This window comes from Hydra viridissima, unplaced genomic scaffold (assembly GCF_058129835.1).
Source record: "Hydra viridissima isolate aposymbiotic clone 2 unplaced genomic scaffold, HvirCarnegie_v1 scaffold_5, whole genome shotgun sequence".
NCBI lineage: Eukaryota > Metazoa > Cnidaria > Hydrozoa > Anthoathecata > Hydridae > Hydra > Hydra viridissima.
In genome coordinates, this window is record NW_028324304.1 from 8,063,800 (window position 1) to 8,193,437 (window position 129,638).

The window sequence follows — 129,638 nt, forward strand, 5'->3', positions numbered from 1 at the left end:
ATTTTAGGTTTATTGCATAATTAAAAAAGTAGATTTTTATCATTTTGTTTTTAATTACTATGACGGTTCTTTACGCATACTGTCATTTAAAAAGCCAAAACTATAGTTTGCAGATCCATTTTACACGTATACCAGGTCTCTTACTGCAGAACATCATGTTCTAGGTTCATATGATTGCACTTTATTAAATCCCATGGTTGGAGTGAAACTAAAAATTAACTGTTACAGAAAATTTAAAAGAATGTTGGAGTTCGTCTAAAAATTATCACCATTCAAAACCAACAAGGAATAGATAAATGGTTGGTGGAGTAGATGCATTTACATATAAATGGAGTCAATTATTTTTAAAATGGATATCTTTATGAAATAATTTTCCCGAAAGCTCTTAAATATCAAAGGTGAATTAAAAGTCAAATTTTCTAAAGGTATTTATGATATTGTCTATTTCTTATCTCTATGAAATTTTTTGTATTTAACTTTAATATACTGTAAGAAATCACGAGTCATGACTTTACTAATATCAAAAACTAAACAATAAGAAATAAAGTAAAAAAGTATAAAAAAAGGTTTGGAGTATTTTGCGGTGTAAAAACTAAAGCAACGACGGTAATTAAGTATTTTCAAACTTGTTAAAGGAATCTGAATGCCAATAATGATTCATTTTGCCAGCTGGTTTTGCCAACAAGTTTCTGGGGAATAGTTTTGAAGCCAATGAGAATGGATTTGGTTTATAAAATCAACAATCGTTTGGTTTAAAAATGCTGTACTAATAACAAATACGTTTGTAATTGAGATGTGAGTTAATTGCTCTTTCAAAGCAAAGAAGACCTCACGTTTAGCACCAAGTGTTACAGCATAAGTGTTACATCAAAATCAAATGGCTATGTGTTTAATTACTCTATTTATAATTCGAGAGGATGTGAGTTCTATTTAAAACCTTTTTGTAATTTTTTTTTAAGGAGCCTTTTTTTTAAGTTTTTTTATTTATTACTTCGAAAAAATTAAACGAGTAAAGTACCTATAATCATAGACATCAACCAAACAAAGTTTGATGGCAGCCTAAAACCGTATATACCAATTTGTTCAGTCGGTGAACATTTTTTTAACAAGCCTTGATTAACGGATTTAGATTAGGAAATAAATGGTGAACAAGTTAAACCAATTTTTGAGAGTCCATAAATGTAGAAAAGCAAACTAAGAAAGTGATTATTTAATTGATAGAAAAGTTGTAAAGCAGAGATATTGACATAGAATTTGATTAATTCCCTTTATGATCCAGTAAATTGAAGTTGTTTTGCTCGCACGCATTAAACACCATACAGAAAAGCTCGAATCTAGTACATAAGTTATTAAAATACATAATACTTATAAAACAGATTTCTAAATTCACTTACAACAACTTCGAGCTGAAAGTTAGCCTAAATTATGATCTAAGCCAACTTTATGACTTAATGATACATATGTCATATACTTATGAGATATAACATTTAGCATTTATAAAACGTTAAAAATACATTTTTCATACATTTATAATACATTTATCATTCATTTGTAATATATTTGAATACATTTATAACATATTACTAATAAAATGCATTTGAAAAAAGTTTCATATAAAATGTTTGAGTAAAATCATGAATGTTAATCCTTAATCCCGTGATTATTAGATTAATCATTCAATAAGAAATGTGGTAAGAACATGCCTTCAACTATTTAGGAAATTATTTTTAGTTTTGCATAAGCTATATTGTTTTTTTACCCGTCTTGTTTTTTTTAACCAAAAACTCTTTAAGATTTTTAGTGCAACTACATATTTTCGCGTTAAAAAAACTGCGTGTACTAAGTTCATCAATCATAACCTGCATACTTTTGTGTTCAAAAATACAAAATACTAATTTAAATACTTATTTTTGTGAAACTTTTGAGAAAAAAAAAAGTTATAATAACAACGGTCTAACCAATCCTTTTTACATTTTACAAAATAAAAAAAAAAAAAAACAAGAAATTTGAAATAAGTTTCACATTGATCCCCTCTAAAATGTTTATGCTGTGGTAATACATAAGTCACTTTAGTCATAGAAAATTACATATTGTTAATATCAAGTTAAAGTTGAAAGTCCCAATATGTTTTCCGGAGTAAACTGAAATCATCTTGGAACTTTCTACTTTGTTTGAGTTGTTATAAAAAGGTAAGCTTAAAAATCTATTTTTAAGCTTACCTTTTTATATATATACGTTAATTTTTGGGTAATGGCGGTCATCTGGTGTTCTGATGTTTTTAAAGATTTTCTTCATAAGATACAATCAGAAAAAATAATATTTGCAGTTAAAAAGTAACCTTGTTCACAAAAATTGAAAACATGATTGCAAAAGTTTATTAAGGTCAATTAAAAGTGAAAAATACTCAAATCTAAAATTACACCAGATATATTAATGTAAGAATTATCACCTCGCTGTATTCAGCTCATGGTAGCTCATTGTCATTGTTGTTGTTGTCATTGTATTATATAGTTCAAAAATGTTTTATATCAAATTTATAATCTCTTCTCGGAAAAAAAATTTATAACAGGATTTGACAAAAAAATGTTTTTTAAAACAGAATTCAGCAATGAAAAATAAAATTTAAAAATAAAAAAAATATATATAAATTTTTTCTTTTATAAGTTCAGAAATCACTTAGGTGTATCACTTAGGTGTATCACTTAGGTGTATCACTTAGGTGTATCACTTAGGTGTATCACTTAGGTGTATCACTTAGGTGTATCACTTAGGTGTATCACTTAGGTGTATCACTTAGGTGTATCACTTAGGTGTATCACTTAGGTGTATCACTTAGGTGTATCACTTAGGTGTATCACTTAGGTGTATCACTTAGAAAAAGAAATGAGTGCTGATAAAAGAGACACATAAGTGCAAATGAAGGCTATGAAGTATAAAAAAATTCAAAAAAAAAGAAGAAAATACAAAGTACAAGTTCTGTAATTTTGGTGAAAACAAGGCTTTGCATGTATACAAATCGGAAAAAAAGGGAACATATATTGCGCTTAATTAAATATACTTCTTTTAAAATTGCTTTAGACACTACTATAGACACTTACGAGTTTTTCGTATAAACAACATCGAAAAAATTATTTACTTGCTTAGGCTTTACATAACTTTCATCTAAACTGTACTTAATGACATTTACATACTTTTTGTATTAGCATATTCTGAATGAAAGCCATGGCTTATAAAGTATTAGCATATTCTGAATGAAAGCCATGGCTTATAATAGTAACACCTTTCATTAATGCTAGCATTTTTTTTTTTACATAAAGCTTGAAAATATAAAAATGCGCTTTCTTTTAAACGAAAAGTTTGCATACATTATTTAGTAGTTGAAAACTTAAACTATTCCTTTAAACAGTACCAGTACTATTTAAAAACTGGCAACTCCATAGTGAACTGTTTTGTTCAAGTTTTCCTACTGCGAGTTGAGAACTGCTTCAATTTAGAATCTAATTTGAACATCCATTAATCAATAATTGGTTAATTACTTTAAAAATTGTTTCATGTTTCCAAAAGAAAACGCCAATTTTTTTTTAAAAGGATTTACCAAAGTAAATAAAAAAATAACCGGTGGGGTATGCGCCTCATTGACAACAGTTTTTGTTAAAGTAAATGTTGTTCTTGTGCTTACTTTTTTTGTTGTAAAAAAACGAGATCTCTTGTTGTAATACTTAATGCGTCTTCCTAATCTTATTCGTAGTAATTTGATCCCTAAAGTAAAAATTTATTTAATGAATATGATGGGAAAACTAAATTTACTTACTGTTCTAGTATTTTAAGTTAATTGAGACTTTAAAAAATAACATAAAACTTTTTAAATGTGTCTCTGTTTTACTAAAACCTATTGAAACATAAGAAGTGTGCTTGTCTTTACAGAAGTTCAACCCAAAGCTCACCATTAAGTAAAATGTAGTAATTTAAAAACTAATCTATCAATTAAAAAATAAAAATTTGCAGACTTCATGACTTTAGTGTTAAAAATGCATTTTATCCGCTGTCCAACAACAAGAAAAAAAGAAGTAAATTGAGCCATTAGTATTTTTATTTTTGAAGTTCTGAAAACTTGTCAATACAAAAGTACTGTATGCTGTTACTTGGTTTAAAGACTAAGATGGAGAAGTTGCATTCAAAAGAGGATGAGCTATTGTTTTTACTTTCAACATCGACAGAAAGTATGACCAGGAAACAAATGAAAAGAAAATATCAGTTGACCAGAGATACGGAGCGCAGTCTAGTTCCTGTTGTGTGGTTTAGTTGTTATTATATTATTCTTTATTTTTATTCGTTATTATTCTTTAAAATGTGTAATACTAGGAATATCTTCAACAGTTTTTTAATTTTGATACTTTGATTTGATTCTTGCTGTTAAATTTCTACACCTTTTCTCTGGGAATATTATTTTATATACACCAAGGTCTCCTTAAGATCCACAGCAAAAAATTTTGAAATTTTCAAAGTAATTGTTTTTTTGTTTGTTTTTTTTGAAAATCATGTTTTGTCACTTACATTTTTTGTGCATTTGCGTGTTTTTTGATTTTGGTAAAAAAATTAACCCTTTTGATATATAACTAGGATATGTGTTTTTATAACTTTGTCACAATCTTTTTATTTAAAATGTAGTTTGTTTGTTTGTTTTTTGTTTTTTTTTTAACTTTCGGGTGCCTAGATATATTTCATATTTTTCTCTGTAGAGGTTTAATTTATGATTTTTTAAAGTTCCAGCACCTTAAAGCTAGAGAATTTTTGTTTTTATCTTTGTGGTAAACTTACTAACTATAAACAGGTCACATTAGTTTAGTAAAATAAAAAAATTAGCAATAGTTAATGCATGTAAAAAGTAAACGCTCTTTTACTATCAAAAGTTCATGTTATCTTTGACCTTCTTTTGTTGTTGTTTTTTTAATGACCCCCAGAAAAAGAAGTCCCTCATTCTCGTTTACGAGCATATATTGGCTTGACTTTGAATTAAAGTTGAATTATGCTTTAAACTTAAAATTTAAATCAAACGTACATAATCTATCACGTTCAGTTCTATTCAACTTCAATTCAATAAATGTCATGATTTAAATAAAACATCGAATTAGATTTTGTTGTTCAAACCATTTGGATACATTTCTCCAATTCGCACAGTCTTAAATTCTACTCCATTAATGAGGAAAACTTCAACTTTATTAAACCCATGATTGTTATGTTCTTGGCAACTATTTGCAATTCCTGCAGCTAGAAATGTTGTTTTATTTTAAAATAGACTTCTCTTTATACAAAAAATAGCTAAGCATCTTAAAACAGGCATGTAGAAGTATCTAAATTAAAACATATTTAATGGTTTTTTAAGACTATACAGCACTTATGAAGAGCTGAAGCAAACTGCATTTAATCCCAAAAAGCATTAGCCTTTAATAAAAAAACTCTATGTAAACGACAAGCCAAGTGAAACTTTATTGTTTAGTCTGACTCTGTCAACTGTGGCATTAACTTCACATTAGCGTTAATTCTTTTTTATTGGTGATCATTACGTAATTAGGAAGAGGAAAGTTTTTTTCATGCCCGTAAAAATGCAGTTTTAAAAATCTACCTCCGTTGAAATCAAGTATACGTTGACGCCTATTTCGTCCTAAACATGGTGGATTACATTAGCACTTTCCGCATGAAAAAAAGCAAACAGACACGCACACACCTTCACAAAGAAATATAATATGATTTGATAATCTAAAATACACCCGTTGTGAAGAATTAAACAAAAATTCATCTGATGAGTAAGTTGATGAGTAAGTAAATGCTATTAGCGAATCAGTATTTAAAAAACCATATAGAAGACAACTATTATCATAATTTTGACTTCTATGGATACAATCTTAACAACTAGTATATTTCACCGAGTACTAGGAAACAGATTCAACTTTTTTATTTTTATGCACTGTATATGAAGAAAAAGTCGACGACTTTTCGACTGGATAGCTATAATTGGTCACAACATCTAAAAGGTTAGCAACGAGAAGAAACAAGCATAAAATGAATGTCTTAATAGTTTTCCTCATTTTCACCTGCATGTTACTATTTTTGTATTCTATGGACAAGAAGAAAAAGTGAAAAAAAAAACAGTGATAAAGGTTATTGAAGTACTTTACTTAAAATCTTGAAAATCGGTGTGACATAAATGCGATTTTTTATTTTTAACTGACAATGTGTGATGCAAGTTAGTCAAAACTTTCATTCTAACTTAGTTAAGTTGAGTTTCTTAAGAAAAGTATCAAACAGGCTGTTAGCAAAATATGATTAAATGCTAAAGTGATTGCAGATTTTCATAGTGTCCCATAAACATTTATTATACAATTAGGTGATAGAAATCTGACAGCCTTGGTGTTAGGGATATAGATCAAAGATTAATGATTTCTTCTGTAAAATAGCTCAGCTTTTTAAGCTATTGTAAAATGAAATAAATTTAAGATGCTTTGTTTTCTTTCTCTTTTACATCTACTTTGGTTGTAAACTGAATCGCAACACAAGCAACTCGCTCTATTAGCAATCATTTCTACTCTCTTTATTTCATTTTTCATTATAAGTAACAATTATTTATTAAATAAAGGGGAGCCGCATTTTTATTTGTCAACTTTAAAATATCATACTCAGATAAGGAAAAATATGTTCTCACACTATGGATAATTTGGTAGTTTGCAAAGGTAAAGCGACAGGAAATACATTTAAATGGCTTTTTTAAAACTTGCTATTTATGCTATTTTGAAGACATAAATAAACTTATTTGCAGCAGGAATAAAATACATTTTAAGAGTTGCTATTTGAAAACTTGCTATTTTAAGACATGGTTTTTTTGTTTTGAAAGTTAGAAAATGTTTCAAGTTTTGCAAAATAATTTTGTATAAATGCCGATTAAGCTTTTACCAGAAATAATTTAAAAGTTTTCAAAGTAAGATTATCATAACCATTTCAAAATTACAAATGGCTTAATAATACTTATTGAAGAAGCTCTGATTTAAAAAGCAAAATAGCTAAAAATCTTTAGCATAATTAAGCTCACCCTTTAATATTGGTGACTTCTGATTATTGTTCGTGATAATTCAGTTGCTATAATGATCACTACTATTCTGTAATTAAGTTTTACTCGCAGCTTGAAAACATCAGTGCTAGATTCTTTTCATTTAGTGGCTTAATGAGATTCCATTAACACCATCAAAAAGATAAATGTGCCTCACATCTCTCGGTTATTCCTGGAGCTGCGGGCTGGTAAATTGCATAAGACTGACGCCAGAGCTTCCTCTGGAACAAACAAGATTTGAACAATGATATTTTCGTTCAGAAAATAATAATAATTCTAGTTTATATTTAGTTCGGAGGTAAAAATTTTAGTTCAAGTTTTTACTTAGTTCAATTTTCGTTTAACGAATAAAATTTTTATCTCACCTTATTTTAATGTAATATAATAGATAGATAATATCGGCATATATGATTAGTAGAAGTAAGACTCAGTGCTTTAGGCGAACACAAAAATGAGAAAATGTAATCAAGTGTAAAACGTTATATTATACTCAAATAGAAACTTAAAAAAGTTCTGCAGTTTGAAATAAAAGAAAGTCATTAGACAAAAACAAACGACTACAAATACTATTAACTAATGAATATTGTATTGACTAAGATTACTGACTCATGAATAGTTATTGTATTGACTTTAGTCGTACTCATACAATTTATACTTAAATGGCGTAGTGATTATAAGATTATATGCTTTTCTAGACTAGATGACAATTTCCAATGACGCTGACAATCTCAGAAACACCAGATGCACTTGCTTAATGTAAATTATTTTGAACAGATTTTTTCACCTCTGACGAAATGTATGCTTTTGCAGTCTCTGATTTGTGTATGCTAATCATCTAGCAGAGCTAATGCAAACGTGGGGTCAAGGAGACATGCGGCACTTGGCAGTGAATTAAAATTAGGACCGTTCGGCTGCAAAAAAACTGCTAACCGACGCCGTAGGTCAGCAAGCATTTTAGCTCCAATATTTTTGGCTTCTCCAAATTTCTCAAAGTGGCATCTTAAATTGAGTATCGAAGGTATAACTTTTGAGAGAGAAAGTCCATCCGTTTGGAGATTAACAGTTTCAATGGCAAAAGGCTCTAGAAGATTGACAAAATCTTGAAGCAATATTCATTTGCTATTGGCAAGTGAACCGATGTTTAGGTCATCAAATACATCGTTTATATGTCTTGATCTCCAGGAATCTCCGAACCATAAAGTAAGTGCTCTTCCATCTTGTAGAACAGTCGCTGATCACAGTCTTACCACTTTTGTTGACAACTTTTTTTGATTTTACAGAAGATTTGGGAATTTCGCCAACTAATCCGCGTGTCTTTAAAAGTAAGCCATAATATCTACCATCATATGCAAGTTTATTAACTAATTTATTCCATGTGCAAGGCATCACAATCTTCTAAATGCCACTTTTTTGACTTCAAGTCAACTTTTTCCTATTCTTCACTATTTGTTATATCTTCGTATTGATTCGGATCCATCATCTGCTCTTCAATAAGCTCATTTTATAATTCACTAAGTATATCTTGTACGGCTTGACTTCTCATTCCCAATAACTTTTTGCCTTTGACCATATCTGCTCCATTGTCCGAAATTACAAGCAATATTTTTTCTCCGAAAATATACCAATGTTTTAGGCATTTTTCAAGACAATCAGAAATTTGTTTACCTGTATGTGGATGTTTCAAAAGATACAAGTTAAGCAGAGCATGTATTGGTTTTTCAGATGTGCTAAGAAAAAAACAAACAGAAATTCTTAAAAAGGATGCAGTAAGACCTTTTTTAGTCCAACCATCAAGACATATTGTGAAACGCCTGCCTTCAGATATGAGGTCACGAAGTTTTCTTGTTAAAACAGTAACTTCTTCATTAAGTAGGCCGTTAAGTTTTGCAGATGCAGGCATTTCAAATTTAGGTTCTAAGGTATTAACAAATTTTCCAAAAGCTGCATTATCTACCAATGTAACTGGATTAAATGTTGCAATTATCGTGTGAAGAAGGGAGTTAAGCCAACTTTTATACTCATATGAATCTCTTTATCCTCATGTGCTTTGTTTCACTTAAATTCTTTGATTCCATCTGTTCAAGCTCAACGTGTACAGAAAGATGGTTTCTTCTTAAATGAAGCTAGAAAAAAGATAAACAAGCTCGTTTGTTTTAAAAAAAAATCAATTCATCAATTCATCAATCAATTGAAACAGAAAAATAAGCAAACCCTAAGATTTGTTGGGTTCTTTCCACAAAACTTTGCATTGCATTCTTTTTCACTATCTAGTCCTGCTTAACATACTGATTTGTCTGATTATGCATCGTAATCAAACTCCATACTGCACTATTTCTCTTTCTACCAGCAAATAGTTTATTCAAACTCATCACGTAGGTTTTCGTTTGTTAACTGCTTCTTGCGAGCTATGTTTAATAAAATAAAAAAGTAAGGTTAATATATTTATGCTTGAAGTCGTAAATCGAAATTTTGGAATGCAATTTAAAGATAGAACGAAAATATTTTCGTTCTACGATAATTTTCGATTCAGCTTTTATTCAGTTCGAATAATTATATTCGAACTATATAATTATTGCATCAAATAATATTTGAATAGTTATATAATAATAATTATGTATCAAAAAATCCAACTCGTTTGTAAAAATAGAACGAAAATATTTTCGTTCTATAATAATTTTCGACTCAATTTTTATTTTCTTTGAAAATTAAAAATTATTGCTTTTATTCAGTTTTCGTTCTTAAAATAATTTTCGTTCTCGTTTTCGTTCTAGTTCACGAAAATGTCACTTGAGTTGAAAGCTAAAGTCGTGAAAAATATCCTACAATCTAAATGTTAATCCTTATTGTTGGGGAACTTTATTACAATTATAAAAAGTTAGAAAATAGCCAAGTGCGTCGACAGCCAATTTTAAAAAAAATTCAAAAAGTTTACAAAAAATTCAAAAAAATTACTGAGCAGATCATAAGCCATAAACTTTTACTCTACTTTGTGAATTCTTTCTCACGGCGCACAGTGAGTCAAAATCCATAAAAAACGGCAAAAAACCCCCCATAAAAAAAGTATTGCTGGAAATTAATTAATTTGATTATAATGTTACTAAATACCACTAAAAGTCAATAATTAACTTTTTTGTGAACAATTTTCAAGATTTCACCAATTTATACGCCTTTTTCCGAGACTTATTTATGTTATTTTATTTATCGGAAAACTCGTTCAAAAAAATCCAGCTTTTGTGTCACTCTTTTAAGATTGACATGGGTAAAAACAGTTCAAAATTTAATTTGAAGTCATATGTTTAAGATGTTTGGCAACTACTAACAACATTTTTGACAATAAATTTTGTTTTTAGCTTTTCATTACTGAGATCTCAAAAATGTGTCATAAATTGATTTTTTTAAATTAGTTTAATTATAAGTTTAGTTTAAAAACTAAACGATTCCACTAGATTCCATGGTAGTTTTAATATTTTCCCATTAATAGGTATATATGAAAGCAGAAAAAATAAAAATCATTTGCCCAAACTTGCCCCAATTAAAATAAGACCTTTCAAATACTTCGGTTTTTTTGTGTTTTTTTTTTCGTTTTTAATTAAAACTTGCCGTATAAAGTAGCGAATATTAGTTCATTGCTTTCATTCATTACACAAATTATACATTTAGTTCCTATTAGTAAAAAAACTCATGCTCATGCAGATGGTGCTAATTATCAAACCTCAAAAACCAATATATGCAACGTTTGATGGCATAGTGCATGTTTTAAAATTAAAACTTTTGTATAAAATAACTTGAAATAGTTCATTGCTTACATTCAACATGAAAAGAATACATTTAGTTCCTATAATTCAAGAGTTAGGAACTAATCATGATAACTTACTCGAGGCTCTTCTACGTGAGTTTTGTAGACTGGAGGGTCTATACCATGAAAGTATTGAAAAACCTGAAATGATAAATCTAAAGAAAACTCTAATAATATTTAAGTGTAAATTCCGATCAAAGTTATGGAAGTATTCAAGAACCTTCTCAAGACTTTTAGAACACGAGCGAACTTGGTTGAACAATTACTGTTACTGTTAACAAAACTACTGTTACTGTTACTGTTAACAACTTGGTTGAACAATTACTGTTACTGTTACTGTTGAACATTACTGTTAACAAAAAAAAGTGTTGCATCAGGTTCAGGTAGAAAGTGCAAGAACTGGGAAGATTTAGGTGATAGAAGCAGAAGATCTAAGGTATTAATAAATAAATTAAATTCAACCCAGTTAAAAAAATAGTTTACAAGCTTAAATATTAAATATTATCTTGTTTAAGGTTGCCAAATTGGCTGAACATCCTGCTGAAGCATTGGCATTAGCTTCAATAAAAAAAGCCACTGGAGATCCTAGCAAAAAAGACTTCGTTGATCTTGTGAAAAGTGCTACAAACTCTAAAAAAAATAAAATCAAAAAGATAAATTTTTCGATAAAAATGAAAACCGAAGATGCCTTGAGCTTAAAAATTCAGTGTGACCTTTCTGATGAACAGTATCAAATTATTAGAAATTCATCGATAATACATAATGCAGATATTTATCCTTCACTTCATGAAATTAAGAATGAGAGACACAAATGTTATCCTGAGGGTTTAGTTGTGACAGAAACATCTGCTTCAACTTCTCTACAGGGTATGTTTAATCATACTCTGACAAGGATATTAACTTTTACGGAATGCCAAGACTCTATGAGAATGTTTGCTGAAATTGGGGGGAGGTTTAAAGGTCTACTTCATTTTAAAGGTGGTTTTGATGGTGCCTCCAGTCAAAGTGTCTATAAACAAAAATACACTGATACAAATATTGGTGAAGCCCAAGTTAATGAACAAAGTCTTTTCCAGACAGCTGTTGTTCCACTTAAATTAACCATCATGAACAAAAATGTATATAAAAAAGCCCTCTAGTACACATTACTGTAGACCCCTCCATCTCCAATATCAAAAAGAAACGGAAGAATTGATAAGAAATGAATATGAACTTTTAAAAGCAGAAATAAATAGACTAGTCAAGTTTGAAGTAAAGTTAGAAGTAGAGGAAAGCAAACTGGATACGACTATCACATTTAAGTTCAAACTAGATTTAACCATGTTTGATGGTAAAGTGGTTAATGCCCTCACTAACACTCTGTCCTTGCAATCATGTAATGTTTGCGGAGCTAAGCCCAGTGAACTTAATAACCCAGCATTGATCAGATCTAAACCAATCAATGAAAAAGCTTTATCTTTGGGTCTTTTTACTCTGCATTGCTGGCTCAGATGTTTTGAATATATTTTACATTTAGGATATAAATTAGACATTAAAAAATATTTTGCCAAATCCCCTGCTGAAAAAGCATTAGTAAAAAGTAAAAAAACGAACATTCAACTGGGGTTTAGAGAAGATCTAAGTCTTATAGTTGATATGCCCAAACAGAGTTTTGGCAACACTAACGATGGAAACACTGCCAGAAGAGCATTTGAAAATGCTGAAACTTTCGCTGATATAACGGGAGTGGCAGTAGATGTAATTATTAGATTGAGGACAATCCTAATAGCAGTATGCTCCTGTTATGAGTTGAACTCTGAAAGTTTTGGCCAGTATTACTATGAAACTACAGCTCTTATACTCAAAAACTATTGCTGGTATGTGATTCCCCCAACTGTTCATAAACTCTTGGAACATGGTGTACAGATATCTGAGGCATTAGAACTGCCAATTGGTTACTTCTCTGAAGAGTCACAAGAGGCTCTAAATAAAGAAATTCGCAAAGCTAGATTAAACCATACAGCCAAGATATCTAGAGAGAATATTATGAAAAACCAGTACCAATACTTGTTGATTAGAAGTGATCCTGTAATATCAAACACTTGTTTTAAAAAATACAAGGTTGAAAATGGAAAAACACTTAGCCCTGAAGTTTTATCTTTGTTAATGCTGTAATAATGAAATAAAGCCTTTTTATTAGTATTAGATTTTCTTTTTTTGTTTTCTTGAAAGAAAAATTAGATAAGATAAATATTTATTTTGTTTTTAAAATATTTTAACATTATATAATATTAAAATATTTTTCGAACCAGTTTTTCTTTTTATTTAATAAATGTTTTGGTTTGAGGAATTTAATTTTTTAAAATTAAGTCAGTCATTGTGCGCGTAAAAGTCTCTAACGCGTATACGCGTAAGTAGTACGAGCCTCAGGCACAAGAAATGTTTAGATTAAAAAATATGTGGTATTCTTTTATATGGTATTTTGGATCAAGGAATTCGATTTTTTTATTTAGGTTATATTTTACGCGTAAAAGACAGTTAAACGCGTATGCGCGCACCTTACGCCTCATAGGTACGCGTAAAAATTAATTTTAATGGAAAATTTAAATTTTTTGACCCAAAATACGATAATATTGATGTATCACATAATTATATATGATAGTTATATAATTTTTGCCGTTTTTTCACCTTTTTGACTCACAATGCGTCGCTAGAAATTAAAAATAGTTTTTCATTCTTTTTTAATTTAAACCAGTTTTTTAAATTATCTTTGTAGGTTAGACGGTACAAGGATAAAAATTCTTTTCATTATGAAAGTAATGACATTAATTAGTTTTTAGGCAGTTGTGTGATTGACTACTATAGTCAGTAGTATTATATAGTATACCTTTATTATGAGCAGTAATAATTTTCTTGATGCTTGAAAGGCAGTTATAACTAACCTTTACGTTGTTCCGGTTAAAAAATTGTGAAATTTATGACCTTTAGGAAAGCATTTATCAATTAAACTAAAAGATATCTCTTCTACGTTTATACAATATATACAATAGCTTTAACAAAGCTATAAAATTATATACAATAGTTTTAAAACAGCTATTCAAGTTGCACTTATATGTTTTAATTCAAAGTTCTACTTATTTTATTTTTAGGGAAATATTTCATTTTATTTTAGTTCTATTTGATTTAAAGATCAACAATCATGGTACGATTACAACTAATGGTAGATTTTTGAGGGAAGTATTTTTAGCACATTAGTAGAAGTATTACAATGTACATAGCATAATTTAAGTAAATTACAATATATTACGTTAATAAATAAAGTACCACTTCTTAGCTACAACATATAAAAAATCAACTTAGCCAAAAAAATCTCTCTGCCACGAAGAAATAGCAAATGAAGCAGTAGCTTGTAAAACGCAAGACAACTTGTTATTTTGTACGCAGCAAAAATGGAACAGATCCCAAGTTCTTAGCAAAGTTTTTTTAAACTAAAATTTTTCTTAAAAATTGGAATCAATACAAACCCCATTTTAACAACGTCTTACATTACTTATAAAGAAAAAGGAAAAAAGAAAAAAAAGTATTTTTAAAGTGCTACTAACAATTTGTGACTTAATTTTTGGACTTTGGTTAATTTCTTTAAAACCCATTTAAATTTACTTGAAGCCATTTGTTCGCAACAAGAATTGAATAAATACCAAGTTTTCAGTTTTCCCATAAGAGATGTATTTAATTGATGTCGGAAACATTGCATCGACAGCGCAAGATGTCGTCCACCAGTTTTTGCAACTTTGAAATTCCATATTATTTGCGTTAAACCAATCCGGTTCATTAGCTGCAATAAACAATGTAAATTTAACCTTATTTTGACTAAATTATTTATTTTGATGTATAAAAAAGCAACTAATAAAAAACTTACACAGTAAATTTGATTCAATTATGGTTGTAATAAAATCGTAATTATATTTAAATTTTATTTACTTAAAAATAAATTTTGGTATCAACTTTTTTTTAAATTTTTATCGAAGTAGAATTAATTGTATCTGAAATTCAATTACTGATCCAGAGTCTTTTAAGAAATAGTTATAAAAATAATATTTACTTCTTCTACTAAAAAAATAAAACAATTAAGTTTACTATTTCAGTAAAAAGGTTTTAGATGGGCATAATATTGTATTTTACATAAGCATAACAGCTTCGGTAAGATCTTTGAAGTAGGAGTTACTCAAAGTTACAAATAGGTGAGGGTTGATAATAAACAATTATAAGTATGAAATGCCCACACTTGTCATGCTCGTTATTGCTAACTTTTTTAAAATATGATAAATTATTAGTATTTGTTAATCATCCAATACCATCACAGTTTGTTAATGGAACTGAGACGGTAAAGATTTGAATACCAATGAACTAAGTCATACTGGTGCAGGAAAAGCTAAAGTTTTCAAAGATCTCAAAACATTTACTCTTGACTGAAATAATAACCCTCTTGAATGGTCTGAAAGCAATTTTTTATATTTAGGTTAAGATCAATAGAATAGAAGCCATTTTTTTAGCACCAGCAGTAATCATGATTTGGGTAAATGCATTTTATTTTATTTGCGTTGCTTGCTGAAGACTGAGAAGTGAATGCCTCAGTGAAGAAATAGCAAAAACCCACAGATTAGAAGTAGACATCAACATTTTCGGACAGATGTCCAGAGCAAATTAAAGACTCACGTAGATGAGTAAATTCAATTGCGCCTAAACGATAAACACGCATCAGATCGACATACAGTCCTCACATAATCTTACCTAATAATCTGAGTCATCAATATTATCCCAAATAAACTTTGTTTTTCTTATATCCCAGGTTCAACAACTTTATATACATATAGTTATACTTAAATTTAAAGCTCATGATAGTTTAATGACATTGGATCAAGTTTGCGGTTGACTTGTTTTCATCCTTATACTGCAACTCCTTGTATTTTGTCAATCACCGTATAAAGAAGAGTTAGATAATTTTTTGGTGTAATTCTAGCCTAATTTTTACGTTTCTAACGTAATATCCCTATTCTTTTAAAAGTTGTTCTTTCTGATCGGAAAAATTTTCTGCTCTGTGTAATTCTAGCCTACTTCTCTTTGCTGTAGCCTTGTCTCAATATTCGCTTTCCTGGTATCAATATTTGTTTTAAAGTTTATCATTTCAAATCGGAATATGCTTCGTCTCGGTGTGATTTTGGTCCAATTCTTCAATTTCTGCCTTAGTCTCAATATTCTTTTCAAAGTTTTGGCCTACTATCTTTATTCGTTTTAAAATTAACACTTTAATTGGATTATCTTTCTGCCCAGCGTGTTTCTTGTCTAATTTTCTTAGTTCTTGTTGTTATACGTAAGAGTCGTATTGTAAAACGAGTTTAATTTATTAATATATTATAGGAGTATTGTTATACAAGTATGCGATAAATACAAAGAAGAGATATATCATCAGAGTATATCACAGCTAGTGGTAGAAGAATTGCTCGAGTCTGTTGTTGTTTGACAAGTTACTTCAATCACGCTATTTATACATGTTAACCAGGAGGACAATAATTGTATGTTCCACATTTATTGTTATATGACGATTTGATTACCGCAACAGTTCTAGCCTAGTGTCAATTATCTTTTTAAAGATAACTTTTCTGTAGGAAGTTTTCACTTTGTGTGATTCTGGTAAAATTCTTTAATTTCCAGCCGTGTCTCAATATTTGTTTATAAGATCTTGTCCAGTATCACAATTTGTTTTAAATTTGACATTTCTAATTGGATTAAGTCTCTCATTAGTGTATTTCTAGCCTAATTTTCTTAGTTTTAAAAGTTGTTTTAAATAGTAGCAATAATAATAATAATAATAGTAACTTATGAGAACATTAAGCAAGTTTAACATATGGTAATAGCAAACAGGCGAGCTACTATTGATGAAGTTGCTTGTTCTCGTTGCCTTTCAAATCATCTATAATGAACTTGGCTTTTATAAAGTCTGCACAAGATGGGTTTAAAAGCAGCTTGCTAAAAAGTACAATCGTAAATGTCTGTCAACGTTTGCTTAATAGTTACAACGATGAGGGCAATTTTTTTAAGAAAGATGATCTCTGGAGATAAACATGGGTCTATCATTATAAGCCAGAAATGAAGAGACAGAGTATGAAGTGGAAACATCCTTTCAATTAACAGTGTAAAACACATTGATTTACTGGCCATTTAGCTGAAGCCAGCAGTTCGTACCAAACATTGAGGCCTATTGTTGAATACAATTTCTTTGTCGCAAGACAATCTACAACCACACACGGCTGCTCACACCCTTAAAACTATTAAGCAATTAAGATTTGAGGTACTGAAACACCCTCCCTACAGCTCAGATCTCTCCTGTTTCGACTATCATATTTTTGGACCGCTTAAAGATGGATTACGAGGTTAGCAATTTACTATGGGTGAAAACGTGAAAAAAGTGGTGCATAAATGGTTACAGGACTAACCAAAAACTTTCTTCTTGGCGGGAATATTCAAGTTTGTTGACCGATGGCCTAAGTGTGTTGAAAAGCAAGGAGATTGTAGAAAAATGACGTATTTATTATATATGTGTTTTTGTTGTTAAATATATTGATTGAAAAATATATTGATTGAACGAAAGTACATATAATTTCTTACTATTCGTCGTATATAGAAACCTATTCATTAATTCAGTAAGCAGAATACCATTTATCATTTTCATACAACTGACCTACTGAAATATTTTTACTATTTTATTTAATATTTTCATACAACTGACCAACTGAAATATATTTACTGTTTCATTTAATATTTTTGTATAATTATTTTATTTCTTTATTTGGAAAATTAACCATTCATTGAGCGTTAAAATCTGTCTTTTTTTACAACATTTATTATTTTATTTATTTTGTAACATTATTTTTAGTAAAAATACATATCTTGTAGCAAAATGAATATATAGATTGTTTGGTAGCGCGGTTTATGCTTGCGAATTTTTTTTTTCAAAAAAAAGGAAAGAAATACTTTGATTAGAACTCACATCCTCTTGAACTGTAGCTTGAGTACCTGAACACATAGTTGTCATCTTTTGAGCCAACATTTATATTGTAATACATGGTGCTAAACGTCAGATCTTCTTGAAATGTGTAATCAACCCTCATGTCAGTTACAAATGCATTTGTTATTTGGTTCAGCTTTTTTAAACCAATCCATTGTTGATTTATTAAACCAAAACCATTTTCATAAGCATCATAGCTTTTTGCCCAGAAGTATGAGTCCCAGTTGGCAAAGCGAGTCATCAACGGAATCCAAACTCCTACAAAAGGATTGAATGAATGAAAGGAAGGAATAAATGAATACCATGTCATAGACGTAAAACGTCGTTTACTTTAGACGTAAAGTCGTTACTTTAAAGACGTTTACTTTAAATAGACGGCCTAATGTAAGTATTTCATAAATTTAAAATTTACCACCAGCGTTTGGTTTTACCGTCGATAGCGAATAATGATAAATAAAGATAATAAAGATTTTATCAGTCTTCTAAGATAAAATAAATCTGATATCATTAACCGGTTTAATTGAAAATTAGTGCGCAATATCTTCAGTGGTGAAAATGATATGATGAAGGTGTTTCAGCACTGTGAGTACGCTAGCTCCAAAAATGTATGTAACAAGATGCTATTTATAACCAGTTAACTAAAATCAATTGTCAATATTTTACACACTAACAAACGAAAATGAAAAAGCTCGAAGTAAAACCATGTAAAGGGGAGGAGGTTACAAAAAGGGGAGGAGCTTACGGGTGGTGGGGTTTGCAAGGGTTTGGAGATAAATAATCTGATATGACGAGATAAAGAAAAATTTAAGAAAAAGAAGGAAGACTGAAAAGGTAGTTTTATTTTATATTAGCACCACAATTATATCACTTCTACACTTTATAGTTTTTTACATTAAAACATACCTTTTATGCTTGGAAGTGTTTGGGTTGAAAAAACAGTCTCAAAAGAGCATCCAATACGATTGTTGTCATAACTACGGTTTCCGTAAAGACAAATGCATTGATGATCCTCTGCAATAATTCCACTTGCGCGATATCCATTTCGAGTTGGGTTTATAGACTGATAGTTTTGGCATAAATTAACGCACACAGTAGAATCATACGGGGCATAATAACGGTTTGATTCCTTATAATGTATTTGACTATTACTGTAAGCTATGGATAATATACAATCTGTGGAAGATGTTTCTGAAAGTAATATATAAAACTAAAATTTTTATTAACTAAATTACCATAAAGTAAAAGTAGGTAGAGTTAAAACTCTACCTACTTTTACTTTATGGTAATTTAGTACAAACATCCTAACTTCACCTAAGTTAACAGCTCCTAATCAAAGAATTTCTCAAAGAATTTTCCAGCTCGTAACTTAGAATAAAACAATCTAATGTTGCGGAAATTATAGATTAGTTTTTGGACTTTTAAAACAAGAATAGTAGGAGAAGGACTGTTATGGTTTCAGATATTCTTAGTAATAAGTTGGTTTTGTACAAGAATAGTTAAGGCATGTTTTGGGTTGAGCTTTAACTTGATTAGGTTTTAAAATGGAATATTCAAGGTAATATTATTAGGTACGTATATTTTTGCAATAAGAAATTTTTAACAGGGATTTGATTATGGTTGTATTGTTACCAGTTTGAAAGAAGTTTGTTAGTGTTGCAGCTGACTAAATCTTTCTTCTGGTTGTGTTGAGCAATAGTTTGAGTAGATCTTTTTTGACTTTAAAAGCGACCAAAATGGTTTAAGATATTAAATTTAAAATTAGTTAATAAAAAGGTTTTAGCTTTCTTAATGACAGCTTTTGATATTTCATAAGAAAAAATAACTCTAAAAAAAAAATGTTGTACCTATTTTACAGTATGATCCTGTGTAAGAAACCTCATTATTTTCTATACTATTTACGCATTCGCAATTTTTATCCCAATATAATAGCGTGTCGACATTGTTGTCAGTTTTCTTTGCATTTGCACACCACGAAGCACAATAGCTCAGCTTTATGTCTACATAGGTAGTACCTCTTAATGCTGAATTTGATTGCAGCAAACAGCTTTGCTTAATCACTACGAATATAGATTTAAAACTTACTTACCAAATATAAATAACTAATTTAATTTTTTTTTCTTTGCACTTTTTATCAAAACGTTTACAGTTTGCCACGTTTTTAGATTAAAATTATGGTCACCTGGATTTTCTCGTTCTTCTTTGTTGAAAACGCAAACTGTCTGAAACAAGATGCCACTTGGGTTGATTTGGAAAATACCTGTTATATTAAACCCACGATCATAATGTTCTTGGCAACTTTTTGCTGCTCCCGCAACTAAAAAACAATTTTATCATTGAGTTAACTTTTATTTCTTAAAAAAGTAACTATCAAAAATCACATGAAAAATATTAAATACAATTTTATGTTTATAAGTGTGGAAGTTAAGTGCAAAGAGTATTGCTGAAGCATGTTTTTTCCCTCGATCTGCTATACTTATGTAATAGTATAGCAGAAAGCTTTTAAAAAAAAAACTTACCTCTAGTGCAGTTGCATACATGCTGACGCCTGTTATTTCCAGAGCAAGATGGGTTGCAGTCACATTTTCCGCAAGGGTTCGATGTTAAATTGCAGCTATGTGAACAGTTCGGCTATGAAAAAGATTGAAAAAAGATTAATTAGTTAATTAGTTATATATATTTTCAACAATTTACGTAAAAGTTTTTTGTTAAGTAAACAGATTTTTATACATACATACATACATACATACATACATACATACATACATACATACATACATACATACATACATACATACATACATACATACATACATACATACATACATACATACATACATACATACATACATACATACATACATACATACATACATACATACATACATACATACATACATACATACATACATACATACATACATACATACATACATACATACATACATACATACATACATACATACATACATACATACATACATACATACATACATACATACATACATACATACATACATACATACATACATACATACATACATACATACATACATACATACATACATACATACATACATACATACATACATACATACATACATACATACATACATACATACATACATACATACATACATACATACATACATACATACATACATACATACATACATACATACATACATACATACATACATACATACATACATACATACATACATACATACATCAAAGTTGCATAAACTTTGAACTTACCAGTGTTGTAGAAATAAAAAAAGCTCCATCTGATATAAAGGTTGTAGGAATATAACTAAAAAACTGACAATGGAAGATGGTATCATTAAAGACTTCGACACCTATTGATTTGCATGAAGCAATATTGTTGTAACATACAGTAACGCAGTCTTGATAACTAGTGTGTATTTCAAAGTTGTTTGGATTTATGCCACCAGTAACTTTTTTGTTTTTATACACTGTAAAAGAATATGGAGATGTTGTCTTTTTCATTGGGTAGCTATACTGCGTCTCCGAATCGGTTAGCTTAGCAATCAGAAGTGACAGGCATAAAAGGTATGAATTTTTTGTCATTTTTGTGTTCACTTTTATGATGTAATGTTTTTATTATTGAAGATTTCAATTACAAAGATCAAGCGGTAACATGTTTGTATCCCACAAATTTATAGATGCAAATAAAATGTTACCAGTGACTTCACATTTGTCTTATAATGATAGACTATTTTGTTGAGTCAATCACATCAGAAAAGGTTGGTTTTTGATAACTTATTGATGCTTTAGAAAAGTTTATTCATTTTTTATGGAATAAAAACACGGTTTTAGTGAGTTTAACGAATTAAATATTGATGAAATGGGAACTAAAAATATTTATAAACTGAAACAATTCTCAGTTCGCAGCATGCAAAAAGAAAAAACACTGTATTTTTACAGAACTGACGCTGCGTTAATTCATCTGAGTTATTTAAAGCAATAACTTTTAATCAAGTAAATTGCGCGAGATTTTTGTAAAAATAAAGCGCTTTTTAAGTTTTCAAATTTTGTTTAAAAAAAATGTCACTTTAAAAAAATGTTACTTTAATGAAAAAGATACAAAAAATTGATAAATCATGTTGCCGAAATTTCAGTTTTTGAGTTTTTACATTGTTTACGCCTTTATTTCATAACTATAAAACTTAAGATCATTTTATCGAAAAAAAAAGGTTTTAAACTGTAAAGCTAAAGTTAACTTTTTTAGGACTCAGCATTCTTTTTAAATTATGAAGGTCCTTTTGTTACTTTTATTAAGATTTTGTTTTTTTGTGAAAAGCTGTTTAATGTTTTTCACAAACTCTACTTTGCAACTTTTTAGAGAAAACTCCAATCAAAGGATTTTTTAAGTTATATCATTTAGATAAAACAAACAAGAAGTTAATCAGCGACGCTTGCAAAATGCATCCCAGTTTTCTGTTGCATTTTTTCTTTAAAAAACTATCCAAAGCCTAAAAAAAGATAAGAAAAGTAGTTTAAATAATAATTTTTATGTCGCTATACTTAAAGCTAATTTGGCTGAATGTTTCTCCTAGTACCAAGGTTAAGTGGAGTAGAAAAAAATATCAATATTTACGTGTTGTTTGTTATGTCGATTTTTTTGAAATTAACAGTTATTACTTAACTGCTAAGACTTACCGTAGAAAGGGATGTTGAATACATACAAATTTGTTCTAATGTTCTAAACATCTAATTTAAAAAAATTATTTTTATAACAGCTGCAACTCATTTTATAACTAACCCTTATCTAGATGCAAACTTGCTCTTTATATCTGCCGTGCGAGGTAGAGTCGTTTGTGTCAGGAAATGTCCGGAATGAATAGATATCTTTTTCCTTATAAAATTTTCTCAAAAGAAACTCATCATTAACTTTCGATTTTAAATTGAGTGGCAACATCTCCTTTAGTGGTAATCTCAAAAAAGCTCTAACGTAAATAGTTAGCCCATATGACTGCGCAACTCGATTAATCAGTATTGCTTTAAATCTGTCTCAGTTTACGTGGCTTAAACATAGTTTCCCCTGTAATACATGTCCACACTGTTCCTATCCAAACAATTATATCTTAATTATAAGTAATATGGTATTTATTGTATTTTACAGTGCTACTTCTGCTACGTATAAAGGATGTTTACTCAGCTCTATTTTCCAGGTTATTTATTTAAAGATAAAATTTGTTTTTTGGTCAACCTTTTAGATTCCAAAAACAGATTTTTACAGCCATAAACATTTTCAACAGAAAAATTTTTTATTAAGAATCCTCAAAACTACTAAAATATGTTCTCCTTATAAACATCAGTTAACTGATGAAAGAAGATTTTTGATAATCTCTGTAATGCTACAACTATAAAAAAAACTGAAATATTTTAAAGGGCTGAATTTCTCAGTACCGTTAACCTATCCTCTTTGTCAGCACTTTTTTTCTAAGATAAACACCAACATGCTTTTTATTTTATATTATTTTATTTAGTAAGCTTTTTGAACTTACTAAATAAAATTACTGATTGTAACTAGCAAACTAAGTAATTTTCTATTGCTCTTGTTTAACTCAATTATCTTCAGTAAAAAAAACCAGGTTTTTATTCGAAAGGAGGTTATTTTTTCCCTCTTATTTGTTTCACAAATTAACACTGAAAGTAACCTTGAAAAGATATTTATGCTTTCTGTTTGCATTTTGTGAAGAAAATTTTTTGAGCGTAAGGGCTTACTCCTAGTTTGTTGCACATATTGGTACACTAAAACGCACAATAGTCAATATGTTGCAAGGTCGAGTCTACAGAGCTGCTGAGGTTTTAATGGCTAAAATTACAACATAATTCACCCAAACAGGAAGTTACTTTACTTCAGAGGGTTTTTTCACTTTCTACCAAATTGCAAAGTTAATTACAATTAATGTAACTTATGTCCCTAACTAAGTTATTTTTTGAAAATATTTGACCCAAGTATTCTATGATCGCTAAGATATCAATATTGGTTTAATTTAAAATGACAAGAATGAGATTGTGCTGTAAAAATTTAAAATAACTCTATTTTCCTTCATAAAAAGTTATTTTGTATTCATCACAATGGAGATACTAGGATTATTTCAATCTTGCTCTAAAGAATACTTTTTTTTGGGCGCAGCGCAGATAAGATATACAGTGCAAGAGAAGTAGTTTGATGAGTTTTTTACGACTTGTGCAATAAAATTTTGTTTTTTCTATTTTTTACGTATTTAATTGTCATGAAATACAAATAAATATGAAACATTTATATGTATTTGGTGATGTATTTTATCAGCAAAACTATAAATTATTTTCTTTTAAATGACAAAAAATAAGTTATGAAACTTTTACAACAATTTTAATGAGTTTTGAATGTTTCATTGTTCAAACTCAAGCGTTTAACATTTTTAATTATTTTACATATTGTTTAATAGATGTCTCTTCCTTCTGCTTCCAAGTACATTTATAGTTCTGTCGTTGAAAAATTGATGGATTTCTTGGTTAAAATTCATCAGCAGTTAATGCTGGACAACCAGATCGGCTCTTCAAAATTTCACTCACTTAAATGATTTGAAAACAGGACACAATTTGAAAACAGAAAACTTGGACAGAAAAAAAATCAATTCAGAAATATTCTATCTAAATGTGGAGCATTTCTTATTAAATAGTGAGTGTAGGTAAAAACAAGTTTGTACAACATTTCAGTATTTTCTATATGGTTTCACTATATTAAATACTGAGAATTATAGCTTGCATCTCTTTTTATTATCCCTGCACATACATGTTGCAAACACCCTTCTTAAAATGTCCCCAACTAAGGGGCTACCAGTTGCTACAACATCACCAGTCTTGAACAACTCCTTTATCTTTTTAAAAAGAATATATTGGCATAGATAGCATGAGATTGGATATGAAAGTTGTGACTTATTTATTGCCTCAGTATCAACATTTTTAAGGGATCTATTTGAAACTTTAGTTTAAACATCTTTTTGATGCATTACGAATTTTATAATAATTGCCGAAAAAAAAACATTTTTTTTTTTTTTTATTTTGGGGGGGGGGGGGGGGTGTTTCTAGAGCTTTTACTGAAGAAAGATATTTTTTCTTGTAAAGTAAAATATATAAGTAAAAGACATAAGTTTGGTTGGACTGTAGTTATTATTAACCTTTTTTTATTATTTTTTTTTTCAAAAGCCTCTAAAAATCTAAAAGCCTTTTTATTCGAAGGTCGTAAAATATTCTGGATAAATATTTCACCATTTTGAAAGAAAATAAATTTTTAACACTAAAGTAAGCAGGTTATGGTGATAAATTTAGTATACACGAAAGTATGTAACTGCTCTTAAAATCTTTAGGATCTTTTTGTAAAAAAAAACAAAGCTTAAGTTTGAAGACTTGCAAAAACTCGCATTGGCCATGCAAAACTAAAACTAAATCCCCACACAAATGATATATTATTAAATAATAAAGGTGGATCAGATTTTTATTACTTAGTTATGCCGAACTTTCAGCACGAATTTGTTTTGTGATAAATTTACTTACGATGAATTTTCTTATAAATTCATTTTTTTTATGTAAAATTAGAAATCTATTTTTATACGTGTTATATATTTTATATATATATATATATATTATAAATTATATATTGTTGTCAATTAATGTTTAGAAAGACCTTAAGGCAGGATTATCCAACATTGATGATTGCTATCTATTAAATAATGATAACAAACTTGTCTTGGAGAAGCTAGTACTGAAAGTAATAAAATCATGCAAACAGCATTTTTTTATTATGAATTATCAGCCATTATGAATTACCTCCCAGTCCAGTTGGATCTTGGTAAACTGTTTGGCATTTGAATAAATTTAAACATAATCTTTTTCTTTCTCTTTTTAAAGTTTTTTAACCTTAATTAAGTCTGTTCGCTTAACTCAAACAGTTTTTCTTTATTTCTCTTTGTTTTGATACATTGTGCAAATTTTACTGAACGTCTTTTGATAGTGCGCATTTATAATTGAAAGAGTTAAAGTTATTAAGAAATAATTTCAAAAACATAAAGTAAGATTTAATTATAGAAATTTAAAAGTGTTAAATAAATAAACGGCGTTTTTATTTGTTGCTGTTACGTTGTTATTGTTATTTGCGAACTTCCAATGTTTTAACACTATTTGCAAGTCAGAATCAACTTTTTCATTGAAATGATTTAAAACAGATGCTTTGAAAGAAATTAGTAGGGGAGACTGGGGCTAGTTGACTCGGATTTCACTCTATAAGCTCTGTAGCCCTAACGGCACATTTTTTCGAAAATATTAAAGTGTAGTCCCAAAGAGTATGAATTTGGGTAACTTTTAAAAGTTGCATTCATTTACAAAAAAAAATTCTTGGGGCCTTCCCGAGCCCTCAAAAAAAAAAAAAAAAAAATTGCGCCAACTTACCCCACCACGGGGTAAGTTGCTTATACTCAAGGGGTAAGTTGACTCACAATAATAAAAATTAAAGCTTAAGGTCCTATTTATATGTATTTCAATATTATTTTAACCCCCCATCCCTTTTTTTTTTAAAAGAAATCATAGCTGAAATATACTTTTATCAATATCATCAAACTTTTGGGTCATTGTAATATTTTAAGCAAAAGAGTAATTATAATTAAAAAGTATAATTTAATAAAAAAGTGAAAAAAAGTGAAAACAAAACAGTGTTCTCAATTTATGGTTATACAATAAGAATTAAAACGTGTACTTTTTTATTATTTGAATATTTTCAACTAATTGAGTTTCAAATCAGCTAGCAGCAATTATTGCAAATGAAAAATAAAGAGTTTTTGATTATGCATGACTTGAGAGCCCAAAAGTGACATTGGGTGCATTGAACAGATTTATTCTGGTTTACTTTTAGAAAACATTTAAACACAAATCAAACAAAAACACTCCTATTCTACAGAGCTATTTGGACAATTCAAACTTTTTCCCATTAAGTATATACTTCATTTACTAGTTGATCTTTTACTTATCTTATCATTATCTTTATTTAACTTTTTTGTTTGTTTTCTCTCTTCAATTGCTAACTTTTTCTTTTTAATCTCAGGCGATAGAACTACAGTTGACTCTGTAGATGCATCGTACATCATTATTGCTTGAATATCATGATGTGGTTCTGTATCTTTTGAGCAACCAACTTCTAACATGTCATTCTCTGATATTGTAAAGTCAACATCAGCTACCTTACTTATATTTAGCGCTGTACTTTCCACAGCACAGTCTTGTTTGGAGCTGGTCTATCTGTGGTATAGGCTGGCATAAAATTGTGTTTACTAAAAATGTTAACATTTAGTGGGAAAATTCCTGTTTTTGCAAAACCAGCCTTGATATTATTAGGGGTACATGCTAAAGGAAATGAGTTACTCACAATACCTGGTATACTGTAAATAGACATTGTGGAACCAGGGTGCATTGTCATCCATGCATCGCAAACTGTGTTAGTGTATTTTTTAAAAGGTCCAAATACACTTCAATCTAGAGGTTGAAGTTTGTGGCTGTAATGAGGAGGAAATGAACAAACTGATACCCACATTTTCTTTAAAGTAATCTAAAGCCTCTACTGAAATATGAGAGTCATGATTGTCTAATAGGAACAAAACGGGTTGTTCTTTTGTACTTCTGGCATATTTGACAAAATGATAGGAAAACTGCAAAAATAGAACTTTGGTAATCCAACCAGTTGGGTTTGCAGCGCCTGGACTTCCATTAGAAGCACCATTTAAAAAATAGCTTTTAAATTTTCACACGAGGAAATATGAAAAATGGAGGAATTGAATTTCCACTTGCAGAAACAGCAATTGCCACAGTTACTAAATTGCCTCTCTCAGCAGAAGTAACACGCCCATTTTGTTTAAAACCTTTTCTTGCTACAATATGATCTGGAGTTTGAACTGTGGTAATACCAGTTTCATCCATATTCCAAATATCTCCACTTTCTAACTTTAAACAATTAAGAACAATTTGTAAATTGTTGTAAAACTTTTGAACGTATGTTGGATTAAAATTGGAAACACGTGCTAGAATTGTTGCCTCAGGTTTTCTATTTGACAGTTTTTTGTGCCTTTTGAGGTAAGCACTGAACCAGTCCTCTCCAGCTGCTTCATTTTCACTCCAATTATGAGGCATTTTTATGCTATTCGCTTTTCCATACTGATAAGCTAGTTTTCTTACTTCCTTAGGAGAAAGTCCATAATAAATATCAGAAGCTTTAGTCAGATATTGTTCCAACAAATCTTCTTGTAAATCAGAAAAGACCTAAATGAACAATACCAATATTAAAATAAATAACACTATATATATGCGCGCGCGCACACACACACAATACACAGTTATAAAATATAACTGCTATGTTCTTTAACACACATATAGGTTAACACGCAGTAACACACAGTTATAAAATATAACTGATATGTTCTTCAAGACCATTGAGCACTCTATTTTTAAATAAAAACACTAACAAAATTTTTATATTAAAGTCTTTGGCAGTTTTTTGTATAGATTTTCCTTCTAATAAAACAGCATCAACAGCATTTTTTATAACGTTTTGAGGAGTTATAGCCTCTCTGTTTTTCTTTTGTAGTTTCGCATGTGATCTATGTGATCTATTTATCGAATCGATTTTAATATAATATTTCAAAAAATTAAAAAGGAAAAACTCTTGAAATTTACGTCCGCAATCGGATTTAGTTGAAATATACAGCCAACTTGCCCCGCCAAACTTTTGCCAACTAACCCCTACAGCTATTTGGTTACAAACTCCGCTACCGATCCCTGAAAAAGGTAAATAATAAAAAATGAATGGTTGGACATGTTTCACTGAACCATGCAAGATATAAATTTAATCAAGTTTACGAGCACTTGATGCAATTGCTTTTAAAAATCGAAAAAATAAAGAAGTTGTAAAAGTTACAAAAATGTGGAAAAAACACATAAATCACAATATCTTTTATGCGCATGCGCAAATCCTTACAATACTACAGTGAAAGATGAAATGGTCAACTAGGAAGTTTTCCTGAGATTATTGGCACTTTCTGATGAAAGGCTTTGCAGAAAAACGCAATTTGTCAACTTACCCTGCTGCCAACTAGCCCCGGTCTCCCCTAATTACAAACATTAACTGCAATTATCACAGTGTTTTGATATTCGTAAATTGTAGTTTTCTTGCATATCTGCAGAAAAGTAAAACGAAGTATTTCTATCTGTTATTTTTACAAAAGCTAGTTAAATGGCATCGTTGGAAAATCTGAGATGAAGCTATTAGTAAAATCCTATAGAATACATTTATGCAGATTCAATGAGAGGGTTTAATTTTTATAGCCAATATTGTTTTTATATTGATCTACTGTCCAAAGTAGTATATCAATGTTGATATGAAACTTTAAAAAAACATTGGGTGGACATTGTTTTTCAACGTTAAATTAACAATTTTGGTTGTTGATTCCATGTTGCATACTAATCACCAGCTTACTATAATTGGCTTGATGGGCATTCTGTTTGGAATATAAAGTAGAAAATCTGGTTTCACCGTACTCAAATTGAAAACAAATTTTGAGCAAAGTTGCCAAAAATATATGTTATAGCAATACTTTTTATGTTCTATTGAAAACAAAAAGACTTTCTGACAACTTTTCAATAATAAAATTTTTGTAAATATCTTTATAAATAAAATCTGATTATAAATCTCAGATTTTTCAGAATAAAAAGTAAAGGTTGTTTATTGTATTCAAATACTAAAAATCCCAACTTTTCAAAAAGATTAAACGCAAAAAACTTGCGCAGGTGCGAGTGCTTCAAAGTAACTTTGGATTCAAACATTTACTCAAAGTAACTTTGGACTACTTTTTTCGATTTTTTGTTTTTTCTGCAGGACAAAGTTAATGAATTCCATATATTCGATCTTTACTCTAAAAATTTTAGTAGTAATAAAAATATAACCTTTGCTCGGAAAGATGTTTTCTAGCATATTACAATTGTTGAAAACAATGAAGAATCGAGAAATCTATAAATGATAAGGTAAGGAGTATTTATTGGTAAGTAATCTAATTTTAAAATCAATACTCACAGACCTTAAACTCTGAAAGAATTACAAAGTCAACTTTGAACTTAGTTATAGCACAGAAAATTACTAAAATATGGAGAGAGAGAGAGAATAAAAAATGTTTGCTTGTTGGGACATGCTCTATTGTCTTTCGCTCTTTAACAGCGTTATTATCATTTTGCGCAATTAAGTCATGAGTTACGTTAAGACCTTTAAGTTATTGTAACACGTCGTCTGTATGATGATTCAACCCTAACGATAGTCAGAAAATATAAATATTTTGTCACTGGTGTTTTATTAATCTAATGTTTTTTGTTAAAGTTTCTATAGATTGTAAAAATGTTTTATATCCTTCGGATATTTGTTTCTGATACATTCACGCTCTAATATTCTAATATGGTTTATTTAGGGTGAAAAGTTTATCAGCTTGCAGATTTTTATTACAGGCAGGTTTAATCAGTTGAACCAAGATAAACGTTGGAAGTTTTTCTCAAAAAATGATTCTTTGTCAAGTTTTAAAATGCACAAAAACAACAAAAAAATCAAAAATTAATGATTATCCAACTTCTCAAAGTTCACATTGGAGGTCTGTGATCTAATTTAAATTAGTCTGTTATTCATGATTAATTTGAATACGGTAGTCGGCATATCACGGATTGCGAGCTACATGCGGTCTTTGACAATCTTGGTGTGGGCTCTTCCACGAAACGATGAGATTGCAAACTTTTTACATTTTAATTCTACTTACGCAGAAAATTCTCAAATTCAAAAAAATTATAATCTTGCCATAATTAGGAAAGCAAATAAAGAGCCGCAGTTTGATCACTGCATTATTTTAAATAAGAGTTACTTATAAAACCAAATGTGAGAGGGGAGGGTGGGGGGAATTAATGTCAATATCATAGAATCAGTAAAAAAAACACCCGCGAAATAGTAAAGTTGTCATCCTTGCAATTATAAAGTAAAAACACCGGTTGAATATATTTATAAGCGAACGTGAACGTTAGTGAAAGAAAATATTCAAAAATGCGAACTCCACCAAAAAACGATGGCAAAAAATGTTCTTTTAAAAAAAAGTTAAACAGTTGTTTAAATAAAAAAACCTTAGGTAAACCTGAAATGTTTGGCTTTACTAAAAAATATTAAATTTGTCTAAAAAGTCTTTTATAAAATTATATTCAAAGCCATAGATCAACGTATCTAAAAATTTTGCACCATTTTTACAACAAAATATAAACCTCACCATCTTTGGCTTTAACCACAGTCCGACTGGAATCATGGAAAAGTTCGTCACGAAAAGCAGCATTTTTTGTATTTAAGGTTCTTTCCTTTTTATGCAAAACTTTTTTGTGAGGAATTGGAAATCCACCTTTGGGTCTTGCTTTTAAATCAACATCGCTAAAATATTTGAAGAGAGGAACACGCGCTGAGTAACTGAGACCATTGAAGCAATCTTCAGTCATACCTATGGGTATAACTTTTGCTAGTGGACCCCGATTTAGGGGCAATTCAAACTCTACATTAACATCCGAAATGTCTAACTCCCAATTTTCACTTTCTTCGTTGTTTTTATCTTTAAGAGTATGTTCAACTTTCTCTTTGCATGATTCATTTATCTTAGAAACACTGCATTGATTTTCAGTATTTTTAAAATTACATTTATTTTTCCTAGCAGGAATGGCTGTACTTTTAGAGATATTACTTCTGGTTTTGAGACATAAATTTCCATATGTTGTATAAAACAAATTTTCAAAATGGTTATCCATGGATTGAATTTCTTCGCGAGTGAAAGTACCGAATTCGTACTCATAATCATTTGGAGCGGAAAAAAAATCGTCAGAGAACATACTATAAAAATGATCTGCAGATAATTTAGCTGCTTTTTTACACGATTTAATACCAGAATCATTAAAACCTAAAAAAAGATTAATTTTTAAATAGATTTTTACATAAGAAAAAAAAAAAAAAAAGAGAGATAAAAACAACTATTTTGAGTAGCATATCAATTACGGTATATACTCTCATCGTTTCCAGTGCATTCGACTCCCATTGCTGATAATTGAGCTGCAAGTGATTTTGATGCTTTACGACTGATACCTAAAAGGAAAAAATAGAACCGCGATACCCGCTAATAATTAAGAATCGCGATTAAAACAAAACTCGCTAATAATTAAGAATCGCGATTAAAAACAAAACCCGCTAATAATTAAGAAGCGCGATTAAAAACAAAACCCGCTAATAATTAAGAAGCGCGATTAAAAACAAAACCCGCTAATAATTAAGAAGCGCGATTAAAAACAAAACCCGCTAATAATTAAGAAGCGCGATTAAAAACAAAACCCGCTAATAATTAAGAATTTATGTTATAATTTTTTTAATTGAAAGTATTTTTGCTGCCAATATTTAACTGATTACTTCAAGTGCTGTTTCCTTACCAATTTCTTTCATTTTATCATAGAAATCCAAGAATGAAACAGAACTTTGAAATACTTCTTTGAGACGATCGTGAGTTAGACCATTTCGCAATAGCCTTTTCAAAGTCATGGTATGAGTAACTTTGGGCAATCCAGCAGGCATGACAGCTTTAAATTATTAGCATTATAGAAATCATATAGCATAGATAATCTCAAAGTAAATTGTTTTTAAACTTAAATTAAATCAATAGATACTTAAATAATAAAGATAATTAAATTTAACATTAAAAAAAATAATAATTATCACCTTTTAAGGTCTCCGAATTCTCTTTACTTGTGGCGCAAGAGATAAAATTAGTTTGCCTTTCAGAAGAAAAAAATTTTTTTTAAGATAAGTAAATTTAACCAACAAATACACTTTTTTAATTGACTCATTTACATAAATTTTAAATTCACAGCAAATATTAGTATATGAGTAAACTTGAGCTGTAATTTCAAAAAAAACTATTGCATTACTAAAGTAAACCAAGCAAATACCTAATAAAATTAGACCTAATAAATACCTAATATAATTAAACAATGTTAAAACCTGGGGAACACTTATCATAGCAGATGATAAGTGTTAAGTTCCTTCCTTTCAGATTATTTTAGTTGTCAATCCTACAAATGCAATTATTTCTCTACTCTAAGACACGAATGTCTGTCAAGGTACTACAAGGAACCATCAATTCTTAACAAATGAGTTTCTCTATCCAATGAACTTTTTATTGGTGCATTTTATACAAAAAAAAAAAAAGAAAAAAAAAGAAAGATTAAAAAGGTACCAACCTATATATATCCTAACTATTGTCAACTCTATATTTGAATATTTGTATATTTCTATTAAAAATTATTTGTCTAATTGCTCATACATCTTCTAAAAGTTTTTAGCACATTGTAACCTTACCTATTATTGAAAGTTGAAATTTCTATCTCACTAAACCAAATTTCCAGAGGTGACTCTAGGAAAATTTTAACCATAAAGCCAACATCATTCAGAGCTCTATGGAAACCTAAAAATATAAAAATAAAGAAATTTGAAGGGAGAAGCAAATCAATTTCTAGTTAGAGATATGTACCAGAATTTTTCATAGATTTTCATAGACAAATAATTAGAATAATAGTTAATTGGCAATTTAAAAAATTGATCTGACCATGAAAAGTTTGATCAGGGAAAAACTTCTGTAGCAAATCTTTTATTGAAAGATGGGTCCCTTGCAAATCTTTTATACCTTTTTCACGCAGCTGAATTGTATAAAAAGTCAATGAAAGCTGAAAATTTTAGGTTAACATTTTAAAGGCTTTAATGAACTTTAGAATTCAAAACAAATATTCACATGATAAAATAAAAATAAATTAAAATTAAGAACAAACTGTTCTAGCCAAACAATAAGTGTCAGCAAAACTTAAGTCAGACAGAAGGTTGATATCCATTCCATATCTGTGCATATTTCCTTGAATCATTATAAAGTCATTTTCAAAGCCACCATGAGCTACTAACACTTAAAGAAAAAAAAAGATGTCTAGTACTTAAATATAGATACTTGACACAGGATTAATTAAATATGATTAATTTTACCAAAAATAAATAAATTTCTTTCATTAAATTTGCTATAAATTTATCTTCAACTACTAAATTATTAAAGGGTACACATTTATAATTACAACTCTTAGATTTACATTAAGATAGTGATGAACAAACTTAAGAGAACTTTTTAAAAACTCTGAAATTTGTTTACTGCTACCTTTTTAAAAATTAGAGAAGGCATCTGAACACATAGAAAATATATTAGAGTTTCAACAGCACTTTATTCTTAATACTTTTACTCTTGAACCAACTCTTTAAAACTTTCTTCTCACCAGTCATGGAAAATCACAATTTGACAGTGCTTATTAAGCCACTACCAAGTTAAAGTCAACACTCGGCTCACTTTGGGAAATGTACTATTTATATTCAATAAAATTATTTGCAATTTAAAAAATTTTAAAACTTAGTCATTATTTTGGGAAAAATAAAACCAATTACATTTTCATGGTTCCATTTAAGTATTGCAAAATAGGACAGAACCTCGCTTAAAATGTTATTTTCGCGTCTTAAATTTGTATAATAACAACAAGTTTGCCATTTTTAAATGTGTTTGGAAAAGGATACTTTTTGCGATGTTTTATAATATAAAATAATAATTAAAATCTAATACGGATAAAGTATTTATATTAGCCATATATTTTGCTTTTGTATTTATGGTATTATCATATTATATTATCTTACACAACAAGTATATAAAAAATCTTTTTCAGACTGAATTTAAATATTAAAAAATGAATGCAAAATGTGGATCTGGGAAACCAACAAGAAAAAGAACGCATAATATTATAACTAGACATGAAAGTGAAAGATATGCTGGGCAACCAAATGAACTACCTGTTAGTGACCTTCCAACATATAAACAGACTATTCAATATGCTTATAAGGTCGAAAAAGAAATGATTACAACTAAAAAAATTGATTCTCCTGCCATAGTTTTAAAAGTAAGTGAAGAAATTTTAAAAATTTGGAAAAAAGTGAATCCAAATCTTCCACTTATGAAGGAAAAACCTCTAAGAAATAAGTTACAAAGAACATTTCAAAAAGTAATTGCAGCTGAACGATCTAAAGCTTCAAAACATAAAAACAGTGTTCGTTGGTTGGAAAATAACCTTTTAAAGTTGTTTGACATATCAACATGCAGATGTGAACTTCCTCTTTTAAATTGCGATGACAGGTTTGAAGTTACATTTTCAAAAAACCACAATATTAAACAATATGTTTGTTCACACAAATTTGTGACTAAACTGTCAACAAATTTTACAGCTGTAAAGTTTTTTTATTTCTTCTCAAATTATGGCATTATATTTTATTATACATATTACCCTTTAGAAATGTTCGATGCAAGGGTTGCACTAACAAGCACTATGTATGTCTCTGTGAAGAAAGCAAACAGGTGACTTTTTTTTTTGTATAATTATTTTTTATGCTTTTTATTATTTAAATACTTTCTCTAAGCTATAAAATTTTTTTTTTTAACTTAAGGTTCCAGTTCTAGAACGAGAGTATTTAAAGGATCAAAAAGTTAAGCGAGGGCCCTTTGGAACTTGGCAGATAGGCCAAATTGATAAGAAAGAGACAGCCAAGATCGCAAGAAAAAAAAGTAAGGAGAAAATTTATTTAACAAGTGACATGGCACTTCATTCAGATAATGATTGTATCAGTGAAACTTATGATGTAGAAATAGATAATAATGATGATTATAAAAATCAAAACCATGAGTTTTTTGCAAAAACACTGTGTAAAAAAAATTACACAGATTTAACTAACATTGCCAAAGCTGCTATCAGGTTCGAAGTTAGTGACGCTGCAACATCTGCCATAGCAACTGCTACCTTGATAGACTATCAAATTATAACTCAAAATGACAGATCACAAATTATCACTGAAAAAAAGATATTTGATACTAAAAAGCGTGTTTCAACCATGATTAGTGAAAAACATAGTTCAGAAGTTTTTCATTTAAAAGTCATTGGAGTAGATAGTAAAAAAGACAAAAATACATTAGCACATATATTAGGATATGATCAATATGCAGAACCTATTATTAAAAGAACAGTAAAAGATGAACATCACTTAACTTTTACTGCAGAAAGTGGACCTTTTTCTAAGAAATATTTAACTCATATTGAAATAAAAAATGGAACAGGAATTACAATGGCAACTGAGACTCTAAAAATACTCAAAAAATACAACAGCATTAGTAGTTTGGAAGCCATTGTTCTTGATAATACTTCTGCTAATACTGGTGCAGATAATGGCTTAGTTGTGACATTAGAAAAGCTTTTAAACCGACGAATCCATTTAATAGGATGTGTACTTCACCAAAATGAGTTACCACTTCGCCATGTCATAGCTGAAGTAGATGGTAAAACTAACGATCCAAAGAAATATAAGGGCCCTATTGGTCAAAAAGCTTCTGCAAGTGATTTGCATGATTTACCAATAATTGATTTTGTTCCAATTCATTCAGAGATTGATTCCTATGTAAACTCTAATATTTTATCTGATCTTAGTACAGATCAACGTAAACTTTACGAGTACTGTATTGGAATATCTAAAGGCTTTATATCTCCAAAATATTCAATAAAAAAACCAGGACCTGTTTACCATGCCAGATGGTTAACTCTAGCTTTAAGAATAATGATGGTTTATGCAAGATCGAAGAATCCTACAGATGAGTTGTGTACAATTACAAAGTATATAGTCCAAGTATATTGCCCCATGTGGTTTGCCCATAAAAGGTCTGGACTTTATAAAGATGCTCCTAGACTTCTTCATAAGACAATAGAGCTTGTTAAAAATCAGGCAGATAATATACAGCAAATTGTTTTTCAAAATCTTCAAGGAAACTCTTATTGCTGTCTTCAAGAAAACTTTTTATATTCTATGTTGCAAGATGATGAAAAAGATACAAGGGCTCAAGCTATTAAGCAAGTTTTGCACATAAGGCAATTAAGAGAAGTAAGTCCTGAAGTCAAACCAAAAATCAAAGCAAAATTAATTATGCCTATTAACTTTAACGCTTATACATGGAGTAGTTTAGTTGATGTTTCTTTAATTGAGGTTGAACCTCCAACTTCTATCCTAATTCCATCATTTGAATTAGAGAACGCTTTGCAGACTTCTAAAAAACCTATTCTTACAGATTTACCCAACAATTCACAGTCAGTGGAAAGGTCCGTGAAGCTAGTATCAGAGGCATCAAAGATAGTTTATGGTCAAGTAAAGAGACATAATTTTATTCTAACTAAAAACCAAAGCAGAGCAGAAAATAAATGTAATTTATCTAAAACTGATTACTTTATACCTTTTTCATGAGAAAATGTTTTTTTTTTCAATTTAATTTAGATCACATACCAAAGTCAGAGGGCATCCTTGACTTGACTACTGTCAAGAATAATTTTTTTAAAAATAGCAAACCTCTCTTAAACTTAACTTTGAAATCACCCCTGTGCAAAAAAACATGTTGAACGCAGTAATTTCAGAAATAAGCGGGGGCTAAGGCAGCCAGAAACAAAATTTAAATAAAAAAATAAAGTTTTAAGGAGGGGGGGGGGACTCTTGCCCCTCAGCCCTCTGTTTCTATCTCAGTGTTTAAGATTATGTGGTGAATATTCATTCCATAATATTCAAATATTCTAATGGAATGAATATTTGTATCAAAGTTTGTACTGAAGTATAATAAATATTAAAAATGCCATAAAAATGAATAATTCATTGAAAACAAGAGAATACTTAAAAACTTTAAAACTATTTCCCAAAATTGCTCTTTATCCAATAGGTCTTAAATTTTCAGGATTGTCTTAGAATAATATGTACAACAAATCCCAAAGTGAGCCAATATGATCTGAGAAAAAAAGTACATTTTGGTAGTGGCTTAGTGCTTATGTCAAATTGTGATTTTCCATTCACAGTGTATTATAACTGAAAAATTTATAACTGCAAATGATATTCTCAAACTTAGAAGAAACTATTTGATTTTCTCAAGTTTTGAAGAAATTTCTGAAAATAGTTTGTGGTTGCTTCATCCTATAAAAAGTAAAAAAATAACCTTCTTTTCTACATTTTATTTCTTTTTAAGGGCTGCAATTTGTGAACTGTTAGGAATTTAGGTTCCTAGTAAAAATATATTTATGATCTAATCTTAATGCAAGTAACAATTGTACAAAAATTCCCAGCTCCAATTCTGACTCCATATCTGAATACCACATGTCAAAATAGCACATTATCATAATTGCATGTATCATTTTATAACATGTTAAATTTATTAATTTTTAAGTGCATACATGTCATATAATACAAAATAATTTGTGCATACATATATCATATAAAAGAAAATGTAAATTAATAGTAAAAATATAGAATAGTAAAAATATTTATTTTTGCAATGCTAGTTTAGGTCCAAAATGTTGCAAAAGTCAATAAAAACCAAATATGTAATTTGAATATAATTTATGAACATTGTAAATTATAAATACTTAAAAGCAAAGTTTAATTTTTAAGTCATGCATGCAAGACCATGCATGCAAAACCATGCAGATAACACAGAATTTTACTGCTCCCATAAACAGCCACAACAGAACTATTTTTTTACTTGACCTTTCATCATTTCACTGTTAATCTCATCCATGAACAATAGACTTGATCCTCAAATCAAAACAAAAACCTGTAAGGTTTTCTAGTTAATTAGTTTATCTACAGTTGAACATACCTGGATAAAACTGCTTTTTGTGAAAACTACTGGCATTTTCAGTCATCACTTTAATCCAACATAAAAATTCAGTGAACACTTCTATAAACGACTTCTGATTAACTAAATCGCTCTGCTTGATGCAGCATCTTTTGAGAGCTATAAAAGTTTCATATATGTTTTTTACTCTATTAACTTATATCTAGAGAAGGGTTTTCTAAATATAAATAATTAATTGCACATTTATAAAATTTATAACATAATTTAAAAGGTTTTATACAAATTAATAGTTAATTATATAATAATTACATATATTATTAACAAATAATAGTTATTTAATAATAATTAAATAATTTATTTTATATAATAATGTAAAACATTTTTAAAATATATAATTTTAAAATATTGTAAAATTATATTAAAATATTATAAAATTTTAAAAATATTAAATTTTTAAACAGATTTTTGGGTTGTACAAAATCATATTAAGTTTATTGCAAACATTAAAGCTAATACTAACTTATGTTTTCACTAGCTTTATTTATTTATTTATTTATTTTTTTACACTTTTTTTTCAACACAAGGGAATAACTTATGTTACTTTCCTCGTAAAAAGACAAATATAATTTAAACCTGATTAGCAAACTTCATGACAAAGCAAAAACAAATAGGTTAGAAGAAATGTTTTTATATAAGATAATGTTAACTTAGATGAAGATATATTGATAAGTTGAAGAACTGAGAACTGCAAGTTCAAAATGTTTTTTAGATGAGCTTTATACAAACAACTTACCTGCTTTTAGAAGATACCCCTGAACAAAAAAGAATGCAATAATTTTTAAAAGCAAATCTATTAGTTTTCGCAAAAAAATTAATATAGCATCGTAGAGAAAATTTTTTAGTGAAAGAAACAAATAAGTTCAGTTTTGAAAAGAAATACCAAAAGCCATACTCATCACACCATACACATGCATTGCATGATTAGATAAACTAATGGTAAACTAATGGGTAATTTTCTTTTAATTTTATCTTGATGATTTCTTCAATTTTATTCTCTTTCAATTTTAGAAATATCTCTCCAACAAAAAGACATTTTTTGGTAAAATGCCTAGTATAATAACTCTATGCACACAAGCATTTAAAAAACTTAGAAAAAGATTTGAACTATTAACAGTAAGAACACCACATACAAAATACTTTACATTCTACACACAGCTTCTATATATATATATATATATATATATATATATATATATATATATATATATATATATATATATATATATATATATATATATATATATATATATATATATATATATATATATATATATATATATATATATATATATATATATATATATATATATATATATATGTAAATATATGAAATAAGTACTATTTATTAGAAACTTACTAAAGTAAGAGAGCTTTTGGTTTGTTTTGATAAGACTTTGAAATGCCGCATTTTTTAAAACACGAGGATCAACCAATGCACCTATTTCAATGATGTCACCAAAAAACTTGTCACCATGAGCAGCTTCCAAGTCAAAAAAAATAAAAAGAGCTTCCATCGCTTTCTTGAGTGGAGTTAAAATTTCCAGCTCCTGTAAACTATGGCATTAAGACTAGTAAACTTAACATTTTTTACATAAACTTTAAATGAAAACAATTGCATGTAAAACCTAATAATTGTAATATAAATAAATATACGTTACCTAATAACTTCTGGTCATTTGAGGAAAGTATACTAGGAAGACACAAACCACATTTTATGAAGAAATAAAAAATTAAATGATTAAAACTTTATGACTATTAGAAAAATTATATGTGTCTTCATTAATTACCATTTAGACAAAAAGTAATAAAACTCTTATGAGGACATCTCTTAGAGGAGTAGCACATAAAATTTTTTTTTTGGAATGGGAGAGATTTTGACCACATGGAATGAGAGCACTATTAAAGGCTTTGCACATTAAATACTATCAATGTCAACAGGAATATCATAAAAAGTCATGTTTTAACAAAAATGAAGTTGAAAATTTCCAAAATATATTGAAAATAAAGCATTTAAAGTATTCTCCTTTAAAATTAAAAATGCAAAAAAAAAAAAAAAAAAAAAAAGAGTTACATGGATAATTCAGTAAATAATTTATGCATATTAATCAACAAATGATTTACGTTCCTTATGCCACCATTTTTGTACTTTTTCCCGTTTGTCCCATGTCCATTTATGGCCATGTAATATATACCAAGCACCAAACACTGTTCCACCAATATGAGCAGCATGATCAAAAACTTTCCACCCTAGTATTAATCCAGTTAAATCTAATGCTATAATTCCATATAGTGCAGTTCCGGCAGAGAATGTAAAGAAAGGCAAAAATAAAATTGAAAGACGTGATTCTGGTTTTTCAATGCAACACACTGCTAAAACTGCAAGAAGAGCTCCAGATGCCCCTAAAGATGGAACATTTATCCCACGTAACACTTTCAAGTAATGACTCACTAGAGAAGCAAAAGTTCCTCCTGTCAAATAAAATGCTAAAAACTGCTCTGTTCCTAGAATTGATTGAATAAGGGGGGAAAAACTCCATAGCACAAACATATTAGTAAAAATATGCCATGCTTCAGAATGGCTAAATACTGATAATAATAGTGTTGACAATCTTTTGTTAGTAGGTGAACAAAGAAACCAGTTTTTCATAAATCTATGAGCAGCTGTAACTTTCCAACATAAAAAAATACAAGTGTTTAGTGAAATTATGCATACAATGACTTTATTTCCATAAGACAACCTATTCCACCACTCATTTAGCTTACTACGAAATACTAAAGCTTTGTTGCTACTTTTTTGTTTAAACCATTTATCAACCATTTTTGATTTATTCAAAATTTCATTTCGTGTCCTTTCATACTGAAGGATGGCACATCCTGCAAATGATGTGATTCCAACACTTGCAGTAAATATTATCGGATAAATCAATTTACCAGTTCTTTGATTTGAAGCACCAACTAAGATGTATTTTCTAATAGATTTAATAGAAGTAAGCCATGATTGTGATCTTGTTCTTCTTGCAAACATGCCCATTAAAGACATGTTTAAAGCTACTAAAATATATGTATAAATCTTGATTGTTTTATATCTATCTATATTAATATCTCTCTCTCTCTCTCTCGTTCTCTTTCTCACTATATATATATATATATATATATATATATATATATATATATATATATATATATATATATATATATATGTATATATATATATATATATATATATATATATATATATATATATATATAGAGAGAGAGAGAGAGAGAGAGAGAGAGAGAGAGGTATTAATATAGATAGATATTGATAGAGATAGATGGACAATTATTTCCAAAAACAACCAGACTATTTTTTTTTTTTTTGTAAACTTATAAACTTATAATTTAAGATGTTTTTAAATTATGTTCATAATATATATATTTGGTTTTATGTCATAAAACAAAAATGAAAGAAAATATTGACCTAACTTGATTTATTTTCAAGAAAAATTATTCTGAAATAAATTTTGCATCAGGGTGTCATAACTAAAACATACAATTAAAATTAAAAATGATACTGAATGTAACAATAAAATAAATTTAAAAAAACTGATAAATCAAAATGGTGAAACAACAATTAAAATCAATATGCATATTTAAAATATCCTCAATGTGTTTTTTTTTTTAAACTATACAACTCTTTTGCATTTATTTAACAAAGTTGTTGGAAATTTTAGTTTGAACTCTTCTTCAAATGGTATCTGTTTCTTGTTTTAGACTACTTATGAAATATATTAAGACCTTGATTAACTTTTTATCCATCCAAGCCCAATTGATTGGATTCAAACATGGTTAAAAAGCTGGCCATAGCAGTAAGTTTATTTACTTTTCTTTCATCCAAGTTTGATTAAATGAAGTGTGTGAGCAGAAGCCATACCTTGTTGAAACTACCACTGGTTTTGATCAATCGACATTACACTAATAGAACCATGCAGATCTTTAGCGTCTCTATGTAGGTGTGCTGGTTGATTTTTCCTATATAGATATTACAAACTTACTCCAGTAAAATTAAAGCAGCTTCAAATACCATCGCACTACCACTACCTTGCAATTTTCGAACGAAAAAGCCATTGATACACTTTCCAGATTTGCTTTTCCAGTTCTTCATCAGATAAAAATACTTGCTTCCACTTCTCAGACGACTTTAATCTTGTGCGATTATCACTGGCCGTCAACATCGGTTTTCTGACTGCTGCATAAACACCAGATATTCCCAAGTGAAAATGTTTTTCACATACTTCGTTTAATGCTTTGGCAAATTCGTGTTAACAGAATTTCGGATTGGCTTTAAAAAGTATGACTGTTTTCCCACTCTATAGTTATTTTGAACTTTTGGGTTGTGCATAATTTTGATGCCACCTGTGGTTTTAAATGTTTTTAGAGAGTTTTTGCTTCGTTTACTGTTTTCGATACATTTATATTTTATCTTAACTTTCAGATTGTCTCAAAATCTCAAAAAAATGTGCCCACAGCGTGAGCTGAAATGAAATTTCACGAATTTTTTTTAAATGTGAGCGACGCACAGTGGGACGAAATCCTGATTTCGTGGCCAAAAGTCAAATTTTTGAGTTTTATATTTTCGTCTTTTAACGTTCAGATCTTGTTTACAGATAGTCCTAGAACAAAATTCCGAACACGTCGAAAAATGGTGTTAAACTGAAGTGGTGAACGAAAAGTGGTGTTAAACTGAAGAAGCTATTTCAATTGGAATTCGGCAAAAAAGAATCACTTTCTGGAGGCATGTAGAATATATCGTTATTCACTGTTATTGCTAACTTTAATTTTTTTAATATTTAAATCGCGCGACAAGTAAACATAAAAAATTGTAATTTTTTTATCCGAAATCGATTTTCTAATGTCGTTTTAAAAATTTAACCGCGGTTATCCACCTTCTTTCAACAAGGAATTGATAGTGTATAGTGTTAAATATAACATATAAAAAAACTGGCTGCCATTGAATGCCATTTTAATAGTGAGACTAGTTTTTATGGAGGAATGCGTGGTGCGACATTATTCTATTAACATAGATTAATGTCTAAAAATGGTCATGGAAATTAGTGAATGAACATTGTTTAATGGCACTAATTACATTTTAATATAATAATTTATTATTTTAAATATATGCTTTACAAGTTACTTCTCGTTCCATTTTATGATAATCTCAAAATTTTATAAAATAGTCCTCAAAGAACTCAGCCGTTATAACTGTTTTTTTTACAGAGCCTTCCAAATCTTCAAATATGGAATTGTCAAGAAAAGATATATTCTTTAAGGTGAAAGACAGTTTAAAAAATGAATATTAATTCATCATTGATGTTTTGACAGATGCAATTTTCAAAAAAACGGAACATCTGATACAAGTAGGCGAGGATGAAATGTCATTATCACGGTTATTTGCAAATTTGCGATTGAGATGGAGAGCAGCAGGAAGATGGGAAGACTTTTTTCTGAAAAAAAAATGAAGAATGATTGAAGGGCACCGTACAATTTTCAAAATTATCCAATACTGAATGCACAACAAGTTAGAAGATTGTGAAGAATGATAATAAAAAAGGAACATGTGGGCGACCTTCGCAATCCTTTGCTTCATCTAGTGATAGATCAAAGAGACGAACGACTCAAGAACTACGTTCTACTTTTTCTACAGAAGAATTGGCATATGCTGCTCAAATGAGTTTAAGGACTTTTGGTCAAGTACATGCTGCTCAAGTTGTTAAAGATGTCACGTTAACAACCCCTCTCAAGCATCAGGAAATTGCCCCAGAGACCGGCAATTTCCTGATTCGAACATTGATGAATATGACATAGTGTTTTTGTTACTAGGATTAAATAAACAATTTTTTTACATATATGTGACTTAATCTTTTACCAATTTAAAAAAAATAATAAAACTAAAATTACAAATTTCTGTTTTTTTATTAATAGTGTAAATTTAGAAATAATTTTACGATGTTTTTGCTCTAATTTAACTCCTGAATCATAAGGAATGACCTCGAAAACCAAACTACATTAGATTTCATATTTTCAACGTATGAACAGTTTTGGCAGCCATATTGGAGCATCCATTTTGAATTTTTTAAATCTGACCTCAGATTCGTAATCAGCGACCTCGAAAACCTTCGTGTAGGTAATTTGGGAATTTTGGCCACGAAATCGGGATTTCGTCCCACTGTGCGACGCATCGAATTGTAACATCATTTAACATGGTCAATGTGTTCGATGCGTCGTTAAAGATGTTAAAAAATGCATCGAAAATCCTTCATCGTTAAACAATGCATCGAAAGACTGCATCGTTAAACAATGTATCGAAAGAAAGAAAAATAAAATATAAAACAGCTAAATTCAAATCTTAAATTTTATTTAGTCATTGATATTGGTGAAGTAATTCCAAACTAAGGAAACTTTTGGTGTCTGGAAAGGAAAAAAATTTAAGTTTATAATTAGTAATCATAAAAAATCGATTAATGTATTTTCAAAGTCGACCAAATTCGACTAATACATTTGTTAAATCAACTAAGTCGACTAAAAGTTGATTTAGTTGCAACATTTTAATAAAAAAATTTTTATTATCATATACTTTAATGTTGCTTGACAATTTATTTTTTAGATGCTATGAAAAAAATAGAACTTCAAGAGAGTAAACAAAGAAACCAGGTCGTATGTAATACTGTCATAATAACACATGCTTTTGTTATATCAAGAGCATTTTCTTTGTTCATTTTTAATTCATCTGATCTATTAGATGAATTAAAAATCGAATAAACAAACAAAATTACAACCACAAAGTAGAGAAGAAAAAAAACACTGATAAGCATTTTACATCATCTTTCACAACAATTAAAGCAAAAAATTAACAAAAGCTTAACTAATAACAAAAACAGTGACGTAGATGGGTGGGGACAGATGGGGCGGCTAAATTTTTTTGGGGTAACAGATTATTAAAACTTTTTCGCATCTTTAACTGAGTATCATAACTTACTACTTAACATTTTATTTTAAAAAGCATCAATTGGTTGCTATAATGAGAAAAAGGAGCATAATCGGAAATCGAAAAAACAACTAACGTAAGTAACTTTACACCATTTTAATATTTATCTAACACATCGTAAATCGTTCAAATACATTTTTGTTTGATTAACAGTGTTCGATGCATCGAACAAACTAATTGGGTTCAATGGATTGAACAAGGTAATTGGGTTCGATGAATTGAATGCGATAAGTTGTTTCTTTCATCGAACTGATCGTCGCTCCATATTTTTAAGTTTTTCGAGAAAAGCGTGTCAGGATATTTTTCACAGATTCACTTTTTATCCTGTTTTTTGAAAGTTTTCGGGAAGATATATAGATTTGAAAAATATCATTCATAAATCTCGACTCCCTTTTCTCAGAATTTGTTTCATGAAACAGATTTAGTTCTAACAAAAAAAAACAATGAAATGCTACAAAAACACTTTTTGGTTCATTATTAAATATTTTGAGGGTTCAGAAATCAGAACACCTTTTGTAGATTTATTTTTGGCCTTTTTTTTGTTTGTTTGTTTGGTTTTTGTAAATGAATAAATATAGTTTTAAAAAGTTTTAAAAAGTTTTAAAAAGTTTTAAAAAGTTTTAAAAAGTTTTAAAAACTTTTCTTTTCACTCTGAAATAAGTTATGTAACTATATTTATTTACTAAAACACGTAACAATCAATAAAAGTTTTGTGAAAAAAAAACCTATATAAAACTTTTTTATCACAAATATTGGTTGGCCCTCACCTAGCTTAAGGCCCAGGGAACTTCCTTGCAGTTCCTTGTGAGTATCTATAATATAACCCAAAATCTATGAAGCAGTATTGAGTATTTCTGCAAATTTCACAAAATGGTAAATTTGCAATTAGAAAATTATTTAAAATTATTTTTTAACAAAAAAAAAAAAAAAAAAAAAAAATGCAACAACAGATTGTAAATTTAAGTTTATAGACATAATTTAAGGGAATAATGTTGCAAAGTCTAGACACAGAATTGGTAAATTTGATCACGTGAAGACCACGAATACATATAAACTTGTTCGACGAAAAGCTAGACACTTATGAATATCAGATGAAGTTAAAAGTTTATTAACAATCGAGAATGGTGCTGTCGAAACCTAGTCGGGTATGGAATCAGATGACATGAATGATCTAAAAGAATAATACTGCCATGTTGATCAAGTTGACGATATTCTAGAATTAGATGCAGAGACAAGAATAATAAATACGCTAAAAATAACGTAATTGCTTTAGTTGATGGTCAGGTGATGATAATGTTTGAAGTTCTTAACTGTCTTGAATATAAAATTTTTTAGAAGTTTGTTTATTACATAAATTAGTACAAACAAGTAAAAAAAATTTTAATTTCCTCTAAAAAAATTACTTGAATTGATTTAAAATTAGGATAAGCTTACTCTAGTTGATGTAAAAGTAAGAGGTCCCCTTAAATACACATAATTAATTCTTGTTTGTCGTTTCATTAACTGTATATTCATTCCGTAAGTGAAGTCTAAATATATAGTTGATATATATTATCCTAAGACTTTTATTAACTCATTTAAGCCTCGATTGAAGCAAAACACCAAACTAACTGTAAATGTTTACATATTTTTAATATACATCGGATAAGTTCGTTTCTCTAAGTCTGGTAATAAAACAAATACCAAAAAAAAATTTGTATTTAACTTCTAAACGGTATTTTAAATATTAGTTATAAGGTTAAGGTTCTGAAATTATCCGCCTTTTTTCTGGATAATCTTTCTAAGGGTCTGGCTATCGTTTCATTTCCATATCGTTATCATTCCGATATGATATCGGAAAAAAAAAATCATCGGAATGACGAGAGTTCCGGAATATACCGAGATTTAAACTAACTACAATACCGGTAAAAATTTTAATAACGATATTACGTTGTAGTCATTCCGATGACACTTTTTTTTCCGATAACATATCGGTATGATAACGATAAGGAAATGAAACGATACGCAGACCCTTAAATCTTTTATTATGCAGTGTTAAATAATATAGAAATTTATTATTTATATTAAATTCCACTATATATATAAGCCCGGTTAGCTCAGTCGGTAGAGCATCAGACTTTTAATCTGAGGGTCGCGGGTTCGAGTCCCTCATCGGGCGAATCTTTTGAAATTACAACTGCTGTAAGTTTTTGCACAAATAAAGCTCATTTCTTTTTAAGCCTATATTTCTCTTTTTTGGGAATTTATAACCCATTTTGTGAGCATATAGCATTTGGGATTAGTTGGCACAATGATTGCGGGACTAGTTGGCAGCACGTGCCAACTTATAACTTTTCGCATTGGCAAAACTGTTTTATTTTGTTTTACAGACAGCATTCCCGGCCGAACAAGAAAATTCAATTAACTAACGAAATTATTTAAAAACTATGATGCTAGTTCATTTAGAAAAATAACCGGTTATAACCGTTTATGAAGATTTCAATACAATTGCTTTGAAGTTATCTTCCCACTTAGTACTTATAATATCATATTAATATAAGATTAATATGATAACATAAATTAAGTACAAATTGTGTAACATAGATCCAGAGATTTATCAAAAGTATAAGGGGTGATTAGCGATTTAGCGATAACCCGGTTTTACGAGGTCATAGAGTCACTTCAGCCAGATTTTAATTTGGGATATTTGTTTTGTTAATGCTAATTTCTCATTGAAACCTGTCATAAAAGAACACATATGCGGAGAGTTATTCTGGATTCACTTCATATCTTTCACCAAGAATACAGAACAATTTTATTTACATCATGACATCCATTGTTCTTGATAGATAGCTAGAGAGAATAAGTGATTAGCGGTCGGATTTAGCCTTATACAAAAGTATAAGGGGTGATTAGCGATTGCTGATCACCCCTTATTACTTTTGATAAATCTCTGGATCTATGTTACACAATTTTTGTTCTTGGCTTCCAAAAGTTATAATTCAACTGTTTTTGTCTATTGAAAAACTGTTTTGAAAAAAGGATTTGGGTTATAGAACCTAAAAAAGTCTAATTTCAGAACTCAAGAGCGTTCGATATTTTTTTGATGATTTATCCAAACCTCCCGTTTGCTGATTTATATTTTTAACTCTCAAAAGATTCTCTTATAATCGTAAAACAGCGATCTTTTGATTTTAAATCTTTTAACTTTAGCCACTCATTAAAAAGCTCCTAGCAGATAATAAAATCTTAAAGTAAATTTAAAACAATAAGCTACTAAAATGACAGTTTCACACCTGCAAAATATTTATTGATGTTATGGAAACATTTTTTAAAAATGAATTAATTCAATATTTGCGACTTTTGTTCCTGTAAAGAATAAAAAGAAAAAAAAAAAAGAAAAAAAGCGTTATGTTTGATTATCTACGCGCGCGTTGAATATTACGAAATCAAAACACAAAACTTTAGCAGTTACAAAGGTAAAATATCTGAAGCAACTTGATGATATATGCGCGTAAATGCTGTCCATCTAACGACGTTTAAAGTACTGTTATGCTTGTGTGGCGCTCTTCGAATCTATTGTTAAGTATGCTAATTAAACTGTTTTAACCTCTTAATTTATTATCCCGTGTCTGACACTGAGCGGCTAGTCGGCAAATTCGGACTTGCCCGAGTTTCACACGTTCGATCGTAGTACAGAGCTATTCAAACCTTTAATGGCCGTTTCGGACCCGTTCATGACGAGTTTATTATTGGTTTTTTTTTTCTAACAATTAGAAATACTATTTTTTTGTTCAGTAACTTTTTTTTTTTAAATTATTTTACATGCATAATAAAATGATGAAGTAAAAAAAAGGATAATTTTTTTACAGTAAACTCGAAATTAATGTGTGCATTAAGTGGTTTATTGACCTTAATCAAACATTTTCTTGCTTGAATAAAAAGCTTGATTTTAGAATTGAATTTGAAATTTATTTCAGAAACTTGATTTTGAAAGTTATTACAGAAATTCTTAAGGGTTCGAAAATAATTTAACTTTGTCTTTTGTGTTTCTGATGTAAATCCCTCTTGCGGAACGTTTTTTTGGGGATTAATGATGTTAATGTTTTTATGCTTTGTATTTTTTCCTTTTCTTGAATAAATTTTGGTTCTAAAGAAAAGTTCTTACAAACCTGAAAATTCTCAGGATCCTCAGTGAAGCATGCATCCTAAATGCAATCAATCAGAGCAACTTAGCCGTTAAATACAAGTAATAAGAGCAGCTAGAAACAAAATATAAAAGTGGAGATCATCTTTTTTCACTCGCAGATGAAGTTTAGATTTTGGGATCCGTTTGTGCACTTTATTTAAATAATCATTTTAAAAATTAATTTACATTAAAAATACAAAATATTAAAGATAGGACGACCAAACTCATGAAGGCGTAAAATTTGTTTTTAGGATGTATTCACAAATTTACAAAGTGATTGAAAAAGATTAAGATAAATTTTTGAAAAAAGGTGTCAAGCAATTCAAACATTAAAACAAAACAAAACAAAACAGAAAACGCGGTTTTTCACTAACATAATCAAACACCGGGCTTTCGCTGCTTATTTATCACAGGTGAGAATTCCATAAAGAATTCTGTATCCTCCTTATTTTATGAAACATTTGATATACTTTTATTTTCAGCATTATAAAAACGAGTAGAAGAATTGAAAAGGAGGGGCATTTCTCATTATCCGTCTAGAACCAACAACTTTGCGTCTCCTGCAAAAAGTATACCGGATTTTATTATTACAGAAAAACCAGATATTGCATCTTGTGGTGCTGATGTAATGTGACGCTGATGCAGGGTTAACTATTTAAGTGGTGCTTATCGTCGATTTTGTTTCAGGCTTGCTGTTAGTTGCCATTGGTTTTATTCTAAGTTTTTGTAGTAATTATTGCCTATGGTCGCTAGGTCGTGGGATGTCGTTAATTGAGATTTTAAACATTTTAAGCAATCCATTATTTAATGGTGAAAGCTATTTATTTAAAGACAAAAGGCAAATGTATCAATAAAGATTCATGGCTTATTTTCAAAAGTGAAAAAACGGTTCTATTAATACTGTTTGTATTGCAAATTTTCGTTTCTAACAATACACTTTGTTTAACGAATTTTTAAAATAAATCTAACTCGTGTATTTTTCATAGAACAAGGCTTTTCATAGAACAAGGCAAGTGTTTAGCATTCATCGAATACAAAAAGATCATTTCCTAGTGTCTGCGACTTCATTTAAATTTTGGAATTTTAAGGTAAAGTTTTTTTTCTTTCGTGTTTTTATCGTTCGATTTGACGTAGTCACTTCTTATTATTCCTTTTTTTTAATTTCGAGCGTTAAATTAGCAAATAGAAATTTATATTCGAAATTTTATTTAGGATTAAAAAGTTTTTTTATCCGGTAGATCATACTAGTTTATGATAACTTTTATTCAGAACTAAGGAACGTGTCATCTTTAAAAAAAGTGCTCAACTATTTTTTCAAGTTATTTAGATCTTCTTGCTTTTATTTATAACTGATATGCACAGCCTTTTGAATGATGGAGAAATTTTTCAAATAAATTTTTGGTCATCCTGTAAATTTTATTTACTTACAGAATGGTTGTTTTCTTAGTCATCATGAAGATACTTTACATATTTGCGGCAATTTTAAATGGAACTGGTTTATATCTAATGTTAAAGAAGAGCAACACCAAAATGGATTTTACTCAACGTTGTATAATTACCAATCTTTGTATAAGTGACTTATGTATGAGCATCTCGCTTGCAGTATACTTATTTCAACTCTCAAATGCGAAATTAAGTAAAGTTGTAGAGACTTTGTCTGACATTTTCAGGTTTACATTTTATTTGGCGACGTTATGGCTTGTAATTGATAGGTATTTGCACATGAAGTTAAGCTTAAGGTATGTTCTCTACTGGTCGCCAAAGAAAACAGTTTTCATGTCATTGATGTTATGGAGTTTTTCTGTATTAGGCGGACTTTTATGGAATAGTTATTGGATGTACTCTGGAATTACAGTATGGGTCCTTTATGCTGTAATGGATCTAGTTATTATATCGTTCTCTGCGTTTGTTTACGCTTACGCTCTAGTGTTACTAATAAATCAGACAAAGAAGCTTCGTTCAAACCAAGCCAACAGAAGTATATCGAAAGGATTGTCAATTTCTGTTTTTATTATCTTGTCGCATGTAGTGCTACTTGCTGTTCCTAATTTAATACAGCTTATTCGGAAAAACCAAAAGTTTAGTAAAGAATTGACGTTGTATGTCCAACTTTGCTTTCCGATTTGTTTATGTACTGATGCGCTGATCTACATTTACGTATCTCCTCAAGTTCGCAAATCGCTTCGAAATAAGTTTAAAACTCTGCGCCAATTAGTGATTGATCGATACCAGAATTTTACCGAAATCAAAACTAACTCTAATCATATATTAACTAACTCTGAAAACTATTCCGACTAATGGTGAAAACCGATGCCAATGCCAATATGTTACTATATCCTTTTACCAAGGCAGACATTTTTTTACGAATTTATTATCATTATTAGAAAAGTGCAGTTTTGAGATTTTTTTGCAAAATAATAATGTAAAAGCCGATTTCTCTCGTTAATAATAATATCTCCAGCGATAACAAGGCTTCAACATTTGTTGATTTTGGTGGTGGTATGATATTTCTCTAAATTAACTTGCGATAAATTGTCCTTGCTGTTGCAATTTAAACTTCCAAGCATTTTGTCGAAATGAAATTGTCTAAACTTTTTTAAGTTTTAATTTTTTTAGAGGATAAATTTTGAGTTTTTCCTCTTTTTGTGGCTGAGTAAAAGAAAGGATAAGTTTTGAGTTTTTCCTCTTTTTGAGGCTGAGTAAAAGTAAGGAGCGGAAAAAGTAGCACTTGTATTGTGGATCAAGTTGAAGCAGCATTGATATGTTTTCTCAATTCAAAGATTGATCTTGCGTGGTTTTTTTCTCAGAAAAAGCCAATGTCGAGGAATTTTTTTAAAATTGATATGAATTAATAAAAGCATCATGTCCAAACAACATGTCCAGACAATTTTTAATGGAGATTTCAGTCGCGTATCTGGTTCTTGTTTCATAAAATTACTTTTAAAAACAATTTTCAGTTTTTTTAACTGTTAAAATATTTCTTTCTTGTACATATTTAGCAGAATGCAAGGCATGGTTCAAAGAACAAATTATCATATTACTAAAAAGATGATTATGTTTGTAAAACATGATTCAATACTGTTTGCTTTCATTCGTGTTAATTGCTTTAAGTTTGTAATTTTGTATTTAAACTAATAAAAACTTAAAAAAAAATCTACGTATTTAATATGAAATCAAACAATAAAAGTAGATTTTAGAGAAAAATGCTAAAAAAGGAGGTTGGAAAATTAAGATATGTGAAATCCAACTTTGTCAGGGATCTCATAATGAGGTGTTGGTAGGGCCGTGCCTCTATCCCTTTATATTTGCCAGCTAAAACTAATTTTTTAGAAATTTATTTTAAAGAACAATTCTATGAAGTCACCTTTTTTTCATTAATTATTTTTTACATTAAAAAGACGCACACAAAAATTAATTATTTAAACAACGGTGTATATTTAATTATCTAGACAACGATGTATAAAAAAATGAAAATGTGAAAATCTAAATCAAAATATAATATAAAGACAAAGATCATTTAAAAAACTTTGATCTTGACACAGAAACAGAAACAAAAAGTAGTTTTTATAATGCGTAAAACATTTTTTTGGTATCACGTGTACGACATTTATTCCAGGGGGAAAATCGCTTTTTTTTCCCCAAGTTCAAGAATTTGAATATTAATTTGAATTTATTGCCGAGTATAATTGGAAATTTGCTATTGTGTGGCAATTTATCCTTTCTAGACAACTCATTTTTATTACTAAAACGGTTTTCTAGTCAATTATTCATGGCTAGAAAAATAGGTTAAAATAGGTTAAAAGGCTAGAATAGGCTGCAAGAAACTTTTCTCTTATTCATAGCTTTTGGTTAAAAGTTTTAACAATGGATACGATAATGAGAATCAACGGATTCGTTCAATTTTAAGATTAAACAATAACTGTTCAGAGAAGGTGCACTTCTGGGTTAACATTCCGCATCTTTTCTCTTTTAAAATATCCGTGTGGGGCGTCTATTTAAACCTTATGTCGAAAAAAGTGATGTGGTAAAAAATTCATTGAAAAATAATATCCGTTGTAGAAAGCTTTCTTTAGTAGAAAATTTACTTTTTTTTTATTTTGAATTTACATTCACTTAGTTTAACTTTCTTTCTTTTTAATTTTTCTTACTTTCTTAATTTAACTTACTTTCACTTAATTTAGATTTAATTTTGCATAATTATTTCATTGTAACAATTTTTAAATTGTATATAGACCTTAAATAGACTGTTACTTTTGTTTGGTGAGTATTTAGAGGTTTAAGAAGAAAAATAATCTAAAGTTATCAAAGTCTTACATTGGCGTCCATTGAAATTCTGGGACTAGTTTTCATTCAACTACCTTTTCTAAATCATGTTGAAATTTGGAACTATCAAAGGATTAAGAACTCATAGCGTCACAACTGAGTGAGATAAACTGTGTGAAAAAGGAGCAAAGCTATCAGATTCGGTAACTCATTGAAAATGAATATTTCATTAAAATAATCTCAGGGCTAGAAAGGGATGGTTGGTTATCATTCAAAGTCGTTGTTAATAAGAAAGCAAAGAATTACACAACAATTATCCAGTAACTATAGGAGAGTTATGAAGCACTTGGTTGCAGCATAAACACCAAGTTGAGCTCTCTGCATAGGTATCCTGCTAACTTCCCAGAAAACTTTAATGACTTCAGTGATAAGCGAGGCGAATGATTCCAAAGACATTCAAATTTCAATTGAATTTTCTATTGTAAACTTTTAAAATGTTTTAAATAGTAAGTGCACATTTGCTAAATCCAATATTTTTATGATTTTTGAGACAAAGCATCCTGAAGATTTAAAAGCTGACGGGGTAGAGAAAAACTAGGATCATTTTATAATTCAAAAATTCAAATTTTTTTTGCTAACTAAATCAGAAAATCGGTTCCATAAGAGTAATAAACTCCAACTTAAATGATTTACATGGTAAATTAATATCATTAATTTTATTATTTTGTTTATGGAAACGAGTTCTCCGCCATAAAAAGTTCGTTTTTTGATCCGCTAAAATCTAAATTTACCATCAACAGCAATTTTAATGCTTTGATAATAACTTTTTAAACTTTGTAAAATTTGAAATTAAAGAAACTTAAGAGATAGTGAACTCAAGTCGTTTTTTTTTTTTTTTTTTTTTTTTAAAGTTTTATTTCTCAAATAAAAACTTTAAAACAAGCGGGTCCCTGAAGTTAAATTTTAAATATAAATAGCTAAGCATTATTTCATCAGGTGTAAAAGATAACTGTAGCAATATTATTCGAATAAAAAATTCATCAAGCGTCAAAGCTGAACAAAAAAAAATATGCAGTGATTAAAAAAAACTGGCGAAAGCAATAAAAAAACAACTAAAATACAGAATTCACAAAAATACAGAACTCACAAAAATACAGAGCTCACGAAAATTTTTAAACTTTTTAAACATTTCAAATATAAAAAATGAGCTCTAATCATTTTTATATTTATCTGAAGTGCAAATCCATAGAGCTGGTCATTTAGATGAAACAGCAACTTTAAAGATAATAAACCCCAATAGGCAGATTATAACTGTTAACAATGCCTGAATAATTATTGTTAATCCCGAGAAAGATGGCAGCTCTACACGCACTCCTTTCTCCTCGCAAATGCTTTCATAAACATTCGTGGCAAAATTCTGACAGTTGTTGAAAAACAAGCTGTGCGACTGGGCTGCTAGTTTTCGACAATGTAAATCAATTTCATCGATCTCCAACGTGGTGCGCCCGACCATTTCAAACGAAATAGTGTTGTGAAATTCTTTAGCCTTCATGCGTATATAATCTCCCGAAAAAAGCCCAATATTGACAAGATGCAAGCAATATTTATTGATAAGAAGAATGTAATGACCAGGAGCGTGTTTAATGTAATTTTTAGTTTTTAACAAATAAATATCATTTCTTAAAGGATCATCTACTCGGAACTCCACATCTTTCTTTATAAGATCAATCTTGTCGTATTGCAAGTTGAATCCAATTTTGTTGTTAACAAGAGCCCAAATCCCCTTTGAGTGATAGTAATCGAATAACAATTTGTTCCTCATATTAAATATTGATACATTAAGACTCTTTCGATATGTTGTAACAATATCAATTTCAACAGGTTGCAAAGATCGAAAAGCTAGTGTAATACCTGTCATCATTGTAGCACGCTCGTTTCTATTACATCGACTTAACATGTCTTTGCCAATTAAGGCTACTAAAAGATAATCTAAATTTTTAGGGAGAACCAGTTCTTCTCTTTTACAGTCTTCTCGCGAAGTGATCAAAAACTGTTGAGCCTGCTGAAAATACCCCTTTTCAGCTTTAACATCAGAATCAAGCGAATCACGGCAAAAGAAGGCTATGTGTTTTTCTTCGGCTAGTCTGCCAAGCATTTCTATAAATTCCATTTGGTCTCCCATCTTTCCTTTTATTACGTCGTAAATATAAGCTCACAAATTGCAAGTTTCAATTGAACGTAAAAAGTTTAAGTAGCAAATATGAAACTTTAAGTGGCAAATATGAAACTTTAAGTAGCAAATATGAAACTTTAGGATCCTTAATGGTTAACATTTTTTTCAATTATTTTTTTAAAACGAAAGTTTATTCTAAATCCTCTATTGTGATCGCCTCCTTCTCAGTTGCTATTAAGCTCTGTTCTCACACTTTACGCAAAATATTTTATAATGTTTTATTTATAAAATTGCAAGCATGTTGAACCATTGCTTAAAAGATTTATTTACTTTTTTCTTTTTAACGACTCAGACAAATTTTTTATGATTAGGTAATCATTTAAAATAACTTTATTTGAACATCACAAGACTGAGTCACTTAAACCTCTAAATACTCACCAAACAAAAAGTTTAAAACTTCTGATTACAAAATGCTCACTCCAATTTAGTTGTTCATACGATAAAAAGTGTTTACATTTTTACATCCTTTAGTCTTCTGCCTCAAACATTTATTAGATAAATACTTAATTTACCAGCTTTTCTATTTTGTTTACTTTGATTGTCACAGCATGGTCATACATCAATTTTAGTTAAGCACAATGAGCTAAGAGGTCTACGAAGCCTCAAAAATGACTTATGATATTTTAACTTCACTTTCTTTTTCCCTTTCACCCACTTACACTGTTCTCTTTCAACCAAATTTATTCATACAAACAAGAAATACAAGAAATACAAAAAATGCATCTTTATCATATGGTGCTGAAAAAAGGCCCAAATATGCCATTGACGTTGCTTTGTGTCGAAAGCTGGTTTAATATCGGTTTTGATATCGAAAGGTGGTTTAATCACCTGTCGACTGTTGATTTATTTTAAAATGTTTTTCGAAATAGTTAACCTCCGTCTTAACATTATGTCTATATAAACTTATTTCAGTTTCGTGCTCTTGTTTTTCTAAAGACGTTTATAATTTTCAATTTTTTCTTTTAAGAGACATAAAAACTGTAAAAATTGTGAAGAGTTTTTTTGGTTGTAGGTTGGAAATTTAAAGAAGGAAGAGAAGTAAGAGAAAAAAACGACTTTTAACATATTTCTTTTTGTTTACAAAAAGCTTCAAAAATGAATAGAACATCTGTGACACAAAAGGCTTCAAATGAGAAGGTTAAAGGGGCGGTAAGGGTTGAGCAATAATGGATGCAAACAGAAAAATTATATATTATGCGAAAATATATTCAAATGTAACAATAGTGACAGCCAAAACTGTCAATACAAAAAAGGCTAAAAAAACTCGAGTGTTACGGGTGTTAGGGATGTTTAGGTAATATGTAGAGAAAAATAAATATATCTAATTATGTGCATAAAAACGTTTTTTTTACGGTGTAAATCCAAATGTTGTAAATAATTCAAGTTAGGCAAAGTTTTTAGTGATATCTCCAATATTTTAGTGATATCTCCAATATTTTAATGATATCTCCAGTATATATTTTTCTCTAAATTTAGTTTCAACTATACAGATAGGATTTAAACATATAACTTCAACTTTTGAATTCATGTTTTCAATAACTAAGAAAATGCGGTTGGATTGTCTTGTTCATTCAAGTATTTATTTAGAGCATCTATGGATTTTTTTTTAAATGAGGTACTTACTATTAGCCTTATTTCATCCTGCAGTTGAAGTCTTGGGGGAAAAAATAGTAGCGAATAATACTAGAAAAGGAGAGTTCTGGGACAAAACCATTTTTCATCGCCGTTATGAAATTTTTGTATAATCGCGGGTTGAAAATTTTCTGGGACAAAATGACTTTTTTTCATGATCGTTGTGAATTTTTTGATAATCGCGGGGTTGAAAAATTTTTCTTGGAGAAAAGTTCCCGACGATGACGAGAAAACGTTTTATTTTTTCATGACGTGATAAAACGCGTAATGAAAAAAACTTTAATTTTTGTAAAGGTGTTTAAATCTTGCCAGAAAAAATTCTTTTTTTCTTTGTTCTTGTATTTGTTCTTGTTCTAGAATTGATTTGTACATTTTAATTTCACGCCATCCTACTCCTTTGTTAATTAAATATTCAATTTGGTCAAGTGTTTTTATACTTCTAATTTTTCCGTCCTCATTTCGCAATATTCTAGTTTTTTCGTTCATTTTATTATGCCAAGAAAATTATTTAACTCAAAATTTTTTTTTACAAAATTAAATTTAAAAAAGGGACGTTTGAGGGCGGAGAGTTTGGTTCAAGAGGCAACTAAGATAGGATAGGTACATATTTTCAATCTCTTTTTAAGTAAAATCTATCTTCTACTGAGCTTCCTGTGACCCAGGGTGTTAAAAACAGCCCGTCTCCTTTTCCATTATTTTTGGGGTGAGCTAAACCATTTCCAACAATTTTTTCTATCAAAGTGGGTGCAAGAGCTCCCAATAAAGGTAAAAGAAAAGGAAGAAATCCTCCGTCTACTTTTGTGTTGTGTTTTACTTGAGTTTTTCTCGTTTTCATTCCATTTCCTACAATTTTGTCAATCATATTGGAACCAAGAGAAGAGGCAACCCCGCCCAAAGCGGCCTTACCAAAAACTGGGGCGGCTTTAGCTGCAACCCTTCCCAATAAAGGTAAAAGAGCACCAAGAAATCCTCCTTCTACTCTTGCGTTGTGTTCCAATTAAGTTTTGCTCATTTTTATGGTGACTCCAACTCCTCGATTGAGAGCGTCAACAATTTTTCGATGTTGGCTTTCTGTTAAAAGTAAAACGTCGTTTCCGTGTAAATTATCTTTTGAAATACGGATGCTCGCGAGTTTTCCTTCAATGATTGATTTTTTTATTTTATCGATCTGTCCCTGAGACACATTTAATTTGACACTGATATATTTGCTCATTTTTTTAAATGCCGGAAAAAATATTTATTTCACTTCTCGAATGTGATAACGGACCGTGATGTCCTCTCCGCGAAAGTCGATTAAATTTCCGTTTTGATCGACAACGCGTGTGATCATCGTGGAAATTTCTGGTACTTTTACAGGGAGGTAAACCAAATGGGTGGGTCTTTCGATGATTTTAAAACCAGGACCTCCAGCTGGGTAAAAGGAGTAAATGCAATTTAATTGCGAGCCGTTGATGTATGCCGACCCGATAACGTTGTTGACGATTCTGATCGTGTTGACGTTCGTAATTCTGACAATGTCGTCGGACTCGTATTCGGAATTGGAGTCTAATTGTCTTTTTGTGAAACCCAAAAGCGAGGCGATGCTGTTTTTCACGTTTAAATCCATCAAATAATTTAATCCAAGTTTGATGGTTGATTTTAAAGTGTTTGAATTGGATCCAAGTTTGATGTTTTCGGGGGAGTAGCTGATTTTATTTGCGGCAACTTAGCTTGCGCTTTGAGACGCGTAATTTTTGATTGTGTTTGAGACTGTTTTTTGCAAATAATTGTTGATGTCGATAATGTCGTAGCTTCCTTCTGGAATGACGACGTTTTCCCAATTTCCTCCGTTGTTCATGCTGTACCGGAAAGAATTGTTTTTGCTGGTAATGTTTGGAAAGCTGCTGCACGTCTCAAGACCGAGAAAAGCCATCTCATAATTTTTCCCTTTTTCAAAAACGATTTTGTCCAAAAATTCTGTTATTATTATGTTGGATGTTCCATCCACATCGATGATTATGCCTGACATTTTTTTAAATGGACGAAAATTTTTTTTAAATGGATTCTTTTGGTAAACAAAAAATGTCAAGTCCGATTCGATATTTTCCCTCGTTTTTTTTTGACGATAAATCGATAACAGCAAATCCGTGAGGTTCAGACCAGCAATCCTTGCTAAATTTTTTGAAAACTTCTATTGACATATCGTTCGAAACGTGATCTCGATAAATATGGTTAATATTATTACCATCTTGAGGAAAGAGGCAAATAAAGTTGGCATTTTCTCGTATGGTTTGTCTTGGGAGCATAAAATAATTTTGAGCAAGGTAAAAGCAGTCGACGTTGAAGTGTCTTCCTCTGATGAAATATTTTTCACACTTGTTTTGTTTGGTAAATTGCAAATCGTCAAAGATCATTAAATTGTTTTTTGTTGAATCGAGATCTTCAGGTTCAGGCACATCGTCAGCCGTTTCAAAAAATTGACACTCCATGTCCTCGGAATAATATTTTGAAAGGTCGTCAATGACGCATTCAGGGTTTAAATTTAATTTTTCAATTTCTTTTTGTACCTTGAACAAATCGAGAATAATATTTTTTGGTAATTTTTTTTCGAACGAACTTTTCAGTATTTTGTACTCGGGTTGGAAAAGAGATTTTCCAAAAACTTGTAAATGGTTGTAATCTAACCATCCAGGTTTTAACAGCAAATTTAGAAGGAGCGTTGTTTTTCCACAACCTGATTTTCCGACGATGATTCCTCGAATGCTTCTTGGTAAAAGTTCGTTGTTGTTCCTTTTGTTTTTTCCAATATTCCATGACAAATCGGTTATTTCCATTTTTTTTAATTTAAAAATATTTATTTTAAAAAAAAAATGTACTGCGTCAAATGTAAAAGGAAAACAGAAACGACAAATTTGAGCAACGAAGTCTCAAAAAATAATCGAAATATGCTCAAAGGGACTTGTGATGCTTGCGGAACGACAAAATGTCAATTTACTTCTTCGGTGACAAAAGGGGGAGACTTGGTCGAATCGATCAACAATTTTTCAAAAAAAATAAAGCTTCCGTGGGCAAAATTTCCAGGAGAAATGCACATTCCAGGAATGAATTTTGCAGGTCCTGGCACAAACCTGGACAAAAGGCTGACATCCACCGACATGTACCAAGAGTGGAGCGAACCGGTGGACCGAGTGGACAATGCAGCGTACCACCACGATTTGGCCTATAAATATTTAAACGACGTTCAAAGCAGAACTTTGGCAGATCAAATGATGCTTGAAAAAATGAACTCCATTCCAAACCCCACTCAAAAAGAAATAAACGAAAGAAAACTTATCGCGCCAATCATCAAAGCCAAAGCTAAATTCGGACTGGGTGTCTCTGCTAAAAAAAAAATTTTTTCAAGTTTAAAATGGACGGATCAGCTTGCAGAGGAGCTTCACAAACCGGTCATTTGCCATTTTAAAAAAAAAAAGTGTTTGTGAACGACTTTGATGAAATATGGGCTGCCGATTTGGTTGACTTGCAATCGTTTTCAAAATTCAACAATGGTGTAAAATATTTGCTCATGGTGATCGACGTGTTTTCAAAGTATGGGTGGATCGTAACGTTGAAAAGCAAAACGGGTCTTGAAGTGGCTGAAGCGTTGAAAAAGATTTTTGGTGAAAGAAAATGTGTAAAAATGTGGGTGGACAAAGAAAAAGAATTTTACAACAAGCACGTGAAAGCGTTGGGTGTTCAATTATATTCCACTGAAAACGAGGAAAAAAGCTGTGTCGTCGAGCGATGGAACAGAACGATGAAAGAAAAAATGTTTAAATATTTTTCAGCCAACAGCACCAATAAATATACTGACGTTTTGGATGAAACGGTAAAAAATTACAACAGCACAAAACACTCTTCCATAAAAATGACTCCAATTGAAGCAAGCGAGGAAAAGAATAAAAATATGGTCTGGATGAACCTGAATGGAAAGATGCAAAAAGAAAGACCAGAACCGAAATTTTTAATGGGAGATAAAGTGAGGATCACAAAAAAGAAGACCAATTTTGAAAAAGGGTACACGCCGAGATGGACCGAGGAGGTTTTTACAGTGTCAAAAATTAAGCGAACGGATCCACCTACGTATAAAATCGCTGACGCCAACGGTGAAGACATTCAAGGCACTTTTTACGAGCAGGAAATGCAAAAGACGCATCAAGAAATATTTAGAATTGAAAAAATAATTCGCAGAACAAAAAGCAAATCACTGGTCAAATGGAAAGGATATCCAGACTCGTTCAACTCATGGGTGGATAATAAAGAATTGATCCGTTTGAAAAAAATGATATAAAAAAATTTTCTTTTCTTTTTAAAAAGATGAATTTTGTTACGATTGAAAATTTTGACGAGAGCAAATTATCGGTTGGAGAAATTTATTCCGTAACCAAACCAATTCAGTACCAACAGATTCCGCTTTTTTATGAGTACCCCTCTGGAAAAGGACCTTTTATTTTAAGAAACCCCGTTTCGTTTTCTCTGGGTGTGTTTGAGAATTGCAGTTTTGGAACGAACGAACTGGAGGGATATTCATGTCCTTTCTCGGTTTCAACGAAAAAAACGGAATGAACGAAAAAGAAAAAAAGTTTATCGAGGCGACTGAAAAAATATCAAAATTTCTTCGCGAAAACGTCAAGGAAATGATTCCCACTTTGAAAAAAGGAGGAAGAACGAAAAAAATAACAACGGAGGATTTATCCAATTTTAAAAACAAATCTGAAAATCCAAACGCAGCGCCCATTTTTTTCGGAAAATTGTTTACAAAGAAAAGCGAAAAAAACATTGAATTTCTTCTTTGTTTTTCAAAAAGAAAACGAAAGAGTTTGTGAAAGCGAATCCTTTGGAATATGTTCGACAAAAGTGCTACGCCGTTGCCTCTTTGAAAATTGAAGGTGTTTTTGTCGGGGCGCAGATCGAGTCCATTCAGGTTAGAATTCCAGAAGTGGTCATTGCAAAAAATGCACCTTCAGTTCAAAGCATCATGGGTGACGATTTGGATTTAGGAGAAATGGAATCTGACGAAGAAATGTGAAAATACTAAGAAAAAAATGAAAATAAAATGAGTTAAAACATGTTCTTTTCATATTAAAAAATGCATGCCCCTCACAAGTTTTTTAAAAATGTTGCCTCAGCAAAAAAACACATCGATTCTAATTTGGAAATTTCGAAATTGTATTTGGGACATATGGATGAGAGAATCAAAGAGTTGGAAAGAATCAAAGAGTTGGAAAGATTCAAAGATTTGGAAAATTTAGTGGAAAGAATCAAAGAGTTGGAAAATTTGGTAGAAATAATAAAAAATTTGCAAAAAAAAACATCGCAAAATATTATTGTGGTAAAAAAAAATTTGGATCATCCAAATTGTTTTAACATAAGCGGTTATCATGAGATTTTTGCTCTGAAAGACATTAAATTTGCTACTCTTTCTCACACGCCAATATCGTTGTCCGTTGGATTGAATTTTGACAAAGGAATTGCTGTCGTCACTTTGATGAACAAAGTAAGCGATCAATTGAACTTTTACAAAAACGATGCTATTTTTTCAGAATCTGTGGACGACGTCACTTTGGATGTAAGCAACAACAGTACCAATGACGTTATAGTCAAAAAAAGGCGAAAAGCTTTGCAAAATAAATCACATCGATTCGAATTAAAAAAATCTGTCTTTGTTAAAAAGATGGAGATAATAAAAAACACTGAAAAAATTTACCCAGTTCTTCCAACAGCACCATCCGACGGAGGCCATGTTTACAGGCTTCAAAAAATAAGCGAGATCCAAAAAGAAATGGAGGATGAAAAAGTGAAAAGAATGGCTTTGAGCAAAAAGTACCATCGAGCGGCAAAAATTATTCGTTTCGCAGACGATGGGTTGCAAATGGTGTGCATTGCTTTGGGAATTACAGGTATTGCACTTTTGTCAACCGTCGTTGCCACTCCAGTTTCGATTGCGTGCGAGGGGATTGCGGTTGGAATGGGTGCTTTGTCCATTTTCGGAAATCAACAAAACAAAAAAATGATGCTGAAGGCCGAAAAGCACGAAAAAATAAAAGTTCTTTCAGAGTCAAAATTGAACACGATTAGCGACCACATTTCAAAATCGCTCATGGACGGATTTGTGAGCGATTCTGAATACGAATTAATTTTCAGCGAGCTTCAAAAATTTAAAACCATGACCGAAGAAATCCGATCAAAAACAAAAAGCAGCATTGATGAATTGGCTAAAGAGTCATTGATCCAAAAAGGAAGAGAAGAAGCCATTTAAGCATTTAACAAACTTTTTCAAAAAATTTAAAATTTTTTTCACGGATTCGTAAGAGAAAAAACAAGAAAAACACAAACGAGTTTTCGTTTTTGTTTAAGTTTTTTTTCTCAGTATTTTAAAAAATGGAATTCTTTAAAATACATGACCCAAAAAAGAGAGATGAGATTGTAAAAAATTATATGGCCAACAGGGAAAAAATTTACAATGAGAGCCTCAACGCGAATATTTCAGATGCAAATTATCAGAATGATTTGTCCAAGTTTTTTAAGCCGCTCATCGAAAGCAGCGAAAAAGTAAAAACGAGATAAAGAGCATCGCATACAAAGAGGTTGGAAACAGTCCACTGGCTTTGACTTACCCAGAAAGCGAGACGCCTTCTGAAAGTTTAAAAAGTGCTGAAAAAACTTTTGGAAAAATGAATGTTGGAAATATAGCATTGGAATATTTGTCAAAATACGCAGCCAAAAAATTTTCTGCAGACAGAGTTTTTGGAATTCACGCAAAAGAACGCGGAAAAATGTTTATTGGAAACAAAGAAATTTTTATCGATGAAAACGACATCATTATTGATGGAGAAAAGTACTATGGGACGATAGGTTTTTGGGAGTTGATCACAAGATCCAGGCCTGATATAACAAAGGTAACAAACGAGGACTTGGAAAATTATGAAAAAATACTGGTCGAAACGCATGCAATGGAGAGAGAAGGGAAACCAACCGTACCAAAAGCTTCGAGAAGCGAAAAGTGGGATAAGATTGTTTCAAAGTTTTGGGAAAGAAATTACACAAAAACGAGGGGAATAAAAGGTCGTGGAGTGATCATTCTTCAGAGCGATCCAAATGCTCTTGTGCAAAGACTTAGTTTAAGCATCGCCACTGGTCATGCTGGAAATATTGCATCGAGAAACGAAGCTGTTGCCATTTGTGACGAGCTTTTGAGGCAGGGGGAAATCAACAAAGAGCAATACCTATCGATTCAAAAATACATCGAGTCGTGAAACACGATGGCGAATTAAAAAAATATTTTCTCATTTTAAAAATGCTTATTGTGAACAACAGAAGATATATAAAAAAGAACGTTGTCGGAGGTGGAGGAATCGTTGACACGTTTAAAAATTTTTTGAGGAGAATGATAGCTTCAAACGCATCGAAATCGTCTCTTCATTTATTAAGAAAAGCAGCTGCAAGCGAAATCGGAAGAGAAGCGATCACCGCCGCCAATTCTGCCGGAAAAGAATTGGCATCTTCAGCCATATCAACAGCCAAAGACGTTGCCATCGATAAAGGAAAAATAGCGATTGAAAAAGTTTACGCCAAGACGAGGACGGTGAATCCAAACCAATTGGCCAGCACGATTTTGAATTCTATTAATCCGATGGAAGAACTGCATTAAAAAATGTTTGGCTCGTCCATTCAAGTAAAAAAGAAAATGACAAAAAAGAACGCTTCTAGAATCCAAGATCTGGTCAAAATGGGGAGCGGGCTTTTGATTGCGTGATTTTTTTTGACGAATCAAAAATGACATAAAATTTTTTTTCTCATTTTAAGAAATGATAAACACCGACAGATTAAGAGTTGATGAAATGCCCGAGTACGACACCGGTATTGAAAAAGTTGATTTTTTCGAGTACCTTCCAACAAATCCCGATTTAAGTTCTTCAGGATCGATCGTTTTTGAGATTGATTGCCAGTCTGTGCAGACACTTCCGTCTGAGGCTTACATCCTCGTCGAAGGGGTTCTGAAAAAAGCGGACGGAACAGCTTACACAGCAACAAGCGTAATTGCTCTGGTGAACAACGCCATAATGTATTTGTTCAGCGACGTCACTTACGACTTGTCAGGACAGCAAGTGGAAAGAGTCATGTACCCAGGTCAGGGAACAACCATGCTTGGATTGTTGAAATGTCCTTTCGGTTTTCAGCTTTCCGATGGTTTGAAGCAAATGTGGTACAAAGATACTTCAAACGCAACTGGAACCACAGGATTCAACGTCAGACGAGACCACTTGTATGCAGACACAACGTCTATTGGCGCATTTTCTTTTAGGGTACCTTTAAAACACATTTTTGGTTTTTGCGAAACTTACAGCAAAGTTGTTTACGGATTTAGACACACAATCACCTTAACAAAAAAAGAATACGACAACGCCATTTACAGAGCTGGAACTGTTACCGCAGGAGTGATTGACATCAAAAAATTCCGACTTTTCATGCCTAGAATTGAGCTGGATGTTTTGAAAAAATCCGAATTTTTAAATTTTATGGCAAAGAAAATTTCCGTTCCAGTGGCTTACAAAGCAAACAAAGTAGAAAGGCAAGCCATTCCCGCTGGTCTTACAGAATTCACCTGGACCCTTGGAAGAATCACGGACAAAAGCGTTCCGAGATATATCGTGTTCGGCCTTCAGAAAACAAACCTTCCAGTCAAACCGCAAATCCAGCCGTGTTCGATCATTGCGATGTAAACAATTTTTTCGTGACCGTCAATGGGATGAAATATCCAAATTACAATTACGACTTGAATTTTGGAGAAAAGAAAATTGTCATGGCCCATTCCGACGCGTTCTTGTTTGATGAAAAATATTACGGCACAAACGAAGTTGTTTCCAATCAGGTTTGTCTCTGCTTGAATATAAAAATTTGTATCCGTTGTTTTTTGTCGACATCAGCAAGCAAAAGGAAAGAGTTGTTTCTGAAACAGCTGAATTGGTTGTGAACCTAAAATTCCGAACGGCAGTGCCAGACGGTACAGTTATTTTCGCAGTGATCATTTCAGACAAATTGATCAATTTTGTTTCAGACGGAACCAACATGAACGCTGTTTATTAGGTTAAAAAGACCGTCATGAGATTCTTGACAAAAAAAATGATTTAAAAAATTTTTTTTCTTTTTAAAAATAAAGCATGAGACTAACAAAAAATTATCTAAAAAATTTGCTGAGAGAAAATGGAGTCACAAAAATCTCAAACAATTTATTGACTTTGATGATGATTGCGGTTGATAATCTGGTAAGCAAATCTCTGCTTTTGGAAAGTGAAAAAGAATACAAGCCGGTGGGTCGACCAAAATAAGAAATAAAAACGGAAAATGCGAAAACGGAAAATGCGAAAACGGAAAATGCGAAAACGGAAAATGCGAAAACGGAAAATGAGAAAACGGAAAATGCGAAAACGGAAAATGCGAAAACGGAAAATGCGAAAACGGGAAATTCAAAAAAACCGATCGATCCAAAATACGAGAGGCTTGGTTCAATTCGAAAAAAACCTGTTTTTGTGAAAACGACCAACATCGAAACCGGGGAAGTGGTTGAATACGGATCCCTTTACAAAGCGATGAAAAAGACAGGTCATGGCTGGAGATATTTGGAACGTCGAGATGGAAAAGTGGAAAATGGAATAAAGATTGAAATTTTAAATTCTGCAAAACTAGAAGTCCAAAAAAATAAAAAAAAAATTTCTAAGTCCGAAAAAAATTTTCAATTCTCGGAAAAAAAGAATTGAAAAAAATTCTCGGAAAAAAAAATTGATTTTAAAAAAAAAAAATTTTCTTGGCATAATAAAATGGAAAACAAAATGCGAAAAATCGGTAGGTCCGAAAAAATCGGAAAAACCAAAAAAAATGATTTTGAGTTAAATAATTTTCTTGGCAAAGAAAAGATGGAAAGCAAAATGCGAAAAATCGCCGAAGAAAAAATAGCCGAAGAAAAAAAAATTTCTTGGTATAATAAAATGGAAAACAAAATGCGAAAAAATGAAAAAACTCAAAAAATTGATTTTGAGTTAAATAATTTTCTTGGCAATAAAAAAATGGAAAACAAAACTGTCAAAGAAAAAAAAGTCTCAACGGTAGCATTGAAAAGTCAGGCTAGAGACCGTGCGATAAAAGGTTTTTCAAAAATGACCAGGGAACAGCTCGTTGAGGCTATAAAAACAACAAGGCCTGTCATTGGTCCTCATCCTGTAGCTCGTAGACGGACGCCAGATGCGAGGTCGTTGCCTACTCCTATTAGACGGACGCCTGCGTCAAGACCGACAGACCACGAAAGCCCCGCTTTGAAACCAACCGTAGTTAGGTTTGTTCGACCGCCTGTTAAAATTTCAGTGAAACCTACAAAAGTTAGTTTTGTTGTTGAGCCAGATACAAAACCACCCATCGCTCCAAAACCAGCCCATTTGCAAAATCCTGCTCCGAGACCGGTTCCTGCGCCAAAACCTGACTGGTTTTCAAAAATTACAATGGCTGTCACCAACAGTTTCAACCAAATAAATTCTCTCGTTGAGCCATACGTTCCAGCTGCGGTAAAAAATGCAGTGGAAAAAACAATAAAGTCTCTCAAAGACGTTGTATTTGGTAAACCGGTTCTTGCCCCTCGTCCGATTGTTCAAAAACCGGTTCCTGCTCCAAAACCTATTAGACCGCGCATTCATTTTCATTTGACCGATCACGCGCTGAAGCATGTTGCAAAACAATTTTCGCATCAAGTCGAAGGAAACCAAAAGGACTCCTCTACCTTTTTAGATTTAGCGAAAGACGGTGCGATAAAAGTTCTTCAAGAAAATAAAAATAAAAAAGCGATCCTTGTTTTGACTTGCGATATGGAGAGCGTTAGCCTTACTACGGGAGAGGAGGTGCATTGAATTGTACCTTTTTTGTCAAAATCTGGGATTATTTTGGAGTCGACGGACTTTGGAGAATTTTACGAAAAAGCGAAAGATGAAATCCTGGAAAACATGGAAAAATACAACAAAATGGGGTCAAATTGCACAGTGTCCGCCATCTTGAAAATGGACATTAATTTAATTGATTACAAGCCCATCGGGGGTCGGTCGTACATCCCTCTTGACGATTTTCTGTCAAGCAAAAAAGCAATCATAAACATGGAAAACGAAGATAACGAATGTTTCAAGTGGTGCGTCACCAGAGCGTTGAACATGAAAGAAAAACACAGCGAAAGAATCGACAAAAACCTGATTGAAAAAACGAAAAATTTAAATTGGGAAGGGATTGATTTTCCGACCACACTAAATCAAATCAAAAAATTTGAAAAAAATAATCCAGAAATCAGCGTCAACGTTTTCGAATACGAAAATGAATCCATTTACCCTTTGCAAATATCGAAATGTTTTAACAGAAAGCATGAAACAGATTTGCTGCTTATTTCAGACGAAAAAACAAAACATTATTGTCTGATCAAAAATCTGAGTCGACTCATTTCATCTCAAGCATCCCAAAGAAACGGACAAAAATATTTTTGTAGAAATTGCTTGCAGGGGATGAAAAGCAAGGAGGATCTTTCAAAACATTCGTTTTATTGCAACGAGCATGACTCGGTTCGAATGGTTCTTCCTCCAAAAAATTCGATTATGAAATTTGGGCACATAGAAAGGTCGATGAGGGTCCCATTTATTGTTTACGCGGATTTTGAAAGTTTTATCAAACCGATAGATTCGTGCGAACAAAATCCAGACCAGTCTTACACCAAAAAGTTTCAAAGTCACGTTCCAAGTTCCTTTTCCTATTACATAAAATGTTTTGACGAAACCGTTTATGACGGCGACCCATCAATTTCCGAATCGTCAAACGAGAACCAAGACGTTGCCCAATTTTTTGTTGAAAGTTTGGAAAAAGAAATAAAAGAAGTTTTTGGAAAAAACTTGAAAAAAAATATGGTATTCACAAAGGACGATGAAAATAATTTTAAATCCGCAACAGTTTGCCACATTTACGAAGAAAAAATTCTCGATACAGAAAAGGTACGCGATCATTGCCATTTTACTGGAAAATATCGAGGAGCCGCACACAACGAATGCAATTTAAAATACAAAATTCCAAAATTCATTCCTGTCGTTTTTCACAATTTGTCGGGTTACGACAGCCATTTGTTTATCAAAAAATTGCATTCCATGCAACGAGGAAAAATACATAAGCTTCTCAAAAAAAATCAAAGTGGGAGAGTACATTGATAAAGACGGAAAACCCAATGAAAAAAAAAATTGAATTGAGATTCATCGACAGTTTTAAATTCCTTTCCTACAATTTGGATGATTTGTCTAAAAATTTAAAGCCAGAAGAGTTCAAAAACCTAGCAAAACATTTTGAAGGAGAAAAATTTGATTTGCTTTGTAAAAAAGGCGTGTACCCTTACGATTGGGTGGATGGATTCAATAAATTTCAAGAAACGCAATTGCCTCCAAAAGAAGCGTTTTTCTCAAAACTCAACCACGAGGAAATAAGCGACGAAAATTACGCGCATGCGCAAAAGGTTTGGAACGTGTTTCAAAGCAAAACGTTTAGAGGTTATCACGATTTGTAAAACGTGTCGGACGTTTTGATTCTGGCCGATGTCTTTGAAAATTTCAGGGACGTTTGCATGAAACATTACAAGCTAGACCCCGCCTGGTATTACACATCTCCAGGATTGGCTTGGGACGCTTGTTTAAAATTGACAAAAACAAAATTGGAATTGTTAAGCGACCCAGATATGCTTCGAATGATCCAAAAAGGAGCTCGTGGAGGGATCAGCATGATCACCAATCGGCATGGAAAATCGAACAACAAATACATGGGTGACTCGTACGATCCAAGCCAACCGTCTAATATTATCCAATACTTGGACGCCAACAGTTTGTACGGATGGGCTATGTGTAAACCTCTTCCCACTCACGGTTTCGAATGGATGACAAAAGACGAACTGCCTGATTGGAAATCGATTCCGTGCATTTTGGAGGTTGATTTGGTTTATCCGGAAAGCCTTCACGACGAACACAACGATTACCCTCTGGCTCCTGAGAGAATGAAAATTGGAAAAGTGGATAAACTCGTTCCAAATTTAAACGACAAAAATAATTATGTCCTCCACTGCGAAAACCTAAAATTGTACGAACGATTGGGAATGAAAATTTCAAAGGTGCACCGAGGCATAAAATTTGAGCAACTGGATTGGATGAAACCGTACATTAACCTAAACACTGAATTGAGAACAAAATCCACCAACGAATTTGAGAGAGAGTTTTTCAAGCTGATGAACAATTCGGTGTTTGGAAAAACAATGGAAAACATTGAAAAGCGAGTGGACGTGAGACTTGTGACAGAAAAGGAAAAGGCAATAAAATTATCGGCAAAACCAAATTACGACCGGCACACGATTTTTGATGAAAACTTGCTAGCCGTTCACATGAAAAGAACAAATATTTTTTACAACAAACCAATTTATTTGGAAATGTCCATTTTGGATTTGAGCAAAACTTTAATGTTCGAATTCCACTATGATTACATTAAAAAAAAAATATCCAGGTAAAGCAAAATTGTTGATGACGGACACGGACTCCCTGGTTTACGAAATAAAAACGGACGATTTTTACAAAGACATTTCAGACGATGTGGAAAGTAAATTCGACACTAGCGATTTTGACAAAAACCATCCAGCCATTCAAAACGTTGAGTTCAAAGTTGGTTTAAAGGTCATTGGGATGTTCAAAGACGAAACCGGAGGAAAACAGATTGAAGAGTTTGTCGGTCTCCGGTCAAAATTGTACTCTTACAAAATACATCAAGAAGAGCACAAAAAATGCAAAGGAGTCAAAAAAAATGTCGTCCAAAAATACATCACCCACAACGATTACAAAAAATGTCTAGAAACCAAAAAAGAAAAAAAAAACAAAATGAACGTCATCCGATCCCATTTGCACGACATATGCACGGAGGAAATTAACAAAACCTCTCTCAGCTCCGACGACGACAAAAGAATCATTTTGGAAGATGGAATACACACGTTGGCTTATGGACACTACAAATTAAAAAAATCTACAGAGGCAGAGGCAGAAGCAGAAGCAGAGGCAGAGGAAGAACCAGAGGCAGAGGCAGAGGCAGAAGAAGAACCAGAGGCAGAACAAGAGGCAGAGGAAGTACCAGAGAAAGAACCAGAAACAGAAACAGAGGCAGAGGCAAAACCCGAGTAAGAACCAGAGGCAGAAACAGAGGTAGAAAGGTTGATTGCAGAATGCAGAAAGATAATCGCGGAGAACAAAGAAATTTCAAGTAAGTCAAAAATGTTAATCTCAGAGTGCAGAGGAATAATCGCGGAGTCCAGAGGATTTTAAAAAAATTAACAAAAAAAAATGCGGGAAAAAAAAGGTAAGTGACAAAAAAAATGAACAAATTAAAAAAATGAACAAAATAATCAATGTGGAAGGAGTTATTTTACCGAACGAGGCTTTGACCAATTTTCAATTGATGGAAGCAGCAAAAAAACTAAAAATAAAAAACTTTCGAGGAGTTTTCGTCAGAGACATATTGCCAAAAAAACCGAGAAAAAAAGAATGCGGGATTATCAACACGGGAGATTCGAGCACTGGAGGGTTTCATTGGGTGTGTTGGTACAAAGACGGAGACGCAAAATTCAGTTTTGACTCTTACGCTCAACCCCCTCTCGTCGAGCTAGTCGATTATTTAAAAAGCCCTGTCTTTTACAACAGCGAAAGGGTTCAATTTGGAAACACGTCTTATTGTGGTCATTTTTGCCTTTACGTTTTGAAAAAATGTGAAGAGAGAAACAGCTTTTAAGACGTTGTCAACACCCTTTGGTGATTGCAAATTGAATTTAAAAAATTTTTTACCCTTTTAAAAAATGATTGAAAATTCAACAGAAACGAATTCAGCGCTTATTTAGAAAACCTTACAGCAGACTCAACAAGCTACGTTTATATTAAAACGGACGGGTCCAGCACCATCACTGCAGACATTAGTTTTAACTCTCAAAAAATCATTCTTTTGGCAGAACCAACCAACTCGCACGACGCCGCCACAAAAAATTACGTTGACACGCATTCGACAGGAGGAGGAACTTCAGTTGGCACAGCGGACTTGGATTTAAATTCCCATAAATTAATCAATGTGCTTAATCCGTCAAATGCGCAAGGCGCCGCGACAAAAAGTTACGCAGACGTTTTGTTACAAAAATCCAACTTTTTAGGGCTTGTTCCAAATTCAAGCTTTTCGTCCTTAGGATTAAAATCGCAAACGGTAGCATCAGCCGCCACGAAAACAGTTTTCACTTACTCGGACGGACCTGGTGTTCTAAGAAGGTTATGGTTGGCTCTCAGTGGAAACTTTCCTGGAAATGTTTTCATTCGAATATTTACAGATGGCGAAATTAACGTTGGAAATTATTCAGAAACCACGGAAGGAATAGGAGTGGACAACACTGGACTTGCTTGCGACTTGCTTTTTTCTCCAATTGGCGGACCTTTTTACGCCAATTCTTTGCAAGGATGCAACGTTTTAAGCAACACTTCGTTGGGAGGATATTTTACTCTTGACATGCCGTTCAGGACAAACATCAGCATCCAATTGGTAAACAAAAATACCTCTACAATCACTTACTGGATTCAACCGTTCATTTCCACTCTTGCTTCCATTCCTGTCTCCATCCCTCTTTTCAAACTTTACTGCAAAACCTTCAGATATTTAAACACCACTTACGGAAACGAATATGTTTTGCTAGACACAAATGGAAAAGGAAATGGAGTTTTTCTAAAATACATCAGGATGCACATCATCGGCGCTTCTGGAAGCTGGTGAGAATCGAGAGTCCGAATGTACGACGGCAATTTACCTCCTGGAAACGGAGCCGTTCTCAGTCCTTGGACACCTTATAATACAAACAATTACACTACTTTTTCTGGATATGACGGTGACAGCAAATGCATCTTTTCCTCGTCTGGATTGGAAGATTTTTATTTGTCTTCTTGGAACGGATCAAACATATCCTCGTTCAACAACACATCGACTGGATTGCTGTTACAATCCAATGCTTCCATCGGTTCCACTACCACCATTTCGTTTTACAGAAATTTTGCAAATGCAGACTCCATGCCTAGCGTCGCTTTTAAAAAATTAAAGTTTTTTTCATTACGCGTTATCACGTCATGAAAAAATAAAACGTTTTCTTGTCGTCGTCGAGAATTTTTATCCCAGAAAAATTTTTCAACCCGCGATTATCAAAAAATTCAAAACGATCATGAAAAAAATCATTTTTGTCCCAAAAAATTTTCACCCCGCGATTATACAAAAATTTCATAACGGTGATGAAAAATGGTTTTGTCCCAGAACTCTCCTTTTCTAGTAGTGCGAATAGTAAAAGTGTTGATTTTAATAAGTCATCTTTTTGTGTTTGGTAGATTTTTTATGTCTGAAAAAAGAACTGGTTTATTGTCGAGAGAAAACTTTCTACGGTTTTTATGCAGACATTTTTAAGAAAAAGGACGGCATCAAACAAAAGATTTCAAACTCTCATTTAATGAATGAATGAGCTGAATGTTCAGTTGAAAGCAGCTTTTTATAATGTGGACAATTTTCTCAACATTTTCCATTTGAAGAACAATAACCACTTTTTCAATAACATCATTTAAATAGACCAGGCCGTTGTTTGGATTCAAAATAGTTCTCAAATGACACACTAATCTCATTCTAAAAACCAGACGGAGTAAGTGGAAAACTCAAGGAAATTTTTTATGTCAGCAGTTTTTTTTTCATTGTCAAGTATCTATCCCACTTATTTAAAATGTTTGGAACTCAAAAAATAATTTTTTTAAACTACAAATGGGTTCATTTTAACATTTTAGGTCACAAAATTTTTCAAAATTTTCAACATAAACCTTTTACTGAGTTGGACTGAACTGAAAAACAATTATAGCCTGCAAAATGTGTTAGCGCTTTAGATGTGTTTCAGATTTGTAAATAAAAATATATTTTGAACAATAATATTTTGAATATTATTACAATTTAAAAATCAATAAAATGATATCAAGCAATGGCGTTAAATCTTTTATTCTTCGATAAGTTTACCATTTAGTTTAAACACACACACACACACAAAAACAAAAAAAAAAACGTGACGAAAACTTGAAGAATATTTTTTTACATAATTGCGTCAAAAATCCTCAAAGGAGGAAACCTTCAAATGACTTGGCATACGAGTTCTTGCAGCCCTTGCCAACTCTCCCCTCTCACTATTGCGAAGTTCATCGACTAAAACGTACTTAGAACAATATCACACTTCTCATTCTGGACTGTACTAGGTATACAAGGAGTTTAGTGATGAAAAAAATATCAAACCAGTAGAAAGAAAAGTATTCATGAAAATTTTTCAGGAACTGAATCATGCTTTTTATGCACCGTAAAAGGACAAATGCGATGTCTGGTGCTTGTTTGAAGTGAATCATTAGTATAGAGTTAAATATTGACATCTACCAGAAATTTTTTGAAAAGGAGCACACCCAAATGGAATGTGATTTAGTGCATAGCACAGTTGAACAGAGCTTAAAAAAAGAAAGAAATTTATCTTCCGAGTGATTACATTAAATGCACAAGGGATAGCTGAACAAAACCTACACCATACAATGTATTTGAAGTGGATCACACTTTTGTAAAGAAGCATTCTGAAACATCGACAATGGTATACTCATCAATACGTCCTGGAGTTTTTGCTGGCGATCCAACAGTGACAAACCTTCTATGTCTACGGTACAAGCCCGACGGAAAAGTGTTCTACAAACTGGACTTTAACGAAAATTGGAAACTTCTGCCAAGAAGACCAAAGAAAATTAACTTTCCGATCACTTTCAACCTTCTCCATCAAGACAGGCTAAAAAAAAACCGAAGAAATATCAGTATTTTCAATAGCTCAAAGACATTCTGCCGAGTGACTGCCACGCTTTCTATGATAACTTACCTCACTGAGCCTCAATAAAAGTTGTTTCAATTGCATAGGACCTTCCTTTTTAATATGATATTGTAATATGAACTTGTTTGTAATCACGTTTTTTCAAAAGTCAAAATACTTTTAGTTCTTATTTTAGCATAATAGTGTTATAAAATGTGAGCCAGGAAGTTCCGTTAAGAACTGGCATTTTCCATTCACAAAGCGTACTGACATGTCAATAAAACAAATTTGCATTTAATGATCAAAATTTTTTTTATTGTTTTTTGGCCTAAAGAATAGAAAAATTAGGAACTGAACCATTGATAAACAAATTGGTTTTTCTTCTTTTTTTCGAAGAATAAATTTAAACGTTAATCAAAACATTTTTTTCTTGCAGGGTTTTTTTTTTACTACTTGTAATTATTACAGTTTTGACAGAAAATAGGCCTACATATCTCCTTGAAGTTCGTAGGAAATAGTTTGTTTTGTTATTGGTAGTAGCAACTAATTTAATTTCAAATCTAGAAAAGTAATTTACATAGAAATTTAATCCAAGACCGTAACACCTATGAGATATAAAAATAAGGCAGTAGCGCCTAAGTGACACAATTTTAATAAAAAATTCACTTTCTTAAATTTATTTTACATAATAGTGTTATAATACATATTTCACATATAAGTAAGCAGCTTATATGCCTTTGAAATGAAAAATGCGTCTGTCATTCAGTTTTTTCTTCCTCCTGTAAACTTTGGAATTGATCACGCAGAAGGTATTGCCTGCGCAACGACGATATGCAGTTAATATATCGCGAGGTTAGAATTATTTTGTTCCATCTTTAAGTTTAAATGTTGGGAGAAAGTTTTTGATTTTTTCTTAAAGTAAAAATTGATTAAAGTTTTAGCTATAATTTTTAAAAAAAATAATAACTTATGTTTTAAAAAATTTATGTTTAAACAAATTATTTAGAAAAAAATATATAAAATAATGCATATTTTAAAAGTTATTATTACTAACTAAAATTAACAACTCATTTTCTCCCAACTTATAAAATGGGAGATAAAACAAAGTAACTCTAACCTCGTGATGTCATTGGTTGTACGAGAATGAAAAATGACAATAATACTGAGAACCGTGTTTTTGAAAACGAATATCAACAACAAACATTTCAACGCATTCGTCAACATAGCAAATATAGAAGCGATTTCTGAAAACATGTAAAGGTTCATGTAAAAAAGTGATGAATGTAAATCTTTTTGCTGGTGATTTTTTAAAAGGAGCAAATCTGTGAAAATTTTAAAAGTGGATATAGTTATGTTTCTTTGATTTGATTTTCCAAATTTCCCAGAATGCAATTTATTTAAATTGGATTTGGAGATTATTGTTTGTGCTTCAGCGTTTACTAGAGCAAAAAGTAACGAAGAATTCTATTTGTTTTTTTGTTGTTTTGTTTTGTTTTTTTGAATGTTTGTAAAAGGCATCTAGTTGAAGTTGTTAGAAGAGCAATTATAGATATTTAATTTCAAGAACTTGTAATTTACGTAACTAATTAACATTGCATAAAAAACAAACAAAAATTAAAAATGACATTCATTGGTTAATCTTAAAAACTGGTTCGCATCTCTGACATGAGCTTTAAAGCATAAGCCTTATGCGCATAATATGTACAGAAAGTACACAGTGCACATTCTCATACTTGTGTAAATCTGCTTGCCAAGTGAGCACGCCACGAAATGTAAACGTTTTATTCACGTATTTTATTCGTAAACACGATTAAAATACGTGAATAAAACGTTTATATTTCGTGGCGTGCTCACTGGGTACCAACTTAATTTTAAACCAAGTTGACATGAAGGCTCCAGAGATAAACTCCATCAATGAACTCCAGATTTTTAAAATCCTTCCAAATAATGTTTTAGTTCTTTTTATAGTTCAAGTATAAAAATCCTTCACTTTTTTTTTTGATATTTTATTTCGCACAAGCATTCAATGTGGCATTATTATTACATTCTGGCGAACAAATTTTCTCTTTGCAAGTAATAATTTAGTGTTCAGATCAAGAAGCCAATCTGTTCTTGGCTCATTCCATTAAATAATTTGGCGATTAAAATTCAAGATATCAAACAGTTTTTCAAGTTTAGCAACAAATCTATCTTTATCATTGAAGCTCACTTTTCCCCTGGCAACTAAAGTGGTGTCCACCAACATTGTAGTAATATAATGCTCTAATGTATTACAGGATAGACAAATAGATTGAGTTCACATCGTTCATTAAATATTTTATTTGGTAGTTCCTTTTGCTTTTTGAGTTTATTTCTTTAAAAACAAAACTTATCTAAGAAGATCTTTTAGTGTAGGAAACTCCGATATCAGAAGATCTTTCCCGAGGCCTATATATTAAGAAAGCGTTGACCCGCTTTTCTTTCTTTTTCTCGATATCGATTCTGCTATGCTTCAATATCGAGATTGATCATTTGTAAACCTTTAGTGTATTGTTGCGTTATTAAAGAAACTTTTTTTACACGCTTATATTAGCGTCGTTTCCACAACTACCGCGAGTTTAAGAAAATTGTAATATGTTAGTTAACTAAAAAAGTAAAAAAAGCATTAGAAATGAATTTTTTGCAACCAACAAATATAAAGTTTTAAGAATTTGTTTAAAATTTTTCTCACTCTGAAACTTAAATCATTTATGAACTAACTTTGGTGGAACTTTTGAGACACAGTGTTCTAGTCTTATCGCATGTGTTTCACACTTATCGTATATTTTAAAATCTACTTTTGTGTCTGATTAACAATTCTCTCATGGTGCTACGTTTCAGATATCAAAACGTTCAATTTTGTGCTCGGACATTTGGATTGGTTGTTTCGGCCATTTTAAAACGTTTTCAATTGGATTTACAATATCTGTTGCTGTTTTTAAACTGAAACAAGTTGTTTCTGGTTCTGTTACCGCTGCAATGTTATAATCAACATTTCCACATAGGCATAATTTGCACATTTTCTACATTACAGCTTAGTGGTTCATTTTCATTATTCTGTTGTACGTCATCAGACAACGTTTTGGTTTTACTTGTTTTATATGAGACTCTATTTCAAAAAAATGATAAAGCTGCAGGTATTTAAAATCACCTTGATAACCTAAGTGATTGTCAGTTTTTTTTGAACTGCTCTAATATACTTGGATCATGGGCGCCGGCAGGATTTTTTTCAAGGGGGGGGCAAAATAAAATTCAAAAGTGATATTTCAAAAACTACAAAAATGCATCAATTAATCAAGTCATTTTATTAAACCAGTGGCAACAGAAAATTAAAGAAAATGTAAAAATAAAAACACAAGAGTTAAATCATTGTTATTCAGTAAATAGATATTGTAGTCGTCTGCGTTCACTGCCAAACTTATTTACAATTTGTTCCATAAACTCAGAATTTCTGGAGCGTATTTTTTCACGATGCACGCTCAGTATGCAAAGCCCAGACAAACGCTCATAATGCTAATAATGCTAAACTATACCAAATAATGCTAAATTATATAATAATATAATGATTAATAAAAAAAATTTATTAAATACAAATTAGACATATTCCAAAAAACAAAACAAAAATTAAAATGCAGCAGGTTAATTCAAGTTAATCAAATTAAATATATATAATTATAATAATCAACATTTAGCTAGCAAAAAACATAAGGTAATATATTATTAAAATGAATATAACACAATAAATAGGAAAAAAATAAATAGAAATACAATACAAACAAGAAAAATTTTGCCAACAAACAAAAAAAACAGCAGCATAAAAAAGTAAATGAAACTGACACATTAAAAAATCATTTGAAAAATTTGATCAGTGCATCCAATTCTTTCTTGGTTAGTTTGAAGTTAATTTGTTTGCGTAAAAACTTTGTTATTGTAATTCGATTTCTTTATTATTATTATTATTTCCTTTATTTTCCTTTTTTTTTCTTCCTCTCTTCTTTTTGTTTTCTATATTTCTCCTTTATCTATTGTTTTTTTTCTATTTATTCCTTTTTTATTTTTCTATGGTCTATTTCTATCATATTTTTTTAAAAATTTTATTCAAACATCTTTTTTTAAAAACATAAAATATGCCTTTATAAAAAAAGCTTCCGCCATCGTGGAAGTCATTGCATTCGATAGTAATATTTCATTTAAACTGTTGTTATTTCCATTACGGTGAGTAAACTATAAATGAGTTAAATTGATAAGATATCGAAATAAATAGTTAAAAGAAATTTTGTGAGTATCAAAGTTTGTTTTTTTGCTTTTCCAGGGGGGGGGGGGGGGGCAACTGCCCCACCTTGCTCTTGCCTGCCGGCGCCCATGACTTGGATCAATGCACAATTCAGTATGGGATTATGTGAGAAGAAGCTGAGAAGTTGAAAGGTTCTGCTCTAAATAAGTTGTTGGAGCCTCAATTACAATCGGCACAGCTAATCTTTGAATAAGTTCAGTGTAGTTAACGCTATTAGTATCGAATAAAAAAACTCTGGTCTTTTCAAAACCATTTTTGATACTTCCCATAGAAGGTTTGATTATGAATGAATTTAAATGCTACTCGTATATTGTTTTGTTCCCGTCCTTCATTTTCGATGCGCCATTGTCGGCAAAAAGATTTCCACTTTGCTTACAATTGCCAAAAAACAGTTACATCGAGTGTCTGTAAGATATTTGCTGCCTTTGGGAACTAAGCAACAAAAATTATTTCATTTTCAGAGCAAAATTCGCAAAGTTTGACAGAAAAATTTTCCAAAGATACATCTTGCTATATACAAAATTGTACCTTTTTTTTGTCGTGGCATTGTAAATATAATATTTGTTTTTATTTTTACAGTAAAAAGGCGTAAATCATTCATTGGACATACGATATGTATGGAATCACATACTTTTAGCTCATCTTTATCGTACACTCAAAAATACTACATTTATACAATGATGATGAGCAGTTTTATTAAAAATTGTTCATGCTTTAATTTCTTTATTGAGTTCAATTTAGAAATAAACTTTTACGTAATCCTTTCGAAACTGCTAAGCTTGCTTGAGAACTCCTTAATTGCTGTTAATTGCTCTGTTACTTCAAAAAAACTATTTTTAAGTGCGGTCGTAATAAATCTGCTGTATTCATAAAAGTAACAATGTTCATATATATATATATATATATATATATATATATATATATATATATATATATATATATATGAACAACGTGGCCTAGCACTTCCATTTGAATACAAAGAAACCACAATACATTGTTACTTTTATGAATACAATATATATATATATATATATATATATATATATATATATATATATATATATATATATGCATAGGCGCCGAGTTCACGGGGGCAACAGGGGCAGTGCCCCCCCCCCCCCCCAAGATAATCCGTAATAATATATTATTAGTATAGATGCCCCTGTTGCCCCCATGAACTCGGCGCCTATATATATACAGTGCCGACAAAAAAAAAGCTTAGGTAAACTCTCAAAAAATTACAACAAAAAAGAATGACAATCAAATATTCTTTACAATATATATATTTTTTTAATACTATTTCAGGAAGAAATAATTCATTTCAATAGTGTATCTTTAATATTCTAGAAATATCTTTGGGCAAACTACAACCACATGTTTACGTCATTTTATTATTTGTCAATTAGAGCTTGACATGTCGAACTCCGGACAAATTTTTAGCGAGTTGTGAAAAAAAATATTTATTGTGAGCGAAAACGTAATCCTAAATTATTTTTCTTGCTTCAACTGTTGCTTTTTCTATCAAAGCACCCAAGTCGAACAATGCGCCAGACAACTCAAAAAAAGATAAGAAAACAACTCACTGAGTTTGAAAAGGGCCAAATTGTGGCATGGCATGAAAGTGGATACACTGACCATGAAATTGGAAAAAAATTGAATCGATGGTGCACTACAATTCGAAGATTTTTGTTCAAATATTATTTGACCGGAAGTTTTAAACGCAAAGAAGGGAGCGGAAGAAGGCGTAAAATAACTGTCAGAGAGGACAGATTAATTATAAGAGAGGTTCGAAAGAATAGAAAGATAACAGCGGCTGAAATAAAGAGAAATTTTAAACTGGATGTTGACGAACGGACGGTTCTTCGAAGGATCCATTCTATTGGGAAATTTAAATCTTACTGGAGCGTTATAAAACCATTTATTTCTGAAAGTAACCGGAAAAAAAGACTTCAATGGGCAAAGCAATATCAGAATTGGACAATCGAACAATGGGAAAATGTTTTATGGAGTGATGAGTCACCATTTTGTTTGCGCTTCAGTGGACGGTCGCGTGTTTGGCGGTTACATGATGAACGTTACGATCCATTAGTAACACAGCCAACAGTAAAGCATGATAAAAAAGTGAATGTATGGGGATGTTTCACTTCATCGGGTGTTGGTCGTTTGTATAAAATTCCTGGTATTATGGACAGTAAAATGTACAAACAAATCTTAATTCATCAACTGATACCTAGTGCAAATGAGTTCTTTAAAGATAAAAGTTGGGTTTTTCAGCAAGATAATAACCCGAAACATACGGCAAACAATGTGAAAAATTTTTTGAAGAACAAAAAATTAGTGGTTCTTTCTTGGCCAGCTCAAAGTCTGAACCCTATCGAGAATCTCTGGAGTATATTGGAAGAGTTGTTTCAAATTCTTCAAAATCAATGGAAGAACATTTCTGGGGAACTCTTACAATCATTTGTTGAGAGTATGCCTCGTCGGTGCAAGGCAGTGATCAAAAGCCATGGCTTCACCACAAAGTATTAGTTTGGTCTATTTCGCTATTTCAATAAAAATTCTCAAATTTTCTTCATTTTTTTCTTGTTTTTTTTCTATCGAAGAATCAATGCACTAAGTAATGTATGGCATGTATGTATATATATATATATATATATATATATATATATATATATATATATATATATATATATATATATATATATATATATATATATATATATATATATATATATATAAGTTCGATTTTATAAAGTCAGACATGAAAAATTCACTTGAGCGAGTGCGTAAAAGAGACTTGAAAATTCAAAAATTCTCGTTTTTCAAGTCTGACCTCAGTTCAATTTCGTTTCTTGCATTCCGTTCAGTCAGATTTGAAGTCTGACTTGAAATTTCAAGTCTGTTTCTTGCATTCGGAAGGAATTTTTGCTCTCTCAAGTCTGGTTTGAAGTCAGACTTGAAAACGGTCAATTTTTGGCGGTTTTCAAGTCTGCCCAGCAAACAAAAAGACATCTTTTAGTTGTCTTAAAGACGTCTTTTCAAGATGGTAAAAGACGTCTTAAAGATGTTTTAAAAAGGTCTACGTTGTTCGTCGAAAAGACGTGTTACTTAAGATTGTTTAAAGACGTCTTCCTGAAGACAGCCTAAAGATTTATTTAATTATATTTTAAGAAAACTGTGTAGTATTAATGGTAAAATTACGTTGCTACTACCGATTATAATGGGTATTAACAACATTAAAAACACCATTAAGCAAGTTCAAGTTCTTACTCTGTTTTTTAGAAACATTGTAAAAGAAGAAAAACAAAATTATTTAAAAAAAAAACAAGGCAAATAATTTAAAAAGGTACATATAATACAGTTAGTTTGATTGTTACCAACTATTTAACAATTTATAAAACATATAATAATATATATAATATATAACAATAAAAAAGAATTTCCTTTTTTTTTTAGTTTTGTTTTTTGCTGTGAAGGAGCATTTTTACAATACCGTTCAATTTGCTGTTTAATTTCAACATTTGAAACCTTTTCAAACCTTCTTTTTACAACTTCTAAAAATCAAATAAAGCATCATGTAGGATATATTTATCAAATATATTGGAAATAAATTTAACTTAACATAGATTTTCGACTAAATTAAAAGTATTAGAATTAAAATAAAAAAAAAAAAGATTAGAATTAAAAGAATAATTTAAACTTATTTTAGATTACCATCTATTAAGTCATACAGTTTCGTTGATAATAAACCAATCTTTCCACCAGAACCTTTTAAGTTGAGCTGTGTCAACAGGTTATTTGTAAATAATCTAAAAAAAATATCGAATAAATAATAAAATTTATGAAAAATATTAAACAATTTATAATTATTGATATTGCTATACAAAAAATAATTTAAAAAATTTATTCATGACCAATCTTGTCAGTTGTTTAAAATCTTCTTCATCTAAAAAACTGAGCTGTTTAACCTAAATAAAAGTTTGGCAAAGTAATTATACAAAAATAACTAATTTCACTTTTAATTTACAAGGATTATTAAGTTTTATATATGGATAAAGATTTACCAAACAAAGTCGAACACAATCATCCTCTAAACTTTTGATAAAATCCTCATACTCTGCAATAGTGTCTAATTTCTTGATTGCAAAATTACTATGGGGTTGTTTGTTTAAAGCTAAAATGAGCTCCTGGTTTTCAAAAACCTTTAAAACCATCTTGAACATCATGTGCTGGTATTCTAAATTATATGAAGAAATGAAAAAAGAAATATATAGAATGCAAAATATTTATTAATACGTTTTCAAAACTATCTACAACTATTATTCTTATACCTAAAAAAAAGCGAAAAAGTGATTACAAACACACTCCACATTTTACTTACTGCAAACACATTCCACATTTTACTTACTGCAAACACACTCCACATTTTACTTACTGCAAATAAAAAAATCCAGTAAATGTTATAGAGCTTACTTAAGATCTTTTTTAAAAATTTTTGGTACTTTGTTATTATTAATACATTTTTTTCTTATTTGAATGCCTGTCAAAGGCTGTGGCTTTAGCTCCTCGAGACCACAAAAGATGAGGGGTAAGAGGGAAGGGGAACTTAAAATTTTTTAGTTTGGAGTCTATAAAAAAAAATTATATATAAAAAAAAAATTTGATTGTTCCATTTCATTTGATTGTGAAGCTAAAAAGAAGCGAGGCAAAGATAAAGTTAACAATAAAAGAATATTCCAACTTTAATGAACAAAAAAAAAAAAAGTAGAAAATTCAAAAGTAATACATAACATAGTGCACCAGAATATGAAGGTGGTTGTTCCTCTGTTGTTGAATAAAGAGGTAAAAAAGTGTCAGCTAAAAATAAAAAATTCAGTAATAGTGTTGATTAAAAATATAAAAATAGTGTAGATTAAAAATATATAAATAGTGTAGATTAAAAATATATAAATAGTGTAGATTAAAAATATATAAATAGTGTAGATTGAAAACATAAATTTTGAAAAAATTGAAAATTAAGAGACAAAGTGTACCAGAACACAGATTAGATTGTTTGAAAGTAGATCCAGATGACAAATTAGAGTCAAAAGATCTTTTTAACGGTTTTTTCAACACAGATTTAAAAACTGGCGGAGGCAAAGGAAAATCATGTAACTCTAAAACATAATAGTTTTATTATTTTTTTAGCATTTATAAAAACATATTAATTTACAATATAGATTTGACATTAAACAAATAAAAATAAATAATTAACATAAAAATAGTTAATACTTTTCACTTTAAAGGTATCTTTGAAATACAAATATCTATATCATATTCTTCCTCTGCTGCTGTGGTGTAACAATATTCTTTTAGTTCCTCAATATTATCTAAAAGAATCAAAACTCTTGTAAATCCAATATAAACATCAGATATTTTGCCAGCATATACATGATGGCAAAATATCTGATGTTTACTCTTTGGTGCCTAATAGACGTCGTCCCCCCCTCCTCCCTCCCCCCCCCCCCCCCCGCTAATTAATTTTTCAAAAATTTCTCACCCAGGACATTCTTATTCCAACCCCCCCCCCCCCCGGCTATTAAATTTTAGAAAAAATTCCATCCAAGACAAGACAATTTTTTATAAAAATTTTCTTTTTCACTACTTACGTTACGTAATATCATTCATTCAAAAAAAAGAACGTTCTATTTTCTTCTTTCTATCGTTACGTCATATTCATTAAAAAAGAAATTTTCTTCTTTCTATCGTCACTTCATATCCTTTACAGTACTTATTTACTTGTATACGTTGTAATATCAGAGTGTAAGAACGAAATGGCGACTACGAAAAGAATTTTTAAAAGGACAGAAAGAAGCCAATATAGTAACGTAGAAAAAATGGAGCTTGGAAAAATTGTGGAAAAGTTCAAAGAAGAGTACGATGCCGAAGTGATAAAAAACAAAGGAAAGACGAAATACGATGCAAAAAGAAAACGACACGTGCCAATAAAACCGACAACTGGATATGTTGCAAAGTCTGTCCGATTCTTTTATGCTGATTTGGTCGATGTTTAGACTTTAGTACTTCTTTATTATATATTTACTTGTTTTCAGACACTAATATATATGTTAATAATTAGCAAAAACATTACTTAGTTATTGCTTTAAGTATTTAAAAAAACTCGAAGTTTTCCAACCCCCCCCCCCTCCCGCTTATTCCAGTCCCCTCCCCCCGCTTATTAAGTTTTAGTGATATTTCCAACCACCACCACCCCCCCCCCGCTTATTCCAACCTCCCCTTCTATTAGGCACCAAAGAGTTGGATTTATAAGAGCTATAATATATATATATATAATTATATATATATATATATATATATATATATATATATATATATATATATATATAACACACATAGTTTTGTGTGAAAATTTTATACCACTCTCAAATTTGATTTTAACAAGTTTATATTTGTCCAATGTTTCATCCACATCCAATTCATCTTTAACAGCTCTATAATAAGATACACAAGCAGGCCAGAATAATATTTTTTTATCTGTATCTATCCACCTTCTAGGCACAACATCTTCTATTTCCTCAAAGTTCTCTATCCAAACAGTTCTTGCCTAAATCATGGTGTTAAACTAAATCATGAAAAAAAAATTTTTTTAATATCAACAAAAGCCTTATAATATGTTGGAATAACAGAAATAAGTATATAACTTAAAGATCCAAACTATACAAAGAGAGAAGTTCAAAAACAAGAAATGCAAATTTAAAAAATATAAACATGAAGTATAACATATTTTAAGCATAATTGAACAATTTGTGTTTTGTTAGAAAGAAATACAAACTTTTATAATGTTATGAAAAGTAATAAAATATGTTATATAAAGCTGTGAATCTATTTTTTTGTTTCCATTTCTCAAAAAAAAATCCAATTCGCATGCACAAAAGCTGGATGTTCTCCGTGTTCTGCAGTTAGTCGGGACCGTGTCGATTCATAATTATTTCCCCCAGTACTAAACAATCTTTCGCTGAACTCAGAAGAAGGCGGAGCTCCTAAATATTTTTTTGCGAGGTATGAGAGGTCTAAAATACTATTGCTGCTAGAGTGTTTCTTTATACATGTTTCTTTGTAATTACCCCACCATTTATAAGGACATTCTTTTTGATGCAGATTAGGCAGTGATAAGTAAAAGTTTATTTAATCAACTCTATAAGAAATTTAAGTAAATAAAAAAATCAAACTATAATAAAAAATCCTAATTTTTATTGTTCAAAATACTAACCATTAATGAATATTATCAATATTATTTTATTTTCATAACTATTATTTATATAATAATTCATAATAATTTGGAATAAGGTTTTTTTTTTAATAATTTAAATTAAATTAGACAAGAACAAATTGTTAGCAAAGTTTTTACTTTAAAATTATTACAACTTACATTTTTTCCTTTTTCTCAAAATAAATTTGTGTCTCTGTTGAAAGTTTTTTACAGTTCTTCGCTTTCGTTGATTTTTTTTTAATTCAGGTGGTGTTTTTGAAACTTGATAAAAATTGTATATGCTTCTGCCATTTTTAATTTTTTGAGTGGAGAGCTAGATACTTGGGTTGATTCAGATGAAGCGTTTATTTCATCATCTGATATAGTTAAGTTGTCGGTAGTTATAAGGCTCTCTTTAATATCCGTTTTATTTAGCTTCATGTATTGTTCTAGAATATTTGATTTTATAGCCTCTTTTCCTCATCTGATATGACATAACTCAGTTTGAATCTTGGATCTAAAACTGTAGAAATGTTCAGGCTTTTATTAAATTTATAGCCGGAAAACCTTGAAATAAAATTTTTTTTAACTCTTCTATTATAGTTTTTATTTCACCTGCATTTTCTGAAACATAGGCTAGGTACGCTTCCATTGAAACTATAAATGGAACAATTTGAGACACTGATGCCCTGTTCTCACTCATCTCTAGTGTAGCCGCCTCAAAATGCTTTAAAACTAAGATAAGTGTCTCAGCTAATAACCATTGTTTTCTGTAAGATTAGAGGCATTGCACTTTGGATTTCTGATAAAAAATAATGTCAGTGAGGTTTTTTGTTCAACTAACCTTTCTAGCATGTAAAATGTTGAGTTCCATCTCGTAATTACATCTTGTATAAGTGAATGTAGGGGTAACTTTAGCTGTTGTTGAGTTTCATGTAGCATGTCCATGGAGGACGAAGAATGGTGAAAGTCTGTGGCAATTTTTCTAGCCTTAGCTATAAGATCATTCACAATTGTTTGCTGCTTAAAAAGCTCATCGGTTATACAAAGTTGAAGAGTGTGGATTACGCAACTTTGAGAATTTTTTTCTAAACCAGCTTCTTTTATGGCTATTTTTTAAAACATTTTCTAAACCAGCTTCTTTTATGGCTAATATTTCATATTAGCAGCATTATCTGAGAGGACAAAGTACACTTTGTTAGTTGGTATTTTCCATTCATTTAAAGAATCCTTTATAAATTTTGATATTTTTACACCTGTATGAGAGCCTGTTATTTTTTTAAGTTGAAGCACCGCTGTCATAGAATTAAACTCTGAGTTTATCCAGTGTGCTGGTAAAGAATAAAAGCTTAGAATATTGTGATCTGTAGTCCATCCGTCAGTGGTGAAACTCAAAAAATCTGCTTTTGCTAAACCATTCATAATTTGTATTTTCATTTTTTCATAGATTAGAGGAACAACTGTTTCGGCCATATGTTTTCTAGAGGGCATGGTATACCTAGGTTCAAGATGTATAATTAGTTTGCTAAATCCTTGATCTGTAACTAAAGAATATGGCTGAATGTCTACGCATATCATTTCTCCGATAAGCAGAGTTATTTTTTGAGCTCTTTGATCACTTGATGTCCATTTCTTATGCTTATTAATAATATCTTCAAGCTTAGGTTAATGTTTTTGGTCTAGAGTAACTGTAACACTATTGCTAAAGGAATCTTTGCTGTTATCATTCTCTTTACTGGTTGAAGTAGGTCCAATGACATAGCTATTTTTTTATGTGTTCATTTTTTTGAAACCATTTAGATCTTCTATTTTCTGAAAAACTTTTACATGTTTTGCTTTCATATGTCCTCTTAAATTGGATGTTGTCATTTTTTTGCCAGATGAGCCTCCTCTTGATATTTTCATTTTGCAAATTTTACAAATTGCCTTTGAACGATTTTTTTCATCAATATCAAAATAGTCACAGATTAGACTTTTAGTTGCTTTGCTCATTGTTGATTTGTTTTTAATTTATTATTATATCTAAGCTAAAAATGAAAATTCTATGTTAAAAATGAAAAGTCTTATTCCATTACGCGCCAGAAGCGTAGAATAAACACAGAATGAATTTGTATATAAATGTTTGAATTGATAACAAAATAATTAATAAGTTCTCTAGCAAAAGCAAGATAATGTTTCCTAAATTCACTGTCTTCATTTAGGAGAATCACGATTGCAGCATGCAATGTTAGAAAACGATTGTAAATTTCTTTGCTAACAACACCCTTTAAAACTAAGGGACCAGTGTATAAGATAAATTGTCTGAACTCTGTTATTTTCCACTGATCTAACTCTGAAAGGGAACGTGGTTGTTGAGCAAATTCAGATGGCATCATACCACAAAGCTTAATAGATAAACAGTATTTTTTTTATTTGGACATTTGAAAGTCTACAATGTTTTGGACCAGACTTTAAAAAAGTAAGTATGCGTCTTATTACACCAAGACAAACCATGTGCATATAATCCAAAATAAAATCAGAAGCACAAGATATTTTAAGTTTAGCTAAAGGAGTAAAAGATTTCTGATGATCAGTGTACTATAAGGAATTAAACTCCTCAGTTAATCTTGGAGTTGATGGGTTGTTATCAATAAAAACCACTCTATGTTCCTCATAAAATCCTTTAATTTGGCATCGTTTACAGGAGTAATATCCTGTATGACTTTGTATACATTTAAGAAAAGAGCGAGAAGGTGCATCACATATGAATGCTTTTAGTGTAAAATCAATTTTTTTATCATTATAGTATAAACCTTCACCAATTAATAATAAAGATTCTTTGAGAAAATCATTGAGAAAATCATCCAAGCAGTCTGGTTTACCATCACCACAGAAAAGTTCAATTATAAAAATATAGTTCTCTATTAGACCAACTATTGGCCATAATTGAAGATTAGAAGACTTGAAAAGAGGTAGCCCATCAACATTAATAGTAATAGATAACCCAGTACATTGAGATACATTTTTTAAATTCAAAAAATTATTTATGCCATCAGCAATAGTAAAGTACGCATAAATTCCACCACACTTCCTATCTACTGTAACAACTTTAGAGGGTTTTAAAAGGGTTCTTGCATCTTTTGGTAACTCTGAATGACAGTGTTTTTTAAGATTACTCAAAAGCTCGTTTAATTAGGTTTTGAGAAATTTTGCTTTTCGAAGACCACATTGCCAAATCTTCTGATAATGTTTCTGTTGTCAAAAGTGGTGCTGCATTACAAGATTCAAAATTCTCATAATTACAACTCGAAGACTTACTGTTTTCTCCGCATTCTTTAAAAACATTATTTAGGGCTTTACAAGGATATTTAGGTTCAGCCTGAGAAGCATTAAATTCAGGATTCAAATTCGATGTACTATCATTAATATCTCCATCTTCAAATATCATTATAAAATTCAACATACTTTTATTTAAGCGACGACGCTTCATTCGATTTTCGTTTTCCATAATGATACCTATATAAAACCTTTTGCTAGAATAATGATTAAGAGAATTAATATTGCTCGATATAAAACTTTATATGAAAAATTTCATATCTTTAAAAGACAAGAAGTTTATTCACGCCGAAAGTCTTTTTAAAAACGTCTTTAAGAAGACTAAAAGACGTCTTTTTGTTTGCTAGAATTATTCGAAAAATAAAGACGTCTTCTAGACGTCTTTCGAAAACGAGCAATTTTTCACGACGATTCAGTCTTTTAAAAGACATCTTGAAGATGTCTTCAAGACTTCATTAGAAGACAAGACCATTTAAAGACCTGAATAAGACGGTCTTAAGACGTCTTATGTTTGCTGGATGACTTGAATTAAAGATCGCTTTATGCATTCGCTCAAGTCGCACTTCACGTTTGAAGTTCGACTTCACCCAGTTTTAATTTTGTTCTCCAGATTATTTTCGGTTTTTTCTCGGCAATTTTCCGGTAAATGACATGAAAAAAGTAAAAATAAAGCAATGAAATATAACAGAAAATAGTAGTATAATTACTCGGGATTTGATTATATTTGGTATAGATTGGTACTTTGCAGGTGACACTTCCTTGTGTTGTTAATTAATATCACTATGTATACATTTTGTGCAAATCTAAAAGTTGTGCTGATGCGTCTTACAATAACGTTGCAAATCATACGAAGAATAATATCATACCTCTAATCATGGCCGCCGAGAGGGGGGGGGGGGGTGGACGGGGAAGATTCCCTGGGCCCCGTGTGTGTACAAAGAAATTTTTAAAAATAATTTTCAAAAGATTTAAATAGTTTTAACTTTTAAAAGGTTTAATTAATTTTTTTTTTAATTTTCAATGCCCAGAGTACGCTTCTTTTGGTCCTGGGCATAAAATAAATCATAATGAGGGCCCCTTCAGAAAACTTCCCCGGAGCCGAAATTTCTCTCGGCTGCTATGCCTTTAATTAAAAACGATGCATTTTGATTTCAGCAGCGTATAATGAATTTATGGCAAAAGGTGCAGAGCTTCATTCGCAACGGAAATACAAGACCACTTCCAAAAATGGCTCTTTTCACGTTATTTTTGTTAACGGTAGGAAGGCTTGCTAATTTTTTAATATTTTGAAAGGCTTTTTAACATTTTCCTTTGTAATGTTTGATACATTTCCAAGTATTTACAAAAAATAAAAACCAAATTCTTTATGGAAGTAGTATCATATTACTTTGTCACTAAAATGTGATGATGATGCGTTTTACTTTAGTTTGTCGATGACATGACAATGACGACTTTATTTTCTTATCTTCCAAAGCTTGTAAAGGTATACTTTAGACGCCATAATGGAATTTTAAATCTTTGTACCAGGTAAAGCGTTTGACCTAAAATTCAAAAATTGAAAACTCAAAATCTTTTAAATCTTCTCTTTATCTTCATTTGTCTCATAAGAATTTTTTTTTCTTTCAAAAAAACGGAAAAAACCTTTTTTTTATAAAACTTTTTCTTCTTTAGTGGTTTGGAACTGCAGAGATACAAACAGGTAATTTTTTGACTCTGAACTTCTAAGATGAAACATTTAACCAAAATTAAAAAAAAAAATTTGATATTTTTGTGTGCACTGCAGAAAAACTTCGATCTGACTTTTATAGTAACGAAAAGGAAAACCTTTCACTTTATTAAACAGTTTGTCGACATAATTCTAGTTAGTTTGGTGAATTTTTCATCTCAAACTTCACAAAAGCAAGTGTGTTTTCTTTTTTTACCTTAGCGAGATAATTGAGGAAGTGCCTTATTTAAAAAAAAAAATCAATATATTGACGCATTTTAGTTAACAATACACACCTGCCCGGAGAGCCTTAAAACATAAAAGTCATACTCAAAAAATAAAACCAATTGGGTTTGGTAGCCCACACATCCATGTTTCAAAAAATAAAAAAATTGAAATCATCTGCTTACGTCCAAGAAAAAAAATGACTTTGATTCTTCAGATTTTTTTGTTCCTTGCTTTATTGCCCGGAAAGCCTCAAACCACAAAAGACACACTCAAAAATAAGAAATAAATAATAAAACTGATAATACTATTATTGATATGCATAGTCTATACATAGAGGCTTTAAAAATAAAAAATTAAGCCATCAGTCAATGTGTAGGAAATCATTGTTACTTTGAACCTGTCAGTCATTTTGACCTTACTTTTAATGGAAACGATTTAAAGAAATCGTTTCCATTAAAAGTAAGGTCAAACCACCATTTTTTCTTTGAATTTGAATCATTTCTAAACTTAAAACACTGCTTCAAAATAAAAAAACTATTAAAATAGTGTCTATAATTAAACTTTGGCAAAGGCTGTTTCAAAATTCTAAATAATATAGGTTTTATTTACTGTGGGTTTTTTTTACAGGTTAAATAAATAAATATTTAAAAAGACTTAATCTCGTAAATGAATTTTTGAATCAGTTTAAATAAATCCATAGGTATTTTCTCATTTGATTTTTTTTGTCACAAACAATTATTCTGAAGTAGCAAGGTTTCAATGTTCATTAAAGATGCAACAGACATACTTCACCTAAATGTGCTTGCTATTGTATTCAACCACACATCTTTCAAGCCAATTTCCATATTGTGGATGTAATTTTGAATGTTTGTATCTTTGCCACTGAACAGAAAAATCGTGATGATGAGCTTCTAAAGATTGTTCACTGAAAGGACCAAGGGACTTTTTCTTCATTCTGATAAAATCATCAATGTGAAAAAAAAACGATGTGCACTTTTGGGGTCACACTTACAAATCCTAGACTTAAGAAAGATGTCGGAAATTCTTCAATTTTTTTTTCATATTCATTGTCAAGGACGTTTCCAAAGCAGACTCATACAACAGCACTGAATTTTTTGAATAGATTAATGATGGCCAAAACTAATGAATCTAGGTTCTCAAAGAGCTGATTTATCACTTCAATGTTTTTCAGGAGTTTTTAGCAATGATTGCCAGCAAATTGTCCGCCATGATATGGTAAGATTGTGATGTTAAGTCTTTTTGGCCACTCATCTGCTTCTGGCAATGTTTTTTTTAGTGCTTTAAACAAGTAATTTACTATCCCAATAAGCAGTTGAAGTTCCATTGGGGGAATTAGTTCGAAAATGAATTTGCTTGGATCAGCTTTTAGAAGTGGTTTATGGACAATATTGTTAAAAAACTTTGCCCTCCTAATGTCACCACCTTTTGAAAGAAAGTCTGTGTAACAATTTTGAAGATCAGACAGGGTCCTGAGCGCACCTTTTTCAACTAAGTTCTTTGCTTCACTATCACAGTATAGGCAGGGATGTGAGCTAGAGTGATATTGCAAGCCACATAAAATGTTAGCAACTTTCAAGTCGCAAGAGACCAGAAAGTCTACATTTCCAGGTTGAGCAAGCTCAATAAAGTTTTTGATGTTGCTGTAATTCTCATGTAGATCCTCTACAACTGCAATTAGAAATTGCTTTTTAACTCCACTTTCTTTTGGAGCTCAAGAGGTAACAATTTTTTTTGAAGGTGGACTGCTTGAATCATCTTCATCATTCATTCTTTGAAGACTTACTGTAAGCTTTAGGAAGTCTCCACCTCCATCAATCCCAACTTTTATGAGATGACCTGCTTGAAGTTGTCTCTTAAGTGAAATTTCTGCTAGAAAGTAAGAGAGATTTTTGCAGTGAACAACTGTGTACTCTTTGTGTGGCATTTTTTCGCCTGATGATGCAATTGTAGTTTTTGTAAAAAAATTTGCAAGTTGCAACCCTGCTTCATGAAAATTTGCTCAATAGTTTGGCTCAAAAAGAGACGATTTGGAAACCAAAATTAGCGTTGTTGAAATTTTTTTGACTCCATTACTAGACATGCCTGTAGCTTGCTGAATTTGCACCAGGTCTTGGGCACTTAACTTATACTTTTCTGCAGTTGTTGATTTTGAACAAGATGCTCCTTAAGACAAATTTTAAAAAACTTTGTAATGAAATGTAATCTTAGATCAGACAAAATAGGACCATTAAAAACAGGAAAGATTCAAAATTGAAGTTACCGAGGGTAACAGGTAATGGACGACCTCCCTCAGTCACTGACAGCCTGATTGTAATTCTGTTACAGAAAGTTCTAGAACATTTAATGACGTTAGGGATTTAATAGTTTTAATAGTTTTTAACAGTAAAAACCAAAGAATTGTAAATATGTGTTTGCGGTTATTGATGACAGTTTTTGAAGGATATTTTAGGAAAAGTGTAGGGTATAAATAAAGGAGAAAATTTGTAACAGAGAGTTTTAGTTAGGAGAGAAGATTATTGCTATTTAGTGATTTGTTGATTACAAGAAAAAACTACACTGATTGTCCCACCTGGTGATGATTCTTGACCTTTGATAGTTGCAGAGGCTATCTGTTCAAAAACTTTTTTGTTTTCTGTTGAAATTTCTCTAAGGTTTATATTCAAAGAAGTAGAGTTGTATTTATGAGGTAAGCCTTTCTCTAGTGGCGACAAACAATCTCAACATCATTTCAGGGGATTTGTGGGATTAGAAGTTGTAGAATTATCCAAAGGATGTTTTTCAGTCAGCTTTAGCTTACCAATTTGGCAAATCAGGTAGTTACAGTTGGAACCTCTTGTCACAGTTTTGACATTGATAGTTGTAAAGAGTAGGCAACTTCCCAGTGGGCATGCATCGTCCGCACGACGTCCCGTGGACGTCCGGCGGATGACTGTACGTCTTATGGACGTCCTACGGACGCCGTTCGGACGATGCATGTCCATTGGGTTGCCAGATACTCCTCTTTCAACTCTTCTAAGTTGGTTTCTACACGTTCCTCACATTCCAGTTGGAACTCTAGAGTCCAAAAAGTCAATGTCAGTTGCCAAAATGTTTTTTAATCTCTCAAAGTTTTTACCAGAAATTGATGAATTGCACTTTTTCATACATACAACACACACTGTTTTTCTACACTCTTCATGAGATTTGGCACTATTGGGCATTTTGAAAGAGTCAAAGTAAAGTTAAAACTGCAAAAAGTACTTGTTTGTGTTTTCATTTGATAAAGCACTAATTTTATTGTCAGCAACTAATAAAAAAATTTATGTTTTTACAGCTTCTTTATTTCACTATTAAATAAATATGTAACACTGTAACATTAAATACTAAGCAATAAAATGGACCTAGCTATTCAAAAAATATGGGCTTAAAAAACGTTTAAAACACTTGACTTTTAAAACAAAGCGAATTAGCAGGTAAAGATACCCCTAGGGTTTTTCAATTTAAAATGGATTAACAATAAAAGCAATCTAGTTTCATTTTGTTTATTTTATATGGTTACTTTTTATCAAATTTTAATTTTTCTAGTGATTATCTATCAAATTTTATTGGTATTCATAAATAAGTATCAACTTTTCTTCCTTATGCGTTTACGAAAGGAGCCAATAACATGAGAAAATTCAAAGTCATTTTTTTTTCTAGGACGTAGGCGGATGATTTTAATTTTTTTATTTTTTGAAACATGGATGTATGGGCTACCAAACCTAATTGGTTTTATTTTTTGAGCATGACTTTTATGTTTTGAGGCTCTCCAGGCAGGTGTGAATATTTAATGTGTTTTTAACAGTGCTGTTATTGACTTCGACTAAATCGACTAAAAGCTGACTAGTTAAAAGTCGAAATAAATCGACTTTGAAAAATCGAATAGTCGATTTAATTGACCATGGGTTTCCTTCTAATCGACTAAAGTTCGATTTAGTCGGGTAATCATCCTAACATCCTTATTTCTATTTTTTCACTTGATTTAAATTTTTCAACCTTTAATATTGTTATGATGCTGACCAATTAATAAAGAGATATTTTTATAAGTTGTTTATCTTGTAAAGATCAATTATTTATTAAGATTGAGCCATAAGCGTCTGCGTCTTGTTATTTTTTTATTCGAGACGAGACAAAAGCTTTGTCCCAATTAGCGATAAAAATCGAAACATTTTCAACTTTCAGTCGAAATCCGGGACGATACCGAGAAGAGACGACATGTCCCGGACAAAATAGGAGCTTTACAATTTCCTGGAATTTACATCTTTTTAACGGGATATAACGAGACATAACGAGACATACTAGTTAATCCTTAATGTGAAATTTAAATAATGAATATCTGGCACAATTACCATTATTTATTTCAACTGCTACTATTGATATTGTTTTACCATTTATATAAACATAGCTTTAGCAAAGTTAATGGTAGCAGCTGAAATCAGAGAAAAAAAAATTTTTTTAGGATCGTATTTAATTTTTTCCACTAAAATATCGTGCAAGAAGGTGATAAGTATGTGTCCAATGGCTAAGTTTCTGATCATTGAATACTGACCTCAGTTTATCGTTGAGGTCAGTATTCACTTCTAATGCAAGAGCTTGCTCTACACTCATATTTAAAGGAAAGGTTTTCCAAAGTGTCTTTAACTTTTTTGATCTATAAAACATTTCACTTTTTTTAAAAAGTGTAATTCTTGCAGAGAGTAGCAATAGAGCATAATGTTCAACACCTAGTTCTTTTATTTTTTTCTCTTTTCCTTTGTTCTCCAAGGACCACCCATTGTTTATGGAGTTTTCCAGAACCAAAATAGCTAATGGAAACCTTTGGTATTCTTTTTCTATAAAAGAATCATAATTTCTACCACATTGTTTTAGTTTTTTTCTTCACTTTTGAAATAAATCTATCTAAAGTAGCATTAATTTATGTTCTCTTTGCAAATTTCTTCAGTTTTATTTGATTTTGTTAAGTAAATCCTTTCATAATCCTAATTTATCCACTCAAACATTTTTGAGTACTTTATATAATTTTTCACTTTACACTGTTTAACATTTTATGTCATAGTTTCTTTGGCAATTATCACATTAAGTTTCCTATAATGCTTAAGTAAATAATGTTACTTATATATTACAGGAAATACTGAAGTTGTTAAGTAATACTATTTCAAATATGTAGTACTTCTCAAATAATAAATCATTATTAAAAAAAAAACATTTTAACAAATGTTTGATTGTCATTAGACTAAATGTCACAATTGAAACAACGATAAACCCAAGAGATATATACGCAAATATCTAAAAAGATATTTTCAAGAAAACTATTAGAAAAGTTTTTTTGTTTGTTTTACACAAAAAAAAGATGGCCTGAATAATTAAAATATTCTTCCTAAAGAATTTAAAAACAAACATTAAATTTTAAAAAATTTTAAAAAGTTTTATTATTATAATTATAATTAATACCTTCGTTAATCAAAAAAATAGTTAGGAATAAATTTGGTTTAAGAAGAAAATAAAACGGAAACCGATTTAAAACTTTTTGCACTTATTTTTTTATTTTTTTAATAACTTTTTCGTGTTTTTTTATTTCTTACTTTTGTACTTGTTTTTCTTCATGATTTTTCAACGCTGAACGAACGTTTACCAACATTTCACACTATTTTTTCCTTTACAACATAACTCTTCGAATATTAACTATGGATAAATTCTACTTTTTTTCTCTAACGCGATTTATACGATTTATGAACAACTTGGACTCTAAAATACTTGTGTGCAGAATGTATGGTTTACTGGCAGTATCTGTGGTGTAACGCATGTGGCGTATTATGCACGGACTCAAGCAAAAAAATATCTTTAGAAAATGTGAGGCTGAATCGAACTAAGAATAGGCATCAATAATTTTCATAATTAGTTACGAATTTTGTCCAGTAAAAGTGAATTCTGGCCCACTGTGCGTTGTGTTCCTCGTAAAAATATTTTTTTTACTTTTGCATACTTTCTATCTTGACCTTAATTTCTTTTACGTACTTAATGCCTCGTACGTTCCTTAATTTCGTTTACGTACTTAATGCCTCGTACGTTCCTTAATTTCTTTTACGTACTTAATGCCTCGTACGTTCCTTAATTTCTTTTACGTACTTAATGCCTCGTACGTTCCTTAATTTCTTTTACGTACTTAATGCCTCGTACGTTCCTCAATTTCTTTTAGGTACTTAATGCCTCGTACGTTCCTTAATTTCTTTTACGTACTTAATGCCTCGTACGTTCCTTAATTTCTTTTACGTACTTAATGCCTCGTACGTACCTTCATGTAATCAGAAAAATATGTTTCTTGAAACTATATTTGATATGTTGAAACAAGTCATACAAGTAAAAAACTCAAGTTCAAGATATACAAATGTCAATGAGTCCATAAAAACCATTGTTTTCCGCCATTTTCATTTATTTTGATATAATAAACAAATGTTAAAAAAAGGCGGAAGACAAGGTTTTTATGGGTACATTTGTATTTCTTCAATAACTCCCTATACCGCAGGTGACCGCAGCAATCCCTTTCATATTCTAAAAGTTGAAGTGTTAATTAACTGAAAAAAAATACATCTCCTTAGAACTCGGTGGAACATTTTTTTTTAGCTGGTATTTAAAACAAAAAAGTATTTTATTTTAGAAAATTCTTCTAATTTGAACCAAAAAAATCAGATTGCAATTTTTTTATTCAATATATTTGAAATATATAAAGTTAAAAGATTATCTTAAAAGTAAATACAAACTTAATTTAGATTAAAAGGTTTCCATTTTTACTAAATAAAAATCTCTCATTTTTTAGATTTCTTTGAAACTAATATTAAAATTTTTAACTTCTTTTAACCATAAAATATAAAATATAAGTTTTATGAAAAAACTGTTTTTACTTTTTAAATAAATGATCATTCTTATTTAATATTATTTAAAAAAGGGCACTATATTTACAAAAAAGATGTGAGGGGTTTATAACCGTTTTTTTGTTGTTTTGAGTCACTGTGCGTCATTTCTGGCTGGCAAAATAAACTTGGTTGGCAAAAACTCTTTTTCACTGCGAAAGCGCGAGTTAGATATCTAGTTAATATAATTGATCTGTCTTGTAACGTTTTATAATTATCCGGGACACAGTTTTTAAATTCCGAGACAAAATTTATTTCCCGATTTATAACTTTATTCCGGGACAACCTTTTCTTTTGTCTCGTTATTTTTTTCCGAGAAATTTCTCGTCTCGTTACAGTTGTCCCGGTTCATTTCGAGAAATCGGTTCCGAGACGCAGACGCTTATTGAGCCATGCATAAGAATATCACTTATAGCGGTTTTTAAATTAAACCAAAATATCTAAACATTGAATCTAATTTGCAGTATCGCATAAACTTAACTCTTAGCTTTCTGTATGTAGCACCGCTTCATTAATATTTCCTTTTTCTCATTATAGTAACCAGTTGATGCTTTTAAAACGAAATGTTAAGTAATAAGTTATGACACTCAGTTAAAGATGCGAAAAAGTTTTAATAATCTGCTACCCCAAAAAAAGTTTAGCCGCCCCATCTGTCCCCACCCATCTACGTCACTTTTTTTGTTATTAGTTAAGCTTTTGTTAATTTTTTGCTTTAATTGTTGTAAAAAATAATTTAAAATGCTTATCTGTGTTTTTTTTCTTCTCTACTTTGTGATTGTAATTTTGTTTGTTTATTCGATTTTTAATTCATCTAATAGATAAGATGAATTAAAAATGAACAAAGAAAATGCTCTTGATATAACAAAAGCATGTGTTATTATGACAGTATTACATACGACCTGGTTTCTTTGTTTACTCTCTTGAAGTTCTATTTTTTTCATAGCATCTAAAAAATAAATTGTCAAGCAACATTAAAGTATATGATAATAATAAATTTTTTTTATTAAAATGTTGCAACTAAATCAACTTTATTAAGTATATGATACTAATAAATTTTTTTATTAAAATATTTTAACTGAATCGATTTCTCGTCGAATAATTTCAAAGTCGTAACAACACTGGTTTTTAAGTAGTTTTCGCGCTCCTTTACAGATGTTACCTCCATCAAAGATAATAAGCTCTCGTCTAGCAGCTCCAAGAGCATAAGCGTGCATCTAAGCGTGCATCAAATCAGAACCACCATTAGGCTGCAATAAAAATTTTTTTATAAAAGTATAAAAAGCATAAAAGTATAAATGTTCTTATAATTTTTACACTCATTTATTTTTTGATATTATTTGTCTAGGATATTCTGCCGGAATTTTAGCCTCTTCTTTGTACTTATCACGCATATTTAGCAGGTAATTCAACTTTCTTACAATAACAAACTGGAAAGCCATTCCTGTGAAAGTAAGTTATTCCGATTCTTTTTTTTTTTTTTTTTCTTTTTTTAGTTGTATTTGGGGTTACATCGCTGATCATAAAGGAAGAAAATTTGCTTTACTCGCAACAACAAGCGGTTTGATGCTAGCCACTCTCGCCTTTGGATTTAGTACCGATTTTGCCTGGGCATTAGTTTGCAGATCTTTGCAAGGATCTTTTATGGGTTTGTTATTTATAAGTATTTCTGTTAACGCATTTTCCTGCGAAATGGAATTAGGCGCACCTAGAAAGAGGCGCACCTAATTTTGTTTTCGAAAATGTGTTGTCATGGCATTTAAAATATTTCTATATAAAATTATTTTTCAGGTCTTATTGTTATAAGTAAAGCGATCCTACGTGACGTATGCGACGAAACAAATATTGCATTAGCAATGTCCATTATGTTTACCGGCTATACAACAGGAGGAATGATTGGGCCCGGAATGGCAGGTTTACAACTATTTAAGTTGTAGCTAAAAAAAGGCGAAACTTGGTTCAACTTTTAATAGATTTCTTCATTTAGATTTTTTTATCTTTTAAGGTTATGTCGCTTTTCCAACAGATCTTTATCCCAACACTTTTCCTAAAGGTAAGGAGTTTTGTCACGTGACATTTTATCGCGGAAAAAAGTATATCGTACATTTTTGAAAAACTTCGTCCAAAAAACGCAACAAACGATTTTATGTAGGTGTCGAAGAATGAAAACCCAGCCATGAAAATAAATAGTATATACCTATATATAATGTTGTTTTTTTTAGAAAAGGTTGCACTACAGTTATTTTTTTGGGGACGTCGTTTTGTTTTAGAATTGATAAAGCTATTTAATTTTAAATGTTTTAGTTTTGTTTATATACAAGTAAATTAAGTTAACTCTTTCGTCCCACTTAAAAACAGATTTTGCAACTATTTATTTATTATGTCAATCAGTCTTTTTTATTTTTTTTTTTGGTAGTCTAATTGGGTGGGTTTATACAAATAATGCTCTCTTACTCTACTTGAAGTGTTTAATATTGTTTTTATCAATTATTCCTCTTTCTGTTCTTTTTTTTTTTATACGAATATCTCTTCTTTATTTAAAACGGCTAAAATCTACTGGTTATTGTTCTTTGATTAATATTTCTTCTGACTTCTGTTTAATTCCACTTCTTTTTCTCTTTTCTTCATAAAACTTCTTGTTTATTCCAATATTTTTCAATCACAAAAATTCTCTCTCTCTCTAAGATTCTTCTTAAAAACTTTCTTAAAACTCTCTTTTACTTCTCTTTAAAACTCCATCTTCTTCCTTCGTCTCCCTTCTTTCTGTAAAACTCTATTTTTTTTGAGCTTTTATAGTTTTGGGTTGTTTTCGGTTGCGATACCAATGCATCATTTATTTATGCATCATTTATTTATTTGGCCGGTTGCTGAGACTCCGTGTTTACGTCTTTTCCCAGTTGTTTTTTTTAGCTTTTCTTCTTTCCATTTTATCATTTACTTACATAACAGGTGGATCAATCACCATGTGTAAGTCTCCAGTCGTTGTTTTTAACTTCTTTTCGCTTGATTATTTATTTGCATGGCAGGTTGAATTAGTCTCAGTGTGTGTAGGTCTTTTCGTAGTTGTTGTTTTTAATTTAATTCTTTTTGCTTTATCATTTATTTATACGAAGGGTTGACGAGTCATCTTGCGTACCTCTCATATTTTTGTATACCATAAATGTTTATCATATATTGATAATGATAATGGTTCAAATTAAAAATGAATTTCGTTCAATTAAATTATTTTATTTCTAGATGGGTTTTTCTTTAAATTTGCAATTTTTCTGCCTAACTTTATTATTACTGGAGGATTTCTACTTTGCATCATCATCGCCTATAAATATATCCCTTCAGATAAGTAAGTTTTTCCATTATGTTATTAAACTTGAAAAAAAATTAAAAAGAATATGTTGTGAAATTCATGACAACATCTTTTTCAAACCGAAATTATATCTTTCACTGTCGTGTTTTCTTTCGGTAGGAAGTATTTCAAAATAGAAGACTTAAAGTCGAATCCTGATCATTGCATCATCAACAACAATAAGTCGAATCCTGATCTTTGCACCATCAACAACAATAAGCAAAGTAACAACACAGTTACTTACACTAAGACTGCATGGATTGAAGTTGAACACCCGGATAAAGTAAAACTCTTAAATTATAAGACAATAACGCCCTGGTACAAAGTACTTCAGAATTATATTAAAAACTTAAGCGTATTAAAGTTGCTAAGGTAATGCTAGCTCTTTTGGTAACGGACAGTAGATGGTACAATCATATAAAAATAAAGATTTAATTTTTCTTTAAGAACAAAAGACTGCTTTTATGCTGTCATCTTGTATGGAACATATTCAATTGTAGCCATTGGATTTACTGAAATGTTTTCTATGTATGCTGCCACCTTAGAACAATACAGTTTGTGTTTGACTTTTTTACGCTAAATTGTTAATATACACTTTTTTAATAATAAAAATATTATTTAATAATAATTCGTTCATAAATTTTACTTAGATGGATTGGCCATGTTACCAAATGATATTGGGACGTTGTTTTTGGTGACATCTGTATTGACATTTTTCCTGCAAATATTTGTTTCGCCTAAGGTAACTTGTTCTTACAGTTACTAAAATCACCCAATACCTTTAGTATATAAAATTTATGCAGCTATGCTATTGTTTATGCTAATATAATATTTATGCAATTAATTTAAGCAGTTAATTAATTTTTGCAACTGTGCAAATATTTATCGAAGCACAATCAATCAATTGATATGCAACGTCAAATTAAACGTTTGTTTATGAATAATTTATGTAAAATTTATTCTTTTTCATTTAGTTTTTGAATACATTTGGAGCCAAAAAAGTAAGTATTGGACCTACATGTGAAACTAATAGCAAAAACAAGGTTCAGTATTTTGACCTCCTCAAATAACTTAATGATATATTTCCTTTAAGACATTTTGTGGGTGTTCATTATTATTCGCTGTAGTATTATCGCTAACTCCGGTAGTTGGCAACATTAAACACAAGTGAGTTTACACGCTGCTAATTTGTTTTTATATTTCAATATATTTATGGAAGAAGGATAAAAGTATATCTATCCAAAGAGTTTCCATTTCGTTTAAACTTCAATTACATAAAATCTTGCGACTTAAAACTAAATTTTATTCAATATCAAAAAAACTGTTTTAGCTACCTGTCTGTCTACCTGCCTTTTGCTTCCCGTACGTTAACATAATCTTTTTCTCTTTTAATGCCTTCTTTGACGAGCCTAAGTATCTTTGTTAATTCTTTCTTTTACCTAAGCTTGATAATCAACATCTTCATTCATTTTGTTTAAAAGCTCGTTTTAATTAGTTTACTTTAACAAATATTTAAACTTTTTAAGAGCAAGGTTGTATGAGCTAAGCACTTTATATAATTTATCTTTCAAAAATACAGAACAGCTCGTTGGTTGACATTATTGGCGCTTCGAATAACGATCGGCTTTGTGAACAACTGCTGTATGATCGCCGTTAACATGTTCATTAACAACTCAGTTCTTGCTGAAAATGTAGGCCTAGCTAACGGATTGGGAATGTCATCTTCGTCATTAGGGAGGTTAGAAAAAATGCGGTTTGTATTAAACAAATTATCAATCAAGTATTATAACTATTAAAATTTATAATTTTCTTCTCAAATAACTGAATGATAAATTTCCTTTAAGACAAATATTATAACTATTAATATCTTTGATTTTGTTTTTACGATGCTGTAGATTTAGATATTCTACGTATTCTCATCATTAAAAACAAGTTGATATAAAATCTCAACTCTTTGGTTTCAGAACAATTGCACCAATTTGCTTTGGAAAGATTTATACGTGGTCTCTCGGTAACATTAATTCACCTAACTACAATCAACAAAAGTTAAACTTTCCGTTCAACCAATATTTTGTCTTCTTTTTAATGTCCGTATTGAGTGTTCTAAACTCAACATTCGTATATTTCTTTCCCGACACGTTGAACAGCAACAAGCGTTGAATAGCGAGTCGATTGCGATAAATAGTTCTATAGCGAAAAAGCGAACTTTTCATGAAGAAAAATTTAAAAACGTTTTGAGTAAAATAATGTAAATACTGTTTGTTTTATAGCCTACTTTACACACGGCTGGGTATGTTGCATCATAGTCTATAGAAATATACCCTGGGGCCAATGCTATAAACAATTCGAAGTTTTTTTCGAGAAAAAAAATCTTTCGTAAAAACGAAATTTTTCACGTACGAAAAAAAGTTCGTAATCTCGAAGAATTTATCGCTGTTTGTATTTTTTTCGCCCATTGCTATAAAGCATAAAACGTAAACGTCACTGAAATTCACGAACTTTTTTTATCCGTAATATATAGTAGTAATATAATAGTAATTTTTATTGTAACTTATTTATTAGGCCTACTTAATGAATTTAATTAGTCATTAAGTATGCTGTGCTGTCTATTCTATTTTTATGAATATTTTTAAATTCTAGTATTTGGTGTTTAAAAAATCTGTGTAAAATTAAAGTAGAAACATGAATTTAATTTTTTCGGATGAAGACTTAGATTTCGAAGTTGCAGAAAATGAGCTTCGCCACCGATTGCCTCGAGAGGTTGGTGTTTAAAACATTACTTAAAATTACTATATATATATATATATATTTTTAATGATTTCTTATCGAACAAAATCAGAAATCATACTAAATAGGCGCAGAAATTATATTTTTGTTTTGTTTTTCAATATCATTTTAGTTTAATGGTCGCTTTTTTAACGAAGATGTTTCTGACAACGTTTTTCGAGAGCAGTATCGAGTCCCAAGAGCTGTATTAGATTTTTTAGAAACTAGGCTTAAAGATGATTTGCAACATTATACTAAGCGAAATAAAAGCATTTCAGTACTTTTCCAAATAATGGTATTTCTTCATTTTATTGGCACAAATATTTTTTTTCATGTTCTCAGAGACTGTCATGGAATCTTTACCAACACAATTTATAGTATTATACAGTGTAGGAGAAGCTATTTTCAATGTTAGTGTATTAAGTTAATAAAACTATTGGAAGTTTTACAATGTCATATAAAGTTGCTTATTATTTTTATTTTAGTGTGAAAATTAAAAACTAAGTTTAGTAAAGAGAAAAATTGTTATCTTATAAGATTAGATTCGACAAGAGATCATAAAATGGCCGAATGATTGCTCCACTCTTCCACAAAAGTTTATGGAAATCGGAGGTTTTCCGTGCGTATGTGGTGTTCTGGATGGGTCTCATATACTCCTTTCTAACCCTCCTCAAGCAGATGAAGATTCTCTAATCAATCGCCATCATGTCCATAGCATAAATGCAATGGCAGTATGTGGACCCGACACGTCCATATTTTATGCATCGACCAACAGTCCAGGAAGGTGGCATGATGCACATGTAAGCCTGTCACTAAGTTATATTTTACAACTGTTAGTTCACTAATGCTGGGTATTCAACTAGTACGTGACATTCTTCGGTATGTTCATATTGAACATACTATTTGAACTATTATGATTGCTAATTAAAATGTAACTTAGACTAACTAATATAATGTATTATAATGTAACTTACAGTAAATTTAAATATTGTGATTTTACTACTATTAGGTTCTAAGAAATTGTAACCTATGGAACAAGTTTGAAATTGGAGAGCTTCCATTTAATGGAGCTGTAATTTTGGCTGACTCTGCGTACCCATGTCGAGAATGGTTAATTCCACCTTTTCCTGGTGATCCAGACGGAGCTCAAAAACGTTTCAACAAAGCACAGAGAAAAACTAGAAACATAATTGAGCGATGTTTTGGCATTGTCAAAAACAGGTTTTATGCTTTGAAAACTGGAATTCGTTTGCATAAGGTCGAAGATGCCTCTAAGCTTATCATGTGTGGATTTGTTATCCATAACTTGTGTATTCAACATGGAGACAACGGTAATGACTTTGAAGAACGCGAAGAAGAACAAGCTGATGAAAATCTAGCTCAAGAAAATCAGAATGATGGAGCTTTGAATAGACGATTACAGCTACTTAACTACTTTACTTAAAAGTATTGTTTAAAAATTCATATACAATTTGCTCTAGAGCATAGGATCTATCAAAATAGTTTGGACATGGATCATAGATTTGTGCCTAAATTAGTTGAATTAAAATTGGAAAAAAATTCACACAATGACTTTTTAATAAATGCAAGAAATTTTTATAAAATATTAGACCATAAAAATATATGTTTATATCTGTTTTTATATAGTATGTGTATTTTGTTTTTTTATAGAACACGCTTAAAAAAAAATTAGGAGATTTGTTAGCTTTTGTTGTTAGGAGCAATTCTTATTAAGAGTATTTTAAAAAGGTAAAAAATGCTTAATAGCATAAAATTAAGATATGATCGTATTAATATTAAACTAGATTACAAAATAAATTTAAAATATGAAAGATATTGTTTTGTTTAAATTTTAAAATCAACCACTAGCCAATGCAATACCTTATATATAGTTATATATAGTTGTGATGCTTGTATCTATTTCACATCGCAACAGCATTGGTCTTAATGTTTGTGTGAAGTTTTACAGAACTTATTACTGTAAGGTAATGGTGATAAAAAAAATGAAATAACAAGAACAATTTCAGGTTGAAGTTATATTTTTATTGTTACTAAAAAATGTAATTGGTCATGGCTTTACAGTTAAATACCTTCAAGGTGAATGTTTAAATATAGTTATACAACATTTTTCGAAATTTAACATAAAATTATGATGTAGCTCTTCTCTTAATGCTCAAGAATTTCCTCCTAAAACAAAAAAAATTTGTTAATGATAAAGTTATACTAAATACAAGCTACAAGTTATACTAAATACAAAAAATTTGTTAATGATAAAGTCATACTAAATATTATTACAAATTAATTTTAAAATACCATTTCTGTATTTACAAAATGTTGCTGGTTTGAAGGTTGCAATTTCTCATTCATTAGCTTTGTTGCTGTTGTGTAATATATTGTTAAAGCCTTTTCTTTTCGAATTTGCTGTTGTCTGAGAGCAACGTCCAATTTCAGAAGTTTTACTCTTAATTCTTGTTCTTTTTTTAATCTTTCTTTTTCTAACCGTAAAACACTTACTTTCAATTTTTTAAAACTTCCATCTACCAGGAGACTTTCTCTAGCTTGTTTTCTTTTTAATTTTTTTAATGCCCCCCCTTGATGGTTTATTTTGAATTGAATCTAAAATTTAATTCTAGGTGTCAAAACAAGATCAGTTAACTAAAATAATAAGAAAAGTGGTTTAGATTCCTTTAAAAATAAGAAGTTTTTAATGGTTTTGGAAATACTAGTTGTGTAAAAATTAAGCACAAATTGATGTTGTCTGTTATATAATTATAAGTCTAAAACCTACAATTAACTAAATTAAACAACTGAGATTTAAAAAAAATTAATTTATAAATTGCATTACCTTGAAGTATCTGACAACTGTCACTAACAAGAGTGGTATTGTCTAAATTAGGGGAGGACATACAATCAAATCTTGCATCTAATATAAACAATCAATTAACTCTATAAACTATAGAAATAGAAATAGAATATATATATATATATATATATATATATATATATATATATATATATATATATATATATATATATATATATATATATATATATATATATATATATATGTATTTTATAACACAACTAGTCTTAACCAACAAAGAAAAATATACCAGACATAGACGAAATAAAAGAAGCTGTATCAGAAGATTGTTTCAAAGTAAAGTTTACTTCTTTACTTGATGAAGAAAGGGTGGCAGTGGGAGTGGAAAGTTGGTTGGGAGTGGATGACAATGCATCATCTGTTGTACAAAAAGAGATATTAAAATCAGGAACATCGATTCCAGATACATTTATTGACTTCCTGTTAATAATGTCTAAAACAACATTATCTAATTCTGTTAGTTGTCTCCCTGCAGCACCTTAAAAAAAAAAATTATATATATATATATTTGTATATATAATATATATATACAAAAATATTTAATTATATATATATATATATATATATATATATATATATATATATATAACAAAACTATAGCTGTTTTTAGACTCTTAGCAAAATTTTGCATTGTAGCTCTTCGCAAATAATCCCACTCTCTACTACGTAGCTGGTTGATATCTTCAATTTTTGCCCCTAAACTATTTAAATGTGACATTATGTCTTCCCAAATTCTATTTCTATGCCTCATAGTAATAGATGGACCTAAAAGTAGATGAAATAAATAATCAATATATAGTATAATATAGTCTTATATAGTAAAATACTAAATATTCTATAATAATATATTATTTTATAATAGGAATCATACCTAAAAAAGCTTACCTATATATATATATATATATATATATATATATATATATATATATATATATATATATATATATATATATATATATATATATATATATATATATAAAATATAATGCAATTATACATATTTTTATTTAAATAGTTTGCTAATTAAAACATACCAAGCTTCCCAAGAAGAACCTCTTTGTTTTCTCTAATCTTTATTGCTAGTATCATTTTAAGTTCTTTAGACAGCATTTTATTTTGTTGTGTATTTGTGTATTATTTTGTTGTGTATTTGTGTATTATATGGCATATTTGTTGACTATTTATACTTTTCTTTAGTCAAACATTATGAAAAATTTGTTTAACCAAAATTACTATCGAAAACCTAACAAGGAAAAACAACAAGGAACTGAATAATCGATTAAATGCAGATTTTAAGTAATTAGTTTATTATGGAGTTACCAAAATCCTTTTCAGTTTTATCTATAAAATATCTACATAAAAACACAAACAAAGAATGTTCAATGATTTTGAAGCGCTAACGTTGTTCCAGCAATGGCCGCCAAAAATCACGAAGAAAATATCTAAAATTGAGATCAAAAATCTATCTGAAGTTTTTTTTCGAAAAAACGCATTTTTTATCTGAAAAGGCGATTCCCTTGTTCGTTTATAGCATTGGATTTAAAAACGAAGTTTTTATCTTAAAAACGGAATTTTTTGAATGTTTATAGCAATGGACTTTTTTTTTCTTCGCTTTTTACGGTAAAAACTTCGTGTTTTACGGAAAAAACCTCGTTTTTTATGTTTATAGCATTGGCCCCTGGTCTGGAAGCTATTGTTTTATTCTTTTGTTTTCCGAGTTTTTAAAAAAAGTCACGTGATCAATGTAGCTGCAAAACAAATATTTAAATGGCCAACGCCTCAAGTTACTCTCAACAAAATACACTAGAAATCTTTGTTAATTTCTTAAATAGCGACGATTTTGAAGAAGAAATTGAAATAGAAATTGAAGACACAGGTTCAGAGGTAAAAATCATATATCAAAAATAAATTTAAATCTTGTTTTTTTACAGTTTTAAACAAATCAAGTGTGTTAAAATTACTTATGTTAAATTACTTTCTTATGTTATGAGTATTATGTCACTTTTCTTTAGATTTTTGACCAATTAAATCAGCTTTGTCTTCAATGTTCAAAGTCATATAAAACTAAAGGAGGTCTCAAAAGACACATACGATCAAAACATATGACTAATAAAGATAAAATTTCTTGTATCAGCATTGAAGATATTGATTCATTAATTACACATGCCAAAAAAAAGATATTAAATACATCCTAATATCCCAATGATTTAACGGAACCTATTAAAGAATATAATTTTGTTGTAACTGATCACTTTTATGCTGAAACTAAAAAGTATTTTATTGAACTTTGTAAGTCTGGTGATGTAGAAAGATATTTTTCTAAAATATATGCAGACTTTGTTCATGGTGCAGAATCCTACTTTTCTGGATTGCAAAAGCCTTATTGCACTCTTTTGCACCAAATATGTGGATAAACTAATATCACATTCAAAAAAAGTAAAAGAGTTTGGTAATAAAGAACCCATTCAAGTTAACCCAATTACAGAGTCTGAAATGGATGCTTTACAATTTTTAGCTGGTTATGTGGTTAAAAAGTTTTTAAAAAAATATAAAAATAGCAAATACTTTAAAAACTATCAATCTCTTATCTTGTTACTAGAAAGTATGCTAACCAATGATATAAAACAAAAGTTAATTGATGTGCAAAACAGAGGAGGATTATCAGCTGTTAACAAAAACATGCAGCATTTACTTATTTAAGTTGAGGAATGTTTTCGAATAAAAACTGGTTTTTATAGCATTAAAAAAATTGACATTCCAAAAATTACAAATGAATTATTAAGGAGTGAAGAAATATTATGCTATTATAATAGTCATTGCGATGCTTCAGGAATAGTTGTGGAGAAAGAATTAAAAAAAAATTTATTAGAAAATATGATGCAATTATATTGTAGAGTGCGCTCCTTTTCATTAGCAAAGGACATTACAGAAAAGCATAAAAAGTATTTAAAAGTGGAAAAGTCTAAGGGACTTAGAAACAATATAAAAAAGGCGACAGAAACTTATAATATATATTAAATAAAGTATTTTAATTACAAATGTAGAATAAATAATATACCAGATAAATATATACAACTCATTAAATAATTTTTCTTCCAAATGTATGCTTATTTTTAATTTATATATATATATATATATATATATATATATATATATATATATATATATATATATATATATATATATATATATATATATATATTTGTGTATGTATGTATGTATGTAAAAGTTAAGGACTCCGCCATCCCAAATTTTTATTATGAACATACTTTTTATAGGTATGAACACACTTTTTTTAAGTTTGGACTTTGCACAATATGTGAAAGTGTCCTATCCAAAACATTAAAAAAACACAAACAAAAGAGTCAGATGATCTCAAATAAGTCTTTACTTCAGGTGGAGAACCATCAATAATGTGATTAAAATTGGTTTTACATGACACTGTAAGTAACAGCAAATCAGGAGAACTTATGTTTCTAATACCATCACATATATTATAAGACAAAAGTTCTTGCAGTAGCAAAGAAATTGTTATATTTTTTAGAGATCTTGAATGTTATTTATATAGCTCAGTGCAGATTGGTAAAGACCAACCAAAAACAATGCATGAATAATCTAAACTTGTGTCAACAAACACTTCAAACTTTGATGATAAAAACGGATTTTCTATGTGCTTAAACACAATTGTTTCATCAAAAATACTAATTTCCCATTCATTCAACTTTAACTTTCGAATACGCATTTTAAATTCTTCAAAAGTATTGTATACAGCCTTGTTGGGATTTTTATTTATTGTTGCTATATCTTTAACTATATTTAAGTCCCTTCTTTCAGTTGGTTTAGTAGTTAGATGTGATTTAACAGGTAAATTTAAGGTAGGAACAACACCAAGTCATAATGTTTTTCTTCCAGTCTCTAAAAAGAGATAACAGTACAGGTAAGTTTTTTTACATAAATAATTATAACTTAATAGTGTAAATGACAAGTAGTCATTTACACCATTGAGTTGAAAACAATTATATATACATATATATATTTATATATATATGTAGTTGTACTAACTAGTTGCATGTTGTTTCATGGATCTATTTAATACCAAATGAATACAAAAGCTGCCTTGGCTATTTGGTTTATAAATTAGACATAAGACTAGTCTAAATTATTTAACGAAGTGCACCAACGAGAAGGTAAGCCTTAGGACTTTGCACTCCATTTCTAAAATGATATACATTTTAACTATAATGATCATTATAACTACAATGCAATACCATTATATATTACTCATGCATAACAATATAAAATATGACTCGCCATGAAAATTATGTACTCACTTGTAAATTCTATATCTTCTGGAGAAAAGTGTTTCTCGCAAAAATAAACATTTCCTTTTGTTATTCTTTTTTTTAATAATCCATCTAATGGACGGTAAATAGCAAGAAAATCAATCAACTTTTTCCTCCAAATGGTATGGTATTCATCTTTTCTTGTAGATATTTGAAATAGTCCAATATCCTTGTGTTTATTTGTATCTGAGACTGTGCACTGTGGAAGACAGCAATTTCTACCTGGCATTGCTTTTTTTTTTACAAGTACGATTACTTAAGTTCAAATCTAGTTCTAAAAAGGACTGTTTAATTAAATTTAAGTGAAAATTCCTTGATATGTCTTTTAACATTCACTAAATGGAGTTGCTTAAAATATATTAGTTATATGTAGTTCTAAAAAGGACTGTTTAAATAAATTATAATTGAAAATTATTTGATATATCTTAAAATTCACTTCGACGGCTGATTTGTTTTGCAATTACATTGATCACGTGACCGAAAAATAAAACAAAAGCTTCCAGGGGCCAATGCTATAAACATAAAAAACGAAGTTTTTTCCGTAAAACACGAAGTTTTTACCGTAAAAAGCGAAGAAAAAAAAAGTCCATTGCTATAAACATTCAAAAAATTCCGTTTTTGAGATAAAAACTTCGTTTTTAAATCCAATGCTATAAACGAACAAGGGAATCGCCTTTTCAGATAAAAAATGCGTTTTTTCGAAAAAAAACTTCAGATAGATTTTTGATCTCAATCTTAGATATTTTCTTCGTGATTTTTGGCAGCCATTGTTGGAACAACGTTAGCGCTTCAAAATCATTGAACATTCTTTGTTTGTGTTTTTATGCAGATATTTTATAGATAAAGCTTAAAAGGATTTTGGTAACTTCATAATAAACTAATTACTTAAAATCTACATTTAATCGATTATTCAGTTCCTTCGTTAACAATGCATGCATGAATTTAAAATTCCATACTTATTTATGAAGGTTTTCGATAGTAATTCTGGTTAAACAAATTTTTCATAGTGTTTGACTAAAGAAAAGTATAAATAGTCGATAAATATGCCATATAATACACAAATACACAACAAAATAATACACAAATACACAACAAATAAAATGCTGTCTAAAGAACTTAAAATGTTACTAGCAATATAAATCAGAGAAAACAAAGAGGTTCTTCTTGGGAAGCTTAGTATGTTTTAATTAGCAAACTATTTAAATAAAAATATGTATTGCTACATTATATTTTATATATATGTATATATATGTATGTATATATATATATATATATATATATATATATATATATATATATATATATATATATATATATATATATATATTTCATGTTCTCAGAGACTGTCATGGAATCTTTACCAACACAATTTATAGTATTATACAGTGTAGGAAAAGCTATTTTCAATGTTAGTGTATTAAGTTAATAAAACTATTGGAAGTATATATATATTTACATATATATATATATATATATATATATATATATATATATAAAATTGATATATACTATACATTACATCATGTTATCATTGTTAATTTTATATACTGTAATATATCACTACTATGACTTGCCGATTCTGGCGCATTGACATTTCTTAATACTACATTGATACTTTTCTATACTTAAGGAAATTCAAGATGGCGTCGTGTTTTTAATTTTCTGTCATCATGAATTCTGTCGCATTGCTATTTGTTTTGTTGACTTACCTTTTTTTTGTCTCGTTGATAATCTTTCTGCACTCTGCGATCAAGCTTTTTGACTTACCTGAAATTTCTTTGTTTTCCTCGATAATCTTTCTGCACTCTGCGATCAAGCTTTTTGCATCTGCCTCTGCCTCGTGTTCTGAGCCAAAGAGTTGATCATAGTCCATAAATGTAAAACATGGTTTTAGTTTGTAATGTCCAATGGCTAAGGTGTGAATTCCGTCTTGCAAGATGTGTCTTTTGTCGTCATTAGCGCTGAGAGCGACTTTGTTGATCTCTTCGGTGTAAATGTTATGCTGATGTGATCGGATAACGTTCATAGCTGCAAGCTTTTCATTTCCACTGAATAAGCAGTCTTTATAATCTTGATGAGTGATGTGTTTTTGAACGACTTTATTTTTAACCCCTTTGCATCTTTTCTCTTCTTTTTCATAGGTTTTGTAAGAGTAGAGCTTAGGACGAAGCCCAACAAACTCTTTAATTATTTTTCCACCAGCCTCGTCTTTGAACATACCTATAATCTTATTATTTAACCCTACTTTAAACCCAGCGTTTTCAATAGCAGGATGGTCTTTAGAAAAGTTGCTCGTGTCAAATTTGGTTTCAAGATCGCCAGAAATGTCTTGATAAAAATCTTCCGTTTCGATTTCATAGATGAGCGAGTCAGTGTCAGTCATGAGTAGTTTCGCGCGATCTCCGTATTTAGGTTTGATATAGTTGTAATGGAAATCAAACATCAAAGTTTTGCTTATGTCTAGAACGCTTAGTCCTAAGTAAACAGGCTTGTTGTAAAAGAGTTTTGTTCTTTTCATATGAACTGCAGTAAGGTTTTCATCAAAAATGGTATTTCTATCATAATTAGACTTTCTTGACAATTTCAAGACTTCTTTTCTTGTGGTGATTAGTTTAATATCAACATGCTTTCGAATATTCTCCATGGTTTTTCCAAAGACAGAGTTATTCATGAGTTTAAAAAATTCTTTTTCAAACTCGTTTTTAGCTTTTGCTCTTAATCCAGTGTTGAGATCGATGTATTGTTTCATGAAGGGTTCTTCTTCAAAGGTGACACCTCGATGAATTTTAGTAGTGATCAATCCAAGTCGTTCATAGAGTTTTAGGTTTTCATGATGAATGACGTATTTTTCTTTGTTGTTTAAATTAGGAACGAGCTTGTCCACTTTATTAATTTTTAGTCTTTCAGGAGCTAAAGGATAGTCGTTGTGTAAATCGTGTAGGCTTTCGGGATAGGTTAAATCGACTTCGAGAATACAAGGCATGGATTTCCAATTAGCGAGCTCCTCTTCAGTCATCCATCTGAATCCTCTAAAAGGAAGAGGCTTACACATAGCCCATCCATATAAATTATTTGCGTCTAAATACTGAATGAATTTCGAAGGTTGTGAAGGATCATAATCACTCATGTATTTGTTATTAGCAGTTCCATGTCGTTTGCTGATCATGCAAATTCCACCACGTATCCCTTTTTCTATCATATTAAGCATATCAATATCAGACAGAAGCTCTAACTGAATTCCAGTTAGTTTTAACATGGCATCCCAACCCAAACCAGGTGAGGTGTAATACCAAGCAGGATCAAGCTTGTAATAGGTACGGCACACGTCTCTGAAATTTTCAAAGATATCAGCAAGTATCAGAACGTCAGACGTGTTGTACAGTTCTTGATAATCTTTAAACGTTTTACATCCAAATACATCCCAAACGTTTTTTGCATGCGCATAGTCTTCACATCTTATTCCTTCATCATTCAGTTTGGAATAGAATGCTTCAATAGGAGGTAATTGCGTTTCGGAGAACTTTTCAATCGAGTCCACCCAGTCATAAGGGTAAATACCTTTTTTTCTTAATAAATCAAACTTTTCTCCAGAGTAATATTGAGCAACGTTTTTACATTGGTCGTTGTTTAGATTTTTAGCTAGATCTTCTAACTTGAAACTCATGAATCTGTAGCTGTCGATAAACCTTAGCTCTTTCCATACTTCCTGAAGTTTACCTTTCTTATTAATAAATTCTCTTACTTTGATTTTTTTCGAGAAACTGATATATTTTTCTTCATTGTTGGGTATGCAATTGAGCTTTCCACCTAATTTCTTGATGAACAAATGACTGTCATAACCGGACAAATTATGGAAAATGATGGGTATGAATTTTGGAAGTTTATAATTCAAGTTGCATTTGTTATGAGCAGCTCCTCGATACTTTCCAGTTAAATGACAGTGATCCCACACTTTGTCACTGTTAAGATCTGATTCACAAATATGACATAGAGTTGCAGTCTCAAAATTCTTTTCATCCTCATCCGTTACCACTTTCTTTTTTACTATATCAATCTTGTCGAGAATCTTTATAAGGTCAGCTTCAAGCATGGTTATAAATTTTTGAGCTACGTCATCCTCTTCGCTTTCAGCTGTGTACATGACTGGTTCTCCTTTGTAAAGGCTATCGTCAAAGCATTTGATATAATAGCAGAAGGAGCTTGGAACGTGCTTTTAATATTGTCTGGTGTACGACTCTTTCGAATTCGGTGTGCAAGTGTTAAGAGGTTTGATGAAACTTTCAAAGTCTGCATATACAACGTATGGAACTCTCATAGACTTGTTATAGTTTTTAAAATGAACGGTCGTTCTTTCTTTAGGAAGTTCGATTCTTACTGCATCGTTGTCATAGCAATAAGGTTGATGCTGTTGAAGCTTTTCTTCCTGGTCATAACCTTGTAAGCAATTTCTGCAATAATACATTTTGTGCTGATGATTTGATGTTTGTGTAGATAATAACCGACTCAAACTTTTAATCACGCAATAATGGTCAGTGTCTTCGTTTGAAATAAGCAACAAATCAATGCAGTGCTTTCGATCTACAAAGTCAGATATTTTCAAAGGGTAAAGTTTTTTATTTTCATACCCAAAGACGTTGGTGCTAATGTCTGGATTATTTTTCTCAAACTTATTGATTTTATTAAGCTTGACAGGAAACTCCATTCCTTCCCAATTAAGTTCTTCTGATTTTAGAACCAAGTCTTTATCAATTCTTTCGTTGTCTCTATTTTTTAAATTCAACGCTCGAGTGACTGACCATTTAAAGCATTGATCGTCCTTGTTTTCCATGTTGATGATTGCCTTTTTGTCTTTCAGCTCTTTAGACAGCTCAATATAGGAAGAACCGCTGATAGGTTCGTAATCAGTAAAGTTAATGTCCATTCTTAAAATCTTAGATATAGTGCAATTAGATCCTAAAGCATTGTATTTGACACTACTTTCCAAGACTTTTCCTTCCATCTCACCCATGAGCTCTCTTACATCTGTAGTCGCTAGAACAATCTCTGATCTTGATGAAAAGCTTGCTTCCCGAGTCACTTCTTCACCAGTCATCATGCTTACAGATTTCATTTCACACGTTAAAATAATTCTTACTCTGGTGTTTCTTTCCCCTTCCATGGTTTGAATAGCAGACTCTCTCACCAAATTAAAAAAGGATGCAAGGTCTTGGTATCGAGAAGAAGGTCTATAAGAAAATTGTCTTACAGAACCCTCTGCCGAATGTTCAGTCATTTTAAACTTTACTTTAATTGGTTTTACCACAGGTTGTTTTACAGCAGGTTGTTTATACTCTGTTTTTGATACAAGCGATTTGATAGACTTTATCTTTTCATCGATTTTGTTCACTGCTTTGCTTACCTGATTCTTAACTACTTCGGGAACGTAAGGCTCCACCCATTCTTTAACATCATTTAACTTAGTTTTAACATAGGACGCCACACTTTTTGTAGTTGCCTTCAGACTTGAAAAAAATGAAGGTCTAGGTGGAATGACTGGTTTTGGTGTTATAGCAGGTGTTAAATCTGAAACAGGTTCGTCAAGGATAGGTCTTTGCAAATGAATTGGTTTTGGAGCAATAGGAGGCTTTCGCACAACAGGTTTTGGAGCAATAGGAGGCTTTCGCACTGCGGAAGGAACAATCCTTACTTTTGTTGGCTTTATTGAAACTTTTGTAGGTTTTACAGAAACTTTTACAGCTGGCCGAACAAACCTAACCACAGTAGGTCTACGAAAAGCAGCAGGAGCAGAGACAACTCTAGGAGGTTGTAAAACCATTATAAGTTCTCCTTTTCTCATTTTAGAGTATCCTCTTATTTTTTGCTCTTTAGCAATTTCTTTTAATTCTTTCACCGTTTTGTTTTCCATTTTATTAACACAAGATTTTTTATTTATATCATTTTCAATTTTTTTTAAATTCAATATAAGAATTTAAAAAGTTCTTACTCCAGAAATCTCATACTTGTATCCATCTACTACTTTTCCATTTCTACATTCAAAGTAATTCCATCCATGACCAGTCTTTTTCTGTGATTCGTAAGCAGACTTGTATTCCACCACCTCGCCTGTATCAACATGAGTTATTCTCAAACTTAAAGGATTATTTCTAATTAAACCAAGTCTCGCATATTTAGGATCAATAGGCTTCTTTTCTTTTTTCTCATTTTTTCTCGGTCTTCCCACTGGTCTCACCTCTTTTGAGTTTTCCAAAATGGCATCTTTATCAATCAAGTTGTTCTCAACAGCAATCATCATGAGCGACATTTTATTGTTTGACGTTTTGGAAACATTATTTTCTTTTAACAAATTTTTCAAAAACTTTCTTGTGTATGGCATTTTTTTTATTATATCAAGATTTTTTTTATTTAAATCAATTTTAATTTTTCATTTCTAGCATCTGAAGAATTTATATGGATTTGAAGGATTCTAAAGTTTTCATACACAATGTCATTGGAACCAAGCGAATGATTTAAAATTGCGCTTTTTAGATTTCCAGAAATCTTTTTCTTCTCCTCGAAATCACAATCCAAACCAAGCACATAATTGTCAATCATTCTTAGCTTTTCTTTTTTAGGCAAGACTTTCCAAGTACTGAGATGCTCTTTGATTTTCTTTTCCATTCGTGAATATTCTGTCTCACCACTCCATACAAGTAGGTAAAGCTTGTCTCTCTCTTCATCACTGTACTCTTTTGGAATATTAAAATTTCCGTTTTCAGTGGCGTAAACAGATTCACAAAACACACCTATTTTTCCAAATGCAAGAAGCTCAAGATGTCTTTTTTTATTTATGTCAGTCTCTTTGATACTACATTCTAGAAAAAATGGAAAAAACTGTATCATTTTATTCTTCTTTTAACAGATTTAAATCCTTTTTCGGTCTACCCACAGGTCGATCTTCCTTCACGTCTTTAATCAATATGTTTTTATCAATCAAGTTGTTTTCAATCGCAATCATCATGAGCGACATTTTATTGTTTGACGTTTTGGAAATTCCGTTTTCTTTCAGTAATTTTTTCAAATCCTTTTTCGTATATCTCATTTTTTATTTAAAAAAATATTATTTTGAAAAACATTTCAATGAATTGGATGCTCTGCATCTAATAAACAAACTCCATTCTGCTTCCATTTGATTTAGTCATAATCAATCTATCAGAAATGATGACAGCAAAGGCCTGAGTGTTTGCAGGAACGTTTGCATTGAATGTCGCTTTTATTTTAAAATCTATCACTCCTGATTTTAACCTCTCAGACTGCTTGCTTACATCAAAAACAAAAAGAGGACAAATGTACCTATAATTTAAGGCGGTCAAATTAGGCTGAGATATAATTTCGTTTATCCCATAAAGTCTATTGTCAAACTTGCATGCGTCTCTATATGCTCTTGAGTATTTGTTGTTATTAAAGTCTAAATCGTAATCCACAGCAGGATATCTTTCACTGTTTAAGGTGACATATATGTTTTTCAAGTCACAGTGATTAAAGACTGAAGGATTCTCTGTTTGACTTCCAGATTTATTGGTTTGAAATCCAACAATGACATATCTCGGTCTTTCACTACCAGATTTTTGGCTTAGCGTCCAACTAAAGTTGTTGGCTACAGGAACGGCAATGGTATCGCATTGTCTAGTTCTGAACGCGATGGGAGCATTTACTTTTGCTTCAATGAGTTTGTAAAGATTGTTGCTAGCTGCTACAGAGGGTGTGACATGAGGCATAAACAAGGATAATTTGCTAAGATCTATTTTTCCTGCAGCTGTTGCTTCTGTTCTAAAAATAGCATCACTATCGCTTTTTCTCACAAGAGTAAGTGTATGCTTATATCCATATAGCACTTTATCGTAATCATCGCAAAATCCAAAAATGTGTTTTAAAGGGATGCAAAACGAAAACGATCCTTTTTCTTCACCTTGCTTGATGATGTAATCGTGTCTTTGCTTAAATCCAGTGTTGTTGACAAGATCTGCTAAAGCTGTTGTGTCTCTATTCCACAGCTGATTCATTCCTTCAGAAAATTGGAACTCTATTGGATATTTGAGGTATCCAATCATGGTGGTAGCTTGTCCAGGATCGTAAACGGTCTCCACCTCTTGACTCAACAAATGATAAGAAATCTGACTGAACAAATACATGATACCGTTATTTACAAGAGTAACAACGTCTGCATCAGCGTAGGAAGTTCCATCCGCTTTTAAAAGTCTTCCTTCAACCAAAAGGTAAGCCTCAGATGGAAGCGTGAACAAATCTTGCTGTTCAATATTGATTCTTATTTCTCCATCGTTTAGATTCTTATTCACTGACTCGTATTCATGAAACTCGAATCTCTCAATTTCTTCATCCACAGTAATCTCTTCTGTAAAATTTAAAACATCGGAATTTGCCATTTTTATACATCAAAGAAAAAAATTTTATTAGATTCGCTTGCGAATCCTCATGCCATCAAAAGTCCATTTCCTCTTTTTACCAAGTCTTGTATTCTAATCGCGTTGTTCTTTGACAATCCTGATCCAAACATAGAATATTCATCTATAACTGGTGGTGCTGCTGCTTTGTTAACAATGCTTGAAATAATTTCCTTGCTTTTAAGACTGAGATCATTCTTTGCAGCTTCACGCGGTTTTGGAGTTCCAGTCTTGGCATACAATTTCTCAATGGTCTTTTTACCTTTATCAATAGCCACATCTTTAGCAGTGGAAATGGCTGTTGAAGCAAGCTCTTTTCCTGCAGATTTAGTAGCCATGATGGCTTCTCTTCCCAATTCAGTTTTTGCAATTTTATTAGCCAAAGTAGATGCTGCTCTTGAAGCGCTTGAAGCTGCTGCTCTTCTCAAAAAATTCTTAAGCGTGTCCATGATTCCACTTCCACCTACAATATGTCTCTTAACATATCTATTTCTATAAACGATCATTTTTTTATTTACAAAGATTTTTTTATTTCATATCGATATACGCTATCATAGCCTTGTACTCGTCTTTATTAATCCTATTCTGTCTCAACAGCTCGTCGCAAATGGAAACAGCTACATTTCTCGACTCTTTATTTCCAGCATGTCCTGCAGCGATGCTCAAGTTGAGATTTTCCACAAGAGCGTTTGGATCGCTCGGAAGAATAATCACGCCATGACCTTTTTTGACTTTAGTTTTACTTTTATATTTATCCCAAAAAGGTGATATAATCTTAACGTATTTTTTGTTTCCGGAGGCTTTTGGCTTGTTTGGATTTGATTCCGTGAAAATAGCACCAGAGTCGAAAATAATTTTTTCATAATTTTCCAAATCTTCGGGGTTAACATCGATCCATTCGTTTAAGGATTCAGGTTCTGTCATAAGCTCCCAAAGGCCTTTTGTTCCTTTATACCTTTCTCCTCCGACAACGATATCATCTCCATCCACCTTCACCTCCATTTTTCCAAAGTGTAATTTATCACCAATTTTACTAATTTCGAAATTTCTTTCAACATTGTTTACGAATCGATTATTATACCTATTTAAATAGAAGGATGAAATGTCTCCTAAATGATTTGTCCCATCAAAACTGGGAGGTACTTGTTTATCGCGTCTTTCTTCGATGCTTTTGATCATCTTTTCATTGCTTTCAATCAGAGGCTTGTAAAGTTTGCTCAAATCAGTCTGAAGATTAGTATCATAAATATTCTCATTCAAACTATCTTGATAGATTCTTTTTCTTCTTTCAACAAATTCTTTCACCAGTTCATCCCTCTTGTTAGGGTCTAGTATTTTAAAAAAGGACATTTTTTAAAACGCAAGAAAAAAACTTAAACGCAGACTTAATTATGTTTTTAAATGTGTTTTTCTTAGATTCTTTGGATCCGTTAAAAAATATTAATTTTTCTTAAACATGTTGTTGAACGCTTTTATTGCATCTTCTCTTCCTTTTTGGATCAACGACTCTTTAGTTATTTCGTCAATGTTGATTTTTGTTTTAGTTCTTATTTCTTTCATCAGACTCTTAAACTTTTGAAGCTCGTCTAAAATCAATTCATACTCTGAATCGCTCACAATGTTGTCTACTAAAGCCTTTGAAATGTGACTGTTGATGGTGTTCAATTTCGACTCGGCCAACATTTTAATCTTTTCATGCTTCTCTGCTTTTAATGCTAGTTTTTTGTTGACTTGTCCTCCTACAATGGATAAAAACCCCATTCCAATAGCCGCACCTTCACACGCAATCGCAATAGGAGCAGCAGCGATGGTGCTCAAAGTTCCAATTCCAACAACTCCAAGTGCAAGACCACCTACTTGCAACGTAGAGTCTACAAAAGAAATGATTCTGAAAGCGCGATGATACTTTTTGCTGAGATGCACTCTCTTTTTCCTCTCGTTGTCCATCTCTTTTTGAACCTCGCTTATTTTTTGAAGACGGTAAATGTGTCCTCCATCATCTGCAGGAGCTGTTGGAAGAACTGGATAAAGTTTAGATTTAGCATCGTGATTGTATTCCATTTTTATTACAAAAAAAAATATTTTTTTTTCACTCATTAATGAAATTGACAAAGCCTAAACTTTCCCCTTTTTTAATAATAACATCTGACTTGCTGTTACTATGAATTTCCATGATCACATTATCCACCGACTCTGATAGTATGATGCTTTGATTGAAATAATCCAATTTAGATTTTATGCTTTCTCTCAAATTCACTAAAGCTAATCCGCTTTTAAGTTTTATTCCAAACATAAAAGTTAATTTCTGATGACTCAGACGAAGTAGTGTGATGTCTTTTTGAGCAAATATTTCATACTTACTTCCCACTTTTACAGGAGGATGCTTCAAATACTTGTCGAAAAAAAGATATGATTTATGACGAGCCTTTCGGTCGTTATTAAATAATTTTTTATACACACTATTTTCCATTTTATTATCACAAAAAAATTATTTTTATAATACACCATTTTATTCTCCGCATGTAAAGAATAAAATGATTTTTTAAGCAGCAGAAGCACACACTCTCTCTTCATCCTTTTTAAAACCTTCAATCAACGCTTCAATCTTTAATCTATTTCTTTTCTCTTCACTAATGTATTCTACTATTTCATCATTTTCTAACCCCCAGTATTCTAAATTTCCAATATCGATAACTTCGCTTTCATCAAGTAGTCTATCCATTTCATAACTTTCTCTTCGGGTACGTCTAATTATTATTTCTCGTCTCCCTTCCCTCTGTAGATTTTCAGGATTAACGCTTTCATTATCTGACATACTCATTGTTATTTTTTATATGAAAAGAAATTTATTTAACTCAAAATTCATTTTTTTTATTTCATCGTAGAATTTCAATTGTGAGTTTATGAAGAGAATTTTTAAGCGTAATAATAGACTTCTCCTAGAAGAAGGTAAAAGCTTCCAGATTGACCGACTTGAGCATCACCAGAGTTGAGCGTGACAACGAGTCTTCTACCAGCTGCGACAGTAGGCATAGAATCTGCTTCTCCAAAATTTCTGTAAAAAGAAATGGTAGATGTAGAGCCGATGGATGAAGTGGATTGATACAACAGTCCAGTCGATTTGTTGTTGAATGAAGTTAAATTTGCTCCATTCCATGAGGACAAGTAAAAATCTTCCAGTCCAGAGGAGGAAAAGAAGCATGTGCTGTCACCGTCATATCCTGAAAAGTAGGTGTAATTGTTGGTGTTGTATGGTGTCCAAGGAGTGAGAACGGTTCCGTTACCTGGAGGTACATTTCCGTCGTACATTCTGACTCTGGACTCCCACCAGTTTCCAGAAGCGCCAATGATGTGCATCCTGATGTATTTCAACGACACACCATTTCCTTTTCCGTTGGTGTTCAGCAAAACGTATTCGCTGCCGTAAGTGGTATTCAAATATCGAAACGTTCTGCAGTACAGCTTGTAAAGAGGGATGGTCGCAGGAATGGAAGCAAGTGTGGAAATGAACGGTTGAATCCAGTACGTGATAGCAGTAGCATTTCTGTTGACGAGTTGAATGGAGACGTCGTTTCTGAAAGGCATGTCCAATGTGAAATATCCTCCCAAGGAAGTGGTGTTATACATGTTACATCCCTGCAAAGAATTGGCGTAAAAAGCTCCTCCCAATGGTGAAAAAAGCAAATCGGTAGCAAGTCCTGTTTGATCCACTCCAATTCCTTCTGTTGTTTCTGCATAATTTCCCACATTGATTTCTCCGTCAGTGAAGATTCGAATAAAAACTTGACCGGGAATATTCGTGCCAGAGGAGCTGTATAAAGTCAGCCACAATCTTCTCAGAACACCAGATTTTCCGGAAAACGCAAACACAGGAGAAGTGGTTAATGCTGCTACCGTCTGAGACTTAAACCCTAAACTGGTAAAACTGGATCCTGGAACGACACTGGTCAAACTCGATTTTTGTAACAATAAGTCCACGTAATTCTTTGTCGCTCCATCTTGCGCGTCGGTTGGATCAGTCACATTAATTAATTTATGCGAATTCAAATCCAAGTCTGCTGCACCTACAGTCGTACCACCTGAAGCATGCGTATCCACATAATTTTTCGTAGCTGAATCCGAAGCTGATGTAGGTTCTGCTAAATTGGTTAATTTGTGCGACGTCATGTTAATGTCGGTGTATGAAATAGTGTTGTAAGAGACTTTGGTGTCTACATACCCTTTTGTCGCTGCGTCTTTTAAAGCGGTAGGATCGGAAACATTGATCAATTTGTGGCTATTTAAATCCAAGGCTCCAGTGATCGTGCTGGATCCATCTGTTTTAACACATAGACTTGAGCTGACGTCAACGTAGTTTTTGGTGGCAGCGTCATGCAAATTGGTCGGTTCGTTCAAATTGATCGCCTTGTGAAAGTTCAAATCCAAGTCTGCAGTTCCAATCACCGTTCCTCCTCCTGACGAATGCGTATCTACATAATTCTTCGTAGCTGCATCGTGTGCGTTGGTGGGTTCACCCAAATTGATGATTTTATGAGAGTTGTAATCTAAATCTGCAGTGATGGTGCTGTTTCCATCTGTTCTGACATAGAGATCACCTGTTATAGCTGTTGCTGAATAAGGATCATAAAAATACCTCCCTAATTCAGTTCTTCCAAATTTGTCAATCATTTTATATAGTCACGACTTTTTTTTCACCAAAGTGTGTTAACAACACTTTGAAAGTCATCTCCTTCCTGTAATTTTTTCAAGACGTAAAGACACAAGTGTCCACAATAAGACGTGTTACCAAACTGCACTCTTTCGCTGTTGTAAAAGACAGGGCTTTTCAAATAGTCAACGAGCTCGACGAGAGGAGGCTGGGCATAAGAGTCAAAGCTGTATTTTTTGTCTCCATCTTTATACCAACAGACCCAATGAAATCCATCTGTGCTAGAATCTCCCGTGTTGGTAATTCCACATTCTTTTTTTCTTGGCTTTTTAGGCAATTCATCCCTCACAAAAACACCTCTAAAGTTTTTAATTTTTAGCTTTTTCACAGCATCTATTAATTGAAAGTTGGTGAGAGGTTTATTCGGTAGTACAATTCCTTCAACGTTGATCATTTTTTTAAAATTCAGAAAAATTTTAAAAAGGGTTTTTACATTTCATCATCCTGCTCTATTTCATCTTCTTTCACCTCTAAATTCATGTCTTCACACATCATGATGCTATGAGGTAAAGATGCATTTTTTACGATGACGGCTTCGACCAGTTTAACTTGAATAGACACAATCGAAGGACCGATATACACCCCCTCAATTCTAAGCCCTCCAATAGCATAACATCTTTGATTGATAAAATCATGTCCAGAAGATCTAACCAAATTTTTATTACCACGTTCCCCTTTGACTCTATTTTGTGTATCAAGATCTGTTTTCTTTCTATGAAATACAGAAGTAATGAATATTTCGTCTTCATTTTTAGATCCTTTAGTTATATACATTTTAGCATAAAACACTGGTGCTGCATCAGCATGGTCAGCTTTATATTTTAAAATAGTCAATTCGTCTGAATTAATTTGCTTTTTTCTTCCTCCCTTTTTAAGTTTGGCTGACAATTTATCTACTTCACTTCTAATGAACAAAGTAATCTTTTCCATTGTGCTAATAAACTTTTCTTCTTGTTCTGTCTTTCCTTTCTTAGCATCAAAGCAAACGAAGGACATGGAATAGCCAGTCAATTTTTGTGTTGCTGGATCTTTATTCTCGCATACACCATACGAAAATAATATAGGTGTTCGTAATACAAGAGGACCGTCTCCAGTTGAATAAGAATATTTTATCGGTAATTTTTGATAGGCTACTGGTTTGGTTGCTGCGTAAATTTCTTTAACTGATAATTTACTCTCATCAAAATTTTCAATTGTAATAAAACTCATTTCTTTTCTATATACAAGATTTTTATTTAACTCAAAATCAAAATTTTTTTCTTATCATACAAAACGACGTGACTATTTTTGCAAACGTATCAATTCCTCATTATTCACCCATGAGTTGAAAGAGTCTGGATATCCGAACCATTTTACTAAAGATCTGTTCTTTTGCTTACGAATGACTTTTTCAATTCTAAATATGTCTTGATCGGTCTTTTGCATCTCCTGCTCGTAAAAGGTACCTTGAATTTCTTCATCGTTAGCGTCAGCGATTTTATACGTAGGTGGATTCGTATGCTGAACATTTAACACGGTAAAAACCTCTTCAGTCCATCTCGGTGTATATCCCTTTTCAAAATGAGACTTCTTTTTTACGATCCTCACTTTGTCTCCCATTAAGAATTTTGGTTTTGCTGGTAATGTTTGATCCTTTCCATACAGATTCCACCATACCCTACCTTTATTCTTTTCATCGCTAGCTTCCACTGGGGTCATTTTGATGGAAGAGTGTTTTGTGTGGTTGTAGTTATCAACCATCTCATCTAATACGTCAATGTATTTATTGGTGTTGTTGGCTGAAAAATATTTAAACATTCTCTCTTTCATCGTTCTATTCCATCGCTCGACAACAGAACTTTTTTGTTCATTTTCAGTGGAGTATAATTGTATTCCCAACGCTTTCACATGCTTGTTGTAAAACTCTTTACCTTTATCCACCCACATCTTTGTACACTTTCTCTCCTCAACTATTTTGCTTAGAGCGTTAGCTACATCAACTCCAGTTTTACTCTTTAACGGAACGATCCATCCATACTTTGAAAACACGTCGATCACCATGAGCAAATATTTTACTCCGTTGTTGAATTTTGAAAACGATTGCATGTCAACCAGATCAGCAGCCCATATTTCATCGATGTCGTTCACAAACACTTTTCTTCTTTTAAAATGATGTATCACTGGTTTATGAAGCTCGTTTGCAAGTTGATCTGTCCATTTCAAGTTCTCCGGTGCTTTTTTTTAAAACCTAATCCGAATTTAGCTTTGGCTTTGATGATGGGAGTGATCAGTTTTCTTTCGTTTATCTCTTTTTGAGTGGGGTTTGGAATGGAGTTCATTTCTTCAAGCATCATTTGATCTGCTACATTTCTGCTTTTAACATCGTTTAAATATTTGTAAGCTAAATCGTGGTGGTATGCTGCATTGTCTACTCTATCCACCGGTTTGCTCCAATCTTGATACATGTCTGTGGATGTGAGTCTTTTGTCTAAATTGGTTCCAGGTCCTGCAAAATTCATTCCTGGAATGTGCATTTCTCCTGGAAATTTTGCCCATGGAAGCTTTATTTTTTTTGAAAAATTGTTGATCGATTCCACCAAGTCTCCTCCATTGACTTCATTCGCAGAAACAAACTTGCATTTGCCTCTTCCGCAGACAGCACAAGTTCCTTTAAGCATATTTCTATTGCTTTTGCTTATAGAATGGTACAAGTTGTTCGTTTCTGTTATTTTTTTACATTTGACACAATACATTTTTTTATATTCAACATAATAAAAAATGGAAGTGATTGATTTGTCATGGAATGTAAATAAAAGCAAAAGGAAAAACAACAAGCTTTTGCCTAAAAGTATACGCGGAATCATTATTGGGAAATCAGGTTGTGGGAAAACAACGTTGCTACTCAATTTACTTTTAAGACCTGGATGGCTAGATTACAACCATTTGCAAGTCTTTGGAAAATCCCTTTTTCAGCCAGAATATAAAATACTTAAAAGCTCGTTCGAGAAGAAATTGCCAAAGGGAGTTATTCTTGATTTGTTTAACATTCAAAGCAAAATTGAGGAATTAAACGTAAGCCCTGAATGTGTTATTAATGAAATTTCAAAAAAATGGGATAACACAGAGGATATGGAATGTCAATTTTTCGAAACGGCTGACGATGTGCCTAATCCTGAAGATCTTGATTCATCCAAAAACAATTTAATGATCTTTGACGATTTGCAATTGACTAAACAAAACAAGTGTGAAAAATATTACATCCGAGGAAGACATTCTAACGTTGACTGCTTTTACCTCGCTCAAAACTATTTTATGCTACCTAGACAAACCATTCG

General features: G+C 30.9%; 11 protein-coding genes, 3 long non-coding RNA genes, 1 other non-coding gene and 4 pseudogenes across 29 annotated transcripts; 8 read left to right on the plus strand and 11 right to left on the minus strand.

Annotated features, from left to right (window-relative positions):
* The first annotated feature begins 10,915 nt into the window (after positions 1 to 10,915).
* LOC149888400 (uncharacterized) lies at positions 10,916 to 12,037 on the plus strand. Its single transcript, XM_090087539.1, has 3 exons — positions 10,916 to 11,160; positions 11,241 to 11,334; positions 11,414 to 12,037. Exons 1-3 carry the CDS (start codon positions 10,916 to 10,918, stop codon positions 12,035 to 12,037), a joined length of 963 nt encoding a protein of 320 aa, XP_089943665.1.
* A 181-nt stretch (positions 12,038 to 12,218) lies between these two features.
* Positions 12,219 to 13,052, plus strand: LOC149888401 (uncharacterized). The gene has a single exon (XM_090087540.1). The coding sequence runs from the start codon at positions 12,219 to 12,221 to the stop codon at positions 13,050 to 13,052; it is 834 nt and encodes a 277-aa protein (XP_089943666.1).
* Positions 13,053 to 14,097: 1,045 nt separating this feature from the next.
* Positions 14,098 to 21,901, minus strand: LOC149888402 (uncharacterized). 3 transcript variants are annotated; one of them, XM_090088440.1, is made up of 7 exons: positions 21,199 to 21,897; positions 20,460 to 20,571; positions 20,123 to 20,257; positions 19,788 to 20,000; positions 18,847 to 19,131; positions 17,926 to 18,201; positions 14,098 to 14,712 (listed from the first exon to the last, which is right to left on the minus strand). In XM_090088440.1, exons 1-7 carry the CDS (start codon positions 21,529 to 21,531, stop codon positions 14,534 to 14,536), a joined length of 1,533 nt encoding a protein of 510 aa, XP_089944566.1. In that variant the 5' UTR covers positions 21,532 to 21,897; the 3' UTR covers positions 14,098 to 14,533. The 3 variants fall into 3 exon arrangements, with proteins under 3 accessions (XP_089944566.1, XP_089944568.1, XP_089944567.1); XM_090088441.1 differs by having other exon boundaries at positions 14,574 to 14,712; positions 17,910 to 18,201; positions 21,199 to 21,899; XM_090088442.1 differs by lacking the exon at positions 17,926 to 18,201 and having other exon boundaries at positions 21,199 to 21,901.
* A 4,741-nt stretch (positions 21,902 to 26,642) lies between these two features.
* On the minus strand, positions 26,643 to 28,235 carry LOC149888403 (uncharacterized; annotated as a pseudogene).
* Positions 28,236 to 30,968: 2,733 nt separating this feature from the next.
* On the minus strand, positions 30,969 to 40,686 carry LOC149888404 (uncharacterized). 3 transcript variants are annotated; one of them, XM_090087857.1, is made up of 10 exons: positions 40,490 to 40,686; positions 40,189 to 40,385; positions 38,793 to 38,930; positions 33,868 to 33,995; positions 33,648 to 33,738; positions 33,401 to 33,506; positions 32,762 to 32,817; positions 32,476 to 32,622; positions 32,051 to 32,137; positions 30,969 to 31,955 (listed from the first exon to the last, which is right to left on the minus strand). In XM_090087857.1, the coding sequence occupies exons 2-10, from the start codon at positions 40,343 to 40,345 to the stop codon at positions 31,261 to 31,263; spliced, it is 1,605 nt and encodes a 534-aa protein (XP_089943983.1). In that variant the 5' UTR covers positions 40,346 to 40,385; positions 40,490 to 40,686; the 3' UTR covers positions 30,969 to 31,260. The 3 variants fall into 3 exon arrangements, with proteins under 3 accessions (XP_089943983.1, XP_089943984.1, XP_089943985.1); XM_090087858.1 differs by having other exon boundaries at positions 32,060 to 32,137; positions 40,189 to 40,583; XM_090087859.1 differs by lacking the exons at positions 33,401 to 33,506; positions 33,648 to 33,738; positions 33,868 to 33,995; ... (1 more) ...; positions 40,189 to 40,385; positions 40,490 to 40,686 and adding an exon at positions 33,044 to 33,165.
* Positions 34,557 to 37,952, plus strand: LOC145192259 (uncharacterized). Its single transcript, XM_080069470.2, has 3 exons — positions 34,557 to 35,255; positions 35,411 to 35,474; positions 35,564 to 37,952. Exons 1-3 carry the CDS (start codon positions 34,813 to 34,815, stop codon positions 37,397 to 37,399), a joined length of 2,343 nt encoding a protein of 780 aa, XP_079925596.2. The 5' UTR covers positions 34,557 to 34,812; the 3' UTR covers positions 37,400 to 37,952.
* Positions 40,687 to 40,927: 241 nt separating the features above from the next.
* Positions 40,928 to 41,923, minus strand: LOC145189484 (presenilin-associated rhomboid-like protein, mitochondrial). The gene has a single exon (XM_080066131.2). It carries the CDS (start codon positions 41,869 to 41,871, stop codon positions 40,933 to 40,935), a length of 939 nt encoding a protein of 312 aa, XP_079922257.2. The 5' UTR covers positions 41,872 to 41,923; the 3' UTR covers positions 40,928 to 40,932.
* A 6,017-nt stretch (positions 41,924 to 47,940) lies between these two features.
* On the plus strand, positions 47,941 to 48,013 carry Trnak-uuu (transfer RNA lysine (anticodon UUU)). The gene has a single exon. It is a non-coding gene; the product is annotated as a tRNA-Lys (tRNA).
* Positions 48,014 to 50,402: 2,389 nt separating this feature from the next.
* On the plus strand, positions 50,403 to 53,099 carry LOC149888405 (uncharacterized). 3 transcript variants are annotated; one of them, XR_016453047.1, is made up of 3 exons: positions 50,403 to 50,436; positions 51,010 to 51,111; positions 51,454 to 53,099. It is a non-coding gene; the product is annotated as an uncharacterized LOC149888405 (long non-coding RNA). The 3 variants fall into 3 exon arrangements; XR_016453046.1 differs by lacking the exon at positions 50,403 to 50,436 and having other exon boundaries at positions 50,604 to 51,111; positions 51,454 to 52,671; positions 52,718 to 53,099; XR_016453045.1 differs by lacking the exon at positions 50,403 to 50,436 and having other exon boundaries at positions 50,604 to 51,111.
* Positions 53,100 to 65,977: 12,878 nt separating this feature from the next.
* On the plus strand, positions 65,978 to 66,892 carry LOC149888406 (uncharacterized). The gene has a single exon (XM_090089078.1). It carries the CDS (start codon positions 65,978 to 65,980, stop codon positions 66,890 to 66,892), a length of 915 nt encoding a protein of 304 aa, XP_089945204.1.
* A 10,376-nt stretch (positions 66,893 to 77,268) lies between these two features.
* Positions 77,269 to 105,407, plus strand: LOC145189003 (uncharacterized). Of its 3 annotated transcripts, XM_090087743.1 has the most exons (17): positions 77,269 to 77,540; positions 83,684 to 83,747; positions 92,121 to 92,222; positions 92,392 to 92,448; positions 92,637 to 92,664; positions 101,191 to 101,245; positions 101,339 to 101,490; positions 101,634 to 101,756; positions 101,848 to 101,895; positions 103,080 to 103,182; positions 103,306 to 103,557; positions 103,633 to 103,739; positions 103,836 to 103,927; positions 104,160 to 104,186; positions 104,279 to 104,352; positions 104,765 to 104,938; positions 105,150 to 105,407. In XM_090087743.1, exons 3-17 carry the CDS (start codon positions 92,130 to 92,132, stop codon positions 105,343 to 105,345), a joined length of 1,581 nt encoding a protein of 526 aa, XP_089943869.1. In that variant the 5' UTR covers positions 77,269 to 77,540; positions 83,684 to 83,747; positions 92,121 to 92,129; the 3' UTR covers positions 105,346 to 105,407. The 3 variants fall into 3 exon arrangements, 2 of the variants coding, with proteins under 2 accessions (XP_089943869.1, XP_089943870.1); XR_016452560.1 differs by lacking the exons at positions 83,684 to 83,747; positions 104,765 to 104,938; positions 105,150 to 105,407 and having other exon boundaries at positions 103,633 to 103,713; XM_090087744.1 differs by lacking the exons at positions 83,684 to 83,747; positions 105,150 to 105,407 and having other exon boundaries at positions 103,633 to 103,713; positions 103,836 to 104,828.
* Positions 83,870 to 85,118, minus strand: LOC149888407 (uncharacterized). The gene is made up of 3 exons (XR_016452768.1): positions 84,466 to 85,118; positions 84,116 to 84,210; positions 83,870 to 83,955 (listed from the first exon to the last, which is right to left on the minus strand). It is a non-coding gene; the product is annotated as an uncharacterized LOC149888407 (long non-coding RNA).
* LOC149888408 (zinc finger BED domain-containing protein 4-like) lies at positions 87,216 to 88,505 on the minus strand (annotated as a pseudogene).
* Positions 88,800 to 89,824, minus strand: LOC149888409 (zinc finger BED domain-containing protein 4-like; annotated as a pseudogene).
* Positions 105,408 to 107,972: 2,565 nt separating the features above from the next.
* On the minus strand, positions 107,973 to 110,414 carry LOC145187063 (uncharacterized). 5 transcript variants are annotated; one of them, XR_016452564.1, is made up of 5 exons: positions 109,870 to 110,414; positions 109,123 to 109,600; positions 108,797 to 108,874; positions 108,265 to 108,567; positions 107,973 to 108,138 (listed from the first exon to the last, which is right to left on the minus strand). It is a non-coding gene; the product is annotated as an uncharacterized LOC145187063 (long non-coding RNA). The 5 variants fall into 5 exon arrangements; XR_016452561.1 differs by having other exon boundaries at positions 109,065 to 109,600; positions 109,870 to 110,411; XR_016452562.1 differs by having other exon boundaries at positions 108,797 to 108,838; positions 109,065 to 109,600; positions 109,870 to 110,410.
* A 105-nt stretch (positions 110,415 to 110,519) lies between these two features.
* Positions 110,520 to 111,891, plus strand: LOC149888410 (uncharacterized; annotated as a pseudogene). Its single transcript, XR_016452722.1, has 2 exons — positions 110,520 to 110,719; positions 110,848 to 111,891. The product of XR_016452722.1 is annotated as an uncharacterized LOC149888410 (transcript).
* Positions 111,892 to 112,143: 252 nt separating this feature from the next.
* On the minus strand, positions 112,144 to 113,614 carry LOC149888411 (uncharacterized). Of its 2 annotated transcripts, none has more exons than XR_016452753.1 (2): positions 112,898 to 113,030; positions 112,144 to 112,750 (listed from the first exon to the last, which is right to left on the minus strand). XR_016452753.1 is itself a non-coding variant. In XM_090088226.1 (2 exons), exons 1-2 carry the CDS (start codon positions 113,405 to 113,407, stop codon positions 112,728 to 112,730), a joined length of 264 nt encoding a protein of 87 aa, XP_089944352.1. In that variant the 5' UTR covers positions 113,408 to 113,614; the 3' UTR covers positions 112,144 to 112,727. The 2 variants fall into 2 exon arrangements, 1 of the variants encoding a protein (XP_089944352.1); XM_090088226.1 differs by lacking the exon at positions 112,898 to 113,030 and adding an exon at positions 113,167 to 113,614.
* Positions 113,615 to 114,883: 1,269 nt separating this feature from the next.
* On the minus strand, positions 114,884 to 119,014 carry LOC149888412 (uncharacterized). The gene is made up of 2 exons (XM_090089080.1): positions 118,424 to 119,014; positions 114,884 to 116,698 (listed from the first exon to the last, which is right to left on the minus strand). Exons 1-2 carry the CDS (start codon positions 119,012 to 119,014, stop codon positions 114,884 to 114,886), a joined length of 2,406 nt encoding a protein of 801 aa, XP_089945206.1.
* A 1,300-nt stretch (positions 119,015 to 120,314) lies between these two features.
* Positions 120,315 to 121,346, minus strand: LOC149888413 (uncharacterized). The gene has a single exon (XM_090089081.1). It carries the CDS (start codon positions 121,344 to 121,346, stop codon positions 120,315 to 120,317), a length of 1,032 nt encoding a protein of 343 aa, XP_089945207.1.
* Between the last annotated feature and the right edge of the window lie 8,292 nt (positions 121,347 to 129,638).

Coding starts and splice junctions, on each gene's coding strand:
- LOC149888400 (XM_090087539.1), top strand. CDS start 10,916: ATGAAAAGAATACATTTAGTTCCTATAATTCAAGAGTTAGGAACTAAT. Junction 11,161..11,240: donor GAGCGAACTTGGTTGAACAA/TTACTGTTACTG, acceptor CTGTTACTGTTG/AACATTACTGTTAACAAAAA. Junction 11,335..11,413: donor ATAGAAGCAGAAGATCTAAG/GTATTAATAAAT, acceptor ATCTTGTTTAAG/GTTGCCAAATTGGCTGAACA.
- LOC149888401 (XM_090087540.1), top strand. CDS start 12,219: ATGTTTGATGGTAAAGTGGTTAATGCCCTCACTAACACTCTGTCCTTG.
- LOC149888402 (XM_090088440.1), bottom strand. CDS start 21,531: ATGACAAAAAATTCATACCTTTTATGCCTGTCACTTCTGATTGCTAAG. Junction 20,572..21,198: donor TTTTTATTTCTACAACACTG/GTAAGTTCAAAG, acceptor TCTTTTTCATAG/CCGAACTGTTCACATAGCTG. Junction 20,001..20,122: donor AGAAGAACGAGAAAATCCAG/GTGACCATAATT, acceptor CTATATTCGTAG/TGATTAAGCAAAGCTGTTTG.
- LOC145192259 (XM_080069470.2), top strand. CDS start 34,813: ATGAATGCAAAATGTGGATCTGGGAAACCAACAAGAAAAAGAACGCAT. Junction 35,256..35,410: donor CTTTTAAATTGCGATGACAG/GTTTGAAGTTAC, acceptor ATTACCCTTTAG/AAATGTTCGATGCAAGGGTT. Junction 35,475..35,563: donor TCTGTGAAGAAAGCAAACAG/GTGACTTTTTTT, acceptor TTTTAACTTAAG/GTTCCAGTTCTAGAACGAGA.
- LOC149888404 (XM_090087857.1), bottom strand. CDS start 40,345: ATGGAAGCTCTTTTTATTTTTTTTGACTTGGAAGCTGCTCATGGTGAC. Junction 32,818..33,400: donor ATTTCAACTTTCAATAATAG/GTAAGGTTACAA, acceptor TTCTTCTGAAAG/GCAAACTAATTTTATCTCTT. Junction 32,138..32,475: donor TGATAAAATGAAAGAAATTG/GTAAGGAAACAG, acceptor TTTTCCTTTTAG/GTATCAGTCGTAAAGCATCA.
- LOC145189484 (XM_080066131.2), bottom strand. CDS start 41,871: ATGTCTTTAATGGGCATGTTTGCAAGAAGAACAAGATCACAATCATGG.
- LOC149888406 (XM_090089078.1), top strand. CDS start 65,978: ATGATAAACACCGACAGATTAAGAGTTGATGAAATGCCCGAGTACGAC.
- LOC145189003 (XM_090087743.1), top strand. CDS start 92,130: ATGAATTTATGGCAAAAGGTGCAGAGCTTCATTCGCAACGGAAATACA. Junction 92,665..101,190: donor AACTGCAGAGATACAAACAG/GTAATTTTTTGA, acceptor TTATTTGTCTAG/GATATTCTGCCGGAATTTTA. Junction 101,246..101,338: donor TTATCACGCATATTTAGCAG/GTAATTCAACTT, acceptor TTCTTTTTTTAG/TTGTATTTGGGGTTACATCG.
- LOC149888411 (XM_090088226.1), bottom strand. CDS start 113,407: ATGCCAGGTAGAAATTGCTGTCTTCCACAGTGCACAGTCTCAGATACA. Junction 112,751..113,166: donor AGAAGATATAGAATTTACAA/GTGAGTACATAA, acceptor ATCTCTTTTTAG/AGACTGGAAGAAAAACATTA.
- LOC149888412 (XM_090089080.1), bottom strand. CDS start 119,014: ATGAGAAAAGGAGAACTTATAATGGTTTTACAACCTCCTAGAGTTGTC. Junction 116,699..118,423: donor AACATTCGGCAGAGGGTTCT/GTAAGACAATTT, acceptor TCGATTGAAAAG/TTCTCCGAAACGCAATTACC.
- LOC149888413 (XM_090089081.1), bottom strand. CDS start 121,346: ATGTATTTGTTCAGTCAGATTTCTTATCATTTGTTGAGTCAAGAGGTG.